This window comes from Nelumbo lutea, chromosome 7, assembly GCF_056320005.1.
Source record: "Nelumbo lutea isolate HS-2025 chromosome 7, American lotus-T2T, whole genome shotgun sequence".
Taxonomy (NCBI): domain Eukaryota; kingdom Viridiplantae; phylum Streptophyta; class Magnoliopsida; order Proteales; family Nelumbonaceae; genus Nelumbo; species Nelumbo lutea.
The window spans coordinates 23,550,413-23,694,591 of NC_142690.1; the positions used below are offsets into that span (position 1 = coordinate 23,550,413).

General features: G+C 37.7%; 3 protein-coding genes across 18 annotated transcripts; all 3 read left to right on the plus strand.

Annotated features, from left to right (window-relative positions):
• Window positions 1-7,321: 7,321 nt before the first annotated feature.
• Window positions 7,322-44,200, plus strand: LOC148845670 (uncharacterized). 3 transcript variants are annotated; one of them, XR_016102552.1, is made up of 11 exons: window positions 7,322-7,692; window positions 9,811-9,898; window positions 16,198-16,289; window positions 16,443-16,561; window positions 39,949-40,064; window positions 40,148-40,275; window positions 40,624-40,710; window positions 43,214-43,305; window positions 43,382-43,422; window positions 43,530-43,650; window positions 43,742-44,200. XR_016102552.1 is itself a non-coding variant. In XM_088956094.1 (11 exons), the coding sequence occupies exons 1-11, from the start codon at window positions 7,403-7,405 to the stop codon at window positions 43,799-43,801; spliced, it is 1,203 nt and encodes a 400-aa protein (XP_088812220.1). In that variant the 5' UTR covers window positions 7,322-7,402; the 3' UTR covers window positions 43,802-44,200. The 3 variants fall into 3 exon arrangements, 2 of the variants coding, with proteins under 2 accessions (XP_088812220.1, XP_088812221.1); XM_088956094.1 differs by having other exon boundaries at window positions 43,214-43,274; XM_088956095.1 differs by having other exon boundaries at window positions 43,275-43,305.
• A 33,406-nt stretch (window positions 44,201-77,606) lies between these two features.
• On the plus strand, window positions 77,607-94,080 carry LOC148845671 (neutral ceramidase 2-like). Of its 11 annotated transcripts, none has more exons than XR_016102553.1 (11): window positions 77,631-77,960; window positions 78,805-79,194; window positions 80,634-80,842; window positions 84,087-84,452; window positions 86,760-87,024; window positions 87,120-87,390; window positions 87,497-87,622; window positions 91,033-91,096; window positions 91,179-91,339; window positions 93,042-93,285; window positions 93,408-94,080. XR_016102553.1 is itself a non-coding variant. In XM_088956102.1 (11 exons), exons 2-10 carry the CDS (start codon window positions 78,851-78,853, stop codon window positions 93,246-93,248), a joined length of 1,824 nt encoding a protein of 607 aa, XP_088812228.1. In that variant the 5' UTR covers window positions 77,631-77,960; window positions 78,805-78,850; the 3' UTR covers window positions 93,249-93,285; window positions 93,408-94,080. The 11 variants fall into 11 exon arrangements, 8 of the variants coding, with proteins under 8 accessions (XP_088812222.1, XP_088812228.1, XP_088812229.1 ...); XM_088956102.1 differs by having other exon boundaries at window positions 93,231-93,285; XM_088956103.1 differs by having other exon boundaries at window positions 93,240-93,285.
• A 19,077-nt stretch (window positions 94,081-113,157) lies between these two features.
• Window positions 113,158-120,429, plus strand: PHT4;6 (phosphate transporter 4;6). 4 transcript variants are annotated; one of them, XM_088956106.1, is made up of 4 exons: window positions 113,158-113,524; window positions 114,692-116,134; window positions 117,662-117,757; window positions 120,046-120,429. In XM_088956106.1, exons 2-4 carry the CDS (start codon window positions 114,870-114,872, stop codon window positions 120,053-120,055), a joined length of 1,371 nt encoding a protein of 456 aa, XP_088812232.1. In that variant the 5' UTR covers window positions 113,158-113,524; window positions 114,692-114,869; the 3' UTR covers window positions 120,056-120,429. The 4 variants fall into 4 exon arrangements, with proteins under 4 accessions (XP_088812232.1, XP_088812233.1, XP_088812231.1 ...); XM_088956105.1 differs by having other exon boundaries at window positions 113,258-113,524; window positions 117,644-117,757; XM_088956109.1 differs by lacking the exon at window positions 117,662-117,757 and having other exon boundaries at window positions 113,258-113,524.
• Window positions 120,430-144,179: the final 23,750 nt, after the last annotated feature.

Consider the following 144,179-nt stretch of genomic DNA (forward strand, 5'->3'; position numbering starts at 1 on the left):
CGCTTGGATCAAGGGTTTTCTCTCGAATGGAGCATTTCTTGGGAGACGTTTCATCCCCTTCTCTTTTACGTCCTCACTATCTTCTCCTCTTATTCCTCCTCTTTTTCCTTTCATTTTCTTCTTCTTCTTCTTCTTCTTCTTCTTCTTGCATGTTTTAATGACTGAATGGAAAACTATGAAATAAGTGTAAAATAAAGCCTAGAGCTAGATGCTTTGGGGTTTGCTTCAGGTGCAATTATCTACCGGTTCTCTTTCAATCAGTGCAGAATGATAGAGCTTTATGAGGATGTTTGGATTGTTGCAGTTGTACATGTACAAAACAGTAGCTATGTGATCCCTTTTTTCATCTCTACTGCCCTCTCATCTTCCCTATCCTTTCCTTTATTTCTCTATTTCCAGGTTTGTTGAGATGTCTCTAGTGATTATATAACCTAGGTTTTGAAAGATGAGGACTCACTTGACGGTGAGGTGTTGAAGGTGAGATGTGTGCAATCCATAGACACAAAGTTCTTCAAAGTGTTGATGGTGATTATTCAATCCACAAGAAGGGTGATGATGTTTTATGTGTTTTTTTATGGATTTTGCAGCCTAAATTCTAATTTAGTTTCTTTTTCAGATTTAGGTTTTGAGAAAGCTACCACAACAATGATAGAAATGAGAGGAGATCGTCACTAGGGAGTACACCTTCAATCTCTACAAATTCTATCGTCAATGCACTTTCAAGAAGATGGCTCCTAGAGCTTGAGAGCCATACATGAAATCAAGGTGAGTTCAAGTTCTCATTGATCGGAAGAGGGATGATAAGGAACATGTCGATGAGCTTTGTTCGTTGGTAAAAGTTGCAAAAGTTCCACATGAAGGGCTTACGGGATTGGGTACATCCTTGAAGAAGCAAATTAAACTTTTTCATTGTTGTAGGTTTTAGCCTTTTAGGCAAACTTTAATATAACAATAATTACCCATTAAACCATTAAGGAAATCACATATGCTTAATTATTTCTAACAACCATAATTCATAAAGAAAGAGGTATTTTCTTTTCTAATGTTTAGCCAAGTGGCACCACTTTCCCCCACTTCCACCTAAATTATCTCTAATTTCTATTTACCTCCTAAATTATCTCTAACTTCTATTTATCTCTTAAATTATCCCTAATTTAGTAGAGAGATTCTCTCATAAACTATCTCTAATTTCTATTTATCCTCTTCCGCACCTTTTATCTATATCTATCTAAAGAAAGTTTCAATTAAAAAAATTCAGAACTATTTAAATGTTATAACAAAATTATATACTAAATTTAAAATATTTATTGAAAACACAAAAAAAATTATAGATTTAATAATATGCATATTATTAATAATTCAATTTTTTACAAAACTCATCATGAAATTATGTAGTAACTATATAATCTATAATTTTATGAATTATTCAATTTAAATGTTATTCAAATAATAAAAATTTAACATTAAAAATATCTAAATAATATAACAAAATATATAATATTATGTAATAACATTAAAATCAATAAAATTCAAATAATGATTTTTTTTAAATATTTTACATATTATTTAAATATTTAACATGAAAATTTTTAAATAGTTAAAATAACGAAATTATGTAATAAATTTAAAAAAAATCTTAAATGTAGAAAAATAATTATAATAGAATTCATAATATTCATATTAATAATAATTTAATATTTTACAAAAATAATAACGAATTATGTAAAAATAGTACAATTATAATTTTATGGATTATTAAATTCAATAATTAATTAATATTTTAAGAGTTTAAATTATAATATTATTTCATTAACTAAATAATATTATAAAAAACTAATTTCACTTATATCAATTAATAATTATAGAAAATATCAACAAAATTATATTTATTAGTAATAATTTTACAATAATAGTGTTTATTCATTATATATTTATATATACTATAATTAATATTTATTTTATTTTCAGTAATTATTTATTATTTTTTTATATATATGCTTTCAAAAATTATTTATAAATATATTTTATTTTTTTTATTTAATAGAAAATTATCAATAATTATTGGAGATTAAACAACTATTATTTAACTTTTGAAATTTAATTTATCGTATTTATTGTATTTTTGTTACTTATTAGAGATGAAACTATTATTTAATATTACACTGTTTATTGACTAATTTAGTATATTTTCAATGTTTATTATATTTTTGTAATTATAGTATTTTTATTATATATCAATTATACTTTCATTATAAGCTTATTTTCAATGTTTGTGTATGTTTACTATAAATTTTCAATAATTGTTGGGGATTAAACTATTATTATTTATTAGGAGATTAGACTATAAATTTAGTTGAAATTAGGAGTGTTCAATGATTGGTTTAGTTCAGTTGTAGGTTGTTTCGCCAACTAAATCGATCTGGTCAAGTCCACAGTTTGTCACTAGAAACCGATTGACCATTAGCGAAAATCCACCAACTCGGGTTGTATTGATTTGGGTCTATTTTCGGTTTAGTTTGTTTGTTAAAAATATTTAAATTTAAAAATTAACTTTAAATTTCATAAATTACAATGATAATATTAGAAAATAAATTACAAAAATTAAATCTAATATAAAATATTTTAGACTAACAAATATGGGAATTTTCTCACTTTCTTGTATTAAAAAATAAAATTTAAAATATAAAATATTAATATATATTTATTAAACCAAAGCCGAACTGAAATACTAGAAAACTGACCAACTCGAGTTGAGTTTGATCAGATTATTTATTAAAAAGTTAAAATATAAAACAATTATATACTCTTATGTATTTTTATTGTTTAACTTTCGCTAAGAAAAGCAAGGATCCCCGTCACCATTCCTCTCTTTGCTCCATTATCTCCACCCTACATTCTCTTTGACTTTCTCTCCTTTTCCTTTCCCACCACTCCTAAGAAGCCATGTCACCCAACTATCAAAAAATATTCTTATAATTTCTCTCCTAAGGTATCTCATTTAAACCAATAGGCAAGTATCATGTTGCCCAACTCCCTAATTAATTCCTAAAATGCATTCCCTCAACTTATATTGACTCTCCCTCATTTAAAATATTTATATTAATTAATAAATAGTTAAATGCGATTAATATTTAATTCCACCCATATTCAATGAGTATTAAATAATGTTATTTCCAAAAGTTAATAAATACGGTTACTAAATTACCAAAAATTAATAAATATTGTTATTGATTAACTCATTAACAACATTTTATAGAAATTGAAAACTCTTTAACTAATTTTTATAAAATTGAGAATTATATTTAACAATTATAAAAAAGTATAAAATTTTAGTCATTGTTATTATTATAATTAATAACCAAATACAAATGGGGGAACAAAATATTATAATGTTAGAAAATGAAATTATTAATTAATTGTATTGAAAAATAAAAGATAAATTAGTGTAATTTTGTTAGTAAACTACCAAATAAAAAATAGATATTTAATAACAATTAAAAAATTTCAATAAATCCCAATAGTTACACAAAATGTAATAAATATTTCAAAAATTTTCATAAAACTACATTTTCATAAAATAACATTTTTGAAATTAAAAGATATAAAGTATTTAAAATTTTATTTAAAATGCATTAAATTATTATTAAAAATTATTATAATATTTTAGAAATTTTATTATAATTGATAGATTTTGGAAAACCATTGAAAAAGTATGTAATTTTCATTGCAAATTATTGAAAATTATTATAGATAAATGACTACGAGAAACGGAAAACTGTAATTTGAAAAAATAATTACACAAACTATTAAGATAAATTAGTATAATATTGGAAAAAGGAAATTATTGTTTAGTTTATATTAAAAATTATAAGATAAATTAGCATAATTCTGTAAGTAAACCAATTAAACAGAAAATAATTTATTTATTAAAAATTAAATAAATTTGAATAAATTTTCAAAATTACACATGTATGATAAATTTTCCAAAATTTTCATAAAATTATATTTTTTAATATTAAAGACAAACATTTTTATTAATTCCACTAATGATTAACAATTATATATGAATGACAATGGGGTGGGTTCAGGGTAGGGCACCCCATCCATTTCCATGCCCCATAATCAAGACAATCTATCCCATCCCCGCCCCGTCCCTAATGTCACGCGGATTTAGGGCAAGGTAACCACTCCTCAATGTCGGGCGAGTTCAGAAACAAGGTACCCCACTCCTCATCAAGGATGAAGAATCTTCAAATTTCCCAACCCCATCTACAGTATTGGGCGAGTACGACATACAGAAGCAAGGTGCCCCACTTCAATTTGATGATAGAAATGATCAAAGGGATATATTGAATATCAACCACATAACCACATGGTAAATTTCTAAAAGTACACTATATTAAACAAATTTTCAGGTAAAAATAATAAAAAGATTAACAATTATTAAAATTTCTACAAAATATTATTAAATCTAAATTTATTAAAAAATATTTGTTCATATCCAATTAACAATAATTATTTTTTATAAATCAATAGTAAATGAAAAATAAAATTATTAAATCTTTCATATTTTCCCGCATGGGTCCCTACTAGTAATAATAATAAAGAAGCTAAGTTATTAGAAGTACCATAAAATCAAATTGTCAATTGATTTGACAAATTTGTCTCTAATCCAAACCTATAGTGTTCATTTTATGGGCCATTTTTAAAACATGCATCAATTTGGATACCCGATTGAGAATAGAGGCCAATATAAATGTTAAATATTTTAAAAATATTATTAATATTTTAAAGTTGAAACTTGAAAATAGTTAAATTTCTTTTCTCTTAAGTAAATATTTTTTCCTAAAGAATGTTTTAATAGAAAAGAAAATCAGGGCTTTGGGTCCCCATAGGGAAACCATCTCCTTTGGGGGATGGAGGTTCATTTTCCTCCCCAGTGGAGATTGGGGACAAGGAGGTGAGTGTGGTCCATGCCCTATTTCCATTCCTAAATTCCACCATGTTAAGATATTAAATTAATAAAAAATTAATAATACCAACAAATGAAGTTAGTAACAATAAAATACTACTAAGATAAGTTATGAAAATTAAAATAAGTATATATGTGTAATATTTCAATAGATGTTAAAATTAGCCATTTACTTTGAAATTATTATTTGTGTAGTGCACATATATTTAAATTCCACTTAAAACAAGTGAAGTGCACATATTATTTAAATTCCACTTAAAACATTAGTATCAAAACACAATTATAACAAAAACTAATAGAATTTGATAAAAATAACATTCATTTAAATTCAGTTTAGAATTTAAAAATTAATAACAATTTATCTAACCATGATGAAAATTAATAAACATTAATAGAAAAGTTATTAAAACTTAACACAAGTATAGCTAACAATAAAGTAATGCTAATTACTAAATTTGTACTTAAATATTTTAAATATTTAAATATTAGTAAATATATAAAGTTAGGTTGTAGTAATAATTAAATTAATCTAAGCCCAAGTTTGAGCTTTAAGACTACGGGTTGGGCTTTGGTTGATCCTCCACTCGATTAAATCCACCCAAGTTGCACACCTAAGAGAAATGTGGAATTCTTAATTGGATTGAATCAAAATGAGGACAACCCATTCATATATTATTTTTGGGGTTTTAACTAATTTTAGGTAAAAATTGTTAATTTTGAAGCCGAAGGAACTATGGGGGGATGGGCTACCCCCATTTGTTTAGCCAATTGAACCAAAAAATAAAAGATCTTGGGTCAAATTTTAATATTGTATTAATAATTTTTAAGGTTGCGTTGCCCAACTTGACCCACACCACAAGTGTAATAATATTTGTTTGGGCTTAGGATATGGACAAACTTGCCTGTGTTAATTATAAAACTATGATTTATTTTATAAATTATAATTTTTAGTTAATTTAATTTTATTATAATAAATATATAAAAAATCTATCTAGGCAACCTATAAAATTATTAATACACTATGAAAATCTGCCCCAATATCTTTTATGTTTTTGGTGTTCATTGGGCTATACAATGGAAGATAGCCCATCTCATATAGCTCAGTCTCGTTCAAATAATTACAAATGCCACATTGCTCTTAGGGTTGCAACTTAGCGGGTTGGGTTAGGTTGAGGATCAATCAAAGCCCAACTCGAATTTTTAAACCTCAAGTTCAGGCTTAGATTAATTTAATTATGACTACAACTTAATTTTATGTGTTTACTAACATTTAAATATTTTAAATATTTAAGTAACATTTACAAAAAATTATAATATTTATTCGTTAATAAAGTAAAATAAATAAAATAGAACACTAATGGATAATATGGAAAAATAATTATTTTATTAAGTAATTAGTAGTAATTTTTTTTGTAACAAATAACAAAAATAAAGATTAATTATTTGAAACAACATTGTAATTATCAAATTTATTATTTTTGACAAATTCCGTGCATCGTACGGGTCCCCGCTAGTATCAAATAAAACACATAATTGTGGAGATATTACCGATGTAAGACCGCTGTTCGATCAGGAATTGCACTGATGGAAGCCGAAGTCAATCCAAGTTCTGTGGCTAAGGTGTTCACCATCTAGTCTCTGCTGTCTACACCTGATAGGCGTGTTACGTAGTCTAATCACCAAGCATACAGTGCACAAAAATTAACACAAAATTAAGCATTTTGGGCTAGAGGTGTAAAGAGGGGCATGCAGTTTGTGCAAGCCGTGCCGTGTCGGCCCGCGGGTCATGCCGCTTTCCCTGGTGAAAATTTTGGAGATCAGCTTGGCACGGCCTATGGCCTAGGCCCGTGCAGGCCCGTGCCGTGTTGTGGGCTGGGCTGGTCCGTGGGCCAAGCCTTGGGCCAAGTCGGGCCATGCATCGGGTCAAAGTAATTTATTTAAAAAAAATTGACAAAAACTTAAAATTTTAATTTTATATGAATTTTGTGTATATATTTGCTTATATATAATAATTAAATAAATTAGTATAGTAAAATAAAAAATATTTATTTTATTAATATATTATATACTATATATTATTATATTATTATTATTTATATAATATTATATAAATATGTATAAATATATAAATAAATAAATAATATATATGGGCCATGTCGGCCCGCTCAGTTACCGGCCCGTGGACCTAAAACCCCTCATGCCGGACCTGGCACGGCCCGCGGGCTGTGGTGCCGTGCCGGGCCGCGGGCGGCACGGCCCGATTTATACCTCTATTTTGGGCCACGTGGAGACTCATGATTTGTTAAACGACGTGTCTTAAGTATTTTGGAGCAGATCCCGTTACATTTTGGAGTCAAGAGTTGTATAAAAACGAATAAAAACAAAGCAAGGTAGAGGGACTGCCGGACCGACTGTGGGAGAGATCCCATCATGGCTAGACCGGCGCCAGATCCAGACGATCCTCATGTTGCTCCTACGAAATTGAAGCAAATTTTGAATGTTTCCGTCGTCTTTTATGCCGCATACTTCTACCTGATCTTCTATCATTATCAAATCGACCAGGAACTGAAGAAATCCATGCTCATCAACTCTGTTATGAGTTTCGCGGGGTTCATTGTCACCCTTTTAATCATTCCCGTAGGCTCCAGGTACGTGCTGAGGCGCAATCTTTTCGGCTACGACATCAATAAGAAGGGCACTCCTCAAGGTTCAATTAAAGTGTAAGTTCTCCAACTGTTCTTTTGATTCATGAAGTGTGTAGGTTGTTCTTTTTTTGTTGTGTTGTTTTTTCCCGTTCAATTTGTTTTAGTTGAAATAACTAAATGGTTTAGTGTTGCTTTACTGGATCCGTAATTGTTTAAACGATCATGTTAGTTGCTTTGACTTAGTGATGCATACTTGAGAATCCTATTCTAACCGGTACCGATGGAAAAATTAGCGATACTGATGAAAAATGAGGACTGGTTGTAGAAAGTTGGGGAAGTTTTGATAATGTGCATTGGAGTTGTAGAATCTGTTGTAAATTGAAAAAGAAAAACTTCAAATTGGAGTACAAGCCCTTTGGATATGGTCCATTTTTGCAGCTAGGCCATGGGGATTTGTCTTAGGAAATCTTATTTAGTCTGTTAAATTTTCAACATCACTTGGTTTTACACTCCCAAGCTGTTTCCAACTTGGTCTACTTGAGATGAGTCTATTTTTTAGTGTTAAGCAAGGTTTTTTTTTTTTTGAGTGGGATTGAAGTTGGAATTGGAGTTTGTAATGGGAGATTTGAACCTTTATGTTGAGTCTATAAATACAATAGTTCAAATTGGAACTTTATCGTTGAATAAAAGTTTCGTTTAGTGAAATTTGGCTGTATTCAGGTACATATTTATCTCTCCACATGGCAGTACCTGCAAACTATGAGACAAACTAGATAACTTGCTAGGGAAACAGGAATGGCATGGGTGTGGACACATAGGGTGACAATTGGTGTGGCAGATTCCCTAGCTAAGTTGGTGGTGGTGGTGGTGGGGGGGGGGTTAATAGAGAACAATTGTATTTGGGATTTATAATTTAGATGTTTTTGGAGAGATTTGGGGTTAGGTAGCTGTGGATAAACTAACAGGATATGTTTCCCTTCAGTTTGAAAGCTATAAACTTGGCGAAGTCCTCCCTTATCTTCATGTTCATGATGCCCTTCCACATGCTGGAATCACTTGTTCTATGTTCCAGATGGGGTCTCTCGAGCCATTTTTGATTGGGAACTTTTTACTTCTGTTCACCTGTTTCCATAGCTCATCCTTATCTTCCCCATAATGTCATACAGACTTACCTGACAAGCTCCTTTTCATAAGGTGGAATGGCTGTAGACCTACTCTACCTTTGTTCTTGACAGTACACATTTGAGACCATGCAACCAGGTGGTACTTCTAATCATTTGATCTGTCCAATAAGAAGTCCTGTTTTATTTTATTTCCAAATGCTGAAGCCAGATTATAGAAGGATAAGTAGTAGACTGGGAAATTAGATAAAGTGCTTTTCACAAAGGTGACTTTACCTTGTTTGGACAAATGATACTTCTTTCATCTTGCTCATTTGTGTCCACAGTGCTCAATGAATGGGTTCCAGATTACTTAAGAAGTGTAGCTTGCACTGAGAGGTAAACCCTAGAATTTTATAAGTGTAGCTTTAAAGATATGCCTTATGAACATTGACAACCTTGTCAGTAGGGGTGAGATGGACTGTTTTTTATTGGTGCTCCAAGTTACAAGCACAGGGGCTGAATTTTGTATTTAAAGTAGTGCTTCATTTTCTGTATAGGTTTCCATCTGGTTACCCTTTACCCTTTGTCTTGGAATACATTCATTCTTGGTTAACAGTCTATACATGCACACACTAACATATCACAAATTTACAATGGTATCATTGATGTCTTGTTTTTCTGTAGGTCAATCATATATTTGAATTGTTTATGAGATAAACTTTTACAACATATTATAATTTAACTGGTAATTTCTGTTGGATCCATTTGCATGGGTGTGGAGAAATATACTTAAAAGTACTTACTGTGTTGATTTTTTTAGTGCTTGTTTGTATGCAAACGCATTTGACTATGGGGGGTTGAAGTAGATAAATTCAACTTCTAGGATTGTCTCAGAGTAAATTGTTACATTCCATTAACAACTGAAGAACTTTCATAGTTGCTATTGCTTTCAAATATCCACTTAGTCCTGGCCTCTTTATGTTACACTATCCATTAGTTCTTGTTAGTCTATTAACTTTTTTTATGATTACATTTATGTAATTCTGAAGGCCTGAACTTTTTGTATGATTATATTTATGTAATTCTGCAGGCCTGAATCACTGGGTATTGTTGTTGGGATTGTGTACTTGGTCTTGGCAATATTGTTTCAGTATTTTAACTTCACCTCAGATTCCATTGTGAGTAAGAAATGTTTATTCTTGTTTTATATTTTAAAAGTTGGTTTCTCATGGTTTATTTTGATGGCATAATTCAACTTAAATTTTCATTAACTTTCAACCATAAATTGTTTGACTATCGGAAGGGCCATGGTTCAAGACTGCCCTTAATACTTACATGGCAAATAAAACAAATAAAAGACTGAAATAAATAACAAACTGAAATAACAAGCTGTCTAAGGTAACTACCAACTAACACTGACATGACTAACAAATGTTACATATGCTGTCATACGAACACAGTGGGGACCACAGCCGTGGGGCTCACATCAGTGTTCTCTACACTCCCCCTCAAGTTGGGAATATATATTTGTCATTCCCAACTTGAATAGATCTGCCTCTAACTTCTTCCTTGGTACAGCCTTGGTGAGAAAATCTACGAGCTGCATGTTGGAGGTGATATATGGGAGACTCTGTGATGAGACCCTCTCTCTGACAAAATGTCGATCAACTTCGATATGCTTAGTTCTGTCATGCTGCACCGGATTGTGAGCTATATTAATAGCCGCCTGATTATCACAATACAACATCAAGGGCTTCTCATAATCAATACCCAACTCTTCAAGTAGTGATTTCAGCCATACGATTTCAGCGACTCCGTTAGCCATTGACCTGTATTCAGCTTCGACACTAGAGCGGGAAACAACACTTTGTTTCTTACTCCTCCAAGAGACAAGGTTACCTCCTACAAGGGCACAATATCTAGAGGTAGACCTCCTATCATCAGCACTCCCAGCCCAATCAACATCTGTATAGACCTCCACCTTCATGTGATTATTGTTCTTGAACAGTATACCTCTACCTGGGCATCTCTTCAAGTATGCTAATATTATCTCTGCTGCAAGAATATGAGTAGTTCTAGGGGAATGCATGGACTGACTGACAACATTGACTGCATAACTGATATTTGGCCGAGTGAGGCAGAGATATAGGAGCTTTCCAACCAACCGTTGGAACATAACTTTGTCTTCAAGAGGCTCCCCACCCTTTGCATTGATCTTGTGATTCTATTCAATGGGTGTATCGGTAGGCTTGACACTTAACTTTCCAGTTTTCGCCAACAGATCTAGAACATGTTTCCTCTGAGAGATAAAGATCCACTGTTTAGATTCTAGCAACCTCAATACCCAAAAAATATCACAGTGCACCAAGATCTTTCACCTCAAACTCTTGATGAAGGAGTTGTTTGAGGGACTCAATCTCACTACTATTATTCCCTGTCACTACAATGTCATCCACATATACAGCAAGCAGGGTCAAAGAAGAGTCCACACTTTTATTGAACAGTGTACGATTTGACTGGGCCTGTACATAACCTAATTTTCCAAGGGCTAGTCTAAATCTATCAAACCAAGCCTAGGGGATTGCTTTAATCCATACAATGCCTTATTCAGTCGGCAAACCTTCTTACCTGTCTCTGTATCATAGAATCCAGGGGGCAACTGCATGTAGACTTCTTCCTATAAGTCTCCATTCAGAAAAGCATTTTTAACGTCCATTTGGAACAAGGGCCAATAATAACTTGCTGCAAGGGCTAATAGAACTCGAATAGTGGTCATCTTGGCTACTGGGGCAAAGGTCTCCAAGTAGTCTATACCATAAGTCTGAGTGAACCCTTTTGCAACCAATCGGGCTTTGTACCTTTCAATGGAGCCATCATCATTATATTTCACTGTGAATACCCATCTACATCCAACTGGTTTCTTTCCTTTGATTAGATCAACTAGTTCCCAAGTATTATTTTTCAAAAGGGCATCCATTTCAACTTTCATTACATCTTTTCACTCTGGAACTGATAAGGCTTCTTGCACTGTTCTGGGGATAGGGATATCAGCAATGGAAGTGAGATAAGACCTATAAGAGGGAGACAAACAATCATAGGATAGAAATTGGGAAATGTAGTGAGCTGTGGATGTGGTGCAGCGTCGTTTCCCTTTACGGACCGCAATAGGGAGGTCAAGGTCATCCGAAAAAGGAGGGGAAGTAGCAACAGTGGAAGGTATCTCAGTGGGCCTTGGGACTGTAGTACCTGGATCTGGATCCGCAGGAGTAGGGGCTGACCTGGACTGCTGATGATTGAGATCAACCTACCTGCATCGCCTGCGATAGACTTTCAACTCTTGATCCCTCTGACACCCCTCACCAGTATAGCCTTCATCACTCAATGGAATGGGTAAAGGAACAACCTCAGATGAGTTAACCTTACTCTCACTGCACTCCCCCTGAGGAAAAAGACCCAAATTCGCATTCTCACTACTCTCCCCCTGAGGAGAAACCCGAGGATAATAGGGTGCCTCCTCAAAGAAGGTGACATCCATCGAGACAAATCTCCTCCCTCAAACAGGATCATAGCAGCAATAACCCTTTTGAGTTTGTGCATAACCGAGGAAAATGCATTTGGAGGCCCTAGGGTCAAATTTGGAATGATGAGGTCCAAGAAGCTGAACAAAACAAGTGCACCCAAAGGTTTTAAGAGGAACTGTAAACAACTCCTCGTTTGGGTATAGAAGGGTAAACGGAGGCTTCATATCAAGAATCCGTGAAGGAACCCGATTAATGAGATACACTGTCGTGAGGATAGCATCACCCTAGAAACGGATAGGCACATTGGAGGTAAACATAATGCTTCTAGCCACCTCCAAAATGTGCCTATTCTTCCTCTCGGCAACCCCATTCTACTGGTGTATGAGGGCAAGTGCTCTGGTGAATAACCCCATGATCAAGTAGATAAGAGGCCAGTGGCTTAACAAAGTATTCTTTTGCATTATTAGATCTGAGGACTTTGATTTTGACCCCAAACTGGGTTAAAATCATATGATGAAAGTTTTGGGTCAGAGCGGGAACCTCATCTCGTGAACGCATAAGGTAGACAAAAAAAACAGGTATGGTCATAAACAAACAACAGAAAATACTTGTACCCACCCATAGAAGGGAGGTGATATGGCCCCCAAACATCGGTATGCACAATATCAAAAGAATTATTACTTCTTTTATTACTCAAGGAATAAGATGTTCTACAATGTTTGGCAAGCTCACAACTCTCGCATCTCAAATTTGACATCTCAACAGACTCAAATAAAGTAGGAAACAGATTCTTCAAAAACCGAAAAGATAAATGACCTAATTGATTATGCCAAAGCATAACGGACTCACACACCGAGAAACAAAAGACTTCTTATCCACCGGCTCTTTCCATTGAGGACTCTCTCCAAGTAGGTAGATCCCATTCGTCTCACGGCCAGTCCCAATCACCTTCTTCGTCTCCAAGTCCTGAAAAACACATCGGTCAGGGAAAAATGTGACTGAACAGTTTCGATGTTTGGTAATACTACTGACTGAAAGCAAATTAGTATCAGATAAATTGATGTCACCCTTGCCAGAAATGGAAACAAGAGAGCCATCAACAATGGATAATTTATCTCTACTAGAAGACAAGTGATAAGTAGTGAACAATGATGGCAAGCTAGTCATATGGTCAGATGCACCTAAGTCTATTACTCAACAGTGTTCAGTATTACCTGGAGCTGAAGCATGGTAGGCTGAGGCCCGGGTACCTGAATGAGCAAATGCAGATGTGGCAGAGGCTGATGGTGACTGAGAAGACTGGGCCGAATTCCCAACCTCCTTTTCCAACTGTATCAGGGCAGCCCGAACAATATCTAAGGTATCTAGGGGTGTGCCTTTTGTGCCTGACGAGGATGCAGAATCAGTATTCACGGCCATATGAGCATTACCCCTTTTATTCCTCTGTTTTGCTGGGACTAAATGAGGGTGGAGCTTCCAACATGTATCTTTCATATGCTTGGGTTTCTTGCAATGTTCACATGCCATATCCCGTTTATCTTCCTTCTTCATATCTCTTTCTATATCACCCCAGACTTAGGTTTAACTGCTGCCAGGGTTGGGGGAAAGGGCTGATGTTGCATCATAACCTTCCTCTTGGTCTCTTCACTACGCACCAGGGAGTATGCTTGAGAAAGGGTCACATTGTCTCTTGTTAGTATCTGCAGTCTCACAATGTCATAATCTGAATTCAGGCCAGCCAGAAATTCAAACACCCTATTGGTCTCGACTTGCTTTTATGGGTTTGTGCATCTTTTGGACTTTCCCACTCAAGAGTCTCCAGATGGTCAATTTCATGCCATAGTGATTTCAGTGTAGAGAAATACACAGAGACTGGTTTCTCTCATTGTTTAAGGTTATTCACTTTACACTTTAGTTCATAGGCCCTAGCAACATTAAGGGGTAGGGAGTAGGTCTATTTCATGACATCCCATATCTCCTTGGCTATCTTTGCCCACAAGTAATTTCGGCTGATATGTGGCTGCATCGAGTTGCACAGCCATGTCATAACCAAGTAGTTCTCCTGAACCCACTTGGTATACACTGGGTCCTCTTTGGAAGGCTCTTTCACATCTCCCAATAGATAGATAAGTTTTCCCCTTCCCCCAATAGCCATCATGGCTGATTGGGCCCATTCCAAGTAATTGGATCCATCAAATCTCACAGTTGTAATCTGAAACGTAGTCTCAGACATACTACCAGAACTGCTGTTCCCAAACACACATTCTCCCTGTATTTTGAACTCCATTCTTGGTCAAGAATCAGTAGTTAAGAACTCTTAGGGTTTCCACACTAGAAAACAGCACTAAAGCAATCGATCACAATCAGAAAACTGTATGAAATCAGTTCAGATCTTATCTGAAACCAATCGGCAATCAGAATATATGCAGTCCGATAACAGTTCTCACTCTCAAAACAGGCTCAGAAGCCAAAACCAGGTCTGGAACTCACTTAGAAAGCACTCTGTAGAGCTGAAGCAGAATTAGGGTTTCAATCGTAGGGTTAGGAAGACCCTTGTGAGAACATAAACAGTGCTCAGCCGCACTTTCAAAGAGAATTCACAGTCAAGTCTAGCCGTAGGGTTAATGACAAACCCTAAAAAAAAACTGATCGGCCGCTCCTAGATAGGTCCAACCTATCTTGACTGACAGCAATCTCAAGGGAAAAATAAAGACTTACCCAGAGAATTCTGATCGCTACCTTCAATCGAGGCCTGAACCCTAACCTCCTCTGGTTCTTTCTGATTACCAAAACACTCTGCAAGCCGCGACAAGTCTTCGAACAGCTGCTAAACTTTTCTGGTAACCTCCAAGAATCAGCCAACGAACAGTCCTTTGTAAGCTTCCAGCCCTAGATAGTTCTCATGTGGTCGGCTGGACTAGACTCACATGAGAAACCCTAGATAGGCTCTGATACCAAGTAGTCGATCAAGACTACAATTAGTCTTGAATCCCAACTGATTTCGGATTGAGAAAAATAGAAGGAAGAGGAAGAAGAAAGGAGAAGCAGCAGAAGTGCACAAGGGATTTGAAAGGAGGGACAGATTGAATGAGTCTGCCGCCGCCACTCTCTTAATATTTATAGGTTATGTTCACTAAATGTAGGAAAGGACAGAACTGCCCTTAATACTTACATGGCAAATAAAACAAATAAAAGACTGAAATAAATAACAAACTGAAATAACAAGCCGTTTAAGATAACTACCAACTAACACTGACATGACTAACAAAGGTTACACATGCTGTCATATGAACACAGTGGGGACCACAGCCCTGGGGCCCACATCAGTGTTCTCTACAGTAACTTTGCTTCTCCCTCTCCTTGTAGATTCAATTGGGATTTAGCTCTTATTAGTTCTCTAGACAAGGCATTCTTTGACTTTTCTTCTCTTGGCTCAATGACTCTTGCACAAGATGATTTAGCTCTTATTTTCTTGTGCTTATTTTCCCAAGCCATTGCTTCTCATCCTATTCCTTTGCAACCGTTCCCCATGAAAAAGATTTGGTGTCTGCCAGTGCCCCTAAAGTTAGATGTTTTGGAAGCTTTCTATTTGAAGATTAGTCCCTGTGAAAACCTCTGAAGGAGGAGACCTGATTTGGGCCTTTCTCCACATGTATGCTTATTTTGTTTTGCTAATGGAGAGTCTACCCACCATTTCTCATGTCTTACCTGTTTGGTTGCTGCGACGTGGATGAGAAATAGGGAATATTTCAGTTAGATTCCTTGAATCCTGTGTTTGTTTGATGGGATGATGTGAGAAATAAAGAGATGTGGGTTCTCAAAAATAGGGATGTGGGGCTAAGTGTCACTACGCCCAAAGTACTGGGTGGTAATCTGTAATTTACTCAATATTATATTATTGTATGTTTTTAATTGTTGAAAGATAATGTTTGATTAAGTTAAGTTTTTTTATGCAGTGGCTTGTTGAGTACAATGCAGCCTTAGCGTGTATCTGTTTCATGACTCTGCTTGGATTTGTAGATGATGTTCTTGACGTTCCTTGGAGAGTGTGAGTTCTTGTATTGCCCTTGGTTTTCTTTTTATTTTCTTGACAAACAAAATTTCCTTTTCAGACCAAACAGTTGCTCCATTTGCTGCAAAACTTCCTGAATTAAACTTATAAACAGATCCTTATGTTCTTTTATTTTATTTTGTAGAACAGAAAATTGCTATTGCCTTCATTTGCAGCACTTCCTCTGTTGATGGCATATGCTGGACATACAACTATCATAATACCAAAGCCCCTTATTCCATATGTGGGTCTAAAGGTTTTAGATCTAGGTAAGTTGTTTGTTGCATGTATATCCATATCTAGATTTGGAAGATATGGTGACTAGGAAGATACAAGGCATGCTATTTTAACTTTTCTGTATATTCCCATTGTACAGTCCCCTGCTGTACATGGGTGCCGATGTCTCTATGATTTGTTATTTCAATTGAATGCAAATTAATACTTTACCTTCTTCATTAAAAGCGTGCATTTATATCTATACCCATACATGATAAACATGTATGTGGATAGGTACATCATCAGATGGATATGATATTTGATTCTATATTTTACCCTAGAACAATATTTAGGGTTCTGTTACTTTTACGCTATTTAGTATTTTTATTTTTTATTTTATTTTTGAAGGCTCATATTATATAACCATAAGCTAAGATTCATAATCTAGCAATATTTTCATTCATTTTTCAAGGAAATTGTATGTCGATAACATTAACTTTCATCTTTTAAGGCCAACAACCCAGTAATTGTGATGATCACTCTGTGTCACTCCAAAATAGGAGGTCCAAGATCAAATCCATGGAACTGCAGGCTCTCCATGGTATGGTCAATTGGTCTCATATGCACCCTCTGTCCCCACCCGAGTCCTTGCTAATGTGTACTATGTGATAACCCCAAAAAATCTTTATATCTTGTAAGAATTAAAGAGTGACTTGTTCCGTTCTGCTAGTATTCTACGTTGCTGCTTCAAATGAAGGATGCATATTTATTATTGACAACAGTACCAATGCGATATTAATTAGTCTTGACCTCTTCCAAGTGGTTAAAGTTTTTGAGAACAGAACAAATATTTGTTAGCAAGACGGTTAAAATAATCTCCATACAGTGGGAAAAGTAGGATTTTTTTTTGTCTTAATGTCACACTATCTTTTTTTTTTATCAGAAATGATAACTTTCATTAGAGATAAATTAAACTGAAACACAGAAGTCAACCCTTATTAGAAAAGGTTGTTCCAATAAACATCAAACATTACAGCACTGCCCAATAAAGTATCTCCCTTACAGTCCCTTGTTTTTCTAGGGCGTCAGCAAAACCATTCGCTGATCTCCTTATCCACTTGAAACAAACACCCACCTCCCTTGTTATGCTAAGCATTTCCCTTATCATCTGTCTATACTGCCAAATTCCCAGCTGCCCTGATTGCATCCACCCTTATCAGCTGTCAATCTGCTGTAGCTCCAATTGTTTGGCCAGTTTTACACCTTGATGTAGTGCTAAGACTTCCGCTCTTAAGGAATCTCCAACTCCTACTGGACTTGAATACAGAGCCATTGTCTTGCCTTCATTATCTCTGAAAACACCTATACCAGATGGGCCCAGATTACCTATAGAGCTTTCATCAAAGTTCAGTTTTACCCTTTGTTGCGCCGATGGAGACCAAACTTTCTGTATCATAGCTTTGGAAGTAGTAGTAGTTGCCACAGTGCCCCAACTTCTATAAATGGCTTCAGCTGAGAAATCCTTAAGAAGATCACAGGATTTCAACCAATGGATAACCTTAGTAGTTACTCATTCCACAACCTTTTCCTTGGATCTACAACTACCTTTGAAGATCCTATTGTTTCTTTCCTCCCAGATTGACCACAATACAGCAGCTCTAGTGGCTCTCCACATAATCCTTCCATGAACCTTTTGTTGCCTACAAAAAGCTAAGATCAAAGAGGTTCACCACGTTGGGGGGGGTCCACCTGCAGTCAAAGAGAGAAGAGAACCAAGACCAATTAAAGAACACAAAGGGACATGAGATTAGTGTAGAGAACACTGATATGGGCCCCACAACTACGGTCCCACTGTGTTCATAGGGTAGAAGATGTTCTAGTCTGCCTAGGGTTAGCTATTGGTCATTTAGTTGTTTCATTGTTATTTATTTCAGTCTAATTTTTTGCTCTATTTGTTATGTAAAGACTAAGGGCAGATCTGTTCTTTCCATGTAATGAGCATAACCTATAAATATTAATTAAAGTGGTGGCGGCAGAACATGAAGCTTCTGCTCCTCCTTTCAACTCTTGTGTTCTACTGCTTCTCCTCCCTTTTCCTCTTCTTTCCTCTTACCTTTCTTCTTATTTTCGATCCTGAAATCCATTAGGGTTCAAGACTGATAATAGTCCTGAACTTCTACTTGGTATCAGAGCTAGGGTTTCTCATGTGAGTCTAGTCCAGCCGACCACATGAGAACCATCTAAGGCTGGAAGCTGAGAAAGCTGAGTTCGTTGACTGGTTCTTGGAGATCTCTTGAGGATTAGCAGCTGTTTGAAGAAGTGCCACAGTTGCAGCGAGTTGGTGATCAGGAAGAATCAAAGAAGGCTAGGGTTCGGGTAACCTTGGTAGGCAGCGAACTGCATCCTATTGTAAGTCTTTTATTTTCTGAGAGAAGTAATATCAAAGAAGATAGGTTGGACCTATCTAGCAAGGGTGGCCGAACCACTCTAGGGTTTTATCTCTCTATTCTCTAGGGTTTTGTCTTATCCCTATGGCAAACCCTAGTATTGGACTGAACCTTGTGATCTTATCCCTGCGGCAAACCCTAATAGTTCTCCTCAACATTGATCAGTTTTAGGGTTTCATATTAACCCTAATACAAACCTTATCCGTACGGTACTGTCTGGAGTGTATGGCTTTTAGGACCGATTAAAACCTCAAATTGGCTTCAGCATATCAGATTGTTCTTCAAACTGTTTTTCAGTTTTCTTTTGGGGTTTCAAACACTTCTAAAGAGGTGAAAACAGTTCGGACTGTTGCTGTTGCGTGTGGCTATTGATTTCAGATCAGTTTTTATACATGTTTCATGCACATCTACTGTGAGTACAGATTGGTTCTATACTGATTTTGTGATTGTGGTTGGTAGTCCTAGTGCTGGTTTTGACTGTAATAACCCTAATTTTGAGACTTCTGGTTCTTGACCGAAATGGAGTTTAAGAATCCGGCAGAAGGCAGTTTTGGGAACAACAGTTATGGTGGTGGTTCTGAGACAGGTTTTCAGATTACAACCGTAAAGTTTGATGGATCAAACTATTTGGAATGGGTCCAATCAGCCATGACGGTTATTGGGGGAAGGGGCAAAGTAGGGTATCTCTTGGGAGATGTGGCAGAACCTTCCAAGGGAGACCCTATGTATACCAAGTGGGTCCAAGAAAACTACTTGGTTATGACATGGCTCTGTAATTCTATGCAGCCCCATATCGGCCGAAATTACTTATGGGCAAAGACAACCAAGGAGATATGAAATGTAATGAAAGAGACTTACTCCCAACCCCTTAATGTTGCCAAAGCATATGAATTGAAATGTGAAGTGAATTCCCTTAAACAATGAGAGAAACCGGTGTCGGTCTACTTCTTTACTTTGAAGTCCCTGTGGCATGAGATTGATCACTTAGAGACTCTTGAGTGGAAGAGTCCCAAAGATGCTCAGATACATAGAAAGCATATCGAGACAAATAGAGTGTTTGAGTTCCTGGCAGGACTGAATTCAGAATGTGATATTGTGAGGCAACGGATTCTGACCAGAGATAGTGTGACCCTCTCTCAGGCATACTCCTTAGTGCACAGTGAAGAGACCAGGAGGAAAGTCATGATGCAACATTAGTCGCTTACACCTGCCTTGGTAGCTGTCAAACCCAAAACAGAAGGTGATTCAGAGATGGACATAAAGAAGGAAGATAAAAGGGATGTGGTATGTGAGCATTGCAAGAAACCTAAACACACAAAAGAAACATGTTGGAAGCTGCATCCACATTTGGTCCCGACAAAGTTGAGAAATAAAAAGGATAATGCTCATGTAGCTATGACTACTGATTCAGCATCCTCATCTGGCACAAGAGGCACGCCAGTAGAGACCTTAGCTGCAGTTCGGGCTGCTCTACTACAATTGGAGAAGGAAATTGGCAGTTCAGCTCAGTTACCGCAGTCATCGTCAGCCCCGGCCACATCGGCCTTTGCACACTCAAGTACTCGAGCCTCAGCCTACCATGCCTCCACTCCAGCTATTACTGAACCTTGTTGGGTAATATATTCAGGTGCATCCGACCATATGACTAGCTTGCCCTCTTTGTTTACTACTTATTACTAATCTTCTGGTAGGGATAAAGTATCTATAGCTGATGTCTCTCTTGTCCCTATTTCTGGTAAGGGTGACATCAATCTGTCAGATACTATATCCTTGTCCTCTGTTTTGCATGTTCCTAAACTGGATACTAACCTCCTTTTCGTTAGTAGTATTACCAAACATTTGAATTGCTTAGTAACTTTCTTTCCTGACCAATGTGTTTTTCAGGACCTGGAGACGAAGAAGGTGATTGGGACTGGCCGTGAGACGAATTGGATCTATCAGCTCGGGGAGAGTTCTCGTCGGGAAGAGTCAGTGGATAAGAAGTTGCTTGTTTCTCAGGTTGTGAGTTCGGTTATGCTTTGGCATAACCGATTGGGTCATTTATCTTTTCGGTCATTGAAAAGTCTGTTTCCTACTTTGTTCGAGTCTATTGAGTCATCTCAGTTAAAGTTTGAAAGTTGTGAATTTGCTAAACATTGTCGAAACTCTTATTCATTGAGTAATAAAAGGAGTAGTAGTTCTTTTGATATTGTGCATACTGATGTTTGGGGGCCATATCACATTCCTTCTATGGGTGGGTACAGGTGTTTTTTGTTATTTGTTGATGACCACACCTAGTTTTCTTGGGTTTATCTTATGTGTTCACGAGATGAGATGCCTGTTCTAACCCAAAACTTCCACCAAATGATCCTAACCCAATTTGATGTCAGGATCAAAGTGCTTAGATCTGATAATGCAAAGGAATACTTTGCTAAGCCATTGGCATCGTACCTCCTTAATCATGGGGTTATCCACCAGAGCATTTGCCCTCATACACCTCAGCAGAATGGGGTTGTAGAAAGGAAGAATAGGCACATCTTGGAGGTGGCTAGAAGTATTATGTTTACCTCCAATGTCCCTATTCGCTTCTGAGGTGATGCTATCCTTACGACGATATATCTTATTAATCAGATTCCTTCCTGGGTTCTTGATATGAAACCTCCTTTTTTCCTTCTATACCCCAATGAGGAGTTGTTCACTATTCCCCTCAAGACATTTGGTTGTACCTGTTTTGTTCAGCTTCTCGGTCCCCATCACTCCAAGTTTGAATCCAAGACCTCCAACTGCATCTTTCTTGGTTGTGCACAAACTCAAAAGGGTTATTGTTATGATCTTGTCTCAGGGAAGAAGTTTGTATCCATGGATGTCACTTTCTTTGAGGAGACACCCTACTATTCTCGGGTCTCTTCTCAGGGGGAGAGTAGTGAGCATGGAGATTTGGGTCCTTTTCTTCAGGGGGAGTGCAGTGAGAACAGGGTTAATACTTTTGGGGCTGTTCCCTTACCTATTCTAGTTGGTGATGAGGGTTGCAGTAGCGAGGGTGGTCCGAGGGATCGGGAGTTGAGAGTCTATCACAGGCGATGCAGGCAGGTTGATCCCGGTCATCAGTAGTCCCGGCCAGCTCCAACCTCTTCTGCGACTCCAAGTCCAGATATTACAGTCCCAGGGCCCATAGAGACTCCTTCCATTGTTGCTACCTCACCCTCTGCAGATGACCTTGACCTTCCCATTGCCCTCCGTAAAGGAAAAAGGCATTGCACCACATCTACAGCCCACTGCATCTCCCAGTTTTTGTCCTATGATCGCCTATCTCCCTCCTACAGGTCCTATCTCACCTCCGTTTCTGATGTCCCTATTCCGAGAACAGTGCAAGAAGTCCTATCAGTCCCAGAGTGGAGAGGTGCAATGCAAGTTGAAATGGATGCCTTGTTGAAAAATAATACATGGGAGCTAGTTGACTTGCCCAAAGGAAAGAAACCAGTTGGTTGCAGGTGGGTATTTACTGTGAAGCACAATGCGGATGGTTCCATTAAGAGGTACAAAGCTCGGCTAGTTGCAAAAGGGTTCACCCAGACTTATGATATAGATTACTTGGAGACCTTTGCCGTAGCCAAGATGACCACCATTTGGGTTCTATTATCTCTTGCAGCAAGCTACACTTGGCCGTTGTACCAAATGGATGTTAAGAATGCCTTCTTGAATGGGGACTTGCAGGAAGAGGTTTACATGCAGTTGCCTCCTGGATTCTATGATACAGAGGCAAGTAAGAAGGTCTGTCGGCTCAATAAGGCATTGTATGGTTTGAAGCAGTCACCTAGAGCTTGGTTCGACAGATTCAGACTAGCCCTTGGGAAGTTCGGTTATGTACAGGCCCAATCAGATCATACACTGTTCATCAAGAGGGTGGAATCGTCACTGACACTACTTGCAGTATATGTTGATGATATTGTGTTGACAGGAAATGATGGCCATGAGATTGAGTCCCTCAAACAACTCCTTCATCAAGAGTTTGAGGTGAAAGATCTGGGTACACTACGGTATTTTTTTGGTATTGAGGTTGCTAGATCTAAACAGGGGATCTTTGTCTCTCAGAGGAAATATGTTTTAGATCTCTTGGTTGAAATTGGAAAGCTGGATGTCAAACGTGCAGATACACCCATTGAACAGAACCACAGGATTAGTGCAGAGAATGGGGAGCTGCTTGAAGACAAAGTTATGTTCCAGCGGTTAGTGGGAAAGTTCTTATATCTATGCCTCACCCGGCCAGATATCAGTTATGCCGTTAGTGTTGTCAGGCAGCACATGCATTCTCCTAGAACCACACACCTTCTAGCAGCAGAAAGAATACTAGCATACCTGAAGAGATGCCCGGGTAGAGGTATACTGTTCAAGAACAATGACCACATGAAGGTGGAAGTCCATACGGATGCCGATTGGGCTGGGAGTGTTGATGACAGAAGGTCTACCTTTGGATATTGTGCTCTTGTGGAAGGTAACCTGGTCTCTTGGAGGAGTAAGAAACAGAGTGTTGTCTCTCGATCCAGTGCTGAAGCTGAGTACAGGTCAATGGCTAATGGTGTGGCTGAAATTCTTTGGCTGAGATCACTTCTTGAGGAGTTGGGTATTGAGTATGAGAAGCCCCTGATGCTGTATTGTGATAATCAAGCGGCTGTTAATATAGCACACAACCCAGTGCAGCATGACAGGACTAAGCATATTAAAGTTGATCGACACTTTGTACGAGAGAGGGTCTCATCACAAGAAGTTTGTCTTCCATACATCACCTCCAACATGCAGTTGGCAGATATCCTCACCAAAGCTATACGACAGAAGAAGCTAGAGGTAGATTTATCCAAGTTGGGAATGATAAACATTTATTCCCAACTTGAGAGGGAGTGTAGAGAACACTGATGTGGGCCCCACAGCTATGGTCCCACTGTGTTCATAGGGTAGAAAATGTTCTAGTCTGCCTAGGGTTAGCTATTGGTCATTTAGTTGTTTAAGTTGTTTATTTCAGTCTTATTTTTTGCTCTATTTGTTATGTAAAGACTAAGGGTAGATCTGTCCTTTCCATGTAATGAGTATAACCTATAAATATTAATTAAAGTGGCGGCGGCAGAACATGAAGCTTCTGCTTCTCCTTTCAACTCTTGTGTTCTACTGCTTCTCCTCCCTCTTCCTCTTCTTTCCTCTTACCTTTCTTCTTATTTTCGATCATGAAATCCATTAGGGTTCAAGACTGATAACAGTCTTGAACTTCTACTATTAGTAACTGTGAAATTGTTTCACTAGAACCCAAACGAAGACTACAGACATGGGGGGAGAGGCACATATTTGGCCTCTTTTTCTGCAATAAATCCAAGGTACTATTTTTTGGAGTGCCACTTCCCAGCAAAAGGCTTGAATTTTTGGGGGTACAGGGCCACCCCACACCTCCTTTGAAGGAAAGTTCCCTGCAAGGTTAGAGGTCTGAAGCAAAATGTTTTAGAAAGAAGAGCAATTGAAAAAACCAAAAGGGGAAGGTTTCCAAATTCTGCTATCACTACAAGACTGATCAAGAAAGACTTCCCCTAACTGAGTGATCAAATCATCAACCATCCCCATTTCAGAATCCTTAGACCTCTTCTCAAGCCCAAATCCCAGGAGTTATCAACAAACACTGAAGATATCACTTTTCTTTTGTTTTAAGACAAGGAGTAAACAGAAGGAAATCTATCTCTAAGGGAGTTTTTACCAACCCAAACATCTTCCCAAAACAAGACTTTATTTCCAGTATAAGAGGCAAAATACCTTGAATAGCTTTCCAAGGAGAACACCGAGAAGCCCTATGGTTGAGTCCTGCATCCCAACCGTTATCTTCGAACAATACATGAATACTAACAATCACTCTAGACAAAAGTCTGTCATGTTCCATTAGTAGTCTCCAAATCCATTTCCCTAGCACAACTGTGTTTCTTAATCTTATATTTCCTAACCCAAGGCTTCCATCATCCCTACTCCTAGAAACCACCTCCCACTTTACTAAGTGATCCTTCTTAGTATCCCCTAGTTCCCACAAGAAATCCCTCATTATCTTCTCTACTTGGTACTCAAAGGTAGATAGGAAATAAATTGGCGGTTTGTCCAAGTTTGACTTGATTAAGGTTAACCTACCCCCTAAAGAGATGTAATTCCTAGTCAATGAGGTAGTTAATGGTTTCTTCCCAGCTAGCAGGGGTGTGAGACAAGGTGGCCCTATGTCACCTTTCCTATTCACTTTAGTTGCTGATGCTTTTAGTAGACTTCTCTCAGAAGCGGATAGGGCTAGATCTTTAAGAGGGTGGAGAATAGTTAGAGATAGAGTTTCAGTAACCCATCTTCAATTTGCAGACATAATAATCTTTTGTGAAGGTTGTGATCTGATGGAGGTAAGAAATCTGAAGGATTTTATAACTCACTTTGAGAGGGCCTCAAATTTGAAGATAAATTTTGAGAAAAGTTGTGGGAATAAATTTGAGTAGAGAGGAGATGGAGTTTATAGCAGCCTCGTTAGATTGCATTTGATCTCAGTGGCCTCTATCCTACCTAGGACTTCCCTTAGGCGCAAATCCAAAGGAAAGTAGGTTCTGGAACCCAATGGTGGAAAATTTCGAAAAAAGATTGACAACTTGGAAGAGAAACTATATTTCCATAGGGGGTAGAGTTACTTTGATTAAAGCAACTCTAGCCAACTTGCCTTTATACACTTCCTGTCAGTCTTTAGAATTCCTAAAAGGGAGGCAAAGAGGTTGGAAAAACTGATGAGGGACTTCTTATGGGAACCTGGGGAAGAGAAAAAAGATCACTTGATGAGGTGGGAGGTGGTGAGTAGAAGCAAAAATGAAGGAGGCCTAGGCTTAGGGAATGTGGTGAGTAAGAATGAAGCTCTTTTAGGTAAGTGGCTTTGGAGGTGGCCCTTAGAGAGGGAGAGGTTGTGGCATGAAGTGGCTTTGGGACACAGAGGTATCCCAAAGGGTTTCGCTCACAACACCTTGGAAGGCTATTTTTGCAATTCTTGTAACATTGTCTTAGACCCTACTAGGGCGGACTCTAGAATTTGGACACCTTCTCCCAATGGCATTTTTACTTGTGCTTCTTTCTTCAAAGCCTTAAGTTAGTCCACCAGTCCTACATTCCCTCATTTTCCTGTTGATGAGGTTTGGTGCAGAGCAATACCTCCTAGGGTTGGTAGTTTTTGTTGGGAAGCCTATCTAGAAAGAATCAACATTGGTGATTTACTCCAAAAGAAGAGACCCAATACTTGTTTGTCACCTCAGTGGTGTGTTCTTTGTAAAGCGGATGGGGAGACTGGTTTTCACCTACTGGTGTCTTGCCATTTTGTGAGGTCAATTTGGGAATGGGCTTTGTCCCTATTTGGTTGTTGTTGGAACCCCCCATCAGACTTGCAAGGCCTTTTTTCCCCTTCTTTTTTCAGGTGGCGGATAAAAAGGAGAAGGACAATGTGGAGAGGACTAAGGGCTGCAGTATGTTGGACAATTTGGGAAGAAAGAAACTCCAGGATATTCTTAGAAGCTCAGAGAGGAGCAACAGATCTGAGGGCTATCATTCATATTAGGGCGGTACAGTGGTTGAAATCTTTGGAGCTTTTCACAGATTACACTGTGGATGACATGTTGAGGAAGTGGGGTGAAATTGCAAGTTGCACACAAACTAAGTCGGTAATGAGTGTGGCTTGGACCCCTCCACCTAGTGGATTCGTGAAACTAAACTTTGATGGGTGTAGCAGGGAAAATCCGGGACAATCGAGGATTGGGGGTGTTTTTAGGGATGGAAATGGGGTCATTTCTGCCATGTTCTTAGGCCCAATTGGAGTGGGTGACTCCCTTCGAGCTGAGATCTTTGCAGTTATGGAAGGAGTCCAAAAAGCTAAGGAGTTGAACATCAGGAAACTCTTAATTGAAGGGGATTCAGAGGTGGTAATAGGGTGGCTGCTTAAAGATCACAATGGCTTATGGAGGTACAATAATGAGAGGAGGAAGTTCAAGTGGCTGGTGTGGGAGATGGAAGTTAAGATACGTTGGGTTAAAAGATCGGCTAATTCCCTAGCTGACGGTTTAGCTAAACAAGGGGCAGAAAGGGATTCACTTTTTTGGGCCAAGCTGTAAGTTTAGTGTGTTTTCTTTCTTTTTCTTTTTTCCTTTTCTTGAGGTTCTTTGTTGCTCTTGGAAGATAAGTGTGTTTGTCTTCCTTTTGTAAATCTTCTATTGATGAATTAATGAAAGTGTTATTGATAAAAAAAAAAAGCTCCTCAGATTTGTAAGGTATGATGCTTGTTTTGGAAACTCCATTATTTTTCAGGAAGATATTTGGGTGAGCACTCAACCCCTAAAAGACCGCTCTCCTTCTCTCTATTCCATCTCCCTCGTTAAAAAATAAACCAATTTCATGGTTTCTTTCCCCCCTGGTTCGCCCTTTGGATTTAAACTGGAATTTTGGGTTTCAAAGAGGGTTAAGGGATGAAGAACTTCTTTGTGTTTTAGAGCTCTTGTTGCTTCTAGACTCAGTGTGCCTGGACCCCCCTAACTTGGACAAAAGGGTTTGGTCTCTAACCTCGGTTGGCTCCTTCACTTGTGCTTCTTTTTTTAAAGCCCTCTGCTCCAATCCCTCCTCTCAGGTGTTCCTTGTTAAAGAGGTCTGGTCAAGGCCAATTCCTCCTAAAATAGCAGTGTTCTGTTGGGTAGCCTACTTGGGTAAGATCATTACGGTGGAAAACTTGCATAAGAAGAAACCTTACTTGTGTTTGTCCCCAAATTGGTGCTTCTTGTGTAAATTGAAGGGTGAGGACTGTAACCATTTACTGATATCATGCTCTTTTGCTACCAATATTTTTGGAACTGCGTTGTTGCACTATTTGGGTGCAGGTGGAACTTACCCTCCAAAGTAAAGCTGCTCTTCATTCCAGCTGCCTTTGGGAGATTGACAAAAAGAGGGAAGCTAATGTGGAAATGTATCAGAGCCGCTACCTTGTGGACTTTATGGGAGGAGAGAAATGCTAGAATATTTCAAGAAAAGGAAAGAAGTCTTGCTGAAATTAAGGAATGCATAATGACAAGGACAGTCTCGTGGCTAAAATCTTCACACTTGTTGGTAGATTACTCTTTTGATGACTTAAGGAGAAACTGGGCAGCAGTGGCTTCTACAGTCTCCACAAAGAACAAATCACTAGCTGAATGGGAATCCCCATCGGATGGAGTGGTAAAACTGAATTTTGATGGTAGCTGCCAAGGTAACCCAGGGCCATCTGGAATAGGAGGGATTCTGAGAGACAAATTGAAGCACTAGTCTCTTTAAGTTCTGTAATTCCCCTTCCTCCCCATCACAAAACAAGATGATATCATCCGTAAATTGTAAGTGTGTGACCACCACCTCCTCCCTACCAATCCTCCAACCTCTTATCAAATTGTTAGCATCAGCCTTCGAAATCATTGCACTCGAAACATTAGCTACTAGGGTAAAGAGGAATGGGGACAATGGATCTCCTTGCCTCATACCCCTTTTTGCATGAGTAGAAATCTGCTGAATTAAAAAATATGAAAGAAAAGTAGTTTCATGAAGAGAGAAGGAAGAGAGAAGGAGAATAAGAGAAGTTGAAAAGAAGAGAGAGCAATAATCTGGCCGCCCCCTTTACTTATTATTTATACTAAAAAAATAGAATAGTACAAAGACAACTATGCCCTTATAGGGCGGAAAAACATAAAACAACATATATAACGCTCAAAAACATAATAAAATTTGGACTCACATAACTACTGTGGTCCACACCTCCTATCTAACGACGAACATAAAACATCTACTCAGAAAAACATCATAAAACTGATTAATCTTCAACACTCCCCCTCAAGTTGGGAGTAAATGTCACACATTCCCAACTTGCATAGATTATGTTCAAGCTTGTTCTTTGCCACCCCTTTAGTGAAAACATCAGCTGACTGCAACTCTGAAGAGACATAAGGCAAACAAACTTCTCCGGTTGTTACCCTTTCTCTTATAAAGTGTCTATCAACTTCAATGTGTTTTGTCCTATCATGCTGAATTGGATTGTGGGCAATATTGATTGCAACCTGATTGTCACAGTATAACATCATAGGTTCCTTTGCTTTCACCCCAATCTCACTCAAAAGATATCTAACCCAAAGAAGTTATGAGACACCATGAGCCATAGATCTATACTTAGCCTCTGCACTTGACCTTGCCACAACCGCTTGCTTCTTACTCTTCCAGGAGATCAAGTTTCCACCTACAAAGGTACACACTCATGATGTATCCTGTTTTCTAAGCATCCTGCCCAGTCTGCATCTGTATAGGATTCTAGCTTCAGATTCTCATGATTTGGGAAAAGAATGCCTTTGCCAGGGTGCTTTTTTAGATATGCAAGTATTCTCTCAATAGCTTCCCAGTGCTGAACCCGAGGTGCATGCACAAATACAACAGTCGGCCACCATTCTTTGATATCTCCCCACATCACTGACAGCATAAGAAATATCTGGTCGTGTCATACACAAATACAACAGTCGGCCACCATTCTTTGATATCTCCCCACATCCTTTACCAACTCACCATCCACACCATTAATTCTGTGATTTGGATCAATAGGAGTGTCTGTTGGTTTGGTCCCCAGCTTCTTAGTCTCCCGAGTAGGACAAGTACATACTTTCTCTGTGAAATGAAGATCCCATGCTTGGATCTTGCAACTTCAATCCCCAAGAAGTATTTGAGCTCACCAATATCTTTGATCTCAAATTCTTGCTGCAATGATTTTTTGAGATCATTAATCTCCTCCAAATCATTTCCTGTCACCACTATATCATCCACATACACAATCAGAATTGACACCAGAGCATCTCTCCTCTTCACAAAGAGGGTGTGATTAGACTGTGTCTGTGTGTATCCAAAACGGATGAGTGCCCCTCTGAACCTGTCAAACCAAGCCCTAGGTGATTGTTTCAGTCCATACAAAGATTTTCTGAGTTTGCACACCTTTCCTTTACCAATATTTTTATAAAAGCTTACTGGAATGTCCATATATACCTCCTGTAAATCACCATTGAGGAAGGCATTTTTGACATCAAGTTGGAAAAAGGGCCATGAATAGGTGGCTACTAGAGATAAAAGGATACAAACTGAACTCATCTTAGCTACTGGTGCAAAGGTTTCCAGATAATCAACACCATAGGGCTGGGTATACCCTTTTGCTACCAACCTTGCCTTGTACCTTTCTATCTTGCCATCAGCCTTATACTTCACTACATAACAGCAATACCCCTTTTTGTTCTGAGCATACCCAAGAAAAACACATTTCTTGGCCTTAGGATCCAATTTCTTGCGATAAGGGCCAAGAATGTGAACAAAGGAAACATAACCAAAAACCCTCAAAGGTATATGAAATATCTCTTCATTTGGAAAAAGAAGACTAACTGGCACCTTAAACCCCAAAGTCTGTGAAGGAACACGGTTAATCAAATGCACGGCTATAAGAACTGCATTTTCCCAGAATTGCACAGGAACTGAAGTACACACCATAAGACTCCTTGCCACCTCCACAATGTGTCTGTTTTTCCTCTCAACAACTTCATTCTGTTGCGGTGTATATGGACAACTGCTCTGATGAACTACACCATGTTCTAAGAGATACGAGGTCAGGTCATTTTCAAAGTACTCTCTGGCATTATCTGATCTAAAAGCCTTAGTTCTCACTCCAAATTGTGTGAGAGCTATCTGGTGGAATTGTCATACCAAGTTAGGATCCTCATCACGTGATCTCATTAAATATATCCAAGAATATCGTGTATAATCATCCACAAACAAGAAAAATTAACGGAATCCTCCCATGGAAGGGATATGATATGGTTCCCATACATCAGTGTGAACAATATTAAAAGCAGAAGTACTTCTTTTATTACTTGGTTTAAAAGACTGTCTACAATGCTTTCCTAACTGACAACTCTCACACTCCAAAGTATATAACTGAACAGACTCTTTTAACTTTGGGAAAAAACATATCAAAGAACTAAAAGAAAGATGTCCCAAGCGATTGTGCCAAAGCATAATCTGGTTCATTGACTCTGACCCACTACTACTGCTACTGCTAACATGATGGCCCTAATGTCTCGGAATCTCATCCAGAAGGTAGATTCCATTCACCTCACGACCACTCTCAATCATCTTTGACTCCAGATCCTGCAAAACACAAGTGTCCCTGGTATGCTTAGGCTTCTTGCAATAATCACACACCAAGTCCTTATCTTCCCTTCTAGTCTCACTACTCCCCCTGAGAGATTGTCACTCCCTCCCTAGAAAGAATATGTTGCCTAGCAATGTCAAATTCAGGGTTCAGCCCTGCCAAGAACTCAAAAACCCTATTCCTCTCTACCAGTCTGTGATAAGTTGCTGCATCATTTACACTTTCCCATACCATAGTTTCTAAGTGATCTATTTCCTGCCATAGGGTTTTCAACATGGAGAAATACACAGCAAGAGGTTTTTCTCCTTGTTTCATACTTATCACCTGATTTCTTAATTGATAGGCTCTAGCTTCATTTTGCTTTTGAGAGTAGGTTTCGGTCACTCCACCCCAATCTCCTTAGCAGTATTAGCCCATAGGAAATTTTTTGCAATATGAGGTTACATAGAATTACACAGCCAGGACATTACCATGTAATTCTCCTGCACCCATCGGGAAGAGTCTGTATCAGGTTTCTTCTCCTTCCTAGTGAGATACCATAATTTTCCATGGGCACCAATAGCCATCTTAGCTGATTGTGTCCACTCCAAATAATTTGTACCATCAAGTTTTACTGAAGTAATGATCCCAGACCTAAAAATATCACTACTACCTCCAATATAGTACCGGTAGATTTCATCTCGGTATTCCAACTCTCCATCTTACTTTAAACAGTTCAATAGTAAGAAAAAATAGATTGGTGACCTTCAAAAAATAATTTAATATCACACACACAGAAACCAACCCTTCCGGAAGAAGAAAACCCTAACTGGAGAGAAATCTCTTTACTCCCCACGCCTCCCAACAGAGAGAAGAGTGAATCAATCACTCTGGGAGGTTTAGAAAATTCCAGAAACCAAACCACTCTCTTTAGAAAATCAAAAGAAAACTAGGAATACTTATCAACCAATGCGAGCCAATACGTGACAAAATTTTGAACCTTTAGACATACTATAAGACGCTCTTTACCCCAAACCCATTAGCATATCTCAACTATCCGATGGAAGCCAGAAGGAACCAAATGTCCAATGGAATTATTATGTTATCAATAATTCACCAAGATGCTCATATATTCCAATGAAAAGTTACTTAAAGTTCAGCTTACTAGACTAACGTTAAATTCATTTACTAAAATTCAAATTGTCATGTTATTCAACTTTCCTTTTTGATAAGTTATAGCTTATTGAAGACTTAAATCAGGCATTTACTTATTAGTTAACATTTAAGAAAACTGTAAGCAGATCAGATAAAAAACAAAGAGTCCAACTTTTCTGGGACTCTTCCCTGTACTCCAGTTCTTCCTGATTTTGATGCCGAACAGTAGATCACCTTTCTGATGACTAGATCCCACCAAAAAATCCAAGAACTAGGCAATCTATAGCAAATCGATCAGCCCTTTACTACTTCATGCAGTCGGCCAATCTAGGGCTGCATGAGAATGCTTCAAGAAACCCTAGTTGATGCTCTGATACCAAGTAGAAATCTACTGAATTAAAAAATATGAAAGAAAAGTAGTTTTTTGAAGAGAGAAGGAAGAGAGAGGGAGAAGAAGAGAAGTTGAAAAGAAGAGAGAGCAATAATCTGGCCACCCCCTTCACTTATTATTTATACTAAAAATAATAGAACAGTACAAAGACAACTATGCCCTTATAGGGCGGCAAAACATAAAACAGCATATATAACACTCAAAAACATAATAAAATTTGGACTTACATAACTATTGTTGTCCCCACCTCCTATCTGACAACTAACATAGAACATCTACTCAGAAAAACATCATAAAACTGATTAATCTTCAACAGTAGGGAAGGAACCCCTAGTTACACCATTCACCAGTATTGAGAAATGACATGAAGAAATTCATCCCTTTACCCATCTGCACCATCTCTCCCCAAACCCTTTACGCTTGAGAACCTCTACTGAAAAATCTCAGTCCACCATTGTCATATTGCCTTTTCAAGATCCAATTTGCAAACCAGCCCCTTTCCCTTTCTCCTCCTCTTCACCTCAACACATTCATTGGCAATAAGTGTTTGATCTACAATTTTTCTTCACCTCACACTATCTTTAGAGCCCATGTGTAACTAATTGGCATTAGCTTTTCCTTTTTAGTTGCAATTTTCCTTGTAACATGATCAACAAGGCTTGGTGCTTATGTGTACTTATGGTACTCTGGTACTGTAGTGCATTGAATCAAACTGCGGTAATTTTTATGGATCATTTGCAGAAGCTTCTGACTGAGAAAAAAAGGAAGCCTAAAAAAATTTAAAAGCTTTTAGAATAAAAGACAAATTTGTCAAATGCTTCATCCCATTAATCCAGTTGAAAACAACCCTCTTGAAGTATAGAACTGCTTGAGATTAGATGCAAAACCAGAAAACAAACAAGAGAAGATTAAGAAGATGAGAGAGAGAGAGAGCTGGCGGCAATGAGAGTTAGAGAGTGAGGGGTTCAAACTAAACCTCCCTCTAACACTCTAAAACATTTTATTAAGTTAATATTTGAATTATTACAAAGAGGCCCTTGGGTGGGTGTTGTCAGTTGTTTATGTTTATGTATTGTTTATGTTTATGTATTCAGGTTTAGTACCATAAGGGTACTGTTGTAATTTCCTCATTGATTACATTGTTCGGCTGTACTAGTATAAATAATAATAGATCATTCTTTTGCCCCCTAAGTTCAATAGGGGCTTTCAATCCTGTCGGCACTCCTCTCCTCTCTCCCTCTCTTCTCTCCTCTTGTTTCTCACTTGCTCTCGCTCTTGCTCAACATGGTATCAAAGCAAGTCGTCCAGGCCTGAAGGGTGGTGTCAAGCAAACAGTAGCAGATAGTCTTTTCATCTCCCAAGGCTGTACCCATCGAACTGCTAATCAGTTGTATTCAGTTCGACCCAGAAGTTGTAGAGACTTTTCATCTTCCAGCCCAGAAGTGGTATTCATTGTCGATTCGATTGTAGAGAGGCTATCATCTGAGGTTCGTAGAGGGAGTTTTTGGCTTACAGAGAGGCTATCATCTGAAGTTAAAAGAGGTACTGTTCATTTACTGTTCGGCTGCCCTACGGATTGGCTGTTTATTGATTGACTGTTCAGCCGATTGACGGACTATTGAGGGACTGTTTTTTTTAACAAAGTAGTTGTATTCAACTTTGTTTTGTAGTCCTTTACCCCTTCGATGGACTGTTGATGTCCTAAAACAGATTTCTTGTATTGATCTCAGTCATTGACTGTTCGGCTACCAGACCTATCGATTAGGGGTGTGGTGATCTTCACCTGTTTTTTCTATTCTGTTGGAGGGTCATATGACATCTATACAACTGTAGGTCATACAGACCTGATTGTGTACTGCAACTGCAGTGTTCTCTTCTTGGATTCCTACAAGACCGTAGGTTATATAACTGTAGGTCATACAGACCTGATTGTGTACTACAACTGCAGTGTTCTCTTCTTGGATTCCTACAAGACCGTAGGTTATACAGACCTGTTCCATAGGTCAGAAGGACCTGTTTCTATAATAGCCATGTACGGAAGTACTCCTTTGGTTGCTGTTTTTTTTAAACCAGGAATCATGAGTAGTGAAGATTCAGCCTCATTTGGAGTTTCCTCAATGCCGAATGGAATGGGTGGGGGTGATCTATCCTTTCCTATGGCTGTTGTCCCTCTCGATGGTTTAAATTACCTAGAGTGGTCAAGAGGGATCAAGTTATACATCACTACAAGAGGGAAGATAGGCTACATTAATGGGAGGATAAAAGAACCATCCTCCGGGAGTGCTGAATATGATAGATGGAATCAGGAGAACAGTATTGTTATGTCCTGGCTCTTGGTTTCCATGCAACCTCAAATCAGGAAGAATTTCATGTGGGCTGAAACTGCGAATGAAATCTGGGAACAAGCAAAGTCTACATATTCAGAATTGAGACACTATGCCAAAATTTATCAACTGCAGGCAGCATCTTCTACTTGTAGACAGGGGGGGAGGTGTTTATCGGTCTATTACTCTGACTTAACATCTGTCTGGAAGGAGTTGGATCACTACCAGAGTGTAGATTGGAAGTGTGATGAGGATGCTAAGAAGTACAAATAGTTTGTCTCCCAGCAAAGGGTGTTTGCATTCTTACATGGTCTGAATCCTATGTATGAATCTATCAGAGTTCAGATTCTCAGGTCTAAGGATCTCCCTTTTGTTCAGGAAGTCTATGCTCTTGTACAATCGGAAGAAAGCAGGAGAAATTTGATCAACAGCCCTGGTGGGGATGCTGTTGTATTAGTTGCAAAAGGGGTTGTATCTACTGGTGGGGGATCTTCTTCCCGGAAAGGAGATCTCGAGAAAAAAACAGAAGATAAGGAAAAATTGTGGTGCACTCGTTGCCTGAAACCCCGACACACCAAAGATACCTGTTGGGATCTTCATGGGAAACCAAAATGGGATCAAGATCTGACTAAGAAGCATAGTTCAGAGGTGAATAAGAAGTACGGGCAGCAAAATACAAAGAAACACCACATGGCCAACATGGCTACCCGGGAGCATCAGCCTACCATTTCTACTGTGATTCAAACACATCTCACTGGACCTGACCCGAGGTAGGACATTATGAATTTCTTCCGTGACCATTTAGAGCTCTATGGTAGAGTAATTCGTCAGATGGATACTCCTCCCTCAACCTCATTTGCATCTACGTCAGGTAACCCTGCCACTGCTTTTCATGTTGCTTCTCACACCCATGACTCTTCATGGATCATTGATTCTGGAGCATCAAAACATATGACTGGTACGTCCTCTTACTTTCAAACCTATCACCCTCTTTCTGGAAGAGACAAGGTGAGACTAGCCGATGGATCATACTCTTTCATAGCTTGTCAAGGAACTATCTCTCTTCCTCTTGGCCTTACCCTCTCTGATGTTCTTCATGTTCCAAACTTTCCCATTAATTTGTTCTCTGTTAGTAGTGTTACTAATTCCTTGAATTGCTCAGTGACTTTTTTCCCTTCTCATTGTGTGATTCAGGATCTGGCCTCGGGGAGGACGATTGGTAGGGGTCGTATGGCTGATGGACTTAACATGTTGGAGAATAAGGCTGGTCTTCATGTTACAGAATCTATGAGTCAGTCCTGTAAGAAAAAAGTCTATTTATGGCATTGTCGTCTTGGTCATTTGTCTTTTGAGTCTTTGAAAGTTGTATTCCCAGAACTGTTTAAGTCAATGTCTGTCTCTGACTGTTCTTGTCAAACGTGTCAATTGAGTAAACATTGTAGAACTCATTTTCTTCAAAGACATAGTAAATCTGAATCTCCATTTCACATTGTTCATTCTGATGTGTGGAGCCCTGTTACTTTACCATCTGAGAGGCTACAAGTATTTCATTACCCTCATTGATGATTATTCTAGATTTACGTGGGTATACCCGATGCGAACCAGGGAAGAAGTACCAAAAATCATTCAAGATTTCCAGCGGATGGTCTTCACTCAATTTCAAACTGAAATCCAAATTTTCCAATCAGATAATGCAAAAGAATTTTTTCATAGTGACTTCACAGAATTTTTTGCTTCACATGGTTCCTTTCACCGTAGCTCTTGTGCCCGCACACCACAACAAAATGGTGTGGCCGAACGGAAGAACCGACATCTCCTTGAAGTGGCTCGAGGTTTACTACTTCATATGAATGTTCCCAAACGGTTTTGGCTTGAAGCTGTTCTTTGTTCCACTTACCTTATAAACCGTATGCCCTCTCGTTGGTTAGAGTACAAAGCCCCACATCAACTTCTCTTTCCTAAGGCTCCCCTTTTTTCTATTCCTCCTCGTGTCTTTGGTTGTCGGTGTTTTGTCCAAAATCTGTCTCTCACATGTGGGAAATTGGACTCTCGTGCTATACCTTGCATATTTCTTGGTTACTCTTTCACTCAAAAGGGCTACCGTGTTTTTGATCCTGTTTCTCGTAAATTCTATGTCTTCATGGATGTTTCTTTCTTTAAAGATGAACCTTTCTATCCCGTTTCTCCTCAGGTGGAGTGTAGACATGAGGAGAAACTAGCTCAGCTTCCCTCTCTCCATGACCCTCCACCTTTTCGTGTTTTTTCTCGTCGTCGCAAAGGCCATCCAAATCCAAGAGCTGTAGAGAATCCGGAAGCTATAACTCCAGTGCCACCAGACTCCTCGAGGGGGGATCATTCTCACTCAGGTATTTTAGCTCCCAATGATGTCTTTGAATCTATTGAAAATGATTCCTCTACTGCTAATGATCTTGACCGTCCTATTGCTCACAGGAAGGGTGTTAGATTGTGCACCACAAAACATCCCATTTCCAACTTTGTCTCCTATGAGAACATTTCACCCTCATTCCGTGCCTTCCTTACCTCTATTGACAGTGTCCCTATCCCAAAAAATGTGGTAGAAGCTCTTTCAGTTCCTGAATGGACAAATGCCATGAGGGAAGAAGTTAATGCCCTTCACAAAAATGGCACATGGGAACTTGTTGGTCTTCCCAAGGGAAAGGTTCCAGTTGGATGTAAATGGGTGTTCACAGTCAAGCATAAGGTTGATGGAACAGTGGAAAGGTATAAAGCTCGCTTAGTGGCAAAGGGATTCACTCAAGTGTATGGAGTTGATTATGCTGAAACTTTTGCCCCCGTCGCCAAGATGAATTCCATTAGAGTCATTTTCTCTCTTGCAGCCAATCTGGATTGGGTTTTACACCAACTGGACATCAAGAATGCATTCTTGAATGGTGACCTTGAAGAGGAAGTGTACATGATTCAACCTCCTGGGTTTCTAGCCCAAGGCAATGAAAAGAATGTGTGCAAGTTGAAGAAGTCCTTATACGGGCTGAAACAATCACCAAGAGCTTGGTTCAGTAGATTCCATGTGGCAGTTCAGCAGAAAGGATACATGCAATGTCAATCAGATCACACACTGTTCATGAAAAAAGGAGAAGGTAAAATTGATGCTCTAATTGTTTATGTGGATGACATAATTGTTATTGGTGATTGGGAGGATGAAATTCAGAAATTGAAACTTTTCCCTGCAACTCAGTTTGAAGTGAAGGATCTAGGACCCGCTAGATACTTCCTTGGAATTGAAGTTGCTCGATCAAAGAAGGGTATCTTCATTTCTCAAAGGAAATACGTCATAGATTTACTTCAAGACACTGGAAAGATGGGGGTGAAGCCAGTTGACTCTCCCATTGACCCCAACCATAAGTTAGGTGACAACAGTGGTGAATCACTTAAGGATGTAAAACAGTTTCAGAGGCTTGTAGGGAGATTGTTATACCTTTCTATGACTCGCCCAGACATTGCATATGCTGTTGGTGTTCTCAGTAAATTCATGCATGCTCCGAGGTCTTCTCATCTTGAAGCAGCAGAGAGAATCCTCCGATATTTGAAGAAGTATCCGGGTACTGGTTTGTTGTTTCAAAAGCACAGACATTTGAAAGTTGAAGTTTATACAGATGCAAATTGGGCTGGATCCCAAAGTGACAGAAAGTCTACTAGTGGCTACTGCACATTTATAGGAGGGAACCTTGTTACATGGAGAAGTAAAAAGCAAAATGTGGTAGCTAGATCCAGTGTTGAAGTTGAATATCGTGCTATGGCCCACGGGGTTGCTAAAGGCATGTGGATAAAGAATTTGTTGGGGGAGTTGGGTTTCCCAGTGACCAAACTTATAACTCTATTTTGTGATAACAAAGTAGCTATAAGCATTGCTGCCAATCCAATGCTACATGATAGAACAAAACACATCGAAGTTGACATCTTTACAAAGTGTGTACCCCCTATGTCACTTTTGAGAACCAGCTTGCAGACATCTTTACAAAGGGTTTAAACCTTTCCAGACATCATGATCTTTGTGACAAGTTGGGCATGATTGATATCTATGCTCCAACTTGAGGGGGAGTGTTGTCACTTGTTTATGTTTATGTATTCAGGTTTAGTACCATAAGGGTACTGTTGTAATTTCCTCTTTGATTACATTGTTCGGCTGTACTAGTATAAATAATAATAGATCATTCTTTCGCCCCTTAAGTTCAATAGGGGCTTTCAGTCCTCTCGGCACTCCTCTCCTCTCTCCCTCTCTTCTCTCCTCTTGTTTCTCACTTGCTCTCGCTCTTGCTCAACAGTGGGCAAGAAATTACAAAAACAGAGTATATAAGAGTATGGGCCCAGAATAAGGCCCATTACAGAAGAAAACATAAACATAACATAGAATGACAGCCTATGGGCCATTCGGCCCATCTTCTCTACAAATCCCTCTTTTCGAAATGGTGTATTTGTTTTCTTTCTTTATTATGGTGTTACCTTCTGATTCAACTTTTCCTTATCTTGTCTCCTCCCCTTGATAAACTCCACTTATTTCCATTTTTTTCCTACTGTTGCCACTCAACATATTCATATCTGCTAGTCTACCACATTCATTTTATGGACATCTTGATTTTTTTTGTTTGTTCATTTATCCTCTCTGTAACATAAAAATCATGCAAATATTATCATCAAACATATGAATGAATATGTTTCTTAAACAATAATCATGAGTATTATCATTAAATATTTGATAGATTCATAACCATAGAATGTCAAAACTGTCACAATCATTAGAAGTTTTTAAGTTATGACCATGTGATTTTAGTATTGATTAACTGATTATAATTGATATCTCACCTTTTGACTGTCAAGTTGATTTTTTTTTAATAATTAGTCAAGTTGAAATATTTTCTATCATTGGGTTTTTACAAAGGCCTAAGCTGGTTTTGCATATGGACAGGATGGATATATAAACTATATATGGGACTTTTAGCAGTATTTTGTACAAACTCTATCAACATTCATGCTGGCCTAAATGGCCTTGAAGCTGGGCAGACAGTTGTCATTGCATCTGCTGTAAGCAAAAGAATAACAGTCGAATATTGTTTTTCTTGATGATGTCAATTTATCTGAAAATAATGCATTATCTGTGATTACAGATCTTGATACATAATGTGATGCAAATTGGAGCATCTACAGTTCCTGAATATCAACAAGCTCATGCATTCTCTATTTACCTTATCCAGCCTTTGCTCACAACTTCATTGGCCTTACTTTGTTACAACTGGTAAATGTTAAGAGGGCTGCTAGGAAGAAAAGCAATAGCTGCAATGCATCTTTTTTATTTGAGCTAAAGGACAAAACAGTGTGCCTATTAACTGGTTCAGAGGTTACCACTTGTAATTACTCTTTTTCTTATTGAAGAGGTGATACCTCAAAAACTGGTGATGAGGTTAAACCTTTTGTCTTTATTAAGTAGGCTCATAAGGTGCTGTCTACCTATTGCATTGCTTTCTAAGCATTTTACAAACTTGCATATTACATTTTTCTCATCTTTCCCCTTACAAGGCTCTTTTCACCAGCCATTTAATCGTCTACAACATTCTAAATGTTCTTTTTTTCATGGGTGTTCTAGGTATCCTTCTTCAGTTTTTGTGGGTGACACCTACACTTACTTTGCTGGGATGACCATGGCTGTAGTTGGCATACTGGGACACTTCAGGTATGTCCTGCTCAAGTCCTTTTCTCTCCCTAATTACAAAGCTATAAAATTCAATTTAGGTCAAAGCTATTGTAGAAGTTGTCCCTTTTATAGTTTTCTCTAGATCAGCAAATTGGTGTTTGGAAGTGAAATCTATCTAGATTCCACCATGTGAAGGAATGGTACTTTGTGACTTTATTACCTCAGTCATGTGCTTTAAGTAAGGATGTTTGGAACTTTGAATAACTGAAATACATTTTTTTTTTGCTACAAAATCCACTTTGTGGCTCTATACACAACATAACCTGTGTTTGCAGTAGCAAATGAGTAATTCCTGATGCTCATTATGTACTGTGCTAAATGTGAACATGCAGGTTCATAACTTGCGTGTTTAGGATGGGGTTTACATATTTAGGGATTTTATTTGAAGAGGGTAAAGAGGCTAACAGTTGAAGCTGGGTGGTATACACAATGGATGCAAAAGTTTAGAGTGCAAGTGCAGTGGACTGCACAATGCAACCAGTTGTGGCTGAACTTCGATGGATGCAGCACTGGAAATCCTGGACCATCGGGGGTATAGGAAGGGCCTACAGGAACAAAGAAGACAAAATGATGGCAGTATACTCAGGACCAGTCAGTTATGTTGACTTCCTGAGAGATGAATTGATGGCAATACTACATGGATTGCAGTGGGTCAGTCTTTGGGTTATGAGAATGGGGTAGTGGAAGGGGATTCAGAAGTAGTGGTGGGTAAAAGGAAAGGGCCAATGACTATGGCAGTATAGATATAAGACATGTTATGAGGGAGACACAACAGCTAGCATCAGAGGTGGAAGCTAGTTTTAGATGGGTGCCAATATTTGTGTGGGGCACTTGACATGCTTATATATGATATACTCTTTTTTCAAAAATCAAATGAAATTTAAATTTATTGATAAAAAAACATTTCAGAAAATTGCTGATTTATTCTAATGCCAGAAAAAGTAAGGAATTGAAACAGTCATGGGTTTTTAGAGGGTAAATATAGGATATTATGGGGAACCTAATAATGCATTGGATGGGAAGGTTTTGAGCTACTTAAAGCTTTGATATAAGGTACTTCAAACGGAAGACTGATAATTGTGGTGTGCAGAAACAAGAAAATACTGAACATAGTAGTCAAGTAGGTGACAAGGTGCCTCTGGAGGGTTGCTTCACATAATTGCCAGGGTCTTTTGTACATGGTGCTCTTGGATACATTTATTTTCTTTTTTTTGGGATTATAAAAACAAAACAGACAATATTAAATTAAATTATTCAGCTTGTGAATTAAAATACTAGTTTCTTTTTGTTATTTTCTTATTTGTTAGGGTTCAATCAAAATGTATGCTGTCTTGAACCGTAGAAGACTTCAAAATCTGAACTGATAAGCAAGAACTCGAAATTTTGTCAAGGTTTATCCTTTCTTTTTTTTTCCAGACAAAATTAGGGGCCCAGCCCTTCTATTTTCTGAAGTTTCTTTTCTTTCTTTCATTTTTTTCCATAAGTACATTGATTTTCTGTCTTAGATGATGTTTATGCATTTTTTAATAAGATTATAGACAATTACTAGTGAAAGATGGTTACTTGCTATGGAACCTAGGGAATTACCCTAGGAATAGGATTCATGGTTTTTATTCAGAAAAAAAAAAAACGCTTAGGTGACTAGGAGACAAGGTGCCCCCTTGTCACCTAGCCTCACCTTGGTGACTTGAAAACTATGCTACTGAATAAAAGAATTGAATATTATGTAGGCATGCAACCTAGGAAACTATTGTATCCTACCTTAGCAATGAAGCCGTTGCAATAACAGTAAGAAGAGAATAGCTGTTTTCTCATTTTGTAGGCAAGGTGGTCTGCCTACCCTCTTTGTTTTAGTTTCCTACCTAAAGTATAACGTTATAACTAAAAAGGTATAATGCTATAGCGAGAGAGAAATTCCACAAACCCTTGAAAGAGGGAAAGTGAGGTAATGGATATTTTTCTAAGGTAGCCCATCCTCACCTCTATTTGAGCAGTCCCTAGTGAGAGGTTGATTGATAGGCCCATTTCCTCATCAGCTTGAGCTAGCCCATCTGCAGGGTGCCCCGCTTATATTTTCTCAGAGGCTACATCACACTAGAATACCATGAGTCCATAAATACCATCATCCTGAAGGAGTAATGAAACATGCTTGAAATTTGAACAGTCCTCTCCTCTCTCTCTCTCTCTCTGTTTTTGAGGAGGTAGGTTCTCCCTCGAAGAGAGCCTTGTGTTGTTAGGCAGTATCCAAACAAAATTATTTTTCCATGACCAAAAAGAAGGAATTTATATCTGTTATTGAAATAATAGTTGAAATTCTTTTGAAACGGTATAGCTGAATTTTCTGTTATTGTCCAAGTTTATATGGAATTTAAATCTATCTTGACCTTTTGGCTGCATCGACTTAAATATGCTCAATGAGTATGGCTGTATTTTCTATAAGAGAGGGAAATCTAACTTACTCTTTATCTCACCCCTCCTTCAGTGAAACACTCTTGATCTTCTTCATGCCACAAGTTCTAAATTTCCTCTTATCATTCCCTCAGGTATGCTCAGAAACATTCCTTTTTTTTCCCGGTATGTATAGAATCTTTAAGAGCAAGGCTAGATGTCCTTGGCATAAAACTTACCTGTACTTTATTTTACCCTTCAGCTTATTGGCTACTATAAATGTCCACGACATCGTTTGCCAAGGTAACTTTTCTATTTTTTAGGTTTATTTATGCTCAAAATCCAAGTCAAAGACGTGTAGATTTTTCCTATCAAATTTCCTCATGTACTTGTGAACCTTGCTCCTGTAGCTTTGATCCTCAGACAGGATTGCTTACTGGGACAGATGATGGAACACTTGTCAACAAATTTTTAAGATGGTTTGGCCGAGCAACAGAGAAATCACTTTGCCTACGGCTTCTTGCTTTCCAGGTAGTCCTCCTTGTACTTGTAAATGGGTTGACAGATTAAATTTCTAGCTATATAGAACGCCACAGGCATAATTCTCCATATGTTCAAGCAGGTTTTAGGGTGCTGCATCTGTTTTCTGCTAAGGCATTTGCTTGCCGGTTGGTACAAATGAAGCATCAACAAACTTGAAACTGTACCTTCATCTTGCTGTTATGATGGAACCCTAACTCTGAACCAGCTGAGTCTTTTTTTTTTTTTTTTTGGAGTCTAGCCTTAAGTTTATATTTAGCTACAACAAAAATTAGCAGCAGATAGGTTAAGAGGCATACCTGGCCATGAAAACACAATTCTCTTCTGCCAGTTGTGAGCTCATGTGGGATACGATGGAGCCTGAGATGGATTAAGGTCTGAGCTTTTTCCCTCAGAGCTGATGTATTTTGTCAATGTTTGTATATTTATTTTGCTTTTAAATAGGAATTTTGTGGGCAATAATAGTTCATTAATGGTTACTGTTACAAGTTTTGGGATGTTTGAAAATCTGGTTAAATATAAAGTGGCAATTGGAATGACATTTTTACCCTGTGCCTTTATTTCCTCATTTCTGCTCTGTGTGGTTGACAGGCACATTTTACATTTTTGTTCGATGTAAATTGCATCTCGAAAATATTTCATTCTACCCATTCATTTCCCACTGTTTCAGTTTGTTCAGGTCTTGGGTATTTTCTAAAGCATTATGGTGAATGTTCATAATTACTTGGATATTAACCACCGCTTGATGGATCCCTCTTATGACTCCCGGATCAAAATTTGACCTATGTAGAGAATCATAATTCTGTAATTATACCGTAGCATATTCTCTTTCCTACCATGCAATGATCTTTTTGCTTTCTCAAAATGCCAAATTTCATCAGCGGATATTATATGACTGCTTATAGAGGAATTTTGTTCCCATTAAACAGCAGCTTTTGCAACTTTATTTAGAAAAAAAAAAAAAGAAAGAACCCATTTAGCCATGGTTTTTAAAACCAAATCGGTCAGGGCACCATTTTCCGGTTTTGCGGTTCAATCGTTAGGGTTGAGCAGTTCGACCTGTGACATCATAAATAAATAAAAAAACAAAAAATACTTATATATAATAAAAAATACCATAGAAATTTAAATAAAATACAAAAAATACAGAAAAAAGAAAAATATATTAAAAAATAAAAATATCTAAATATAAAAATAATAAAGTACAGAAAATACAAAAAAAATACAGAAAAATTCCAAAAAATATGTAAGCAAGAATATGTAATGAGCACCTGTTTTTTTTAGAAGAAAAAGTATATCAGTTTAGAAAAAATTATCTGAACATATTTTGAGAAGAAAGCATAAATTTCATATCAAAATATATTTGAGAAGAACAAAATAAAGAAAATTCAGAAAAATAGAGGATGAGACCCTGTTTCTTTTCATAGGAAACGAAGAATAAGAAGGATAGAAGAAGAAGAAGAATGTGTTGATTTGATAAAATTTAAGATATTCCTTGCTTATCAGTTCAGGTTTTGAAGCCTTCGAGGGTATAAGACTGCATACATCTTGTGTATTGAGTCAGCAAGCTCGCCGAGTGTTGAGTGTCGCCGCAAGCTTGCCGTTCGCCGCTGTAAGTGCTGGTGTCTGGTACGCCGATGCAAGTGCTTGGGTGAGGGTGACTTTTTGCTGCTGCAAGTTCGCCAATCATCGTCGGATGTCGGAGTTGATGGCCGCCGCAGGTGGTAGGGTGTGAGGGTTGAGACTTGAGAGGACTGAGGAGTGAGGAGGGAACTCGGGAAATAACCCTTAAGGCTAAACCGAATAAGGGGCTGGGATTTGAACATCGAACTGGTTGGGATATAGTTGGTGTTTTTTTATTATTTTTTTATTTAAAAATTAAAAATAAAAATATTAACCCACGAACCGCTGCCTGGGTCAAACGGTTTAGTGGTCCGATCACCTGGGTCAGTGTTTTTTTTGACTTCAACGTTTTTTTCAAATTTCCGGTTTCTAGTAAAATTAGACCCCAGTGACTGACCGGTTACTAGTTTTTCCGGTCCGGTCCAGTTTTGAAAACCATGCATTTAACAGAAACGGAGTCTTGTAAAAGGCAACCCAGTGCACGAGAGGCTCTGACCAATGCGGGACACAGCCTTTTCTCTGCATATACAGAAGCGGTGTTCATCCCTGCATATACACAGGCGGTTTCCAAGATTTGAACCCTGGTCACCCAGGTGTTGCAGAATATGAGCAATGAAAATTCCGAAGATTGTCAGAAAAACTCGTAGAAATGGATTTTCTGCCTTTTGTTTTGCTGAAAAAAATTGGTCACTTTAACTGGAATTATAGTAATCATCATCTGAATTATTACCTTGCTGTGTTTGGTTGCAGTGCAATTTTAATGTATGGGAATGCAAATTCTAGTTTGGAATGCAAATTCAGGTCTTATTTTATTCATTTGTACTGCAATCAAATAAAGTAAGGTAAAAATTAAAACAAAAATAAATCAGAATCTATACCCTAATCATTTGCACTTTCCTAGTTTTACATCAGTGCAAATTTATTTGCACTACAACCAATACAGCATAAGGAATAACAAAAGCACCTATAGGAGCATTGTGATTTTGTGAACATTATATCCCATGAATCTGACACCACACATCTGAGTCTGACACCACATATCTCATACATCACGGGTCCCATTGTATACTGTATTCACGGTGGTATAAAATGAACAATGGTGCTTAGCTCGGATAGGAGGAATGATTATTTGCAACTTAGACCTAAAACACTGGGAATCGTCAGATTCTTTTCGAGTTAGAGCTCAGTTTGGAAAGAGAATAAAAGCAAATATATAGTGTAAAGCCTTGTATTTTGTATTATTTTGTATACATTCGCACTATACATATTTGTATTTGTATTCTTTTCAAATTTGGCCGAACAATGTACCTATTACGCTCGTTGGCATGCATCCTGGGTAGACCTGTTCATGGGCTGGCTCGGGCCGGGCTTTCACTCTGTATTAACAGATTTTTCTAAGGCCAGAGCCCGAGCCCGAGCCCAACCCGACCATCGGGCCTACAACTTGGGCCTGAGCCCGACCCTCATAAAAAGCTCGAAGCCCGGGCTTAGGCCCAAGCCTGAAATTTAGCCCATACTGTTACTAATGCTGAAGCGGTTGAATAGAGAGAGAGAGAGAGAGAGAGAGAAATAATAAAGAAAAGAATAAAAAATGTATATATTAAATTATAAATATATATTTCAATAAATATTATATCACTTATATAATATATAAAATACATATTATATATTTTATAAAATATATAATGCTGAGTCGGGCCGGGCTTTTTTGACAAATCCCGAGCCCAGCGCGAAACACAGTTGAGCTTACTGTGTTAAGCCCAAGATCAAGCCCACGGGCCTATTTACATGACCAAACCCGACCGAGGTGCGGGCCGGGCCATTGGGCTTCCCGGCCCATGAACAGGTCTATTCCCGGGGGCCAGGTGTTGAAAGGAATCCAGAAGCCATTGGATCCAATTAGTCGCCATTGGATCCATTTAGTCGAGTGGTGCTCTCTTGCAAATCGCTTTCTGTACTGCCAAACCTATTTCTATAGACGTGATTTATAAAGGTAGTTTCAATTTCTTCAATGGTTCATTTCTTCCAACTTGGCACTGGGTTTCCCTTGTGAGATGACCCAACTTTCCTATAAATGTGCATGGATTTCATTTGGGACTTCAATTTGCTTATTCGAGTATCCAAGCAAGGTTCATAATATTGCAAGTTGCAAAGTATCATCGGTATATCGATTCTTGAATCCATTGAAACACCTTTTAGAGAGGTTGGGGGTCTCTATCTCCTGTCTTTCCTTACCTTAAAATGCCATTACAGAAAAATTAAAAGAAAAACAGTACTATAGGTTGTGCTTGGTGTATCATTGTTCTTTCTATTTCTATCTGAGATGTTTCGGATTGATCAATAGCATACAATTATTATTTGAGGCTATTTATGGTTGAAATAGATATACCTTAAAAATGCATGTGTGAGAACTGCTTCTATAAACAGTAAATCTGTGTTTCTTGTTATGCGGGATTGAAATCTAATAGCTGAAATAACCTCTTTCAAGTAGAAACTGAAAATGTACCAAATACAATCATAATCAAGCATTTCATTGACAGATATATAATCAAGTCAAATGCTTGTTACCTGTTCATCATTAGGGTGTTTGGCCTGGAAGGAGCGGAAATAAGCATTCCATTTGGAGGTTAACCATCATGATGTATGCCCTTTTTTATACCATAGATTGACTATGGAGGCTGCAAGGTGCCAACCAGCTGGTTGATAAGGTTTCCTGTTGATCGTAGCAAAGACTTGGGGTCGAATCCCTCCCACACCTGGGTTGGGGGATGGGCTACCCCTGTTGTGTAGCCCTTCAGAAGATATAATAATAGAAAAAAAAAAGATTGACCATGGAGGCTTGACCTTCTCTATACACAATCTAATCTATAATGAGCTTAGCATCACCCTCTATACGTGATCAGTTGTTTGTTGTCGTTTGGGATGGCCACGAACCAAGCTTTTCATGAGCTGCTTGGCTCAGCTCAGTTTGAACCAGGATTTGGGCCGAATTCGAGCATAGTATATAGTTTCGTTTGTTAATTAATTTTTTGTAATTCTTAATTTTTATATGTCAAATAAAAAATAATCTTTTATATATATATTTTTTTATTTTTATAAAACATTTAATTCATAGTTGAGCTTGAACTTCCAAGCTTTTGGCTTGAGTCGAATTTGAGCTCAAGTCTCTTGTTCAAATCAAGCTTGAGCCTGATAGTCTGTCAGCGAGTCGAATTCGAATAGCCACATACTCGACTCAATTCAGCTCGAATCCACCCTTAGTTGTCATTACCGAGCCAAATTGCCAAATTGGTGATGCAAATGATTCTAACCCTCATCTTAATGTTCTTGACATGTTAGCTAAGGCATTTTCCTTGCAATGCGTTGCAACCATAGTGGCTTCTTCCTATCTATTGAATGACGCTTCAAACTTCAAAGTTAACCTTGATTCTATTGATATATTAGATTCATTGTCTCATCAGTTATCCGTTAGCCTTCATAATTAATGGAAGTTTTTTAATCAAGGTCTTATGTTTGCAAGGCTCCTCCTCAACATTATAAAATTATTGGTTTTGGTTGGATATGTTTTAACGAATGATTAAAATATCGATACGTCTTATATCCGGGTATTGATATCGATATGTCTCAATCCAGCCCCAACCTTTAAAAATAAACCTTGGGTTCAGGCCTGCCCCAACCCAAGGCTAAGCTGGATTTTATAACCGAAAAGTCATCCTTTGTTAGGCCTCACATCTCAATTTTGTAGTAAAATAGACTGAAAACATGTAGAAATTTTATTGCTAAATTTACGTATACGTATTTTTTTTCTAATGGGCTTAGACGATTTGAGGCCTCAACCCAAGCCTACCCTGAAGTGCAAAATCTTAGGCCCAACAGATGTAAAGACTTTGGATCAGGTCATCTTGGGCTTGAGTTAGCCCCACCAAGCCCTAAGAAGTAAACCTTGGCCTTGGGATTGAGCCTGGCTCAACCCAAGTGGTTATGTCTACCCAGACGCTTGCAATCCAAAGTAGGCTTCCCTTTCAAAAGTAATAAACCAATATGAGATTTTTAAAATAATTTAAAAATAAAATATTATTTAAATAGAATTTAAATGGATTTTTCAATTAATAAAGTTTCATTATTTTTCATTATCGTTAAATAAAGTTGTATTAATTTGTGTTATTTTTAAATTAATTTAATGAATTAATAATATTTTATTAACTTTATTAGGGTTCAACTATGACATTGAAACAACTTTATAAAGAATGTGCTAACCAATTAGGTGGTATTCATCGCCAAAAAAGGGTGTTGTTCATCAAAATCTACAGGGGTTTTTGAAATTATTATTTTATATTATTCTAAAATGAAGTGTAAAATCATTTTATTTTTTAGTAACTTTTAGTAGTTATTATTAGATAAATTTTGTTATTTATTTTAACAATTAATTTTGAAATTAATAATCTATTTTTGATATAGTTAGTATAAATTTAACAATGTAATGAATCTAGTTTAGTTAAGATATTAATATATTAATAAATAAAAATCAGAATTTACTTTATTAATTATTAACGCATGCTTGATTATTTATTAACCATATCATTTACTATATGAACCACATTCGGCGGTCATTAGTTACACGTGTCATAGCTAAAAAACAAGAAAAAAACGTGGGCCTAGTGGCTCACAGCAAGTGATTCCTGCACGGCTGCACAAACTCCTAAGCATACTTTTTTTTTATTTCTTTATTCTGTTTCAATAAACATAGGCATCATGTAAGAGGAAAAACAAAACCTTTGGGAGCAAGAAATATGAAGAAAAAAGTTTTTTATTTTTTTTCTCACCCAAATTGATAATTGCAGTTGAATCACTCAATCACAGGAAACAAGGACCTGTCTCCTTTGCAGTTAAAAACTCATTGCCTGTTTGTAGAGGCATTTTAACTGCAAAAAAAAGGAAGAAAAAGAAGTTGAGTTCAGATCTAATTTCAAAATTGATGTAAAACTCAATCGACGGGTTTAAACTTTTAGTGGATTGTTTGAAATTTTTTTAAGTGATAATTGACATAAAAATCGATATACATTTACATTGATTATCGATGAAAATATCAATCATTGAACCTTTGCACTGAAAACAAACGCTTAAAAATATGGACTATGTGTGAAGTTTTACAGTGGTTTATATTTACACTGAAAACAAACACGTACAAATGCAAACCGATGATGAACTTTTACGTCCATTCTATTCGCATTTACACCAAAAACAAATGCATCATTAACAAATTATAGCACATTGTATCCGCACATCGGAAACATCCAATGTTAATTCTTGTATGTTTTCATCATGGGAATTGAAGGAATTCCACCTCCACACAATCTGCCCAAGACCATTGCTATTCTGTTTCAAACACTAGGCACTAACAACCTACCACCATGGAGGAAAGTAGCAATCCCAATCTAAAGGAGCCCACTTATGGATAGGGGTGAACATAGGCCAGTTAGTTTAGTTCTAAGGCAAAACCTGAAACCTATCCTATAGGGATCAGTTTTAGGTTTATGAAACAAAAACCTGCTCTGTCAAGACTGGTTCTAGGGTCAATTCTAGCTTTGATAGTTTTTGAGTCTACCAATGGAACCTATTTGTTCTATACCAGAAAAAAAGGAACTTTTTCTTTAAAAGAAAATCCATGTTATTAAGAACCAAATAAAATAGTTATATATATATATATATATATATATATATATATATATATATATATATATATATATATATATGTTGTTGAGTTTAACTTAATACTATATATTATAGGGGTTTTTACCATTCACTCCACCCCTAGGTGGAGCTACTACTAGACTAGGGGTCGACTGAATGCTGCCCGTGGATTGATGCCAAATTCACGGGCAAGATGTGGTTTATAGGGGGGCAACTAATAGACTAGGAGGGGGCTGCAAATTCAATTTCTGATGGGGATTGCAGTCCAAAAGTCCCTATATTATATATGTTTTTTTAATTAACCGCATAATCATAAATTGTATCAGTGATAAATGTGATAAGGCAGTTTCCATCAAGATCAACCAAGGCTGATTCCACCCAAACCCACCAAGGCTGATTCTCTAGACAAGTTCGAATAGGGTAAAACCCCTAGACCTTGGAACCAGCGTGGGTGGGGGTTGGTTCCAAAAATTTGGGTAGGGTCAATTTGAGGCCAGTTCAAATTGGTTCTGGGTAGAACTAATTTGGAACATCAATGATGGCCATGAAGAATCCACTAATTTGGAATTCCTTTTATCATCATTCATGAGAAAACACACGCGCACACAAAGTCAAGAATCTAAATGCAAAGAAGCAATTCAGGAAAATTTTCCTTTTCCCTTTGAAAGATGACAATTGGGTTGGATTTACATTGGACATTCTTATTCTAAATTGGGCTTGAACAAAGTTTGAAGCTTGCAGGCTTGAACTCATGTTCTAAATATCAGGCCCAACTATTTTTCGTGCTTGACTTGGGATTTCCCAAATAAGCCTGGCCCAATAATATTATTTATAATACAAATATAATATATATTATATAATACCAAAATTAATAGTGAAAAAGCGTTATATATTATATAAAATATTATATAATATCCAATATATAATTAGTATAATATAAAATATCTGTCCATAACATGCTTTAGGCTCAAACCAAGCTTATAGGTTGGGCTCGCGCTTGGGCCTGATCATTTTATGTTTATAAAGAGTGTAGGTGGATCGTATACATAGGCAGCAGCAAGGACACTGCAGTTGATTAATCCTTTAATATAGACAGCAGCATATTCAAATCAATTTCTTTACAGTCATCAAGTTATTCTTTGCCTACAGCAGGTTCTGGATCCTCCCCAGAGAGTGAAGAACATCATCCGTGACTGCCTGAAGATAAATAAGATGTGCGAGCCTGGAGCAATCTACAACCATTCTTATCGAGAAGTTAATCAAGCTGCGAATTGACTAGCAAATGAGGCACAAAGGAACGAGGACAGACTTGTTGATCTCAACCCGGGGGCTCTCCCTTGGGACCTTAGTGTTATTCTTTTTGGAGGCTTTTGGGGACATCTCAGTCCCCTTTTGCAACTGTGGGTAGGGTTTCTGTGGATAAGAGATCCGAATACCTTTTGCAACTGTGCATTGGAAACATCTCAGTCCTTATATGATTTTATTCATGGAAAGATACTGGAATTCCCAATGCATGGCTACTGCAAGGGGCTGATGGTGTGTGAATGGTTTTGTGAGGATGAAGTCTTATTTCCCTAATAGCAAAATACTCTGATATGGTATATTTAAGTAGTTTAATGAAACATTAGTACAAATAATATTAAGATTAGTGATATAAATTTAATAAATTAATAGTATAAATACTTAACCTTAATAAATAGAATTTAACTAAATTAATTTGTTTAACTTAACTTAATAAAACTAATTTAGTTAACCTAATTAGTGTAATAAATAATATTTAGTGAACTTGAACTTAATTTATAAATTAATTAACTTTAATTAAACACCAATTATCTTAATTAACCTAATCTCTATTTGTTTACTTTGTTAATTTCAATCGCACCCAATGATAAGACTAAGAAGCCCAATGACACACGTTGGCTGTTGGGCAATTTAGGCTCATCTAGAAGGAGTCTAGTTTTGATAACTCCTTCTACATAGCTCCCCTGACTTATCACAACTATGTACATATCTCCTCTGTACTCATCTATAAATACAAATATGAAATGCAAAAAGCGTGTGGAAAGTTATTCTCTTTCAATCTAAGGTTCATTTATGGTAGTAGAGGGTCAAAGACTCACTGTCCTCTGATCCTCTCCTTTCATTTCACACCATCCCTATGCCCTTTAGTGATGGATTTTGGTTTTACATTTCCTTTATTGATGATTTTAATCATTTTTGCTGGATATTTTCCATGAGTAAGGGTGTTAATGGACCAGTTTTGGACTGGACCATTAACCTGTTCAGTCCAAAATCAATTTGGATGGATTGCACTAATCTGGTCCAAAACATTTATTATATTGGATTGGATCAGGTCTATTTATATAAATTTATATTGAATTTCGTTGGATTAAGCCAATATCCGATCCATTGATATAAGATAAGAATATAGGTGTCAATGGACCAGATTTGCGTTGAAACCAATGTAAAGTAAAATAAATTTGAACAAATTGGATGATCTAAACATTAAATTAGACCGGTTCATAATGATCTAAATTATTCATTGAATTGGATTGGACCTGATTCATTTATAATGAACTCACATTGGACTGGATCAGATTGGACCAAGCCCAGTCCAATCGACACCCCCTACCCATGACACATAAACCCAAAGCTCTCTCCATTTTTCTACATTTCAAGAAGAGTGTTGAAAATATTTTGATAGACGAATTAAATCTTTCCAATGTGATGGTGGGAGACTGGGAGAGAATTTCTACCATTTGATACTTATTTCCTACAAGAAGGTATCACTAAGAGAATTTCTTGCCCTCTACTGAAGTTGTGCTTCCACCAATTGCTGTCCCACCTCCAGCTACTAATACTCATCCCAGGGCTACTAATATCTCTTTTTCACAATTCTGTACATATCTCCTCTGAACTCATCTATAAATACAAATATGAAATACAAGAATTGTGTGGAAAATTATTCTCTTTCATCAATCTAGGGTTTGTTTAAGAAGAATGCAAATTCTAATCCACTTCTGTTTTGTCCTTTACCTTAATTTGTTTATTGCATTGCGAATTTACAACATAAGGTGAAAATAACATAGAAATGAATCAGAATTCGCACTTAAAACACTTGTATTCTCATACTTTGAACCTAATGCAAATGAAATTACACTGAAATAAACCAAGAATGGTTTAGTTTACGATATGTTGGGATAAATTTCTACTTTTGAGCTTTGGTCTGGGTGTGATAAACAAAAATGTGACTAAGGGTCCATTTGATTTGTGGTTAAAATTGGAATCGGAATTAGAATGGTCTATTCCTATATTTTTTTGGGGAATTGAAATCATCCAAAATGAGATTTCATTCTCAAGAAAAGAAGGAAAGAGGAGAGAATGGTCCCATTCCCTCAAATGGGAAAACACCATTTTACCAGGAATGGAAAAGGAATTCTAATTCTGTTCAACCAAATAATTAGTATCAGAATGGCCAATTTTAATTCCCCCTATTCCCATGAACCCTAAAATGTGTTTTAAGCATTTGATAAACACGTCCCTAAATTCAGCCACTTGGTCCACTTCAGCTTTATCAAGCGCCCCAAATTATTTCTTTACATTGTCGAAGCAATTGAGACAAAGGCAAACAGGCTCCACCACGCTAGAGGAGTAAACCTTTTCCAATCTCATAATGCCTTTTTCTTTGTCCTTGACAGAATGGCATTACTTGACAGAATCAACTATAGCAATAACATTGACAATGTTGAACACTGCACTCGTGTCTCGTGTGAAACTCAGAATGTCATGTCACCTGTCACCATATAATGCGACAATGGACCATTGATTTGGGCCTGAATGTCGAGATACTCAATTGCAAATAGTGGGCCCAACACCCACGCTGCATATAAATGTACCTTTTGTCAGCATTAAATTGCAATTCAACAACCCATTTATTGAAAGATTTTGGTTCCGTAAAATCAAATCACTTGTATGATAATTATATGGACTTCACATCGGCGCCTCGTCACACATTACATCCCAACCATTATCCGTGTCCGGTTCGGTTAACCGAATCATGGCCTGCGATTTGGCCAAATCGAAATCGTATTGATACCACCGGTTAATCGGTCCGTCGGTTTTGGTTTTTAATCGGTTTACTTTTTCGATTTTTCAGTATTTTATATTTTTAATATATATTATATAAATATATGTATAATATTGTATTATAAATATTTTAAAAATATATAATATAAGTATATATATTCGAAAATATCGGAAGACTAATCCAATCAAAAATTACTCAATTATTTTAAAGAAGGAATCAAGAAAGTAGGTGTCACAGATCAACAAAGTAGATGTCACAGACCAAGTGTGCACTGAAAAACAAGATAATGCATGCTTAGCGAGTTTATGGGCAATCTGATTACAAATCCATGAAGCAAAAGTAGTAGAGTATAGATACTCCATAGAGGTGTAAGGGTATCCTCCAAGAAGAGATTAATCAAGATTTATACATCACCTTCAATTATAGTAGAAGAAATACCAAGAGAATAAGCAAAACGAAAGCTTTCCAAAAGAGCTAAGGCTTCATTGAAGAGTGTAGGCTGAGGTGCTATCGAAATAGCGCGTGCAAAAAGAAATGATCCATTATCATCTCGAATAATAATACCAATGCTAGATTTATTAGTAGCATTGGCACCATTGAAATTGATTTTGACACTACCTCTTGGTCATGGAAGCCAATGGATCGCTATAGGTTAACCGAAAACTGAATCGGTCCTTCAGTTTTTCAAAAATTCCGAATTGAAATTGATGGAGCGTGATTTGGTCGGTCTTAGCTGTCAACGAATTCATCTCTGAGCTGGAGCGTCGGGGAGCCTAAAACGGGAAAAATGAGAGAACTCCGGGGGGAACCCGGTGTGATAATTCCGAAACTCAAGTCAGTAATCTCTCAAAGGCAAAGTGTAGACCAGATGGCACAAAGTTCACATACCTTGTTTGTTGGGGGCAAGGGGCTCTTCTAATCACTTCGCGCACTCGCTCCGAGGCCCTTGTCAGGTCGGGTATGATTACCCTTACGTCTGTCAATTCGGTCGTCGTCCTTTCTGCTGGGACAGAACCGTCACTGCCTAATCGTCTTTCTAACTGGAGATGGCGGTGTCAGGTGGCAGGGGCAGGTGGCCGTTTAGAGTGCGGCCGTCAAGCGTCAGATCCCAAGCCAGTCAGGTGCAGCGCCCTTGGGAACAGACTTCCTCAGTGTCAGGCATAGTACGGTTTGTTTGGTTTTGGTGCCCTGAAGGTGTGGAGTGGTGATCGAGGCGAAATCTTGAGTTCGGAGGTATGTATAGGGCAGGTCAGTTCGGCGAGGTGTATCCTGAGCTGTTACCAGGTAGGTCAGTTCGGCGAGGTATGTCCCGAACTGTTACAAGGCAGGTCAGTTCGGCGAGGTATATCCCGAGCTGTTACCAGGTAGGTCAGTTCGGCGAGGAATGTCCCGAACTATTGCAAGGCAGGTCAATTCGGTGAGGTATATCCCGAGTTGTTACTAGGTAGGTCAATTCGGCGAGGTATGTCCCGAACTGTTACAAGGTAGGCCAGTGGATTACTTTCTGGTTTGGGGCCAAAAGTGAGTTCGGGCCTCTAGTAGGGAGTTCGGTCCGCTGGTTTCTCCTCTTGGTGAAAACGCCTTAGGCCTGCTTTTGTGCCGAGCTGTTGCTTTTGCTACGTGTCGCATAACTATGAGGTCGGGCCAGTGGATTTGTCCAGTCCTTCGAATCTTGACTGCGCGAGTTGCATTTGCCAGGGTTCTTCGGTTCCGAGAAGGCGGAAAACGTGCCTACTGCTCATGAATGTTCATGGTCGTGACAACGCGCGTTTTAAATTTCAAAAAATCACGCCGCTGGGACTTGACAGTGGGTCATTTAAATTTGAAGAAAGCGCGCCTCGGTCGCTCTGAAGGGACGTGTGTTGGCAGTTTTTGTCAGTTGCAGGGGGGACGTGTGGTGCGGTTAGTTTCGGAAAGACGTGCACCGGCGCGACGTTGGTTTCAAAAGACGTGCGCTGACGTTTTGCTCTTTTCGGAAAGACGTGCGCCAATCACGTCTCGACCTCAGGGGACGTGCTGCCAGCGCGAATGTGGGCCGCCGGATCGTCTTTGATCTGCATGGTTAGTTCTTGGTTACTGTAGCTATAAATAGTGGGGGACACCAGTCGATTTGTCACTTCTCTGGTTTTCCTATTGAGCTCGCGTCCAACTTTTCAGCTCGCGTCCAAGTTTTTCAGCTTGCGTCTAGGCTGGTTACTTAGCCTCCAAGGTTTTTTGGCTTGTTCCCATCTCCGGAACCTTCAGAACTTTCTTCCGGTGAGTACCTTCCTGAATCCACCTATTTTCCTCGATGTCTAGCTTTGATAGCTCAGACGACTCTTCAAGTAGGACTGATGTAGGTTCTACAAACCGAGCCGTATCCCCCGACTGCCTTAGTGATCTCGAGGTGGAACTTGAGGATGACTATGAACCCGTAGGCTGAGCAGCTTCGGGCAGTTTGGCGTCTACCTCTCGCCGAGGTCGGATGCTAGATAGGTTCGGTCCCTCAACCATGATGCCCGAGGGGCTCCAATCTATACTCATGTCTTACAATATGCCTGGGGGGTATACATATTTCATTCCCTCGGGTAGTTTTCCTTGGGAACACGGTCCTGACGAGATCGTGATTTTTCGAGAGCAGCTCGCTGCGGTGCTGTGACTGCCTTTCCACCCCCTTTTAGTCGAAGTCATAAACCACTTTGGCGTTACCATTGGCCAGCTTCACTTGAACTCTATTCGGAACCTAGTGGGGACAGTCTTCATTTTCTGCGAGTAGAATTTCCCTTTAGACTTGGAGATATTCTCCTCCATCTTGATGCTTAAGAGACAAGCGGGTTCTCTTCCTGGGGGAAGACGAGCGTATTACCTTTCTCCTCGCCCGGGCTTTAAGCTTCTGCACGATCTTCTTAATAAGGTCCCGGCATGGAAGCAGGACTACTTCGGCGTGCGAAGTGCGCAAGGATGGCCCTTTCAGACCGGGGTGAGGTGAGGCTGCTCCTAATTCTGGTGTCACTCTCGACAAAGAGACAGTGAAGGGCCTCCGGCAATGGGCACGGCAAGGTTTAAAGTGTCATGAGTACTTGACGGAGGCCAAGCTTATTGCGGCCGGTTTGAGTTCGAGTAGGTTTCTAGTACTACGATTTCTTGCTTGCTTTTTTCCTTCATTTTTTTTGATGTCGAACTTGTTTCTACAGTTGTGATGGATGCGGAGAGAACTCGTGGGGGCGCCTGTTTCAGGGCATGAAGAGGAGGAAGCGGGTCGCCAAGCGAACTCGTACCGAGCTGCCCCCGGATGAGGAGCCTCAAGTTCCAGGCCACACGTCGGAGGATTTGCCGAGGGAGCCCAAGGTGACTCCGCCAATGTATGAAACTACCGGGGGGCCTTACGCTGAGACTACTCATACGGGTGCTCCTGCATACTCCAGTGCTCCTGCTCACTCTGGGTCCGCTCATACGCGAGCTGGGCCCTCAGGCTCGGGAGCTCAAGGGGAGTTCAGGAGCGTGTTGACGCCGAACTCTGCTCTTCAGAAGAGTAGGGAGGCTACTTTCCCTGAGGAGATCGCGGCGTGGACCGATTTTCCTTTGAACCAGGTCGTCTGCCATGCCGTAACACATGCTATGGTGGTAAGTTAGATTTCGTCTGTCCTTTTCATTTTCTGTCGCTTTTTGCTGTCATTGCTCATTTGTTTCTTTTGGTAGGTGAATTCTTCAATTCATGCCTTAGCAGTCCAAGTGGAGAGGAGCTCGCGACAGGCACGAGCTGCTGAGGCTGCCGCCCATGCTACTGAAGAGGATTTTCGTGCTACAGAGGCGAATACCAGAGCTGCTGAGGCGGCCGCTTATGCTGCCAAAGAGGCTGCTCTCGTCACAATGGCCAGGCAAGCGAGGTCTCAGTGTGATGCCGAGGCCATGGGGGTCGTTGTCAAGCACATGGCAGACTTGAAGTTGGATTTGTAGCATCAAGTCGAATATCTTCAGGAGGACATCAGGGAGAAAACGCAGATTTTTTCCCAAGGCATTGAAGATGCCAAGAAGAAGGTCGTTGAAGACTACATTGCCTCTCTGCGTTTTGACGATCTGATGGTGGATTCTTACAGAATGGGGTTCAAGCTGAGCCGGTGGATGATCCGAAACACGTACCCCGACCTCGATGTTAGTGTCATATCTACTTCGCGTATAACTCAGGAGATGGCCAATGTTGTCGATGGCGAGCAGGACTCTAAGGAGAGGCAGGGCCTTCGGGTGTTGTTGAAGTGCTTTCTGATGGCGAAGAAGTAGCTCTGGGCATGTAAAGATAATCTTTTTTTATTTTTTATTTTATTTTTTATTTATTTTTGAAGTGCCTTCTGATGGCCAATGTACTCATTTTTCTTGCAACGAAATAGATAAATCTTTTTGCCCATGTTCCTTTTTCCCAAACTGATTCTTTGTCAAACTGATAATATGCCATTTCTCCGAGTTATTGTACTTCCGCGACCTGTTTTTCTGCGAAGGCTTTTGCAGCGAACTGATTTTTTGCTGAGCTGATAATATGCCCGACTTTTCTTTGATTGTTTACGCCGAGGTTCCTCTTGGCTCCGCATCGTGGCCCATAGGACCTTATAGCGATTTTGTCCACTTCACTTGGGAGTTTATAGGTAGTATCGCCTTAAGTTCACGATGTTCCACGCTTGAGGTACTAGTTTGCCTTTCAAGGTTTCGAGCTCGTATGCCCCCCCTGAGCGCTCTCTTTACTTTATAGGGCCCTTCGCAGTTTGGTCCAAGTTTTCCCACGCCGGGTTCGGGCACCATAATCTTACGAAGGACCAGGTCGCCGACTTGGAAGCTTCGTCGCTTTACTCTAGCATTGTAGTAGCGAGCTACCTACTGCTGGTAGGCCGCTGTCCGAATGTGCGCGAGGTCCCTTACCTCGTCCAGTAGGTCAAAGTTGGTACATAACTCGTCTCAGTTTGTCCGATCACCGTATGTTTCTAGTCGCAATGTTGGTACTTTGATCGCCGTATGTTTCTAGTGCCGTAGGTGAGGTTGAAGGGGGGTTTCTCCCATGGCGGTTTTTTAAATAGTTCGGTGAGCCCACAAGACACTTGGTAGCTATTCAGCCCACAGTCCCTTAGCACGATCCATACGTGCTTTCAGTCCACGCAGGATGGCTCTGTTCATTACTTTCGTCTAACCATTTGTCTGTGGGTGCGCGACTGATGTGAAGTTTTGTCGAATCCCCATGTTCTGGCACCACTCTTGGAACTTGATATCCTCGAACTGCTTGCCATTGTCGGAAATTAGTATCCGAGGTAACCCAAAACGACATATTATGTTCTTCCAAAAGAAGTTCTGTATGTTTCGGGCTGTAACAGTTGCCAGAGGTTCGACTTCTATCCACTTCGTGAAGTAATCTACTACAACAACTAAGAATTTTCTTCCGCCTGTTGCTGGCGGGAATGGCCCTAGGAGGTCGATGCCCCATTGTGCAAATGGCCATGGGCTGGCGAGGTATTTGAGGTCGGAAGCAGGCTGATGGTGGATATTGGCGTGCTTCTAACACTTGTCGCATTTTCTGACGAGCTCGACAGCTTCTGCCTTCATCGTTGGCCAGTAGTATCCTTGTCGAAGTGCTTTTTGGGCGAGTGCTCTACCCCCCAAGTGTCCATCGCACATGCCTTCGTGATTGCCGCAGAGTATGAACTCGGCTTCGGCAGGTCACAGGCAACGCAAGTAGGGGAGCGTGTAGGACCGTCGGTATAACCGTTCGTCTATTATGACGTATTTGGCTGCCTGGCGCTGCACCCTCTTGGCCGCATTGCGTTCTGTAGGGAGGGTTCCATCTATCAAGAAGCTCGCGAGTGGGTCGATCCAGCTCAGCTCTGCTTCGAGGACGGGAGCAACCTCCTCTGCCCCCCCTCCCCGAGAATATTAGGCCGAGGTAAATCCTCTATGTACACGGTTCTCATGTTGTTGTGACTTGTGCTGGCTAACCGAGACAGAGCGTCGGCCTCAATGTTCTCTGACCTTGAGATTTGCCTGATGAAGTGTTACTGGAAGTTGAGCAGGGCCTCTTTTACTTTCGCCAAATATGCGATCATGGAGAGCTCGCGTGCTTCATATTCGCCCATAACTTGGTTGACCACGAGCAGGGAATCACTGCAGATGACCAAGTGCTTTGCCTTTACCTTTCGCGCTAGGTTCAGCCCGGCTATCAGTGCTTCGTACTCTGCCTCGTTGTTGGATGCCATGAACTCAAAGCGTAGTGTGTATTCTAATTTTGTGCCGCCCGAGCCGCATAAGACTATTCCAGCCCCGCTGCCTTGCTGGTTCGAGGAACCATCCACGTGAAGGATCCATGGCTCCTCATCCCAGTTCGCGTTTCGCCTAACCAGGAGAGATGCCACACTGGCTGCTTCTTCACGGGGTTCAGACTTTATTGGCTTAGGAGCTCTGGGTTCGCCCGAACTGGGTACCTCAGGCTCGACCTGTAGGGCTTCGTGGCTGAAAGTGCACTCGGTGATAAAATCTGCCAAAGCTTGGGCCTTAATTGCAGTCCGGGGTTTTTACTGGAGATCGTACTCGCTGAGTTCGATGGCCCATTTCGTCAGCCTACCGGAGACCTCGGGCTTCAGCAAAACTTGTCTTAGGGGTTTGTCGGTTAAGACAACGACGATGTGAGCTTGGAAGTACGGGCGGAGTTTCCGAGCTGATACCACTAGTGCGAAGGCAATTTTTTCTATCTACAGGTACCTTGTTTCTGCTCCCTACAGAATTTTACTAACATAATAGACGGGCCGCTGGACCCGATCTACTTGTTTTACTAATACCGAACTGACCACTTCGTCGCTCGCCGAGAGGTACAGTTCTAAGACCTCGCCCTCCTCCGGTCTGGCTATGGTTGGTATGGTGGCGAGGTAAGTCTTTAGCTCGTTGAGCGCGAGCTGGCAATCTCGGGTCCATTCAAACCCTTTGCCTTTGATTGTCTTGAAGAAAGGCAGGCAGCGGTCTGCCGACTTGGACCTGAAGCAGCTCAGAGCAGCTATGTAGTCGTTTAGCCTTTGAACTTCTTTTACTTTCTGAGGTGGTCTCATATCAAGGATGGCCTTTATTTTGTCCGGGTTGGCCTCAATGCCGCACCGGTTGACAATGTACCCTAGGAACTTACCCGAGGTGACACCAAAGACACACTTGTTTGGGTTTAGTCTCATGTTATACTGACGCAGAATTTGGAAGACAGAATCCAAGTCTTTTATTAATTCTCGCAAAAACTGTGTTTTGACGACCATGTCTACATAACATTCGATTTTCGTGCCAATTAAAGGCCAAAAAAGTTTATTTACAAGTCTTTGAAAGGTTGCACTAGCATTCTTTAGCCCGAAGGGCTTGACCTTGTAACAGTATAGGCCAAACTCGGTAATGAAGCTGGTTTTTTCTTGGTCGGACAGGTTCATCTTAATCTGGTTGTAGCCTGAGTAGGCATCCAGGAAGCTTAGTAGCTTGTGTCCCGAGGTCGCGTCCACCAGGCGATCAATTCGAGGCAGGGGGAAGCAGTCTTTTGGGCAATCTCGGTTCAGGTCGGTGTAGTCGACGCACATGCGCCACTTGTCGTTGGCTTTTTTCACCAGCACTGGGCTAGCTACCCAGCTTGGGTAATGAACTTCCCTTATGAAGTCCGCTGCGAGGAGCTTTTTGACTTCTTCATCGACCGCCCTCCAGCGCTCCGGGGCTAAGTTGCGTTTCTTTTGTCTAATGGGTCTGACTACAGGGTCAGTGTTAAGCTTGTGAGTTATAAGGCCAGGGTCAATACCGGGCATATCTGTCGCGGACCATGCAAAAATGTCTACATTTTGGAGTAAGTAACTCACCAGTTCAGTTTGCAAAGGCTCGTTGACGGAGGCACCGATCTGTAGTGTTCGCGCAGGATCTGTAGCCGAGGCTGGGACTGCGACTGTTTTCTCAGTGGACGAATCTCGTTCCTCGCCCTGCTCCGCAGGTCGCTCTAGTTCGAGATCGTCGGCTGCCTTGGTTTTTCGCTTCAAGGCGGCAACATAGCATTTGCGGGACTCAAGTTGGTCGCCTCGCGCTACCCCCACACCGAAGGCCGTGGGGAACTTCATTTTCATATAATAGGTGGAGACCACTGCACACAGAATATGCGTAATTGGCCACCCTATTATGGCGTTGTATGGGGAGGGGGTCGCGACCACCAGGAAATCATGGTTGAGTCTTACCGCGCACGGCCATGTGTCGACTTCCATAGGTACTGTTATTTTTCCCAAGGGCTTGACTTCCTCTCCGCTGAAGCCTACCAGAGAAGTGTGAACGGGTTTCAAATCGTTTTTCTGCAACTGCAACTGGTCGAACGCCGATTTGAATAGTATGTCCGCCGAACTGCCTGAGTCTACCAGTACGCGCCGAACTTTGAAGTCGCTGATCATTAGCTTTATGACGAGCGCATCGTCGTGGGGGTAATGAACACCTTGCACGTCGTCTTCTGTAAAAAAGATCGGTTCTTCCTTTTTCGGCCTCTTGGGAGGGTTCTGCTGCTCTTGGGCTGCTTCGCGAACTGACGTCCTTGTTGCCGCCGAAGTGCATCTTGCCACCACCGAACCGCCCACTATCACGTGGATGGTTCCCCGAACTGGCCTTTCTTCTGGGGGCGGTCGCTGCAAGGTTTCGGCCGGTCTGTTGCTCGGCTCGAGGACATCCTTCCCGTGTTCCCCTTGTCGACCTGCTTTATTACTATTGTCACAATGTACAAATTTTCTTAAGTACCCGCGACGGATGAGTCCTTCTATCTCATCGCGGAGATTATTACATTGTTCGGTGCTATGACCGTGATATTTATGAAAACTACAATATAAATTTTTTGTTCCTCTCGTTGGGGTTGCTCTTCAGGCGAGGTGGCCACTTTACGTAAGGGGCGTCCTTGATCATCATCAGGATCTCGGTCCGCATTGTGTTCAATGGCGTGTAATCCGTCCAAAATGCTAAGGGAGCTCGGGATGGCTGGCTTGGCTTCGCCTCTCGGTTATGGCCTCTTCTGTCGTCGGGGTTGGAGGGCTCGCCTTCTCTTTTTCTTTTTTCAACCCCACCTTCGTTTCTCTGATTGATCTCTTCTTCTGTTCTCATAAACTTGTCCGCGAGCTTGAGGAAGTCGGGCATGGTTGCTGGCTGGCTGGCTACCATGTGCCATTTGAACTCTTTATGAGTCACTCCTCTTTTGGCCGCGGTGAGCTGTACCGCGGGGTCTAACCGAGGGATCTGCAAACATGCTTCATTGAACCATTTGATGTAGCTCTGGATGGGTTCTCCCTCTCTTTGGATCACCCCGAAGATACTTTCCTCGGTTTTCGGACACCTTTTGCTAGTAATAAAGTGCGCAGTGAAGATCTGCACGAACTGGGGCCAGCTTTTTATTGACCCGGAAGCTAGGTTCTGATACCAAGTGTGGACCACCCCTCCGAAGGTGGTGGTGAAGGCCACACACATGCACGACTCGCTTGCCCTAGTGAGGTGCATTTGTGATTGAAACGTGTCTACGTGGTCGTTGGGGTTAAAGGACCCATCATACTTGTCCAGAGGAGGGAGTTTGAAATCTCTAGGCAAGGGGACTGCCAAAAGTTCTACTGAAAGGGGGAAGGAACTGAGAGAATGGGGGCGGTTTTTACCTCGCCTGAGCTCATTTCTTCCTTGCCTCTGAGCTCGGGCAACACGCGGGTAGCAGTTCGGCGACTTCGCCAGTGCCTTCTTTGATTGGGCCTGGTGCTAGCGCTGCTTGCCTCTGTGTTGCCGAGCTCGATGGGCCCAGATTGTTGGCCTGCTGCTAAGGCGCTGAAGCGGTTCTCCGTGAGTGGGAACTCGGGCTTGGAGTGCCGAGGTGACTTTGTTGGCGAGGTTCTTGACCCACCCACGGGCTGCGAGGCAGGAGTGATCTTTCTTTGCTTTCGGCCTGAGGATGAGGCCTGACTGTTAGGGGGGTTCTGCGGTCGGGAAGCCTCTCCTGGGTGAGGTCGTCCACCTTGGGGGGAGGCCTTGACCGGCTTTGAAATAGGGTATCGGGGGGGGGGGGGAGCGGCTGGTTCAAGGGTAGCTAAGGGAATTATTGTTGATAATGGTGTTGGGAGAGGTGGTGCAACACCTGGTGTTGCTGGAGTTGGTGCTGCTGGAATTGCTGCATTTGGGCTTGCATTGCCTGCATGCATTGCATCAGATCATCTATCTGGTTTGGCGGGCTGCCAGTGGGGCAACAGTTGGTTCTGCGAAGTTCGTTTCGATGGGGAGTGGGAGAGGGATGTTCAGCGAGGGAATGTTCAGAGGTGCCACCGCATGTGGCACATTCAAACTTGGGATCCCATCCACTGAAAGGGGGATGGTGAACTGCCCAATGCACACCGCCGGAGCATGAAGTTGCTCTCCGGTAGTGGCTGTTTCGGTTCCACGTCCAGCACTGTTGGAGGAGGCCATTTCTGTGTTGGAGTGGGTGTTGGAGTTTTTGAAAGAAGGGTAGGTAAAAGAGATTTAGAGGGAGGCTTTTAGAAGCGTTTTCCACAGACGGCGCCAATTGATGGAGCGCAATCCGGTCGGTCTTAGCTGTCAACGAATTCGCCTCTGAGCTGGAGCGTCGGGGAGCTTGAAACGGGAAAAATGAGAGAACTCCCGGGGGAACCCGGTGTGATAACTCCGAAGCTCAAGTCAGTAATCTCTCAAAGGCAAAGTGTAGACAGATGGTGCAAAGTTCACATACCTTGTTTGTTGGGGGCAAGGGGCTCTTATAATCACTTCGTGCTCTCGCTCCGAGGCCCTTGTCAGGTCGGGTATGATTACCCTTACGTCTGTCAATTCGGTTGTCGTCCTTTCTGCTGGGACAGAACCGTCACTGCCTAACCGTCTCTCTAACTGGAGATGGCGGTGTCAGGTGGCCGTTTAGAGTGCGGCCGTCAAGCGTCAGATCCCAAGCCAGTCAGGTGCGGTGCCCTTGGGAACGGACTTCCTCAGTGTCAGGCATAGTACGATTTGTTTGGTTTTGGTGCCCTAAAGGTGTGGAGTGGTGAGCGAGGCGAAGTCTTGAGTTCGGAGGTATGTATAGGGCAGGTCAGTTCGGTGAGGTGTGTCCCGAGCTGTTACCAGGTAGGTCAGTTCGGCGAGGTATGTCCCGAACTGTTGCAAGGCAGGTCAGTTCGGCGAGGTATATCCCGAGCTGTTACCAGGTAGGTCAGTTCGGCGAGGTATGTTCCGAACTGTTGCAAGGCAGGTCAGTTCGGCGAGGTATATCCCGGGCTGTTACCAGGTAGGTCAGTTCGGCGAGGTATGTCTCAAACTGTTACAAGGTAGGCCAGTGGATTACTTTTCGGTTTGGGCCAAAGGTGAGTTCGGGCCCCTAGTAGGGAGTTCGGTCCGCTGGTTTCTCCTCTTGGTGAAAACACCTTAGGCTTGCTTTTGTGCTAAGCTGTTGCTTTTGCCACGTGTCGCATAACTATGAGATCGGGCCAAACCATCCTTCATCAGAAACCAAACCAATTAGTCCGATTAACTGCATTTTGCGATTGGTTTTCTGGTTTTTCATAGACACCCCTACCAACCATAGTATTAAGAATATCTCTGAATGGTAAGTACAAGATGTTCCCAATGCATGGTGAGACGTGCATGTGGGGCGCCTATGGAACACAAGTTCACTTTGACTCTTTGGAAAAAAAAAACAGCTCAAGCTGTTTTGGGATCCTTTAAACATGACACCTTAGTTTATTCAATTCCTCATTTGTTTTTTCTACTAAAAGCATGGTTTTCAAAATTAGATTGGACGATTGAACCGGAAAAACCGAAAATCGGTCACTTGATTGGTTTTCGGTTTTTCCCCAAAACTGGATTTTGGTCAGCAAATCGCTGAACTGTCTATTTAACTGTTCGAACCATTTTGACCATTTTTTAATTTTTTTTTGTTAGAATGGTCTGATCATTCAAACCCGATAATTAAACCCCTAACTAGTTTGGTCTTTGGGTCAATTTTAAAAATCATGCTGAAAAGATATTGCGTATAAATACTATTTTACCCACACTCATTATAAGATGTTATTTATCGTAGGCTTCCAAAACAGCCTAGGCTGTCTTTTTACAAACAGCTAAAGGTTTTTTCCATAAAACACACATTGTTGGGGCGCTGATGTGATCTCATTAATATATAGTTTAAATGAAAATACAACGAATTAAGATCTGTTTCTCACATAGCATTCCTCACACCAATTTCACATCCACACCCCATCGTGTATTGTAAGAGCCTGAATCTCCTATCCACAGCTACCCATAAGACACTAGAGTTGTATAATGAATGGTAGGTAGGTATATGTGGATGGGAGATGTGAATTAGTCTTGAGAGCATCTCCTATGAATAATAATGATATAAAAATACGGGAGATATTTTTTATGTGCCGTTGAAACATACTATAAGGTCGGCATAGAAAAGATTTGGACTCGAACACAACATTGTTGAGTCATCTACTCATTTTTTCTTTTTCTGGATTTGGATTGTCATTACTCTACTCGATATGCAATGAGTAGATGATCCACAATGGTGGTGTCATGACTAAAGTAGTGTGAATGGATGATTCATCAAAATCTCAATCTGATGCAATTAACAAAAAGGGGAATCCATATCTAATTCAGACTCCAATGGAATTTGAAGATCCCCACCTAGTTTGGATTCGAAATCCTGTTGACAGCCCTAATTCCATAAAAAAAGTTGTCATTTCTTTCTTTATAATTATAATTAATTATAATGTTTATTAATTAATAATTAATTATAATTATAATGACAATGTAATTTCTACAACATAAGAGAGGTTTATGTAAAATATGTTAAAAAATCTTCCAAAATGATAATAGTAATTAGAAGGTTGTCATTCTCCATCCCATAAAAAATAATCTATTATATTTTTGAAAAAAAAAAGCATTAAGATACAATGAAAATAAGAAAGTGAGAGGCAAGTAAAACGGTAAAATATGTAAAAATTAAGATGAATGCAAAATATGAATTTAAAACTGAGATGAATGAAAAATGAAAAAAATGAAAATGAAGCTACTACATGATAGCTTCATTTTTTTCATATATGAAAAATGAAAAATATGAAAAAGTATGTAAAAATTGAGATGAATGCAAAGGTATGATGAAGCTTTACTAATCAAAATGTCAGTACCATATACATTAGGGGTTGTTTCAAGTCAGTCCCCGAACTTCAAAATGTGTCCTCTACGGTATCTATCTATCTATTTGTTAACAGATAAGTGAAATGATAGAAATACCCATCGGGTGTCATCTAATTTTCTTTATCTACCACTTTCACATAAACCAATTCAAGAGCTAAGCAGCTTGAAATGGTAACGCTTTAGATTTGGCCATTGTGGCAGAGAATCATCGCATTCGTTAATGTTAAGTTCTTGGTGTTTTCTTTTGCATGTCTGAGGAGTGGGAGCTTCAATAGTTGATCGGTGTTCAGTTTCATAACTCTTCTTTCCCTTTCTTTTTTTTAATACTCAGACGAAATGGGTAAAATGGTTAGAAAAATACCATAAAAAAGGTATTTTTGCCACTTTTAATTTATTTAATGCCCACCTAATGTCACATGACGGTGTTGACTGTTGATTAACTAACGATTGAGACCCATTAGACACAATTTGAAAGTTCAGGGTATTACAAAGACATGTTTTGAAATTCAAGGTTGGGACTGACTCGACACAACCCCCAATACATCATAACTTCTTTGGAAAGTGGCTAAAATAACAAGGGGTTTTTATAGGTCAATGGATTGATGCCAAATTCATGGGCAGTTTGCGGTTTATAGGAGGGGTTGCAAGTAATTATTACAACTCTTTTTTCTCACTTTTTCTACACGTTCTTTTTTCTTACTTTTTCTACACCTGTTGGATCTTCTTGCTCTCTCCTTAACCCATCTCTCAATTCTCTATAATGGTTCTCTCCTTCTCTCTCTCTCCCCTCTCTCCACTAGACATGCATTTTGCTTGTATATTATTTACGTCCAAACATCTCATTTCCTAATTTGCAATGGAATAATTCAAATAAAAATGTTAAGACTTAAAACCCTTGGCTCCCCACACAACATGTGACATAGCACATTCTGACCATGCATTGGTAGAGGTGTAAATCGGGTTGGGCTGCCCGCGGCCTGGCATGGCACAGCATGACAGCCCATGGGCCGTGCCAGGCCCAGCACGATGGTTTGTGCTGTGTTGGGTTTAGGGTTTGAAGTTCACTGGCTAGCACGACCCATATATACTATTTATATATATTATATATATTTATATGTTTTATATATAATATATAATATATTATATAAAATTATAATTATATAATAATATATATAATATTAATAAAATAAACAAAATTTTCAATTTTATTATACTAAATTATTTAATTATTGTATATATAAGCAATTGCATATATCAAAATTCATATAAAATTAAAATTTTAAGTTTTTTTCCAATTTTTTTAAATAAATAGGCAAAAATAGCTTTGGCTCGGTCCATGCCCCAACTTGGACCAAGGATTGGCTCATGGGCTAGCCTGGCCCGCGGTACAACACAGGCCCATAAGGGCTTGGGCCATGGACCATACTGGGCCGACCCCCTAAATTTTCACCAAGGAGGACAACATGGCCCCTGACGGCCTGCACTTTTCACGGGCCACCTACGGATACGACATGACCCACTTTACACCTCTATGCATTGGGAACATCTTTCTATGGCAAGTAAAGGAGATGTTCCCAATGCACGGTGAATGTGCTATGGGGTGCACACTGTGGAGAGCCGGTGCGCTTTCACCAAACACCATGCTAGAAGTGTGGGTCCTAGATCAAGGCATTGAATGCTAAGTTCTATCATCCTATAATGAATAACCTGTCTAGTAATTCTAATTGATCAAGTTGGATGTTTTTAGGTTGAATATGATTGAGGCTCTTCTTTTCCTACCATTACATGGGCTTAAGTAGAAATTTTGGATTTAGGGTAGGGGTGGGATTGAGGTGCACTGAAAATTTATCAAATTACCAGTCCATTTTGACCCAAGTGCACCCTTATTTGGGTCAGCAATTTGGGTTTTGTCTATTGACATCACTTTGGGTGCTCGGTAGGGTCCATTTTAGAGCTGGTCTTGACTTGGCCGCAACATAATCCAATCCATCAATTTTATACCCCCTACTTTATTAGAGAGAGCCAAAAGGGGATAACAGAGTCAGATTAGGGGGTTAATGAGAAAGGGAAGACATTACAAACATTGACTATTGGAGAGAGAGAGTAATAATGGATTTTATTAGAAACAATTAAGACTTGAAGGGTTTTTAATTTTTTTTTATATTTTGGTTTCTTATATTTTTGATAGTATAATTTAAAAATAACAAGCCACACGTGTGAGAATTATATGCATACCCATGTAGTGACCCATGCAATGCATGGCTGCTATTTAAAAATGTGCTTTTTTTAGGGAAAAGATGAAATTACAATGATTCATTAAAGTTTTTATATATTTCTAATTTTTTAAGGAAAAATAATTTTATTTTTCTTTTTAATTATTGAGCTTCAAACTTATCCTTTTTATATAACTTATACATTATAAGAAGTACATAAGTCAATTGCTTAGCATGAAAACCAACTAATGGTGGCTCAATTGATAGGTTCTTTGGATAGGTCTAGCGAATACCTAGGATCAAATCCTGCTACCGCTAAGGTTGGGGGTAAGGGCTTGGGGGATGAGTTACTACCCCCTATTGTGTAGCCCTATTAAGCCAAATACTGTGTCTAACATGAGATTAATAACCAAGTTAAAAAAGAAACAATTTCAAAATTGAACTGAACAAGATAAGTATGGCTCACGTTAAGTGTTTTCCAACTACATTTAATTATTGAATTAGAACGATCCATGAAACAAATCTACATTAAATTACTAATAAAAGAGAGAAAAACCTAATAACCCATGAAAATGAGCAATGCTTTCTTTAAACTTTTTTATATAAGAGGAATATTGGTTTACCCCATGTATTGATGGACAAATTTAGGTTTTAACATAGTTTGGGTCCAAGCTAGAGTTTATATTTAGGTTGGCCCTTAACCCAATCCATCTAATTTACACCCATACTTCATTAGAGAGAGCCAAAAGGGATGAAGAGAGATTTAACATAAGAGACAATAAAGATCCATGAAGTTTTCATTTTGACATTTTATAATTTTAATGATTTAGTTTAAAAATAAATATGCACGTGCATGAGAAAGGAGATGAGGAAGATGTATGTGTGCATTCTGTGGTGAGAAGACCCCTGATTATATATAGATTGATATATAGATGGACACACACACACACTCACACACACAAACACACAGATCTGGCTGGAAGATACCCTTATATTCTGATCTAAAGGCTCTGATTATTGAAAGTGTGACCCACTCAACACAAGCAATGGAACTAGTGACTCGTCACCCAAAAATAAAACCAGGTGGGTCATTGCATGTATGTAAAAATTTCAAAACATTGCATGTATGTGACAAAAAAATGGGAGAATGACAGTTCAGTCTAGGGTCAAAATTTTTAGGCCCAAAGTACTGTTGGGTTGAGTGTCAACTCGGAATTTATAGCTCTTCAATGAAATTCAGAAATGGCCTGTCCATACCCCTCTGAACAAAAAAACAAAAAAAACTTGGGCTGGCTGATAGTTTTATAACATAGCATTTGTCATAATAAAAACAACAAATTGGTTGAAAATAATTTGACCTAGCTTTTGAATATGGTTATGATTTTACATTCCTTATCGACATGATATGTTTTAGTGGAAAAGGTTTCCCACATGACACGTTAGTACACACAAATTCTTTGTAACAGTACCGGTATTAGTTGCATTGTTGGGTGAACTAAAGTGTACCTGCGTGAATCCTGTTAATAGCCCAAGCTGTACAACATAGATAGCCAATTTTTTTTTATTCTATTGTATGGGTAGTGCCTTGCTCATTCCAACTAAAGGTAGCGTAAAGAAACATTTAGATTTAGCATTTTTTTTTCAAAAGGTTTGTTTTCTTGATTGGTCTTAAGATGAAAGCATTTAGACAATTATCATTTAGCAACCTGTTTGATTTGCAGGAATAGGAGTCTGAAATGGGAATTGGAATCGGAATGCCATTGCCATTCCTGGTGGAATGTCATTCTCCTTTTAAGGGAATGGCCACTCCCCCTTCCCTTGGGAATGAAATCTCATTCCAATTGATTCTAATTTCCATTTTAATTTTTATCTGGACCAAATAGGTTATGACAGTAGACCATTCTAATTTGGATTCCAAGGGATTGTGATTCTGATTCCGATTCAGATTCTGATATATGGTTAATAAAGTGGGTCCTCCCCCCTCCCCCCACACCCCACCCAACTTGAACTAAAATGTAAAGGATTACTCTCTAAGGCTCCTCCAATATATATATATATATATGCAATAGACCCAAACCTTCTCCAGCCATTGTTCCCCAAACCCTATTTCTACTCTCTATCTCATATGACTTACTAAAGAAAATTATTGGCTCCACCACTAATCATATATGGGATTTGGATTTAACTTTTATAATCTACATGAATCCTAGGCAAATATCCATTTTATAATAAACTAGTATAAAACATGTAGTATATATAACATTACAAAGTATTAATTATCTATAATACATAAAATTTGGATTAAATTTTTTTGATCAACCCAAGATGTATAAATATAGATAAACTATGTTTAATTTGCAAACCTAGGGGTGTGAAAATTGAGACCAACTTATCAAAAACACTTGACCAAATTGACAAACCTCTTGCCTTCTCGCTCTCTTTGAGAGTGAGGTATAAATTGCATCACTACACTAGCACGCGACCCTTAGCTTATCTCATTAGCTTAGCGTGGTATGTGGTAATGTAAGATTCCTTGTCTTAAAGAAACATTTTTTTAATAGGTGCCTTAGAACATAGGGTTTCGTGTATCATTTTAAACTCTATATGGAGAGACTTGGTCTATTAAATGTATTGTCAGAAGAATTGCAAAAGACTGCCAGACACTCAGGCAGCTTCCTTCTATGCGGAAGAAGTAGATAACCTCCAACATTTAATCTAATTAAAGTCGAACATCCTTTCCCTTGGCACAGGATCCTAGACACACGATACCAATGTGTGCATTAATTTTGTTCATTTTCTTAGATAGTTGATACCCACTATCTAGTTAGCTGATTTTCTTGTACCTGTACTCTGGGATGATCTGGTCCGATGAATATGAATGTTTTAAAAAAAATTAAAAAAACTAAAAAATTAAATTTTATTTGTAGTTTAATGAATAATTTTTATTCAAAATAATGGGCTTTCAAAAAAATAGATTTAAAAAAGTGGGACCACATGGATGTAACATCTTTTATATATATAGAGAGAGATATTATCTCTATGACACAGTCACGCAGAGTCCACCCTGACCCGAGAGATATAATCATTATCATACAATTGATTCAGATCAATTATATATGTACAAACATATATATATACATACATATACATACACATATATATATATATATATATATGCCCTAATCAAATTCTTTTGCTCATTTAGATTTTAGATCAAACAGTCCTCCATCCCTTAACAAAAATAGGGTTTACCCGCTTTAAAGTTACATATAAAAGTAATGAAACGTTAAACAGGATATGATATTCTAATTTATAAAATATTCTATTTGACATTGTATTAAGATAAGGAGAGATATGTTGCAAGCTTAAAGGCTTCAAATAGACAAGGGAAAGACTAACCTGGTCATTGTCTTTAATGAGAAGAAAATCTAACGACTTAAGAGTTATGATCTAATGAAAAGGATTGACAATGCAGCTTTTATTTATTTGCTTTTATTAATCAAGGTGTTTTTAAAAACAAAATCATAATATATTTGCCATTTTACTTTCCCTGAAAGTTGATACTATTACTATTTTTTATAGCATTAAATTTTCTCTTACTACTAAATATTGGCAGTTTTAAATCAATAAATAGGACAAATATCACGAGGATCACGTAGGGTTTATTTAGTTTGCAGTAGGAATTAGAATCGGAATCCTTTATAATTGAAATCGGAATACTTCGATAGTCTATTTTGTTCAAAAATGAATGAGAATGAGAATTGGAATCAGTAAGAATAAAATTTCATCCAAGGAAGAGGACAGGGAATGACCATTCCCTCAAATTTGACCAAACAGTTGGAATTCGATTCTGATTGCAGACCCCTTATGATGGAGAGATTGTTTCCATGGGTTAGATCCTGTGCCTCCATTTATGAGTCCGCGTTCTATGCACCCATGGATGCATTGGACGCGTGAACCCACCAATCACGTTCAACTATGTTGATTGAGCGCGGGATGGGTAACATTAGCAGAAGTTTGGCCGTCAACTAATAGAATCCTGTTCAATCGGACAAAAAAATACAAAAACCTGATTTTCATTTCAAACTCCCCCTCCCTATCTGCTCCTCATTTCGAACTCTAGCACAACAGCTCATCAGCGCCTTCACTCCACACTAGCACCCACGTGAATGATGAAGCCACCGATGGCAAGAGACTGTGAAGCGCCCCCATGAATGGTGAGGCTTTGCTGGCGTCTTTTCGTTTTCTCCTTTCTTTTGTTTGTTTCTGATCTTACCCTAACGGAATCAAGCAATCGAGAAGCACTTCTAGCTTTGAAATCGGCGGTTGATCCTTCAAACTCGTTCCATGGGAAGGATACGACTTTTTCAATTGGCAAGGTATTAGAGAATGCTTGAGGGGAAGGGTTACAAAGATGGTTTTCGAGTACTTAAACTTGACGAGAACCCTGGACGGTGCAAACTTAAATTGGCTTGATCAGTTCCGAGTACTGAGCCTCAAAGGGAACTCGATTTCTGGCGAAATCCCCGACCTCTCCGGTCTCACCAATCTCAAGTCGCTCTTCCCGAATGATAATCAGTTCTCCCGCTACTTTCCCAGCTCCATCTTTGACCTACAGTGTCTAAAGGTCATAGTCCTCTCAGGGAACAAAATCTCTGGCAACATTTCATCGTCCCTTCTCAAGCTTCGGCGATTGTACATTCTTTACTTGCAAGACAATTGGTTAATCGGAGAACTCCCACCTTTGAATCAAACTAGTCTCAAATTCTTCAATGTATCAGACAATGAACTCTCCGGCAAGATTCTGATAGCCCCTGCTCTGGTTCGGTTCAACTTTTCATCGTTCTTAGGTAACCTAGACCTTTGTGGTGGTCAGATAGACAGGCCATGTAGTAATGGAACTCAAACTCAAAGCCTCCCTCTGATTAGTCCCACTTTTCCTATTAATATACCTTTGGGCTCTTTGAGTCACCAGAGACACATCATATATACTTAGACTCAAGCCTCCCTGTTTCTAATTTGCTTGGCTCTGTCATGGAGGGCTTGTAGAAGAAGGAAATGCAGTCGAAGGGATGAGCAAAGCAATTATTCAACCAGATTCTTTAACTAACAGCTAAATGTCTGTTAGAGTTAGTAAATTTTAAACACGCTGACGTGGGTGTTTGTGATTGTCCGGTGCACTCATCAAGTGCACCCATGGGTGCACAGAATGCGGACTCCTCCACTAATGGGACATTGATAAAATAAAATAAAAATTAAGATGATAAAATTGTATTTAATATTCATAAATGAGGGTAGTCTTAACAAATTGGAAATATATTTTGAAATATTATTTATTTTTATGGGTATCTCTTGATAAAATATCTTTCCCTATCTTAATCTTGCTCTTCTATTAACAAACCCCACATAGTTTGGTGGTCAAAGGGGTATAAACAAATTATGGGGTTTAACCAATCCCCCATAAGTTTTCAAAATTTGGGGTTTAAACAAAAAGTTATTGGCTAAACCCAATAACTGAATAGTGTTCTTTCTTGCCAATGCTGTGAAAAAAAGTTATTGGCTAAACCTGAATAGTGTTATTTTATGCGGACATTTTTTCCCAATGCTGTGAAAAAGGACAATAAACCAGAGGTGTGTTGTTCAATAGGAGTTTGGGTAATCGTCTTTGTCCATATCATCATCATCATCATCATCAAATAATTGTTAAATGAATAAAAAACTAATAATTAAGATTAGGAGTGTCACCTTATTGGCTTAGGGTTAGGTTTATCGGTCATGATTGTACTTAAAAATAGATGCAGACTTTCATGATTATACTTAAAAATGGATGCAAACTTTGCACTCAAAGATGGTCAACCTAAAAAGGCGAATTATTGTCTTGAAACTCAAATTTGTACCTATCATAATTAAAAGTTATTTGTCAAGAGTATAAAATTATCATTACAAAACTAAATCAACTTTACATTTTTATTAACCATATATTTGTATTTGCACTGAACATTTTTATTAGCTTATATAAAATTGTGGGCTAGATTGGCCTGGGCCCAGGTGGATTATAGTCTTGAAACTCAAGTTTGTACCTATCATAAATAAAAATCATTTGTCAAGAGTATAAAATTATCATTACAAAACTAAACCAACTTTACATTTTTATTAACCATATATCTGTACTTGCACTGAACATTTTTATTAGCTTGTATAAAATTGCGGGCTAGATTGGCCTGGGCCCAGTTGGTAGGAGTATGGTTTCATTGTTGGGGAGACTTGGTAAATCCTTTTGCATAAAGGTGCAACTTGGGCAAATCCAACTCAAGCCCGGACAATACCAACCTACAATTTTACATAGGTTGTGCTTAGATTTTCAGTCATTGGACCCAAAAGTTCAAGCTTTTTTATTTTTTGGGCTGGCCCCAGGCCTAGCCCTTAGGTAGCTTGAATCTGACCTGACTGCCTAAACACAAATATGATAGGGAAAAGTACGGAGAGACACGATGCAGAATTCTGAATTCCAGCCCCCCCCCCCCTACAACTAACCCTATCCCCCTATAAACCACATCTGAATTTGGTATCAATTCACGGTCAAGATGCATTCCCCTTGTACTTTGGGCCTAGTAAATTCTGAGCTGGACTGATTTGTACTTCTCCCAATATGATATGTATCTAGAAACACAGATTTGTATGCATACATGCATACAAACACATATTTGAATACTATTTTTGGTAAAACACTTTATAAATTGATTGACCAATCCAAGGGCATCAAATTTCAGTTCGGATTATACCCGGTTGGACAGTTTGGAGTTGACCTCGGGCTTGGGCCTAGATTGAACTTAAACCTAACCCAACCCATCTGACTTGCACCATGGTCAGAAGGGGTTAAGGATAGGGAATGGACTACCCTATATGTAAAAAAACATAAATACCCTTTAAATATCACCATTACTTTGTTCAGCGTTGATTATTGAAGAATAAGATATACTTTGAATGATAATTTTGATATTTTCAAAAGTTTAACTTTAAACCGCACATCTCATCACATCATTCTGATAATTAAAGATTGTTAATGATAGGAATAAATTGAGACATTCTGAGAATTCAGATATTAGATCGACACATTTCAAAATTTGGATACCAAAGTGAGACTATACAAGTTACTGATTTTATTTGACAATGAGTCGTTCAGTCAATTCAGCCATAATAATCATCTCTCATTAGCGCAGGCCGATACTGATGCCTCTCTCTCTCTATCTCTCTCTGCAGTGAGAATGCTTCAAAGTTGAAACAAATCACACAGAAAACAAATGGCGAAGTGTAAACAATAAACGTGTCCGCTACTCTTTCGTAGCGAAGATGACTAAGCGTTGGACGCATTCACCAAACAGTCAATACTCTCTCTCTCGCTCGCTCTTTCTTCGATACCCACCTTCTCGTTTGCTTCCTATTTATTCCTTCTCGAATCCGTCGGTCTGCACTCTAGAATCCGCCCTTGAAGTTTCAAAATAGATCTCCAGATTTTTATCCTTCAGGTGTGTAGTAGACCGGATATGTGCTAGCAATTTCTGCTTAGGGTTTCATTGACCTCATAAACTTTTTCCCCCCGTTATCAGTCCTGTTGAACCATGGTTGTCTGATGCTTGTACGTGCCTTACTGTTTCTGGTTTATTGCAGAGAGAGAGAGAGAGAGAGGGAGAGAGAGTCGTTGTTTTGAGTGATTTTTTATTTGTTTTTTTAATTGTTTGAAATGAAAATGCCATGGAATTGAATTGTGGAATAGATATCATGGGGACTGGTCTTTTTTATATTAAATGTTAAGTATGTTGTCAAGGAAGCATTTAACTGATATGTGATCAAAGGGAAGTAGTTGCCATTTAGGATTCAGTAGGGTCGGGGATCTTCTGTCTGGAATTGTTCAGAAAGCGAAGAGGAGAAAAAACTTGTGCTTCGTGACGCAAATATTGTATTTTTTTTCTTTCTGGTTTATTTAGGAGGTGAAGAAATAGTTAATATCATTCATAAAAAAAAAAGAAATAGTTAATATCAAATGTTTTTTAATCATTAACGGTATAGAAATGTTTTGGTTGATTAGTTAGGCAATCCGAGTTCTGTGGTTGAGGTTAGTTTGCAGCCAGACGGCTTCAGCTGGCGTTGAGAAATTAATCTGATACTCTGCTTGAATAGGTTTCGGATTTTGGGTTAGGCAGCTTGGTGTCGTTCGAAATATGGTTTTCGTTTTGTATAGTACATGTTGGGTAGACTAATATTGTTTGATTGTGCTTGATTCTGCTAAAATGGGATCTTCTTCTATTTTGTTGAAGGCTATGCTAACAAAGTTTCTTTTTATTTTATTTTTTTTTGTCTTTATTGTTGCAGGATATGTAACAAGTTGAAAAATTGCTCTTCATTTTTCAGATTCACAATGACACTCCTTTCTCTGCCCTATGGCCATTTTTGGAGGCTGTGCGCAAAAATTTGGTTATGGTTTTTGCTGATGCTCTTTCCACATAACATAAAAAGCACATTATCAGCTTCCAATTATTTGATTGGGCTTGGAAGCTATGATATAACAGGACCTGCAGCAGATGTCAATATGATGGGGTATGCTAATATGGAGCAGATTGCGTCAGGATTGCACTTCAGATTGAGAGCTCGGGCGTTTATTGTGGCAGAGCCTCAGGGAAAGAGGGTAGTATTTGTAAATCTTGATGCCTGCATGGCTTCCCAGCTTGTGACAGTTAAAGTGCTTGAGAGGTTGAAGGCAAGGTACTTATCATCTAATTACGTTCTATCCCCAGATTCTAGTTCTACATAGTAAATATAACCTAATTCCTAACTAAATATCTATAGATTGATAAATTATGAGCAGTTGAAACACAAGAAATGGTTTTCCAGGAAATTGTCTGTTCCCTCCTTTCTGGAGACTTTCTAGGCATGCAACTCGGATTGGGGTTAGGATGGGTTGAGGTTGAGGTCAGTCCTAGCCTGACCCCAAGTGTTGAGACCCTAACCCAACCCTAAACCAAACTGAGTAACTGACCTTCAATCAAGTGTAGTCTACCTTAACCAAAACCAATCTATAATTCTTCAATTCTAACGCTACACAATGTATCCCCGGATGTAGACATTGATTTGGTTTCAGCCTGGTCAGGCCAGATTTCTTCATTTTTTTTTTTTTGTTTTGCTTTTAAATAACAGGTTTCTACTATTCAATTTCATCAATTTATTGAAAGTACCTATAATATATGCATATATACATATATTCATTATGTATTATGTTCATATGAGTACATACACTGTAGTCAGGTTAGGTTGGATTGCCTAAGGCCTCAATCCAACCCAACCTAGCTCCAATTTTTACCTTTCTTTTTGTAATGTTGATTTGGGTCGATTTCAGGCATGCCTATGTTGCATCCCTAGGCTCATTTCAGCTAATTATGTTTTCCATATGTTGGCTTTTTTTTTTTTGTGTGTTTTTTTAACCACCAATTAGTCATACTTGCATGCCATTTCTAGTTTTGGAGGGGCTGAAAATATAAAGGTAACTGAAAATGAGATTAACCCCAAGTGCATTTTAAATGAACTTCACCTTAGGCTCAGTTTGGAAGGAATACAAATACAAATATGTAGAGTGCAAAACTATGTATTTTGTATTATTTTGTGTGTATTTGTACTGTACATATTTGTATTTGTACTCCTTCCAAACTGAGCCTTAGGAACACAAGTATTTTTATTAAATAGCCAATAGTTTTATAAAGCTGCTAAAATTTTCTGTACTCTGAATATCTGTGGTTGTTGCCGGTGTAAAACAATGATCTGGAAATTGGAGCATACATTGAACCAAGAAGTCACATGGTTCATGATTTGACTAGTTCTACTGAATATATGTTTTGACGTATTCACGGTTCAATTGTGGTTTTGACCAAATTCAATGGTTTTTGGATATACTCTAGGCTTTTTTTACCTCCTTTTTTTGAAATTTGTAAAGGTCTTAGTTTTGGTTGAACGTTTTCAACTGTCTGGTCTGGTCCAGTTTGTTTATCAAAAAAATGTGCAAACAGCATATAAAATCAAATTTCCACTCATGGACTTGAATTTACCCTCCTGGTTCCTGAATAGGATTTGACCTTTGAATTAATTTTTTCTATAGATTGTCAAATTCTGTTCTTCCTATCTAGCTTATCTGTTGTCCTTTATTATGGAAGGTATGGGGATCTATATAATGAACAGAATGTTGCCATTAGTGGTATTCACACTCATGCTGGACCTGGAGGTTATCTTCAATACATTGTATATATTGTGACATCCCTTGGGTTTGTGCGTCAATCATTTGATGTCATTGTTGACGGCATTGAGAAGAGTATCATACAAGCTCATGAGAATCTCCGCCCAGGATCAATATTTGTTAATAAAGGTATGCCATATGCTAGAATCCTGCTTCTTTATTTTCCAAATTATAGCTTGATGAAAAGTCTGCTTCTTTTTCTTTCTTGGAATTATATCAAATTACTGTCTCTAAGGAAATATGATATCTGAATGTCTATTAGCTGGTTGTCATATGATAGAGAGCCCCTTAGAAGAGGCACGACCTAGAAGAAGATAATGAAAAAGGTATATTCATATTCTATTTGTTTTTTTGACCCCCTTTTCCAATGAGTATGTTAAATAGGGAGAATGAACTTGGTGGAAATGTAGAATTAACCCCTGTGGGTTAGGCATTTCCTTCTTTGTTGATTTCACCCTTTTAAGGATTCTAAGTTTCTATTCCAAATTTCTATGTATAGGAACATCTAAAAATATTTTTGCTTTTCAGTCTGGTAGTTTCAATGATTTTCATGTATAGTGTTCTTTGTATGCTGCTTATGATCTATCATACCTAGATACAACAAGGACATGACTGGACAAAATGTGGGATGTGGAGCTTACACTAAGGCCTCGTTTGTTTGTCAGGAAGTTGTTTACTCAGGTAAATGTAGAGGTGTAATGTGGGCTGTGCTAGGCTGGCATGACCCACTTTTGTTGCTGCCTGCACTATAGCAGTCTGTGCAATACCAGCATGTGGGTTTGAGCGGGCTGTGTTTGCTTGGCCTATAACCCCCTCAAAAGGGAAGCCTAGTAAGGCCTGTAGCACATGCCTAGGTGGGCTGGTGCCAGATTGGGGGTGACATGATTTTTTTAGAAAAATTGAAAAAAATATTAAAATTTATCCGATATAAATTTTGGTGCACACAATTTTTTATATATGAAAAAGTAAAATAAAATTGAAATTAAAAATTTATATACCTAATTACATATGTGTATATATATTAATATATTATTATGTATATATGCATATATTAAATAGATATAAATAATATATTAATATATGTGGACTGGGGCCACGGGCTGTGCTGGCATAACATACGGGCCGTTTGGCAAGTCTTTTTGGGAAGATCTTCTGGTAGCTTTGACAGTCAAAAGACGCAGTGAGCAGCCCCACCCACTTGACAGCTCTAGGTAAATGTATTTACTTGGGCAAGTGTTGTCTAGGTAAATACATTCACCCATGTTCTTTTTCGGGGAAATGTTAGCTAGGCGAGGCAATTTCCAAAAGGAACTTCTGTTGGTTGGCAAGGGCATTTTAGTCCCATATAGTTTTGGCCAATTTTCCTCCTCCATGGGTAAGTGATTTACCCACCTGGGGGAAGGGTAAAACATATCTGGGAAAGTGTCCCAAAGATTTATTGGGGATAAAGTTCACTTTCTGTGGGCCCTACACTTCCTAACAAAAGAACATGGGAAGTTGGTCAGCTTCCTCCCCCAACTTATTGACAAATGAATGGGCCCTAAAATTTGAAGTATTTGACATCGTGCATAGTTTGATATTTCTAAAACCCTGAAATTTCCTTGTATTTCTTTCTTTAGATTTTTCTCTTTACCCAACATTAAAAATCTAGAACATTGAACTTATGCCTAAAGATTGGTCAACTGATCTTGAAAATCCAAATTATGTGTGACGGTTTCAAGTATGGGCCATTTGGTATTTTGTCATTCACTGTTAACACCATTTGGGGATTCTGACATTATGTATAAGCACAAGGTAGTAATTACGGGCCTGCTCATTTGCTCTGTAGTCTGATATCTGAAAGTGCAATAATTACATTAAGAGGTATATTGGTATTGGTGATATTTTCTTTCCTCTGAACTCTGAATGCAGAGAACGTTGTTCTGAATTCTGAAAATTATCAAATATCTATTTTGACCCCATATATGAGAATTTTTGTTTGTCTTTTTTGGGGGTATCATTGAAAAACAAAAAGTTGTATAATTGCACTTTAAGAGATAAGAGATAAGAGGAAACGGACAACCATTTTTTCTTAAAGTTAAAATATTCCTCTTAAGAGTTAAGAGTTAAGACTTAAGAGGAAACAAACGGGCCCTAAGTGTTAAGAAAAGGAATAGCAAGTGTTGCAACCCCCAAATCAGTGTTTTAAAAGGCATGGGAGGCGTATGCCTGGAGGAGTGGCGAGGCGCTCCCAAAACGCCTTGAGGCGTATGCTAGAGGTATTGACACCTCTGAGGCGTACTCCTCTGGTGCAAGAGGCGTATCTCTTGTGCTTTTTTCATGAGGCGTGCTAGAGGCGTATGCTTCATGTGCCTCATGCACATCTTATATAAAAAGATAGAAAAAAATAAAAAAGAAAAAAAGGAAAGGAAAAGAAATGGAAGGGAAGGGAAAGAAAAAAAGGGGAAGAAAAAAAAAGAGAAGAAAAAAAGAGGAAAAGAAAGCAAAGAAAAGGAAAGGGAAGGGAAGGAAAGATAAGGGGAAAGAAAGTGGTGTGTGGGATCTTGTTGAAGAGGAAGCTCGTTCGCCTCCGTTTTGACAAGACCCCCCCCCCCCCCCGGTTCAACTAATGTTATACATCTTTATTCTTCTTAATATAAAAGATTTTTATTAAAAATAAAGAAAAAATGAGATCCCCCTTCCTCTTCATCCTCATCCTAACCCCCCTCCTCTTAAGGAGGCTTACGCCTCTTGCGTTCTGAACTATGTGTCACGCCTCTAGGTAGTGGAACGCCTCGCGCGTCACGCTTCCGCGTTTTAAAACATTGCCCCAAATATAGGGGAGTCCTTGTAATTTACCCAAAATTAAAACTTTGAACAGCTAATATTGGTTGTGAAAACCACTTATGCAAGGTGGGGCACATGGCTGATATGGACTATGGGGTTGAGCATGTATCCAATGCTATGGGACCCCTATTGATAGACAGTGCAGATCACATACAAAGTTTATATTGAAAAGGCATATAATGCACTTTCTTTTTTCCCACTAATTTGCTTATTAATAATAAGAATGTAGAACAGTGAAAGTGTAAGATTTAGCTTGTTTTGATTATTTTAGTGACTTATACAGTTCTGTTATACATATAAAAGAAATTCATGCTCTGCTTGTTCTTTCCTTAGATGTATTATGTTTTATGTGTTTGCCTGTTTGGATGATGTCGTGGTATTGATTGAAATTAACAAAACAGATCTCAAGTGATGGCCCTTCCAAATAGTAAATGGTGGCAATTCATGTGTTAATGAGCACATATCTTCTGAAAACATTTCTGTTATGTTCTTCTATTCTTTAATGATTCATATTGTTCTGATCATGATTTTTGGTTTTCAATTACAGGAGAGCTGTTAGATGCTGGTGCCAATCGTAGTCCTAGTGCATATCTCAATAATCCTGCAGGCGAACGAAGTAAATATAAATATGATGTTGATAAGGAGATGACACTTCTAAAGTTTGTAGATGATGTATGGGGTCCTGTAGGTAGCTTTAACTGGTTTGCAACCCATGGAACTTCTATGAGTCGTACAAATGCATTAATAAGCGGTGACAACAAAGGAGCTGCTGCACGATTCATGGAGGACTGGTATGAACAGAATGTCTTTCCAAAAGGTGTTGAATCCTCTGAAGAGGATGGCATTGCTGGTGTTGAGCTGAATGGTATCCCCCGAAGAGTCTCAAGCATAATTCCCAATCTTCACAAAAACCGTAAGTTGGCAACTCCTTCCTTCAACCTCATTATATGGCATTACTTTAAGGAAAATAACTGGTATGCATTTCTAGTTAATTAATTCCACCATTTATTTTGTGGACTATGCCTTTTTTTAGTATGATAAAAAGATTAAACTTGTTAATGGAGGATTGACTGCTCCAATAATGAATTTAGAAGGGTAACAATAGGGTGGGAAGGATTTTGGGATGACAGTGGGACTGAAAAAGAATGGTTAAGAGGGTTGGAAAGTTTTGGGTCAAACTGCTTAAAAACGGTAGATTCTCTATAGGGCTGGGGAAAATATAAATTTCAAAAGCGAGTATAGGAGTGGAATGTTTTACTGAAATTTTGCAGGTAAATTTGGAATGAATGGTTGTAGAGGATGACCAAGTTTGGTAGGATTTATAGTATGGTTTGCATAAAAGGATGAAAGTTCTACTTTATGAAGAATACCTGAATATTTTAGAATTTAGGGTTTTAGGTGGATTTTTGGGATGGGATTTGGTAGGATAAATGGGTATGAAGGTCTATGGTGTAAAAGTGATTTATTTTGGGATGACAAATTCCCATTGTGGGAGAGTCTACCAATATTTTGAAAACAAGGGATTTAGATTGTGTTTTAGGATGAAATTTAGTGGGATGAATACAAAAGGAGAAAATTGGTTGAAATGGGAAAGTTTCATGTTTAATGTGAAATAAAGAAAAACTTACTAGGATCAGCTTCAGTCTTTAGGGGATGTTAAATTAATGCCTTAAATGAAGAACTTTTAGGCTGTTGATGGATGTTTGGTTAGTTGCAAAATTAGAGAAAGGCAAATAAAAAAAACTCAAGATCATTCAATGGTGAGCACAGAATCATTTAGGGCATGGGAATCACTTGCTACTCTTAGCATAAGCTCTAAGAACTCAAGTAAGCTCAATTCGTTTTGTTTCTGTGTTTTTGCACTTCTCACAGACATATAGGATCAGTTTGGCAAGAGTACAAACACAAATATGTGTAGTGCAAAACCTTGTATTTTGTATTCTAAACCTGTATTTGCACTGTACATATTTGTATTTGTACTTTTTTCCAAACTGAGCCATATAGACACTAGTGGTGGGCAAATCTTATTAGAACTAGGAAAGACTGACATTACAAAATTGCCAGTCATAAGAAAACTCAACAACTCCTGAACTACTTAACCAATGACTATGAAACCTCAAAGACAAACCAATTATAGCTAGACTAATCAAACTCTAGGCAGACCCCACATATAACATTTGGAAATACTAAATATTGCTACTGTATAAAATACAACATATACATAAAAATCCAGAAATTTCCAATTTTGATTGTCTGATTCCTGTGTTCTTGTATTCCTTGATACTGTACTGCATGTGGTCACCATATTTAGTAACACACACACACACACACACAACTATGGTCTTATAGTTCTGGAGTAAAGCAGAAAAAATAGTTATTTATACATCTCAAATATTTCATATGCATCTTCATAGTGTTGTATCTTCCTTCAAAGTTAACAGTCTATAATGATTTATATGTAGGAAGGAATGCTGTTGCTATGCATTTTTTTTTTTTTTTTGAGAAGGTAAAGTAAATTTATTAAAAAGAGAAATATGATACAACAGAAGTCAGCCCAAGAAAGGCTGAAACAATCGCCATTACAGACACCAGAGCGACTGTTTTCTCAGAACATGAAATACATTCACTCGATTAAAAGCTGGATTGACAGAAATCCAGGAAGCAAGCTTGCCAACTGCACATTGCACAATCTCTTCAGGGCTCTTCTTTTTGTTACAGGACACTCTGTTGTTCCTCTCGGACCAAATAGTCCAAAGAACAACTGCAGTGATCGTCTTCCACACTTCTCCTTTTTCCTTCAAACCTCTGATTTTCCAACAGCTGAAAAAATCTTTGACAGTTCTCGGCATGACCCAATTAAGTCCCACGGCCTTGAAAGAAATGAGCCTGTACCTCAGCAGTTACAGGGCAATGCAGACAGAGATGAACAGTAGATTCTGGATGTTCTTCACATAGCCCATAACAGATATCAGAGATCTGAACCCCTCTCCTCACTAGGTTCACTTTGGACAAGCATTTGTTAATGGCCATAGTCCAAACTAGAAAATTAACTTTAGGACTGACAGAGGTCCAAATCTGTTTATTTGGAAAGTTTTCAGCACCTGAACTGCTATTGCTGTGCATATCATTAACATCAAGGAGACAAACTAAGCCTTTTTTTGGCTGTTAGAAAGAATGGCCTTTACAAATTTTGAAGTTTATAAGATTCATTTCCATGCAGATGATGAATTAAAAGCACTTGCTGCCTCGTTCCAGTCTTCCCATGGAAGACCAGCCACAAGGTTTCTGAGTGTTGCAAGTCGTGTCAGGGGTTCTCTCAGGAAAGCTGACAGGCCTATGTTCGTCTCTGCATTTTGTCAGTCAAACTGTGGAGATGTTAGTCCAAATGTGCTTGGTGCTTTCTGCATAGACACTGGACTACCTTGTGATTTCAATCACAGTACCTGCGGTGGGAAGAATGAATTGTGCTATGGCCGGGGCCCGGGGTACTCGTTACTCTTTTGCATATTTTCCTGAAGATAAATATTTATCATCTTATAACTGGTGTTATATTTAAACTTACTTCTCCTGTTTATGGTAGTTATCCAGATGAATTTGAAAGCACACGTATCATTGGAGATAGGCAATTCAGAAAAGCTGTGGATCTCTTCAACAAGGCATCTGAGCAGTTGACTGGGAAGGTTGACTACCGACACACCTATTTAGACTTCTCCAAGCTTGAGGTATCAATTCCTAAACAGGGGGGAGGTCAAGAAGTGGTGAAAACATGCCCTGCTGCCATGGGATTTGCCTTTGCTGCAGGAACCACTGATGGACCTGGAGCTTTTGATTTCAAGCAAGGTGATGATCAGGTAACCAGGGGTACTAGAGTGATGCCAACACTTTCTCCTAAATTATGCTCTTGAATAGCAAGCTGCCTGTATCAGGGGTCATTCTGTTGTTTTGATGCTATTTCAGGGTAATCCATTTTGGAGGTTGGTGCGTAACTTACTGAAAACACCAGATAAGGTGCAAGTTGATTGTCAACATCCAAAGCCTGTTTTGCTTGATACTGGTGAAATGAAGGAACCATATGACTGGGCGGTGAGTGACAAGCTACATTTTTTTTCCCTTGTAAAAATAGGAATTTGCATTGAAAATCAATTTTCTTTATTTGGGTGGGGGGGTTCCCACAACAATAGGTTTGAAAACAATTGAACTATACTATCATTGATCAGTGTTAGATCTAGACCTTTGATGGCCTTTTTAGCAATCTGCATTAGCATGTTCATAAAACATGCAGGAAAAATATGGGGACTGATTTGCATAATTCTCAATTTTGAGAAAATTGGTACAGTCCTAGTGAAAAGACAAAGTGACAACTGCTTGTAAGCATAAAAGTCAATGCATGGAGGCCTTTTTATGTATAAAGTATATACCTTTTAATTAATGCCATGTGGCCCCTTTGCAAAAGAAGGGATGTGCCTAAGTGACTTCCAAAAAGTATTTAGAAGTGCATTGGGGAATTATTTTATGTTCCCTATATCACAGTAATGCATACATGGCCAGATAACTGAAAATATACACTGCTTATTGTCATAAGGAAATTATATTCCATCATCAGATGGTTATGTATGCATTATGTCATTATGGCCAGGATATAATGTGAAATGTAACATTATTACCATGAAAGGTATGATCCTATAAAATGCAATACACAATAGGACCTTTGACTTGATTTGGACTTTGTTTCCATCCTATTTTCCATCTCATTTGAGCAAAAATTGTTTCTGAATGAAAAGGAAAAGAAAATGAAAAAAATAAATTACCAAGCTTACAACTTCTGCTTATTAAACTCCATATCCATAAGTTTATCTCCCTTTGAAGGCCAACAATTGGGTTGCCCTGTAAATGATCTTTGATGTTTCACCTTTTCACACGAGGGATTTGGCACATGCAATTCAATTTCCTCAATTATCTGAAGCATCCTAAAATAAAGGGTTTCAGTATCTACTTGGTTCCCTTAGTTGCATAGTTTTAGTGGATTGTCTATGTTATTTTGGAAAAAAACATCTTAGAAAAAGGTAAGTTAGGAAATTTAACAGGAAAATGAGAACTGCAGCTAAATGAAAACTTTGCATTGTAAGCATACTGAAGTTGTAATTTCTATATAAGTTCAATTTTGTATTGGTCACCATTTTACTGTAACCTAAGAAAACCCTGAGCATGCTAAACACCTCAAACTTCTGTTTTGTTTGGATTTATTAATGGAATCAAAAGACGTCCAAATTACAATAAAAAAATAGAAGTGCACAGCTCTACTTTGTGTACATATTTTTATAAACGTGCCTAGGATATTTCAACTACTTAGGGGGTAACTTTGCTGATGTGGCAGTTGGATTTGTTTTAAAAAACAAAACCAACCATGTTGTGGAACACCCCCTTAATTACTGAAATAGCTAGTCATTGGTTAATTGTGGATTAATTTGTGCTTGGAATTAATTTAGCATTTAAAATGTGACAAGTCTTAAAAGATACATTTGTAATTGGTATTTTTGGTATGCCAACGTTGCATAACTCTGTTATAATTTTTTACATTTTATTTGGTAACTTTATGAAATTCAAAAAATCTTATTAATTCAGTACACATTCTGAGGTTCATCATTATTTTTTAATGATTTTACAAGATTATCAATAAAATTCCTTAGTGATCAGATCTTGGACCGGAATGGAACCAAGTTGTTTGAGCACCAAATTTGAAAACTTCTATGCTCTGGAGAAAATTTTGATGATTGGTTCATTTATTGAAGAAGTATAAATAATCCAGTGGTCTTTTACCTGGTTGGAGGCCAAAGCAATCCCACATGTCCATCTCATGACCTTCAGTCTGATAAAAACTCTTATGACCCTCAGCTCCAGTCTTTGCTCCATGTCATAAATTAAGTAATTGTGGCAATTTTTAAATCAAAAAACTGAAATTCTGAATGATCAATATATCTCAGGGCAATTTTGAATACAAGTGAGAACTTATAAAAAATGTAAATAGAAGGTGAGATATAGGGCTAATAGTTGATTGGAAGATTGGGGAAAATGGTCAATCAAGATGGAGTAAGTGATGGAGGGACCTTTGTGTGTTCTATTATATCCATCTGGATCAAGGTTTACAATTTTGATTGGAGGAAAATTTCAATGATTCAAAAGTGGGAAATTTGATGGAGGTTTCAGAGCGGCATTTGAAGTTCCAACTGGATGGAAGCATTACGAAAGTGAAGAAACAGGAAAATATTGATTCATTAAAAAAGAAACAGGAAACCCATGTACAATCAGAGGCTATACAATGGGGAATACAAAATAAACATTAGACCACTATTCCATTTGTCATTGCAAAAGGTTTTCAAAAAGAAAGAGAGAACTAAGGGAAACACTGTTTCTTAATAGATGTGCAGATGACCAGGATAGCAGTTTCCCAACTATTTTTTTTTGTCACAGTTCCTCTTCTTGACAGCCTTTACTTCGAAAGAGCCTTGAGTTTCTTTACTGCCAGATTGACCAGAAGACTGCTCCTGGGACCATTTGCCATAGCATTTTCCCTCTCTTACTCAGACCATGTGTCCACCAACCTCTTACAAAAGCTTCCACTGATGCAGCAGGCAGCATCTTTTAATGGCAAAAATTCTAAATATTTTCACCTATAAGTTGTATGTAAAACTGCAATGCAACAACAGGTGGTCAGCTGACTCTTCTATTTCGTTACATAACACACAAACAGGAGAGTCAATCACCATTCCCCTTCTAATCAGGTTGTCTTTTGTAGGAATCTTGTTAAGATAAGCAGACCAAACAAAGAAAGCTACCTTTGAAGGGATAAACTTACTCCAGAATCCAGATTACATGCCAAGGGACATCCTGCTCATCCTCTTGAGTCAGTTTATAATAAAACGATTTTACTGTAAACTGACCCTTTCGATCTGCTGTCCACATCCTTCTGTCCTCTGAATTAAAATTTATTTGCATGCTTGTACAGTTTCTGAAGTAGTTGCCCAAGAGGTTCAATTTCACAATCATTTAGAGCTCTTCTAAACTGTGGTAGATTGACTTGCAGAAACATGCAAATTTTATTTTGGTCAAGCTATCTCTCATTTCTATCAACATTTGGTAGGCGTAAAATACAAATTCTCAGTTTTTAACTCTCTTTTTTGTGATATCTTCCCAAATATCAATTTATGGATTATCTTTGTAAATTAATCAGTATTTATCATCTCATTATATATTAGGACACCCTAAAATTTTGAAGGAAATATAGGTATATAGTACCAATTTTGTGTAAATCCTGATATATGGTACTTTTGATGTTTGAATAAACTTATGGATTATGCATTTGAAGGATCATATAAAGCATTTCCATTGTTTTCCTTTGAGAATATAATTGGTTGCAATGCAACTGTTTACCCTTTTTCTTTCCAACCCCATTTGTGGTTTTGCTTACTATTGAGTATCTGGTCTTACTTCTACAGCCTTCAATACTTCCAATTCAGATTTTGAGGATAGGGCAACTAGTTATTCTCAGTGTACCTGGAGGTAGTACCCACCCTTGGCACCGGTTATCTGGGATTTCTATCTTTGAGCATGTAGAACATCTAATTGCTTTGTTTCTTCACAGAATTCACAACAATGTCTGGAAGGCGCCTTCGAGATGCTGTGAAGGAAGTACTCATCAGTGGAGGTATTAGAGGAAATATTCATGTTGTCATTGCAGGGCTTACAAACACTTATTCCCAGTATGTGACTACCTTTGAGGAATACCAGGTGCAAAGATATGAGGTCAGTATGCCCAATCAAAATAACTGAAAACCATTGATTCCATTTTGTGTAATGCAACATATGGTGACTAGTGTAGTTTCCATATATTTTCTGCTTCATCCACCTTTTGGTTTTTTGTTAAAAGTTCTGCTTCATCCATCTGAGCCTTAACTGATAAGATAAAGTTTGCCCCTTTGGGTAGGGATTATCTCAGAAATTGGTCCACATTATGCAAAAATCTATTCCCCTTAGGGAGTAACCTAAATTTTAATATTCTCTCTGAACTTGAGCTTTTGTTGGGTGGCGGGAACCCACATTGGTGCAATATAAAAAGACCATCACCCAATGTTGGTCACAGTTATCTGGAATCATAGGAGGGGTGGACTGGAAATGGACCTAATGTTTGGCAATATCTGAAACAAATATTGAAATTTCCTTGCTTTTGCACCTTTCCTGGCATCCATTTTGTATCAAATTGTTACTCAATCCCATTCCATCAAGCTTTACCTCTAACCAAACAATCAAACAAACTTGATTTACATAGGCAGCTAAGTACTTTTATTCTTATCTGTCCACTACGGGTACCTTCATACCTGTGTGGTAAATGTTAAAATATTTTACTGGAAACTAAATTGATTGTTCTCTTCGACCCTTCATTGACAAATCATTCACTTAAATTTCTTACAGATTAAAATAATTTGTTTTCAAGTATCCAGTGCAGTCCTCTCAAGACCCTATATATCTGGAATCAACATGGGGTGATGGCCTTTATTAAATCTGTCTTCAAATTATCTCATTCTTTGGTATATCCTTAGTCTTATTCGAAACTGAAACTGATAGATCTCAAAATGCAATTCCCATAATTTATTTAACCAAGTTATCTTGCACGACAGTCTTTCATGGATGGAGCATGTCTCATAAAAAAATGATCCTAACATGTATGATGACGAAAGCATCAATCTTTTGAAGTGTACCACATCAACCGGTTTAAATTCCATTCAATTTCTTTCATGGAACTTTTTGGTCCTAGATTTTTCATAACATCAAGGCACCCCACACAAGGGCAATTGCTTGGTGAAATGATGACATCTCAGACTAACAAACATGAGGATGCAAGTTTTAGTTTAAGAACATTGTGTGACAAATGCTAAAGGTTTGATCTGTATTCATTCCACCTCCCAAGATCCCTGATAACCAAGTGTGGGATTAAGATTTGGTAATGATCCATTATTTAAAGTGGATCCTTTCCTGCACCTATACGGCCCTACATCATCTAGGCATAATTTTCTAATTAGAATGTTAATGCTGAAATTCAGCTTTCTGTAAGTGTTGCATGGACATGTACACAAGCTGGAATTTGACGTATATCCAATAGTCTATGGAAAACTATGGACTTGGGGATACGTTCATCCAAAAGTATGTACTGCTAAAATAATTAATGCTTTTGAATTCTTACATTATATACCAAAAAAAAATGTTTCCTTGATAGCTGATGTTTGATACAAAACAGAAGGATTCATCTTGTAGATTAGCTGTTCATTAATGTCAAACAAGCTAGAGATAAGAATGAAATGTCATGTAGAAGTGCTCTCAAGAATTTGTGTAGTGTCAGACTTGGACATATGTCCAACATGACACACTGGCCCTTTAGGAGAGTCCATGCAACAGTGTTTGCTATAATCTTTATATGTATCTCTGCTCAACTTGTTATGATTTTCCACAGGATTTCACATCTAGCAATCCTGATGGGACAGCCTATTATAGCCCTCTGCTTATGGGTGTGAAATATTACTTCATCCAGAATCGAGTCTCATTCATAAATCATAAATGGACTGTTTCATGAGTTATTGTGTTTGGACTAAAGACTTCTTTAATCTTTATACATGTATGGAAATTCATGGCATGCGGGAAGAAATATCAGTCAAACTAAAACAGGGGTTCCAGAAAAATTTATAATCAATCAACCGGTAATCATATCATGCCTTTCCGGCAGCATAGATTTTCCTCTAAAACAGAAACTAGTTTTCAGTTATTTATAATGAAATTCCCTGAGATTCTCCAATTTTCTTTCATTGGTATTATAATTCAGGGTGCCTCTACACTGTATGGACCACACACACTAAGTGCCTACATTCAAGAGTTCAAAAAGCTTGCAGAGGCTCTTGTTGGCGGCCAAGATGTTAAACCAGGTCCACAGCCCCCAGATCTTTTGGACAAGCAAATTAGCCTACTAACGCCAGTGGTCATGGACGCAACACCCCCTGGAGTTAATTTTGGGGATGTAAGAGCTGATGTCCCAATCAACTCTACGTTCAGGAAGGGAGACATGGTGACAGTAACTTTCTGGTCTGCTTGCCCAAGGAACGACCTCATGACTGAAGGCACATTTGCGCTGGTGGAGATTCTGAAAGACAAGGATACATGGGTACCGGTTTATGATGACGATGATTTCTGCTTACGCTTCAAGTGGTCAAGGCCAGCAAAACTCAGCACACGCAGCCTAGCTACCATGGAATGGAAAATCCCAGAGACAGCCATTTCAGGTGTGTACAGGATAAGTCATTTTGGTGCCTCAAAGAGCCTTTTTGGGTCGATCAACCATTTCACAGGTTCGTCCCGTGCATTTGTGGTGGCATAGGGAGGCTTCTTTGTGCATGTATGTATTGGTTACTAAGTTACAATATTTATAATTTGCCTTACTGTAACATGTTAGCTGTTCATGGTTTCCACGTTAATGAAGTCACCATTGCATTGCTCAAGAATATCACCCAGCTTACAAAAGCTCTAAACCTTTTTTTGTTCTTATTATGAGGAATGATAGCAATACTACAAAATTTTCTCCTTGTAGTATCTAACGGTGAGCATGGGTCAATTCAGTTCGGCTCCAAGGCGTAACCTGGAACCTACCCTGTAGGAATCAGTCCCAAGATTTTAGAATCAAAACCTACCCTGTGAAGTTTCATAGCCTTGGTGGTTATGGGGTTGGTTCCAAGCTCTATTCGTGAAACCTTTTTTTTTTTTTTTTAATCTTTACTCCTTTCTCTCTCTGAAATAATGAAACGTATTCCTTAAAAACTTGATTTCAATAATTATTTTGTAAATATAATCTTTTACATTATTTATATGCATTCAAATATTAAAACAAAAAATTGACTAGATAATTTAAGTGACTCAATAGTCAAGTGAGACTATGGTCTTCGCAACCTTAGAAGTACTTTGGGATTTGTTTCAAGGCAAATTTGGTTTCAAGGTGGTTCTGGGTTGGTTCAGATAGGGTATGGGGGCTGGTTTCAAGAATTTGGAACCAGACCCTACCTTGTAACAGATTGGGTAGGTCGGTTCAAGGCTGGTTTCATTTGGTTTTGGGAAGAATTTATCTATTTATTCACCCCTAATATGTATAGGATTTCGGGTATTGCCGATATGCTAAAAAGTATGCACTGAGCAGTTTGAGCATATCACTTGTAAACAAGGCTCAAAGTATTGAAAATGCCAAGTGTATCGAAAATACAACTTTAAGAGACATATTAGGATACGTCTGGGATACACATGGATACGGGTGAAAAATTAAGATATGCATAAAAATGTATGAAAACGTATTAAATACCCTAATAAATCATAAATATACATCAACAACATTAAATATAGGTTCTAAATGACCTATACATACAGAAATCATGTCCTTAAATGATTTTTATGAAAAATGTCATAATCAACATATGGAAACATAATGGTATTCTCTAATAAGGTTATAACTACAAAATATAAGGTTAGTAATTATTTAATGAAACATTTTCTATAATTGTTTAAACAAGTATTTATTTCTTATTCAAACAATTATTTTATTTTTTATTACAAAAATTAAAAGATAAAATATAACATAAAAATAATTTTGCCGATGTGGTAGATCATCTATAGATTTACAACATGGTAAATATTATGGTTAGATCACACCAAAAATTAGAAAAAATAAAAAAAAATATTTTATAATAAATTTTAATAGATATATGAATTAAAAATTAGAAAAAAAAATATTTTAAAATTATAAAAGTTTAAAAAATAAATATTTTTAGTTTTACAAAAAATAAATATTTTTTCATATTAAAATTTAAAAAATAAATATTTTTATTCAAAAAATTATAAAAAAATAAAAAATAAGTATTTTTGAAATTTTAATAGATCTATGGATAATGGTAGATCACTCATAGATATATGACACAATTAATCTTCATGGTCATCTATGGATAATGGTACATCACTCATAGATCTATGACACCAAAAATATGAAATATCATTTTTTGTTATTATTTTTTATTTTTTCTAAACTCTCTTAAAAAATTAAATACATCTATTTACAACAGAAAAATATAGGATTTTCAACATAAGGGTAATATATGTACATAAAAGCATTTCCAAGCATTAAAAAACACAAAATAATGTAACATACTATCAAATAAATTGAAAAAAGTATTTATTTTTCCAATTTTTGTAAAAAGTTGAAAAAAAACTCAAAAATCTTGAGTTTTGGAGGTTGTTTTTGGGTTTTCTTTAAAGATTTTACGATCCAAAAATGTTTTAGGATGATTTGGTGAATTTGGGAGAGAAAGAAGGCTTTTGGAGAGAGTTAAAAGCCTTTTTTTCTAAAAAAAAATTAATTTATTTTTTTGCAAACAGAAAATCATGTTGTATTGACCGATACACCTTGATACAGTTAAGATATGATTCTGATACACCCCAATATAGGTCCGATACACCCAATATGGTTACAGTACAGGGTCAGCACGAAAAAAAAAAAAACGATACAAATGATTTTGTAATGTTTTCTGTGCTGACCCCTTAAAGATACGATACATATTGGCCAATACGGGCCAATATGTTGCAAAATTTTGAACCTTGTTTGGCTGATACATATCGGTCAATACAGCCCAATACGTGCCACCCTTAAAGATATGGCTGCTATTAATATCACATAGGCCATAATCTGGATTTAAAAGAGGCGGAATTTCTTTTCCCTCCAGATCAGCAATTTAGTGGTTCAATCCTTTACATCAAAGGGTCAATCCATAATGTCATTATAAAATATACAAAACCCACTAACCCGTTGAATGGGCCGATGGTTCAACTTTCTTGGGTCAAAGGGTGGTTGACTGAGTCGACAGTTTATTTACTTATTTTGTAATATAGTGGGTCAGGGATTGATTTAAACTGAGAATGTGATTGGTTCTGATACATTTTGCATGAACATTTTGCATTACTTGGGCCTTGGTCTTTGTTCTCAAAATTTGGCAAAGCTCAACCCGAACATGGTCCATGAATATGTCTAATCACCAATCAACAGGATGGGTGTTGTTGTTTTTATGATATTTTGGTGATACGCCTGAATCCCCATCTAGGGGCTATTTAAATAGAGCAGCACCACACAAATAACCCCTCTCCAAAATCGATAATTGTGGTATAATTGTGGTAATAATTGTGGTAATATACCAACTGAGCCACCCCTCAATTGGATTGAATGTGTTATCGACGTAGTAGCATTTTTAGCAGTATTTTTGGGTAATCAAAATGATTCATTACAACAACAGAAGCAAAAACAGCAATCAAGCAAGAGAATCAAGAAGATACCCTTAAGGCTCAGTTTGCAAGCAGTACAAGTGTAAATATGTACATCGTAAATATATACAAAATATAAGGTTTTGCACTCTACATATTTGCATTTGTACTCCTTCCAAACTCAGCTAAGGTGTTTTTGACCAAGGAAGGAAAGCAAAAAAAGAACTGTGTAGATCTCTAATAAAATGAATATGAGATACATGGAATAAAAAAGTATGGTATAAACCAGTCCACACCACACTTGAAGAATGCCACCATGGGTGTGGACTAGTCCACATTACACAATCTATCCATAGTTCAGAACAACTATGGAATGTGGTGTGGTGTGGACCACAAATTTCTCATCCACATTACAGAACACCCCCGGAATTTTAATAATTTCCGAACCCGCGCTTGCCCAAGTTGCACTCCTAACTAGCGGTGGCAATTGGGTGGGTTGGGTTGGGTTTGGTTTGGGTTGAACTTTAACCCAATCCATCTAACCCGTTAACCCATTAATGACCCAGTTTTATAAAATTAAATGGGTTGGGTTCAACCCAAACCCGCTTTGATCCAATCCAACCTGCCCAAACCCATTAAACTTATATTTATGTACTTAAAACAAAAAAACTTACTCCCACTTGAAGGTTCAAATCACGTTACGTGCATGTTATTTTTACATAAGCGGCGAAGCCATTTGACTATGTTCAAGTTTCATGTTTGACTGAACCACTTAGGTTCAAACCGGTCAGACCAACTTGAACTATCTAATTGGATTGTCTTCGAGCTAATCACATCAAGAGTGGTTGAATCATTTGGATTCAGATCAGTCCTGTTGGACTAGACCGGACCAATTTAGTCAACGGTGGATTGACTTGGACCAGGCCATATTAGGTTTGGATTCGGGTCAATGGAAGTAAGTTGGACTGGTCTGGATTCAGGTTGGGTTGAATAGATAGGAGTCTAGTAGGACGATCCAATTTGGGTTAAGGCAAGCGGGGTGGCTTTCGGGTCGGGTTGGACCAGGTCCGGATTTAACCATCCTATCTTATCCCGTTTCGGATTTGGGTCGACCCGGATTGTCCTGCCTTGGGTTGGCTTGGGTTTAGACTGGGCTGATTGACCCAAATGAACCAAATCGAGGTGATCGGGTTTGTTCATATTTAGACCAAGTTGAACTCGTCTGGACTCGGGTCAAGTTGATTTGGATTTATGCCGATTTGGGTGAAGTGTGTTGATTCGAGACAAAACTAATTGTAGTAATTAATTAATAGAAAATTAATGCATTGATTATAAATTATTTCATTCAAATGAAGAAAATTAAAACAAAAGGCTAAGGAATTAATACTTGTATCTTTAGTGGTCAACCCAATGGTTATCCACAACCCATGGGGACCTGAATCCCTGAAACTTTTTCAGATAATAGTATTTTTTTGAAAAATAAATTTATTTAAAATAAATAAAAAATTTAAATTATAAATAATGTTTTAAATATGTTTTGATATATAAATAATATATGTTTGATATAAATAATATATATATATATAATCGGGGGCGGGGCAGGGACCTCAATCCCCATCCCCGACCCCGACCCTGATCGGGGATTCCTATTAATCCCCGTCGCCATTCCCACCTTGCCAAAACAATCCCCATCCCCGACCTCATTGGGTCGGGGAAATCGGGTCCCCGTCGAGGATGGGGAAAATTGCAATCCCTACCGTATTCCTAACTACAGAATTACTATCTTTGTTTAGAAAAACAGGATTTTGAAACTAACTTAAAAGCTAAAACTGAAATATACTTTAACAAAACGATCATATTCATATCCACTGCATTTTTTGTCAACAAAATATTGAGAGCAATTATTCTTTCACTCATTCAGTTATTTTGCCTGTCCTTTTTATCAAAAGGATATTAGAGAAATTAGGTCATGTTTGATTTGCGGGAATAAAGGTTTGAAATCGAAATTAAAATGATTTATTCTGATTCCAACTGTTTGATTGAGCGGAATCAGAATTTCATTACCATTCCTGGTGGAATAGTAGTCTCCCATTTGAGGGAGTGGCTATTCCCTCCCCCACCCCTGCTTTGGGAATAAAATCCGAATCCAGCTAATTCCAATTTTCATTGTGATTCTTGTCCGAACCAAACAAATTATAGGAATAGACCTTTCCAATTTCGATTTTGGCTAAAAACCAACGGACCCTTTTATTCTTTTTACCCCACACAATGGTAAGACGTCATGGCCAAGAATGTTTCCAACAACCCAGGCAGTTGGCCTCCAGTCTGGTTGGAAACATTGTGTGGGTTTGGCCGGGGCTGGATTTTATGGTAATCCACACAGGATGCATGGAAATGCTGCAGATATGTGCTAGATGTACCATTTATAGGAACTATATGAATTCAATGGCCTAAACCAAAATCATGTTTGTTTTTGCGAATATGATGGTTGTTTTCGAGAATTTGTTACAATTTCTATAGGCCGAACCCCATGTAGTTGTAATTCTTCAAATTGGACAATCAGGATAAATTTTTACTTGTTAAGCTTTTGACTATGGTCATGTTGAAAAAACAAGAAAAAAAAAGAGCCGAAGTGTGCTTTTAAATTTAAAAAGCACAACACCTAAAAGTTTATCCAAACGCAATGTTAGTTTTTCAAAACTGGGGCTGTGATTTAGGCGCTGTTTTGTATGGTTTCTATTTATTTGATAAACGGTGCCATGTCATCATCAAATTAATATTTAGCCCATCATGTTGATCCATATGTATAGATACTCGTAAAAGCTGTCATTGATTTATGTACACGTCTACCGTTGGGAGAAGCTTCATTTTAATGCTTCTCTCATTGGTTAGGCATTTATTCACTTTTCTGCTGATGTGGTGCCTATTGGCTCGTAATGTCACCTAATTGTCAATAAACTGTTTCATTATTATTTTTTTTGGTTTTAAAGACAAATCAAGTACAAATGTTTTGAATAAACGGAAGCTATGCCAAACACACACTTAGAGGAAATGGTGGCTCGCTTCATTAGGTATTGATAGCACCAAACCAGGTGTTTCCAAGATGGGTAAAGCAAAATCAAAAGCCAAGTGGGTTGAATTTACCTTGATCGGTTGATCTATCACAATCCCTGTCATGGTCAGCCTAGAAACTCCCATTATAGCGAATTGAAATCTTCTGCCAACAAAACACATTCCAACACCCTATTAATATGATCTGACACTGCACATCTTACCATGAGACTGGACCCATCATATAAGTGGGACATATGCCATGTATAAGATGACTGGTGTTAGATCATGTTGGTAGGGATAGGGTGTTGGAATGTGTTTTGTTGGAAGGAGATTCAACTTCCATTAGAGCCTGGTTTCTTTAGGGTCCTGTATGGGACCACTTCAAGCAATTGGTTGAATTGCTTTAGTTGAGCTGCTTTGAAGAAGTAAAAGAAACTTGTTGCCTGTTTTGGAGGAGTCTGGATCTGTTCTTCACATTGACTTCACAGCATGTACCAATCGTACATCGAGAACATCTCCCATATTTTTATTTTATTATTCATCAGAGATGTTTCATGCATGGTGGAATATGGCTGTGAGATCAGTGTGAAAAACAGATCCCACTTTGTTTGGGAGAATTTGCACCCGGTGGCCTTAGGTTGTGCATGCTTGGTGGGCCTCGTAAAGATAGCTCATAAGTTATGTTTGGCGAAACATGTGGAAAGCCCAGCTGTTGTTCAACCAAAAGAAAACGAATTTTAAATGAAGTTTCTTTTATTAGCTTCTTAAAAGAGGCTTAGTGAAAAGAGTCTGGATCTGCTGGCAACAATACAATTGCTGGCCACCCAGCTGCACTTTGGAAATGTTAGTAATATAAAGTATAATAGATGTTCCCAATGTACGATTGGATGAATCTCTAACAATATTTTGTGGTCAATCAGATAAATTCAGCCCTCCCAAATTGACCCTTCATCGGAGAGCAATGTAAATGGCTGTATTACAGTCAATTTGAAGTCTCTTGATTATTTCACCAAACAATACTCCAGATGGAGCCCTATTCACAAAACCAAAAGTAGCAATATGATAACCTTCATAAATGAAATCTTGGTTTTCGAACCATCATTGATCCGGATGGTTGGACCATTTGGCCTGAGAACCTTACAGGTAACTGGTTTTGTTTTACTCCCAGTCCTTGACAAAAAATCGTTGAATAAGTCAATGATTCGTTGATTCGAGTGGTCAAACCGTTGACCCATCAACTTGTTCAATGGTTTTGGCCATTTTTATTTTTATTTTTTTTGTCAGAACGAACTGTCCATTTGAACTGAACGGTTGAACCGTTGACCCAAAAACCGATGGCCAAAACGATTCCATTTTCAGATTGTTTTTTAAAACCATGAATGAAATCTGCTTATCTATCAAAGAGAGTTGCTACATGGAGGGTTCACATTATCATGGGCTCCATCCAGGTCATCCTTCTCGAGAGAGCCCAGAAACAGAAAGCCCAGCTTGGTCAGTTGGACTTTCTAAACTGTCACAAGTCATGATTCTGGATCTAATTCTACTAAAACCTGAGAATTAGTAAAAAACCGTTGACCTGTCAAAAATTGTTTGATTCAGGTGGTTGAACTGTTAATCCATTCTACCTGGTGACCAAGTTATGAATTACACACTAAATGTGTATGCAAATTTCCATTCATAAGTATCTTATATTGCTACTTTTGCCAAAATCCCTTTTTTTGTCTCAAATCGTAATTTTTAGCATTTTTTATAAATAAAAATAAAAAAATTATAAATTAAATAATAAAACAATACACATATTACATATAAAATATAATTATACATTATTTGTTGATAAAATATGTATTATACATATATACACATATATGTATATATTATATTTTTTTAATATGGTACAGTCTGACCCATTTGATCCAGACGATCAAACCGATGATATACAAGTACAACCTAGAGACAAAAACGATTCAGCCTATTGGTTTTCAAAACATTACTCATAGCCTCATAATATTAATAATACTCATAGTAGGGATGCCGTCTGCATTATGGTTTTCAAAACTGGACCGGACCGGAAAAACTGGGAATTGGTTAGGTGACTGGTTCCGTTTTCTCCCAAAACCGGATTTCTCCCAAAAACTATTGATTTTGGTCAACAAACCACTGAACCAAACAGATAACTGTTTGAACTGTTTTGACCATTTTTTATTTTTTTGAATTTTTTATTTTTTGTCAGAATGGGCCAAGCATTCGGTTTGAACGATCGGACTGTTCAACCCGATAACCAGACCCCTGACTGATTCGGTCACCAGGTCAGTTTTAAAAACCATGATCTGCATTGACCTGACCCTATCGAATTAAGGTCGGATCAGCCTTAATTGATTTTCGGGTCAGGTTTCAATTAGGCAAACCTGTGACAACCCATTTGACATCCCTAATTTGGACTTCTCTAGACACATACTAAAAAGTTGAAGTTTTAGTAGCTAAACTTCATAATGAAAAGGGTAATAATGATTTTTTTTGGAAGGTAAATAAACTATCTAAACAAAAGAAATATTTACAACCTGCTCAACTAGTGGCAACAATGATTGAAGTGTTCCTTCTCTTCAACTACCTACCATGTTTGAAAAATTCAAACATTATCAATAGAAAATGCAGCCTAGGTCCTCATTTTCTTTGTTCCTACTATATGAAATTATCATTGAAATGGAAAAGAAGAAAAATCATGTCTGCCGGTCTTAATGGTGGTTGGACTTTTTCTTCCTATTTAAAAATAAGAGTGTTGTAAAAGAAATTGTGGTTAAATGGTTGAATCCATGATTTTAACTTTTAAAAATAAAATAAACTATTACTTTTATTGCAAGAGTCCAGATCTCTTTAAGAAAATTTGTGTAAACACTCTTTAGGTTCCATTTGGATCGCAGGAACAGGGGTCTGAAATTAGAATCGGAATAGGTTATTTCAATTTCAATTGTTTGATTGGGCAGAATCAGAATCCGATTCTCATTTTTGGTGGAATGGCATTCCCCCATTTGAGAGAATGGCCACTCCCTCCTCATCCCTTGGAATGAAACCCTATTCCAGCTGATCTAATTTCCACTCTGATTCATTTTTAAACCGAACAGATTATGAGAATAGACCATTCTGGTTCCGATTTCGATTCTGATTGTGAACCAAACTGACCCTAAGAGCAAAGGAAATATTAATTTGGATCCTACCCAATCGGAGGACATGCACCCAATCAAATGAATTTTATCCCTTATTTATAGGATTAGGATTCAAGGGTTTAGGGATTAGAATTCAGGGTTTAGATATGAGAATCAAGAATAAATCCGAGGAAAGTCTGAGAGCATGGTATCCAACCACACATGAAGATTAAATTCATGAAGGAAATGATCATGGATGGGTGTTGTGCTTTCAGAGGTCCTGTCTCTACATGTAGTGGCATTTGCCTTCATCAGGCCCTTGCCTCTTGATGATCTGCAGATGAAATAAGGACACTTTCAGCTACATGCCAACAGACCCACCCAGGCCCGATGGCTCAAATTGTTTGATGGGTAGGGCAGCCCCCTTTAAGGCTGTTTGGCTGTGCTGTCAGACTTGAACCGTTTTTTCTTTCAAGGATCATCAAGAATAACACCAAAAATGGATTTTTTTTTTCAGTTGTCCGGTTCTTACAAATGTTGACTTAACCAAATTCACCCAAATAACTTTAAAAGATAATATAAAATTTTATATATATATATATATATATATATATATATATATTTAAATTTTTTATTTGAATGAATTCAAACGATGGGATTGAACAATTAAGGGTGTGTTCTACAACATGAATGCTTTTGTTTTCATTTATTTTTGAAATCACCGCATCAGCAAAAAAACAAAAACATGTTCTTGAACTTGTTTTTTTTGTTTTCATAGAGAAAAATAAATTGGTTTTGTTTTTTTTTTTAAAAGATTTGACTATGATATCGGAAAAACTTGTAAACAATCAATCTTTATCGTAAAAGTGGTAACCAATCTGGTGGCTTTTTATCATATTCATGGGGGGTTTTGATTGGTCAAGGTCCTTCAAGTATCATGTCTTCCTGGAAGCATAGATTTTTCAAAAAGAAAAAAATAATAATACATGTTTTTGTAACAATCAAAATAATGGTTTTTTAAAACCAAAACAAATTTTATAGTGTACAAGTTATATTATTTATAGAATATGATATTAAATAACAAGATGAAAACATGTTTTTGAAACTAAAAAATCAGGAACATGTTTTTGTTTTTAGTTTTGAAAACAAAAAATACATAACATAACCCAGAATATTCTTTTTGTGTTTCTGTTTTGAAAAATGATCTATTTTCAAACCAAATGGTTTTGATTTATTTTTGAAATCAGCAACAAGAAAAACAATTCAAACTTTAGAATGCCCTAGGATGTTTGACTCATGACCTAGTGACCATAATGATTTTACATTTCCCAAATTCTCACAGTGTTGCTTTAATGATTTTACTTACCAATTGTTGTTATCATGTTTGTGGAGTTTCTTTTCCTCTATTTTTTTGGATGATTTTACCTCTTAATCTATAATATTGGGAATACTTGTTCTTAGGGGGGAGCAAAAAAACTGAAAAAACGAACCGACCAAAACCGAACCAATGTTTTTAAAAAAACCAAAGGTACCGGCTCAGTTTCGGTTAACCAATATAGAACACTGACGGTTAACTGAACCGACCGGTATACATATATTGCTATATATTTTATATTTTTTATATATTATAAATTAATAAATATGCATTATATATAAATATATATTTATAATATATGATATATTATTTATTATTTAAAATATAATATTTTATATATATCTATAATTTTTTATTATATATTTATATATATTTTTATAATATATATTGTAAAAATTAAAAAATAAAAAAACCAACAAACCAAACAGACGATTTACTGATTGGCATCGATTCAGTTTTGATTACCGGTTTTCACAACACCAATAGTACCGGTTCGGTTATAAAAAAAGGCCCACGGTTTGGTTAACTGAACTGTGAGCACCCCTACTTGTTCTCATATACTTGGGACACTATCTTCTTGTTATTATTGTTGCTTAATTTTATTCTCAATTTGATTATAACAATTCTTTTAAATGTTGGATTTATTTTTCCTCGTGTCTTTTATGAAGAGAGTTCCCATTTGTATCAACTGTGATTGCATTGTTCCTCTAGAAAGAGACACTAACATAGATGAATCAGGATTTGCTCCTTAAATTGATCTTTATTGTACATCCAACCGTGCTTTGGCAACATCTTCCATGAATAACAACCGATGTGTGACTAGACAAGTTGTAAGGACAAAATCCAGATTCGCCTTGAAAGGCTCTGCTGAACTTCCATGGAAATGTTTCTTTTTTTTTGTTTTTTGGCCAAACTAAAAGAGAATACACTAAGAAGAATTTAAAGTACATTTCTATGTTGAACTACAAATAGAAGTACTCCCATTAGAGGTGTAAACGGATCGAATTTGAATCGAATCAGGCAATATCCAAATTTGAATCCGATTAAATATTCGAATATTTGATTCGATTCGAATTCGACTAATTAATTATTTTAGGTAATTAATAAATAAATAAAATAAATATTTTATTTATATAAAGTATATAAATATATAAATTATTTATATAATTTAATTATTATACATATAAATTATATAAAACATTTAAAAATTTTATATATTATATATAAGAATTAAATAATCGATCAAATTTGGATATTTATCGAATCAAATCAGGTCATATATGAATTCAAATCCGATTAGCTATTCGGTATGAATAGGATATCCGAATTCGATCGGTTAGATATTCGAATTATCCGAATTCGATTCAATTATTTCAAATCTCAAATTCAAAAATGGGTTTTCGAATACCATTAACACCCCTAACTCCCATAGCCAACTTGGCGGAGTTTCAAGATATTCCATGTCACCTTGTTGCCTAGATTTTCCTGTTTTTGTATGGGCTATATGATGTTATATAAGTTGCTTTACTACTAACAAATTGATTAACAACATACTCAATTTCTTCAAATATTGCTTGTTCTAACCATCTTCTAATTTTGCTTTTGTTGGATACTTGGGAGACTAGAGTAGCGGAATTTGTGAAGACTTGAACCCATTTCAGACCAAAATTTAAAGCCCAATTCAATGCACTTAATATGCCCCATTACTTCACTTGTTCTGGGCTTAGAAAACATCAAAGTTTCCCCACTACTGCAACAAAATTTTTGGTTGGGATCACACTACAAAGCCAATTTTTGGTTGCATACCTCATTTCATTTGAAGATTTTGAATCCATTTGATTGCAACTTGACGCATGAATTGTACCTTAAAAAAATCTGGATTGAATCCAAACAACTATTGCAAATGGGCATGCAACTATTAAGTGGAAGTCAGTTTCAGCATGTTCTCCACAAAGGATGCAAGTATTTTCACTTACTATTTTCTTTGAGTATAATTTAACTAAGTGATCAAGCCACCATTTAACATCTTCCATGCAAAGAGTTTATAACGCTGTGGTATTTTTACTTCCAAATTCATGTATGAAGAGAATCTCGTAATGAGCATCCTTCTTGTTTAGATAAAAGATTTAACAAAATAAATTCCACCTTTAGATGGCATCCAAAGCAATTTATCATGTGTTTCATTTCTGTTGACCATCACCTTTAAGATTGCTTCTTTCTCTTCTTTGTCAAACAACTCATTTAATTTCTCTAGACTCCACCCTCCATTAGGCATGCAGAGGTCTTTTACTTTCAACTTTTGATATATCTCCATGCTGATTGCTTTATGATTAAGCATACCATTATTAAATTGTTGAAACCTAAGGGTCCTTTTGGTTTCTAGGAAACAGTGGGATGAGAAGGGATGAGATGAGAAAGGATGAGATGAGAAAGGAAGAATTTATTTCTCATTTATTGGTCCATGTGTTTGTTTGCTGAGACCTACTATCCTACAAAATATGCTTCTAGTGTTTGGTTAATGAGACGAAGGGATGAAGAAATACCGCAGAACTAGAACAAATCCATGGGGCTAGCAACAGATTTGGAACAAATCCATGGGAAAAACTCCAGATCTGGAACAAACACATCTCTGTCAGATCTAGAGTGCCGAAGTTAAACAAGAGGACAATAGTAGCAAATCTAGAACACATGTGTCGTGTTTCAGCTTGTCGACGAGGAAAAACTAGTCCGGCCAACCATGGATGGAGGGGCGATTCAATGAGTTGAGGACTGGCCATGCTATTTAATACTTTGAAAATAAACAACCACCGCACGAAACTGCCGGAAACGTTGCCTTTGCCGGAGAAGACGAAGACAATAACATGTCCTTGCTGTCTAAGATCTGAAGACAATAACCTGTCCTTGCTATCTTCGCTGGAGAAGATGAATACAATAACCACCAGAAATGTTTCCTTTGCCAGGGATGAAGAATATAGGTGGTCGGAGTTCAGACTGTTGCAGAGGTGGGTGATGAGAATAGTCCACCCCTCAATAAAATTTTCTCATTGTTGTCGCACAACTTTCGTTTCTCAGTGGGGTTGCACCTATTTGGTGAGACCCCACATCCCATATTTTGAGAATTCTATTATCGTCTCATCACAACATCTCTCCCAAAACAAACACGAGAAAATAAGAATATTCACCATCCAAGTCGCACGAACCAAACGGACTGTAAGGGTTTTTGAAAAACATAGATGTTATCTCCAATTTCAACCTTCCAAAAAAGTCATTTTTTCCTCCTCTTTCACTTTCATTAGTTGTTTCCACCATGAAGAGTGTGATTGATGGGCTTTTGCTATATAGAAGCTTTTACTTTTCAAATATTTAGCCTCAATTTAATGCTTCGACCCCCATAACATGTTCTTGGCATTTATCAAACTCCATAATATTTCAACAGAAGTGCCTTATTCATGAGTATGTCATTTCTAATCCCCAATCCTCCATTTTTTTGTTTGATTATGTTTCTCCAAGGAATTATTGGTAGTAAACTTTTTCCATTTTTGCCTATTCAGCAGAACTCTCTTTTTTCTTTTCCCCTCTCTTTTTTTTTTCACTTTTTCTAGAATTTCCTTGTAAGCTTCCCATCCTCTACTACTGATCCATAGGTTGAAGCCTAAATATTTGTCGTTAAGACTCATTTTCTTCATACCCATAATATTTCTTATAATTCTTTGGTGATTTTTGGGGACATTTTCTCTACAGAATATTGTTGATTTCTGAATTAACTTGTTTCCCTACCATCTCTCCAAACTTCTCAATTATTTCTTTCACCTTCTAAACTTCTGTGAGTTCAGCCTTGCAGAGTATGAAACAATCATGCACAAAAAATAAATGAGTAGTTGAAGGAGCATCTTTTGCTATTTTGATACCTTGGACCTCTCTTCTTATATGAGTTAGAGCTTGCATGCCAATGATAAAAAGGTATGGTGATAGAGGATCACCGTGCAATTCACTTTTAGGTTTAAAAAACTTAGTAGGACTTCCACTTATCAAGATAGAGTAAGAGATTGTAGAAACGCAATGAGAAATCCAATGATTTCACTTGCTTGGGAAACCCATCTTTTGAAGCACACTTCTCAAATGGTCCAATCCATTTTGTCAAAGGCTTTTGGACATGTCAATCTTGATTGCTACCCATTTTTGTTTGGTTTTCCTATTCTTTCTCATTGTGTGAATTATTTCTTGAGCTAGAATCAAGGTTCAAAGTATTGTTACAGGGCGATACGTCGCTAATAGGGCGTATCGGCCTGTATCGATCCTTTTTTTAAGTTTTATTTATTTTTTCCAATACCGGTTCAGAGGGGTCGGTTTAAGTGCTGGCGACCCTCTGAACTAGGCCCTGACCCGATACAACCCCTGTAGGGGCATATCGGGAAGGGGCCGATATGATACGTAACGGGTGATACGGGTCGATATATAACGATTTTTTAAACCTTGGCTAGAATAATATTGTCCATCACTTGTTTGCCCTACACAAAGCCAACTTGGTTGGGAGCAATAAATCTAGTAGTAAAGATTTTAATCTATTTGCTATGATTTTAGCAATGATTTTCTACTTAACATTACCGAGTCCAATAGGCCTAAACTGAGAAGAAATTTTAGGACTCGTAACTTTAGGTATGAAAATAAGATTGGTGTGGTTTAGCTCCTTCCATAAAGATCTTGAAGAAAAGAATTGTTGAACCATTTGAGTATTTCCCAATATTTTAGATAGCAAAACACAATATACCCATATGGACTTGATGCTTTGAAGGGATTTCATTTGATTTATAGTCTCCCACACTTTCTCTTTTGATGGCAATTTTAGCAACTGTTCTACTTGGGTTAGGTCAACAATATTAAAATTTAGGTCTTGACAAATGTCTTCATCGACGGAGGCAGCAACTCACAGGCTTTAAGATATTCTTGTTGAAGGCCCTTTACAAATTTTCTCGTGTTGTTAAGTCATTACTATCATCATCTCTTAGCCATTCAATGGAATTGAATTTCCTTCTATTTTTCACCATTGAACAAAAAAAATTTGGTGTTTTGTCTCCATGTTCTAACCATAGCTGTCGAGATTTTAATTGCCACATTTGTTCTTCTCTCTTCAACCAAGTAAGATATTGTCATTTGACTTGTATAAGTTTTTCTTCACTTTCAAGGCCTTCTTCCTCCATTTGTTGCAATTACTTGGATAAGCTAACAATTTTATCTTGAACCCAACCAAAACTTTCTTTGTTCCACTTCCACAATTCTCGTTTTAGCTTATGAAGTTTAGTAACAACTGTATAAGTTGCATGCCCAAAACATTAGTTAATTTCCCAAGTTTAATTACTTTATCCATTCTTTCACATTCTTCACTTTCTCCCCACATAGGTTGAAAGATAAGTGAGTTTTTACTCATTACTTGTGGGGGTTGAGTATTAAGAAGTATGGGGGAATGTTCAGATTCAATAGGTGTTAGATGCCAAATTTTAGCATTCTCATACATGCTACAACACTACTCTAAATTGGCAGCCACCTTATCCAGCCTTTCTCTATATTTCTTTTAAAGATAAAAAATGAGGGGAAGCATATTTCCTCTTTGTTCCTCTTCCTATATATCCATTTTCTTCACCCAAATCATTAAAGCCTCCCATTACTAACCATGGCAAGTTGGTGGTGTTTGCTTCTAACTCCATCATTCTCCAAAATTCTTTTCTAGCTGATTTTATAGGAGGATGTGATTGAATTATTAGCTTCATCAAATTACCATTTGAATTGATTACTCTAATGACTATACTTTCTTTCCAAGCACAAATTAGCCCTCCACTAGGCCCTATGGAAGCAACAATGTGCCCATTTCATGAAAGCCACTCTTTGAACAAGCTAGTTTCTGCTTTCCCTAATTTTGTTTTTGAAAGGAAAATGATGTATGGATTATGCTTAAGGATTAGTTTTTTTAGGTGTCTGAGTGTCTATGCTTCCACATTCTCTAGTATTCCAAGCTAAACATTTCTTGATGAGAGGTAGAAAAGAGTCAAACCAAGGATTAAAATATCGGTATCAGGTATCGTATCGGACAACTTAGATACAAATATGAATATAGATACCCTTGGGAAATGCATGGAAACGAACGAAAAAACATGAAAACGCTTGGATACGGTAAGAAAATGCACACAAATTCCATAAATATATTAATGGCATTAAGTTTAATGTCAAAACAAATATAAATATATAGGAATTGTATATTTAAATGATATATATATATATATACATATGAAGAAAAATATTATAATTAATATAATAGGACATGTAGATATTATACAATTTCATTAATAATGCTTCAATCAAGAGTCCAAGGCAAATATTAAAAAGATTTTTTTATAAATTAATACATGAAAAAAGCCAATATTATTTTATTATCTATTAAAGTGTAAGGCATAAAGCATATGCAACTATTATATTTAAATTATTATATCATTTTTTCTATTTTTCTATTTTTATTTTTTTAACATTAACAAAAAAAATTCAAGTAAAAAATTAATTCTTAACTGTTTGATAAATAAAATTTATATTTTTGTAAACAATAAATATGTTATTATAAAATGTAAATTAAAATATCAATTAATAATTAATAAAAATTTATAATCTTAACTTAAAATATATAAAATCTATTAAAATTTTGAAAATGCATATCATATGAAAATTCATAAATTTTAATTACTAAAATAATTATTCCATTATTAATATTTTATTTTTATTAAATTTTGAAGTTAAAAATTATTTTTATATAAAATGTAGATTAATGGTTTTGATAGATTCAATTTATATTATATTTTCAAATACTTTGTAAACAATACTTTTATTTTGTAAATAATAAATATGTTGGTATTTAATGCAAATTAAAATATTAATTAATAATTTATAAAAATTTAAGATATATATACCATATGCAAATTTATAAAGTCAAAGTATTAAAATAATTATTCTATTATGAATATTTTATTTGTATAAATTTTGAAATTAAAAATCATTTTTGATATATATATGTGGATTTTATAAATTATTTATTCCATTGATTTATAAAATACTAATTTGAATATTGTTCTTTTTAATTTATAGTTGAAGTTTTTGAAAATAAATGTATGTTGTTTTTTATTTGAATGTAAACATTAAGTTTAATAAAAGTTATTTTATTACACATATTAACATGAAATAACAAATGGCTTTGTGGTTAATGTACATGCACGCTTGGGCAATGGGCATTCACCATCTTGTGTTTGAGTCACACTCACCTAGTTTTTTTATTGTGAGACGCTGGTCGATACACTTTTGTATTGGCTGATATTATGCGATACATGCATATTGGACCAATACGCACGACTGGCTAGATACACTTACAGCCATAGCGTATTCCATATCGGTGTAGTCCGTTACTGATATGATACGCCCTGTATCAGGTGTATTGTATCGATATTTTAATCATTGAGTCAAACCACTCAAATGAGATACATCAATTCCATCTATTGTTTGTTATCTTATTTTGGTCTCAACATCTTTGATGTGTTTTAAGAAGAATTTGTAAATGAATGGATGCACATCTACCAAAAGCTTGTGGGCTATTGCAAATCTTCTTTTACACAATAGGGCCAATGCAATTATAAGAAGGATGACAGGCTGAATGCACATGATTCAGCCCTGTAGTTCCTTTCAACTTTTTATGGTCTACTAGCTACAATCTTCTTCAAATCCATAGGATCCATTTCTTCCTTGTTTTCTTATAAAATTTCAAAATAAACGTTTGTATTTGATTTGTCTTCAAAACCGAGAAAAGTTATTGGTAAACATTTTTCTGGTATTTGTTGATAGCTAAATGCCACTAGGCACCACAAAAGAAGAACAATAAATAAATACCTTTGTGTTGGGGGAAACATTAAAATGAAACTTTTCCCAATAGTTGATTTACACGTAAACCAAGACAAATATTTATAAGATAAATAGGCGTATGAAATAACATGATGGGACAAATGCCCACAAATAGAAGCCATACCTAACACCTTGCAAATTATGATCATTAAAAAGAAAGAAAATAAACGATTTTTGGCAAAATCTATGGTGCATAGACTAATGATAAATATAATACATCATAACTATAATATTTAATATTGTTAAAATCTTAATGATAAAATAATAATGCATAAAAGGTATTAATAAGGTAGAATAAATATTCATAAATGTAACGTACTTAGACTCATGGGCTCATGGGTCAAGCTCAGGCCCAAAATGCCAATTCTGACTTTTTTTGGACTGGACTCAGATTCTCTCAAAAAAGTCTGGCTTGAGTCGGAGCCTAACTTGATAATATATTATATAGCAAAAGTATATTTTGTATAATAAATAAAAAAAAAAAAAAAATATATATATATATATATATATATATATATATATATATATATATAATATGTTATTTTCTTTCTTACTCTTTTCTTTTTCAAACCATATTGAAATCTTTTCTTTCTTACTATTTTTTATTAAAATAAAAAAGAAAAAAATCTTTTATTTTTAATTTTCTGATTAAATTTCATGCTCAAAACCTAGTCCCAATGGTCAGTTCGGGCTTAGGCTTGTCTGTATGGGCCCGCCCCATGAACAGTCTTAGATAGTAGACACCAGCTTAGGACGCTAATTTAATCACCACTTGACCTGTTTGCCCGTTCAATTTGTTATCGAACCCGACGACGTCCACACCAAACCCGACGCCATCCATACCTAACCTAACCCTTCAGAAAATTTTCAGCAGTGATTTTTGTATCATTTGCACAGAAATATAGAGAGAATCTCTCGTGACTATTTATGCACGAAAGAGGAAGTTTTGATTTAGAAAAAGGAAAAAGAAGAAAAAGGAAAAAGAAGAAAAAGTGAGTTTTTACTTCGTAACAGTTGACCAACCGAGTGTTCTTTGAGATGTATCTGAGCTGGTAGTGCTCTCTGTTCTCTGGTCAAAGGACCATTTGTTATTTCACGACAGTCTTTTCTCAGAAAGAGAAGGGTTCTTGGTTTGTCGAGGCTCACATTCATCTTCCGGTGCGTTTCTTTCTCTTCCTTCCCATTTCTGTTTGATTTATAATTTGGGTGTTTCATAAATCAAGCATTTGAGATATCATCTTAGTGGGCTCTTCTCTGCGGTTTCTTGTGGGGTTGATAGATTAGCAATTTGCAAAAGTATGTTCGTGATATTTCATTTTTTTTTATCTGGGCGTTTTGCTGAATTGGCATTAATGTTGCTCTGTTTTGTTCGGTTCCTTTTTCGGTTTTACCCCAATTGAAATGCTGAATTAGTATTGATGTTGAAGAGACCTGATTAGGCTTCTTCTTTTCTTTTTTAATTTTTTTCTGAAGGTTGATAGATTAGAAATGCTAATGAAGTTCTATCCTGTCTGATTTACTTAGTTAGTAGGTCAACCATTCTTGAAACCTTGATACTATAGAGTTAAACAAATGCTGAAAGAAAAAATGGTGGATTCACAGAATAGTTAAGCGTTGCATATAGATAGAAAACCAAACCAAACATGGTATGCGAATAAGATGAAATGTCTTGTGGATGAACAGAGCCAAACAAAACATGACGAGGTCGCTTAGTTTAATTGTCATCAGCTCCATTTGATTTTATTGTTTAAGAATGGATTTGTTTTCCCCTCTTTCTTTAAAATGAATATTCACAGTAATTGCCACATTTCTTTGGACTATGATCTCACAATTTCTTCACAACAGGTCTTCTTCCTCAATGTGTTTGAGGAATGCAAGTACAAAGAAAGGCAAATCCAAATCACAACTGTCAACTGGTGCTTGTGCATCCACTAGTTTATCAGTTCTCAATAAAAAGATCTAGCACATGATCATAACCATTTAAACAAACTTCTTTTCATCCTATGCAATCAAAAGAATGATATCAAGTCTGCTTTTTGTAACCATCCAACTTAGGTGGTATCCATCATTGTTTGGTTTCCCCTTTACCAGTATCTGCACTAAAGAAGTTTTGATCAAGCAGATACATTTGAGTTGTTTAGCACTTTGTGGTGCTGGATGTGTTTCATAAGTCAAGGGTTTATTAACATGGTTGAAATTTATCATATCTCCTTTGTTTATCCCTTTTCTTGTCTTTCTTGTGCAGCATGTCAAATTAAAATGTATTGGAAGTAGAAGAGTTATCAGGTTCTTTCCCTAAAAAATCTTTAATTTCCCCCTTTACAGGTCTCTTTATTTTCTTGAAGATCTAATTATCTATGAAGACATGAAGCTGCTTCTTTTGGTCTTCAGATTGTCTAAGTAAGCTCAGCCTTGAAAGGTAGGATTACAGGATAAACAGAGTGAAGAATGATAAAGTTTAGCAGCCATTTGTGATGTCCATATCTGGAATTATAAGTGAAGTATGAAGAAGATGAATTTTCCAAAGCGGTATATCATTGTTTTTTTAACCTTCATCTGCACTTCTGTTTGCTATATAGAACGTGTGGGCTTTTCAATTGCTTACACAGTAGCTGCTGATTCTATGGGGATTAACCAATCAAGCAAGGGAACTATACTTTCTACATTCTATTATGGGTACGCTTGTTCACAGGTTCCTGGAGGATGGGCAGCCCACAAGATAGGGGGAAGGCGTGTGCTTCTCCTATCATTTCTGTTGTGGTCTCTGACTTGTGCCTTGGTTCCACTAGACCCAAAGCGAGTCAATATTTTGGTGATGGCCCGGTTGCTTGTTGGGGTGGCACAAGGTTTCATCTTCCCATCCATCCACACTGTCCTAGCACAATGGGTTCCTCCACATGAGCGATCACGATCTGTTTCTCTTACAACTTCTGGCATGTACCTAGGTGCAGCAGCTGGTATGCTTCTACTCCCAAGCTTGGTGAAATTCAAAGGACCCCAATCAGTATTTTTGGCTGAAGCTGCACTAGGTGCCATGTGGTCCCTACTTTGGTTCAAATATGCTAGCGACCCACCTCGTTCGGACCATCCAAAGGCAACAGCTGCTGGTTTTGGGGAGACTTTACTGCCGATTAAAGGAGGTTTGCAGAAAATGAAGGTGGATAATGGAGTAAGTTTGGTCCGTCCTGTCAAGGTCCCATGGAAAAGAATGCTACTCAGTTTGCCAATTTGGGCAATAGTGGTGAATAACTTCACATTCCATTATGCTTTGTATGTGCTGATGAACTGGTTGCCCACATACTTCAAACAGGGACTCCATCTTAGTCTTCAGGATATGGGTTCTTCCAAAATGTTTCCCTATCTCAACATGTTCATATTCTCCAATATAGGTGGGGTAGTTGCTGACCACTTGATCACCAGGAGGATCATGTCAGTTACCAGGACCCGTAAATTCTTGAATACCATAGGGTTCATGGTGGCATCCCTTGCTTTGATGGCACTTCCTATGTTCAAAACCTCTGGTGGTGCAATCTTTTGTTCCTCAGTGGCCCTTGGTCTCCTTGCCCTGGGAAGAGCTGGGTTTGCAGTGAACCACATGGATGTCGCTCCAAGGTATGCAGGAATAGTGATGGGACTTTCCAATACAGCAGGGACATTGGCAGGCATTGTTGGGGTTGGTCTAACAGGGTGGCTTCTAGAAGCTGCTAAAGCTGCCAATTTGGATCTTTCAAGTCCAGAAAGCTGGAGATCAGTATTCTTCATTCCAGGGTACCTCTGCATTTTCAGTTCAGTTGTGTTTCTACTGTTCTCCACTGGAGAGAGAATTTTTGAATGAGTGTCAATCTTCTAGTTTCTGCATGTTTCTGAAAAATATTCAATGTTTCCTCAATACTCTGATTTCATAGAGGATCTCTTTTCCCTAGAAAATTGCATATTTATGGAAATTCTCTCATATAAATCGGTTTTTCAATGAATGATACAAACTTCTAATTTGTTACTTTGATACCTCATATGCTGACAAAGGCTTTCTGACCAAGCATTAGAGATTTTGGATCTATTTTATATGATTCAACTGATGCAAAAGCATTTTAAGGTACTCATTATCTGTATATCAATGAGCACATTCCAGAAGGTGATCGTGATTGATGAATCTTATTGTTGGAACTGGAGGAAAATAGAATCTATCCTAACCTAGTAGCCAATGATACAATATTGGCATGAAGATGCTTGAAATGGTATTAGACAAGGAATTTACACAAAAAATTGAAGTATCTTGTACAACATGGCATCCATATAAAGGTATCTGGGTATCATAGTTCCTTGCTTGTAAGTCTCCTATATGAAATCTCAAAGGCCTAGAGAAAGTGTTCTTTTTTCTGAAAGCTGCTTCTGAGATCCATCCTGATAAATTGACCCTAATTATGAGATTTAGTTGCATAGATACTGAAAGCCTTGTGCAAGGCCCTAGAATCCATGGAGCAAGTTATTGCTAGCCAATTTGCATGGGCTGTTATCAATAATTCCAGTTATATGAATAATGCCATTGCCATCTACAGAACTTGCAACCAGTCGGTTTTTAAGAAGAACAAAGCCTTGAACTGAAACAATAAGTTTGAAGTTAAGTTCAATACCATGGTTCTCTCCAAGGTGCTCAGTACAACCTCCCCATCACTCTCCTTCCTCAATACATACATACATACGTAAATACATATATATATATATTATATATATATATATATATATATATTATATATGCATAAAATAAACAAATAAATGAAGCTGAACTTGTTACTGCTTCTTCCAATGTCTATAATGCTTAAATTAAGGAGGTAGAGTGATGCAAGCATGTAAGCAATGGAAAAACTTGTGGAATACCTATAAAAAAGAAGGGAAATATTTGTTGAAGAAGAAATCGAGATTTTTCATTTCCTAAACCAATGGCAATTTCATAATTTCTGGGTGATTTAGATTTTAGTTCTTTTTGTTAAATTTATTTTCTAATTTTATATTTTCTTAGAAGTAGGGTTAGTTATTTTAAAGGCTCAAATTAGTTTATAAAGTCTTATTAGGGAGTTTTTGAAAATTTGAAAAGTTGAAGATGCAACCACACAATTTTTATTTAGACATATTTTTCAAGGGTCAAAGTTTGTTTATCTTGTATGCTTTTGGTGTCATTAGATAGGTAATTGAGTTATCAGTTATCCATCCATTAAAAGTATCATCTTGAAAATCTGACATTTTAAATGAGTTATGATCATTTTACTATTATGATGTCAGGTCTTTCTATTTCTTTAGGTTGAGGGTGGCCTTGCTGCAACGGTTGGGTTGCTCTATTACGACCTGGGTGGCCAGGGTTCAAATCTTGGAAAGAACCTCTCTGTATGTGCAGGGGTAAGGCTGCATACATCTGTCCCTCCCCAGGCCCAGCATTGGTGGGAGCATTGTGCAACCTTTAGTAGGTTTAGTAAAATGTTACTAGGGTTATTTTTAGTGAATTCTTTTACTGTTGACTATAAAAAAGTATTGTTTGAATCAAAATCCTTATTTGAGAGCCCTTGTCTTTAACCCACAAAAGAGTCTTTGTAATTGGAATTCTAGAGTTAAATCGAGGGAATGTAAAGTTGTTTAAAGTTAGCTGTGGGTAAGAGTGCCCTCTTCCTAACTCTCTCTCTCTCTCTCTCTCTCTCTCTCTCTCTCTTCTAAAAGTGGATTTTTTTTTTCTCTTTATAATTTTTGTCTTCTCTACTAAGATCTTAATCTTTCTTTCTTTCTCTCTCTCTCATAATTTAGATCCTTGATTTCTCTTCTTTACCCAACACGTTTATTTTAGTAGGATTTTCTTTTTTATTTTTGATCAATAGCTTTAGTAGGACTTTCATCATCCCATTCTACATCATAGAAGCTACTCTTTTTTATAGGTGTTCTAATCATCAGAAAAACTTGCCTTTTGAAATGCATTTTGCTAAGAAGTAAGGTACTGAAGACATTCTAATTACCAGTGTTTAAAAACTGGCCTGAAACAAAACCATTTTTCCATCTAGTGGCGGGTCAGCAGCTCAATCCTCTGGGGCAAACGGGTTAACTCATGATGCCAATAAAATGAATATATATATATATATATATATATATATATATATATGTTTATTATTCATTTTGAGAGAGAGAGAGAGAGAGAGAGAGAGAGAGAGAGAGAGAGAGAGATTGATCCTTGCTGCCTCCATTTTAATAAATTAAAATTCAGCACAAGGTATGGTTGGGCCTGTCTGTGCTTGTCCATGCTTCAAGACCAATAGGCTTTTGCATGGGGGGGGGGCATGTTTGAGACTAAAGTTCTATTCAAGGATCTCACCTAACAGCTTAAGCTTTTAGGTTGAATAGTTCTGAATATAAAATTACATAAATTAGAAAAATTGTAGGAACATTGCAGAAAAAAATTGGGCATTTTTCTAATGTTATATATTCATCATATCAAGTAAAAATAAGTGTGATAATTGAGAACTATTGTTAGCATTGATTGAAATGGATAAAAATACGAAAAAAAAAGAAGAAAAGAAGAAAGACCTAATCCTTGACCAGTTGACTGGGTCAAATGGTTCAGCGGTTTAAATGGATGGGTCATTGGGTCATTGACTGAGTCAATGGTTTTTTTTGCTGTGAATGGTCTGACCAGCCGATTTGATATTGGGTTGAAAACACTGCTAATTACTAGTCACTTTGTTTTCTTTTTTTTTTTTTTTTGAGTTAGCAACAAAAAAGAAAAAAAAAACATTTTTACTAATAATTATGAAGATAAAATACATCTATGCCTCCCACCCCTTATGGGCAGTTAGCTTCTGCTAGCCACCACAGAAATATTACAAGATCCCCTCCTAGGGGACCTGATCCTCGGTAGAACTAATTTCTATTCACCCCCACTTTTTCCAACCCATAAGTTAAACTGTTGGCTGAATGTGGTGTCCCTTAAATTGCGTTTATACTTCTATTGTCTTTAGGTATTTTTTCTAATCCAGCCTATGTCAAATAAGAGTCTCATTCAATCAAAATGTCTTTGAAGTCTAAGGATTTTACTATCCTCAATCCATAAAGCATGGCCCGTATTCTGTCTAGATGGAGTCCCCAAGGTCAGCAGGTCCTGACTAGAAGGCCAAGATGTTACCTTCCCAGTTTGTAAGCATGCCCCCTACTCTAGAGGGGCCTGGATTCCCTAAACTGCATCCATTGAAGTTCATTGAGGGTGTTTTGAGGCAGGGGATTCCAAAGAGGTGCAGGGATGATTCTATCCATAGAGATAGATGCCACAAGGTTTCAATTTCAGATAATGTCATCTGAGATGAAAGGACCTTAATAGAGATATTTTCTGTGATAGCACTTTTGCTCTTAGAATGGTTTTTTTTTTTTGAATATTCTAGAATTTGACCCCCATATGCACCATAGTTGAGCTGCTCTTGTATGCTCAATGAATTTTACTTCTTTTCTTTGAAGAAGAGAAGAAAGAGTTGCTGAATAGACTATTGATGTCTCCCAGGGGGTTCCATCTGTAACCAGACAAAGAAAAGAAAAACTTCCAATTTCTGTACACTTATTGGCAGGAAATTAGCAGATGAAAAATAATTTCACCACTTGCTTCATAAAAGAAACATATGTAATGAAAAACTCCCAAATCATTGTTTTGTTTTCAGGCTTGATTAGAACTGGAGACTCATTAAGAGCAGAATTGGTGGCAGTACTACAGGGATTGCAGCTGGCAAAAGAAATGCAATTGAGAAACTAATTATTGAAGGAGACTCTGAGATGGTGATTAGCTGGCTACTCATTAATGAGACTGCCTTATGGACATGGAATTAATATATGAATACAAATGATTTATATGTTTTAGCAAAAGAAATGCTTTAGCAAAACAAGGGGTGAGTTAGAACAATTCTTTTGGGCACAATTATGAGAAAATATAGGCCTATTGGGGGAGACAGTTTCTACTATACTCTCTGAAGACTGAATGTAATATCTGTAGTCTGTACATATCTATTGGTTTTTATTTAATAAAGCTAATAGTTATTCATAAAAAAGGGCCTCCACCTTTGAAGGTTCCCACAAGTGTTTTCTTTCTTGATAAATTTACCCAGCATGTCTAAGAAAACCTCCATCTTTAAGTAGAGATTTTTCTTGGTTTTATTTCTAGAGTCATGTTACCTTGTTTTTGCTTGTTGAAATTGTTTCTTCACTTTAAAACTCATATTTAGTTGCTTTTCCACTTTTTCTTTTGGGACATACAAATGAAACAGTATATGTAACAGAAATTGCAAATCAATGACATAGTTACAAATCCTTGTTGAATTGCAATTGTTCTTGCAGATCAATGGCATGGTTGTAGTTGCAATTGTTAGATCTAAATTCTAAATTTTCTGTTATTTCTTTAACATTTTTATTAAAAGAACGATTGTTGGGTGGAATGAACTGAACTGAAATGCAGTTTCTATGTTATGTGTGAGCTTTGTTCTTTAAATCTGGGTATAGGTGGTTCTTGCTTTGACAAGTTATGTTACAAATGTAGAAGCAATCATGAAGAAGAAATTATAAAATTCTGTTAATGGATATGGTATTATTGAAGCATGGAGTTGAGTCGGGCACTCAGCATGTTGGAAATATGTGTATTATTGAAACATTTCTGTCTACCTTTTCCTCTTGTTCTCTCTTTTTTATTTTTATTTTTTTTTATAATTGAAATGATTTTATAAATCAGCAATAAAAATAGTACAAAGTCCTCTTGGAAAGGTACGAATTGCAACCTCTCCGGACTGGTTAAGTAGAGATTTCCGAATTAATAACAACTTACATAGAAGCACAAAAAAGATCTTCCCTAGTGTTAGCGTAGGGGTATTTCTGTCTTTATACCTAGACTAATGTTGCTGATCTGTAATGTTGTGTTGGAACCAGTGCTCCTCACTTAAATAAGGGCACATATTTCTTTTCAACTATTTTTAATAATATAAGTACTGTTTGGCCGACTGGGAGAAGGTGATGTTGAGACTTCTAGTTCGAACCAGATTTTCTCCCTTCTCTCTTTCTCTCTTTCTTCCACCTTTCTACTTCTTTCTACATAACTGATCTCAAACAGATAGAATTCCAAGGCAGGCCGAATCATAACATGATATCGGAGCCACTTGAATCTGCCTAGATTTCTGTCTGCCTAGATATCTATTCTCTGCGCACCCTATCTAGGGTTTCTCTTGTTTCTTCTGCATTCGACTGGAGATAAGGGAAAGGGCTGAAAAGGAGTGATCGCCCTCTTCCCTTGGAGGTTTCTATGCCTCCAGTCAGGTCGTGTGTGGTCGGTTGCTGTGGTTTCTAAGATCACCCTCCCCTAATCGATGAAGAATAGAGGGCTGATCTGTGTGGTGTAGTGGCTGTCTTGTGTGGACTGATTTCCTGCTCGTGTGGTTGTTACTTCAGTGATAAGGTAAGAGATTTCAGTGCATGATATCTGTTATGGATCAAATAGGAAGTGTGTTTCAGACCATATGCTAGGGTTTCAGACAGTAGTGTGCTAGGGTTTATGCTGGTTTTTGTTTATTTCGAAGGAAGAGTTATGATCATATAGTGGTGAGATTTTAGGTAGTCGTAGTCGTAGGGTTTGTGGTGTAAAGAGCACACTTTTCAGTAACAAGTGCTGAAATCAATGTGACAGATGTGATCTAGTTGTGTGCAGTGTGCAGAATTCAGTGGTAATAGAATTCAGCAAGTGTGCGGAATCGGTGATAATAGAATGGGAGATAACAGTGATTGTAAACCTAATGTGATGGTGCCTACAGATTACCTGAATGTTCAGATGACCTCCATTAACTAAATGGAGAGAATTATGTGCCTTGGGCTAAATCCGTCGAAGTTTTTTTGAAGGCAAAGAAGGTAAAACACATAAGAGAGGAGAAACCCCCCATTGACTCTCACGAGTATGAAGACTGGGAGCAAGAGGATGCTCAGATCATCACACGGTTGTGGAATAGTATGGAACCCAAGATTAGTGTAAACTTCATGTTTCTTAACACCGCCAAAGATGTGTGGGACCATGCGAAGAATTTGTATTCGGGTGAGGACAATACAACCAGAGTGTATCAACTGTATCAAGAGTACTTTAACCTGCAACAGGGCAATCAGAGTCTTGTCGAGTACTATGCCAACATGAGAAACATACGTAATGAGTTGAATGTCTATCACCCTCTCACTTCTGATGTCAAGATTCAGCAACAACAGAGAGAACAACTTGATGTGACTAGATTTTTGGTGGGACTGAAGTCTGAATATGAACCGGTACGGGCTCAGATATTAGGAGGATTAACTCTCCCCTCCTTAGAAGAGGTATTTGCTCGACTTCGGAGGATTTCTATCGGATCTACTGAGAACACTAATATCTCAGATAGATCTGCCTTTGCTGTATCGAGAGGCCGTGGTGCTAGAGGTGGAGCTATGGGAGCTCAGTCTGGCCGTGGTGGTGGTAGTGGTTCTGTGTATGGCCGAAGTGGCAATGGTGGGCCTACTTATAATCGTGGTGGTGGTCGTACTGGGGGCAAAGATTCAGGGGGAGCCCGTGGTAGAGGACGTGGCTCAGGCCCGAGGAAGTGCACTCATTGTGGTATGGATGGCCATACCATTAACTATTGTTATGATCTACATGGTCCACCCTCAACCTGGGCCAATCATGCCACGACCAGTGACTCAAATTCCAGCTTTAGACAGGAGAATTATTCATCTGATCAGATACCCCCTACATCCACAAATGGTTCCGTGAAGGAGATGGTGAGTGTTCCCCGTGATGAATATGAAAGGTTTATCCAATCACAGCAGAACACGGCGACTTTCGCTCACTTAGGTATGGCTTGTCTGGCATCCACACCCAATCCCTGGATCATTGACTCTGGAGCCTCCGATCTGCCTTATCTCATTGCTCAACATCACAATCTGTCACCCTTGCTAATGGTTTCACATCCTCAATTTGTGGTGTTGGTAATGTTGACCTAGATCCTGTATCCCTCTCCTCAGTTTTGTATGTTCCTAAATTGCCTTTTAATCTTATGTCTGTTAGTAAGCTGACCAAATCACTTAACTGCTCCATTACCTTTTATCCTTCTATGTGTGTTTTTTAGGATCTCAAGACGGGGATGAAGATTGGTGGAGGGCATGAAGTAGGTGGACTGCATTATCTTGACGGTGGTGGTGGTAGAACTTCAACAGCTCTCTAGTCATCTCTTTCTCCTCTTTAGTGGCACTGCCGATTTGGTCATCCGTCGCTAAAAGTCTTGAAGTCCTTGGTTTCGTCCTTGAGTCAGATTTCTGTTTTGGATTGTGAGTCGTGTCAGTTTGGGAAACACCATCGTGTTCCCTTTAGTTATAGGGTTGATAACCGTGTGTTGAGTCATTTTTCTTTAGTTCATTCAGATGTTTGGGGTCCTTATAAAGTGATGTCATATAATGGATACAGATATTTTGTCATTTTTGTGGATGATTTTTCAAGGATGATGTGGCTTTATTTAATGAAAGAAAGAAGTGAATTGTTTACCATTTTTCAGAAATTTTATGCTGAGATTCATAACCAATTTGGTACCCACATCAAAGTTATTCGTTCTGATAATGGTCGTGAATATTTATCCTCATCATTTCAGGAATACCTGGACCAACACGACATTATACATCAGACCTCGTGTACCTACACCCCACAACAAAATGGAGTGGCTGAGAGAAATAATCGCCATCTCCTTGAAACAGCAAGATCCCTAATGCATCACATGCATGTTCCCAAACCTTTTTGGAGTGATGCAGTGTTTACCTCTTGCTTTTTGATTAATCGGATGCCTACGTTCATCCTTGATGGTCATTCTCTGTTGCAGGTCTTGTTTCCCACTTTGTCTCCGTTCCCTCTTATGCCGAGAGTTTTTGGGTGTGTTTGCTTCGTCCATAATCTGGGTCCCGGGAATGACAAGTTTGATGCCCGTTTTCTCAAGTGCATCTTCCTTGGCTATTCTTGGACCCAGAAAGGGTATAGGTGTTACCATCCTGGTTCTCGACAGTCCTATGTGTGTGCTGATGTCACCTTCTTTGAGTCTACTCCGTTTTTTTTGGGTCCGGTGATGTTTCTTCCTCCTCATCACCTCCTCCTCTTCCACTTCTTGTTGCCGACCCTCTTCCCCTTGTTCCAGCCGTGACCAAACTCTTGCCTCCGATGCCACCACCTGTTGAACGCCCACCTATCCGTCATGTGTATACACATCGCCCACGCGTACCAACTACTACTTCTCCGGCTACATCTCCGTCGACAGATCCGGCACTAGACCCGCACTCAGCATCTGAGCTTGATCTCCCCATTGCTTTGTGGAAAGGTAAACACACTTGCACCCTTCATCCTATTTCTAATTATGTTTCCCTTACTCACCTTTCCGCTTCCCATCGCCAGTTTGTCACCTTGTTATCATCAGTTGTTGTCCCTAAGGATGTCTAGGAAGCCCTTGCCTCTCCAGGGTGGTGTCGAGCCATGGAAGAAGAATTCTCTGCTCTTCGTCATAATCATACTTGGGACCTCATTGCTCTTCCTCCTGGGAAGCAAGCTGTCGGTTGTAAATGGGTTTATACGGTTAAGTATATGCTTGATGGTAGTGTTGAACGCCTGAAAGCGCGACTGGTTGCAAAAGGGTACTCCCAAACCTATGGTATTGACTACACAGAGACCTTCTCACCGGTTGCGAAGATAGGGTCAGTTCGTGTTATGATCTCTCTTGCAGTCATGTATGAGTGGCCGCTATATCAGCTTGATATCAAGAATGCCTTTTTGCATGGTGACTTACTCGAGGAGGTCTACATGGAGCAACCTCCAGGGTTTGTTGCTCAGGGGGAGGATGGTAAGGTGTGTAGACTAAGGAAGGCTATATATGGGCTTAAACAGTCTCCTCGAGCATGGTTTGGTAGGTTCAGTGAGGTGGTAAAGAAGTTTGGTATGAAACAGTGCAAAGTTGATCATTCTGTATTTAGTCATGACTCTCCGGGAGGAAAAATACTGTTGGTGGTGTATGTAGATGATATTGTTATTACTGGGAATGATAACATCAGTATTGACAGGCTGAAAACTTATCTGCAGGATCATTTTCAGACAAATGATCTTGGTAAGCTGAAATATTTCTTGGGGATAGAGGTAGTAAGATTCAAGTATGGTATTAACCTGTGCCAGAGGAAATATGTGCTTGATTTGCTAGAAGAAACAGGCTTGTTGGGTGCTAAACCAACTGAAACACCCATGGACACAAATACCAGGCTGAGCAGTGATATGGGTGAAGTGTTTGAAGACCCTGGCAGATACCGACGACTTGTGGGTAAACTGAACTACCTAACCATTACTACACCAGACATCTCATTTGCGGTTAGTGTGGTAAGCCAATTCATGCAAAAACCTCTGATTCCTCATTGGAATGCAGTTCTGAGAATTGTGAGATATTTTAAAAGGGGCTCTGGGTCGCTGTCTGATATACAAGAGTGGCGGAAAACTTGAAATAGAAGGGTATTCTGATGCTGACTGGGCCGGTTCTATGTCTGATCGGCGGTCTACTACAGGTTATTGCACTTTCCTGGGAGGTAACTTGGTGACATGGAAAAATAAGAAGCAGACGGTTGTGGCAAGAAGTAGTGCAGAAGCAGAATATAGGGCTATGGCGCACACCGCTTGTGAACTAGTGTGGCTAAGGAACCTTCTACAGGAAGTAGGGTACCACATCAACACTCCAATGAAGCTCTATTGTGATAATCGGGCTGCAGTTCATATTTCCTCTAATCCGGTGTTTCGTGAAAGAACCAAGCACGTTGAAGTTGACTGCCACTTTGTGAGGGAGAAGGTGCTGAATGGAGAGCTAGACACTACACATGTTAATACAGGAAACCAGTGGGCTGATTTATTTACAAAAGGCTTGAGTCGGGGAAGAGTGGACTACATATGTAACAAGCTGGGAATATATGATATATACTCACCAGCTTGAGGGGGAGTGTTAGCGTAGGGGTATTTCTGTCTTTATACCTAGATTAATGTTGCTGATTTGTAATGTTGTGTTGGAACCAGTGCTCCTCACTTAAATAAGGGCACATATGTCTTTTCAACTATTTTTAATAATATAAGTACTGTCTGGCCGACTGGGAGAAGGTGATGTTGAGACTTCCAGTTCGAACCAGATTTTCTCCCTTCTCTCTTTCTCTCTTTCTTCCACCTTTCTACTTCTTTCTACATAACCGATCTCAGACAGATAGAATTCCAAGGCAGGCCAAATCATAACACCTAGAAACCCCCTGTTTGGCTAGAGCATCAGCCAAGGAATTAGCAGACCTACTAACCCATTTTACCTTAACTCTCATATTGTTGGTTAACCACTTTACTTTTTTGATGAGATCTTTGTAGCCTCAAATGTTGGTATCCAAGTTTAGGAGCCACCTGTTTACCACCTGAGAGTCCCCTTCAAGTAGGAGATGCTCCACCCCAAGCTGGTTGGCGATCTGAATTCCTTGTATTGCTGCAAGTATTTCTGCCCTTGTGGAATCCCCCACTCCCACTGGTCCTGAGAATAGGGACATTATGTTGCTGTCCTTATTTCTCAGGATACCCCCTATATCTGAAGGCCCAGGATTGCCTTGGCTGCTTCCATCAAAGTTCAGCTTAATGACACCTTCCAAAGGCGGAACCCATTCTGACAGAATTCTCTCATTCTTTGTTGAAGTGTTGGCTATTACTAGCCAATTTCTCCACAAATCATCAAAGGAGAAGTCATCAAAGATATCCACAGTTTTCAGCCAAAGGATTGCTCTTGTTAAGATACAATCCTTCATTTCATCTAACCCTCTTTCCTTCTCTAAAAAAATTCTTGCATTCCTTTCCTCCCAATGAGTCCACAGAATGGCTGCCCTGACACATCTCCACATGACCTTACCTCTTCTAGTGTGCCAAACAAAGACAGATGGGTTGAATAACAAGCTTAAATCAGAAGGCAGAGACCACCTACCTCCAAATAGACAAAGGCTCCACCTCCATATAACTGTAGCAAAGGAACAGGAGATCAGCAAATGGACACAATTCTCATTCTCGGCCTTACACAAGGAACACCAATTTGGGGAAAGACAAAGCGAGGGTCTCTTTTTTATTTGTACAAGATACTTTCTTCATCCCACGTTTTTTATTAGTACAAGATACTTTCTTTCTGATTTTGTGGATAGAGTGTTAGCAATTGGCAATGATGGTTATGTTATATCATCTTTTTAGAGACTGTTGCTTCTTTTGGTAATGAATTCATTGTAATCTCTTGGTTTCGGGGGTTTAACAAAATCTGAACGAAGAAAGAATAAGGATGGATTTAATAGCCTATAAACATTGGTTAGACAGTGATAATATAGGACACTTTCTCACCCCAAGTTCCTTTCACTACATTTACAATTTTGTAGATAGGACGATGGAAATGATGATTATTTTGTATTGTATTCTTAGAGACTGTTAATTCTGTTGGAAATGAATTTATTGGTAGTATCTTGGTTTTTGGGGTTCAGAAAAATCTGAAAGAAGAGTAAGGCCAGATTTGTGAATGACGTAAATGAAAATTAATTTGACAGTAACAATATGACAAATATTGGAGCAACTTATAGGATTTAATATTGGGTAGTTTTTAATAGAAAAGAATGCCTAAAAAGGAACTTGGACCAAGTAAATGTCGCAAAAAATTGGGATTTGAATAGATAACAGAGGATTAGACTTGGGTGCTTGTTCATCAGTTTTGTGCGGGTTAATTAGGGATTGGTTACACACTGACAGGCATAGGAAGCTTGTCTGGACTATTGTTCCTTTTCTTCTTATTTCCTCATGTGTGCAAGTAGGTTTAGATGATATTTGCTCAGTGTTTTTTTTTTTTTCTTGTGGTTTTGAATATATCTACTTTATACCATAATAATTTAGTTCTCATTGTTGAAATGTGGAAACTAGTACATTTATGAGGTGGTGACAGATTTACTATAGGAAAACTAACTGCTCAAACTATTCAGAGATTGAACCTTTCATTGGTCCAAAATATTGGGTAGCTCTACGCCTCTACCAATTTTTTAGAATCCTGGTTCTTAGGTAGTTTTCCTACTTTTAATTTACTATAGGAAAACTACCGTTTTCCTACTTTTAATTTTTCATGAAAAGTCATCAGGTGAAAGGCTGTCAACCACAAGGGATGACAGCCTAATCAGAAACCTCATGTTATAAAAAAGAAAGGGACCAAAACCAGAGGTTTCCATTATAAAAGAGAAAATAAAAAGATCAAGATGGTAATGTGAGATATTTTATGTTTTTGATGTTCTTCACTTAGATATATCAATTTCTTAGGATTGACTCTATTAGTCAGGATGTCTTGCAAATCTGCATTTTCAAGATCTAATTGGGCCCTTTCTTTTCTTTCCATTTTAATTGATATTAAGTCTTTTCAATTCTAGGTGTCTTTAATTGGATCAGGTCTTCTCCTCAGATCTCCTAACTTCAATGTATGCTTTCCTACAAGTTCAAATCTCTTATCTTCTCTGACTTAACTTTATTAGGAGAAGAGCTTGGTCTGATTGACGACTTTCAGGCTGGCATTGATGGACTGGTGATCTGCCATTTATAATATGCTGATGATACTTTTGTTTTTCTTAAAGATTCAGGTATTGAGCCATGAATCTTAGACAAATGGTAGAGAATTTTGAGTTGGGTTCTATACTTCTAGCTTAAAGGTAAATCTTAGCAAGGCTAATGATAAGGGTTGGTGACACCTCCTAAGTTGCTTGAAGAATTTGCCAAGATGACGGGATGCCAGATTGGGAACTTATACCCATTTGGGGCTTCCAACTGGAGCAAAGGCTTCCTATATTTTAACATGGAGATCAATTTTAATAGATTGGAAAAATGATTGGTAGGGTGTAAGTGCCGATATCTTTCTCTTGGGGGAAGGGTGACTTTAATTAAGACTGTATTCACTACTATACCTGTTTACTATCTTGGCTTTGCTTAAAATACTTGTTGTAGTGTTTTGTTCCCTTGAAGTTATACTAGGGAGGGTGGAAAGAATCACTAATAGATGTTCATACTTGCAAAGTGAACTAGCTGGTATGTGACCGTCACTTTGCAAGCTACTGGTCTCAAATCATTGCTTTAGATGGAGTATGGTGAGATACTAACAACGCATGGGCTTCTTCGAGGGAGCCCAAGCCTCCATGAGAGAGGGAGAGAAATAATTAGAAGTTAGCGGTAATGCTCGTCTTTCGTTATTATCCCTTTATAAAGTTGCATGGATTATGCATTACAAGCTGTTGTAACTAACTAGCCCTATGTGTCTTTGTAGATGTAAAAATATTTGAAAGGTGGACCAGTGATTTAAAAGGCGTGCCTCAGGCGCACAGGCAAGGCGCATTTTAGGATAGGCACCTCACCTAGGTCCTAGGCACAACCCTTTCAAAAGGTGCATGCCTGGTGTGCCTTGCACCTCAGCCCAAGTGTCCGCCTTTTGAAAATTTGACGCTTTTTTGTTTTGTTTTGTTTTTTTTCGTGTCTAGTGGCTAGGACGGGGGCAGAACCTTCGAACCCATGTGCCACACCCCTCAAGGCAAGCCCAAACAAGTCAATGTTAGGTAATGTTGTTCGTTCATTCATCCTAATAAAATATCTTCTTAAAAGCAATTAAAACTATAAAATCATTATTTTTTGTGTGGGAACGAAGAATTTGAGATCTAACTTGGTCACGTGGACTTATTTGGGCTTGCCTCGAGGGGCATGGCACAAAGGTGGCTCGTAGAATCAGGAATGTAATATATTTTACATCACATTAGCTACTTGAAGTAATGCAATTGAGAAAAAAAGAGATTGTGGGTTTATTTTTAAATTGTCATTTGAATATGCTTTACATGCTATGTTTGTGTATTGTAATTTTAGATACTAGGTTTGTTAAAACATTTATTTTAAAATTTAAGTTTATATTTTTATTAATATTATTTTTAATTATTTTTTTTTATTTTTTAGTTTTTATTTTTTATTTTTTGCCCCTTGCTTAAAAAGGCATGCGCCTCGCCTTGCGCCTCAGGCGCAAATTGACCCCTGTGCTTTTTTTGTGCCTTGCGCTTTTCAAAGGCGCGCCTAGGCGCACAGGCGAGGTGCATTTTGGGGTATGTGCCTCACCCAAGTCCTAGGCGCACCCCTTTCAAAAGGCGTATGCCTGGTGCGCCTAGGCGTGCGCCTGATGTGCCTCAGCCTCAGCCTAGGCGTGCACCTTTTTAAAATTTTGTGCTTTTTGCTTCTTTTTTTTTGTCTAATGGCTGGGCCAAGGGCTCTGCCCCCCAACCATGCCCCTCGAGGCAAGCCCGGACAAATCTATGTTAGGGTCTGGAATTCTTATTTCTCACATAAAAATAATGATTTTATAACTTTCATTGCCTTTTAAGAAGATATTTTATTGCAATAAGGACTCTAATTCCTAAAACAACTCCAAGGACACTTATCTTACTAAAACTAACTTAACATAAAGTAACCAGAAATTACTAATAATAGCAAAACATGATTTTACTATAAAAAGTAATTATGGGAATTACCTGTAACTTCAGAAGTTATCATAAATAGTAATTCAGAAATAACAATAAATTTCTAGGAAACTTAAACCCTATTTTTAATACACCTAGAACTAGAAAATAAATTAAAAATACTCAAAAAATACCTACATCCCTATTACCCAAAAGCTTTGAATTTGTGTAGGAATTGAAAATTGATTAATTTCTGCATGGATTATTTTCTTGATTTAATATCTGCATCAGTTTGGATTGAGGAGAATCAAAATTTTGAATAAATCCTTGCTGGGGAAATGGTTGTGGTGGCTTGGAACTTTAGGATGGAAAGGGAAGCTTTATAGAGAAGAGTGGTGTGTAAATTTGGGGTGGCTAGGTTTGCACGGGACTTAAAAGAAGTGGATTATGTTTTTTTCATCATTTTTTTTGGGTTCACAAAATTCAAGGTGAGGGGATGAGGCTGAGTGTTGGAAGTCATCAGCAACTCAATAATGTGCTGGATTTATAACTGGTTCACTCCTAACTTAGTTGAACAAGAGTGACTGTAGAACTTTTTGAGTTTGTTAGCAACAGTATTGTGTAGTTAATAAGTTCTCTTTATTAGCCTATTCTTGGAACATGTCAATGAAATTAGATTGTCTTTAGGAGTTCATTGAAATAAAGTCGTTTTGGAGAGAACTTAGGTGAACTCTCTCTCTCTCTCTCTCTCTATTCTGAATTAAACATAGATCTTTTTTCTCTTCTTGTTTAACAATAACATTATAGCCACTGGTCAGGGACTGGTGGTTTTAATTTTGGACCGAAGAAAGGATAGAGCTACAAAGTGGAAATTCAAGACATCTGCAGTTGGGGACCAGGCATGATAGTTGTTTGTGGACCTTCATAGCTTGATCAAAAGTATCTGAAGGGACAGATCTTTCCAGTGCTGTATTGGAATTGAGAAGCTATACTCCAGAAACTGAAGTATTGGAAGTCCTGCATGAAATCTTACTTTCAAGGCCAATATTTGTTGGAGGTCATATGCAATGGAGAATTAACTAGTCCTGGTCTGCAGAACCTTCTGAAGCAGCAAGGAAATGTGATAAAGGCTGGAATTCCTAATAAAGTCTTCTTGTAAAGGAGTTCGTCCACCATAGCTAAGATGCCAGGATTCTGAAAGATGCATGGGACGTGTTTGCTACTTTTTTCTCAATGAAAAGTGATCCGTGGTCGCAATTGCTTGAGAATGAACTTATTACAATTTCTCAAGGAGATATGTCTATATCTCAATATTTCATGAAAGTCAGAAGGAATTTGTTATGAAATTTCAGAGTTGAAATCACTAAGACACACATGCAGAGGATAAAATTCATGATTTATAACTAGAGTACAATGTTCTTATCACAGCAATACAAGATTGGCTAACTCAAATGACAACATTAGAACTAGAGTCTCTTGTCTAATCAAGAAAATTTAGATAAACAGAAAGCTAGTATGCCACTAAAAGAGAATGAAAAGGCACTTTTTACATGCCAAGGGGAATTCCAAAATATGAAGCAACAATATGAGGATTTCTATGGGCAAACAAAAGTCAGGCAATCATGAGGAAGAAATCATGGTTCAAGAAGCTCTGTTACAATTGCAACAAACTAGGTTAGTATGCTTTGAGAATATCATATGCCTAGGAAAAAGAGAAAGAACACGATAGAAAGTAATGCTGAAACATCAGAGGAGCATGGTTATAGGAGGGATGAGAGTAAGGATGTGTAGTATTTATCTCTATTGTAGAAGATTAATTTGAATTACTCCAAGATGAGATGCAACTAGTAGCTTTGATGACTACAAGCATGGAACTAGATGTGGGTATGGTGGAGACAAACTGTTCAAATAAATTTGACCACTCTGAGGATTGGATAGTCGATTCAGGATGATTAAATCAGATGATCAGGGCTATCTGAGAGAAAGCTTCTTTCCTAAACCAAGTATAAAGGTAAGCATATGGATCAGGTATACCTGTAATGGAGGGGGGGAGAATTGAATCCATCTTATATCTTGACTGCTGAAGCTGCTTATTAATAGGATTTGAAAGAATGAAATTCCAGATTTGTGGCATGTTTTCCTTGCACACTTGTATATTTGAATTCAAGAGTGATGATGAAAAGAATATGGTGAAGGGACTTCCTTACTTAGAAGTTCATTGTAGTATATTATGTCTTGGTTGTCAATATGACAAGGTGAATCAGCTCCCTTATGTAGAGTCAAGGGATAGAGCAAAGATGCAAACTTCGAGTTAATCTATTTAGATTAATTATGGATCCTTCCCATTGGAGGTGAGCATTACATGCTAAACTTTATTAATGGCTATTCGCATTGTGTGGATTTATTTTCTAAAAGAGAAGTCTGATGTGTCTGGGAAGTTTGTAGGGTTTTCTTGTCTCTGTCTTTGTTTGAAGACTCAGGCCTGAGATACGCTTTGGCCACCCGGGTTTGAAAAATTATATATTCAGGATGTCAGTTGTCCTCTAACATTGGTTCCCATATTTCTTAAGCTTCTTCTATCTCTCCTATGCATATGCTTGTTTAGCTTCTTAAACATGCTTGTTGGGGGTTCGATAGAATGTCTTAGAGAGAATTTCTTTTTATTTTATTACATTTTTTTTACATATTTATATATTTATTTACGTATTAATTCATTTATTGTATGAACAGTATTGCATATGCAAAGCACATGCAACTTCTGCTAATGGCTAATCTAGGGAATGGTATCCAACGTGAATTGTTTATCCTGTGTGAGTTTGAAAAACAAATCAAAATTAGGGCTACAAATGGTATTTGATTATCCGAATTCAGATTCTACTCTATTAAGGGTTATTCGAATTCAATCCGAATATGGAGCTACGCCTATGACCCTATCAATATAATCCAACTTGATTTGATTTAAATATATATTCTCATATATACTTACATTATATCTATCATTGAAAAATGCCGGAATGTTGTATTATTACTAAATTGTCATAGATTCAAGTTTTATACAAATAATTTTCAATTCATTTTGTTTGTAAAGTATAATATTAAAGTCATCTTTCATTCATTTTATTAATAATATATAATATTTTGATAATTTACAGTCTAATTTTTTTACACTATTTAATGTTCAATACTTTTGCAGCCCAAGTCAAAACCAAAAACATGTTCTTGGTTGCATACTCATGTTTAGAGTATTGATCAATATATGTGGCCCATATTGGAAAGAGATTTGATCTAGGTATCTAAGTTGTGAGACAATAAATTTACTATCATATCATGCTTTAACCATTTGTTATACAAGTACTAAATTTAAACTATATATTCTCTTATTTTTGAATGCTTATCTATAAATTTTAAGAATTGATTGATTATTAAAATTTATATTTATAAATATTAGCAATAATTATATTGGTTTCCTAAGAATTAAGATATCATTTTTTAACATTTCCCAGTTGTTTCACATAAACTAATTCAACATTTTTCACATAAACTATTAAAGTTTGTGTTTTTTTAATATTTATATACCTCATTTATAGTCACTTAAACCTAGATTTTGCATCATTTATATAACTTTGGGATTTATTTGAGTTTTCTCAATGTATTTGTGTATATCTTAATTTTTCTATTATATCCATGCATATCTAAAGCATGCCCAAATAGATCTATTAAAATTGCCTTTTTGGTTATTGGGTTTCCAATACTTTAAACATTGGTTGCATATTCAAAAATGAAAAAAAGACATTCTTGAATTTCTGGTTCAAAGAAAATGTTTTCACCTAGCTATTTAATACCATGTTCCATAAATCATATAATATCTAAAACGACCATTATCCAATGTTGGTCCCTGCTATTAAGTTCATTTTTTGTATTGGGGATGTGGCTTTATCCCCTCAAGGGGGTGTTGTATACTAGACCTAAACGGGTTAGTCTCCTTCTGCAAAAGCTCGATTACCTCCTTGGCATCTGATAAGATCATAACACTTCGGGTGCACAAGTCTAAAGAGGAGAGTCTTTCTAGTGCCAATCTTATGGCACAGAGCTCAACTTCTAGTCAAGCTACTGTTAGACAGTTTTGTATGCCCTTAGCTTCAATCAGAATGATGTACTTTATGAGTTTATTGTAAATGAATAAAGGTGCATATTTGATTCATGTTCCATTGGTATGTTTCTGTATAATACCCTTAAATTGGACACTTAATGAGACTTGTGTTAGTTTAGAATGTTCACAGCCAGTGGGTCGGTCTGGGGAGACCTATCATGACAAGGCTGACACTGTGGTGCCATTAAGTCGGTTGGGGTAGCTTGTCTCAGCTGTCAGGATGAGACCCTAGGCACATACAGTGTATGATTAATTGAATCTATGAATTGGACCAGATTTCTAGTATTGCCCTGAACCTTAGAGATTGATGGGCAAAACTGAAAAGTTACACCCGACCCCTAGACTCGATTATGATACGACACTAGGTGTCGGATCGGGCTTTCTTTGATGTACCAATCAGTGAGATCCTTAGCGGGGGTCAAAATCTGGGTATGTTGAGACAATCCGAGAATTCATCTGAGTGGGTGATCATAGTGATAGGATCAGCCCCTTTGTCGGACAAAGGTAATGATCGGGGATGCACTCTCACTTATGGAAACCAAGACTGTCGGCAGTCGATTTCAATCGTTGAGATTTGTTTTGTAAAGTATATTTTGTATGAGATATAAAAGTATATATATATTATGGTTTCTAAAATGTTTGCAAAAATGTTTTAATTCACGGGATCCATATAAGTGGAGAGTGCAACACTGTTCATTGCATCCGAGGGAGATGTCCTTTCTTGTCGAGCAGTGTATGATCATTATGGGTTGAGAGGTTAAGTGTAAGACCATTGAGGATAATACATGATGGGCTAATCTTGCATCTGCCCACAGTCCCTAGGTGTTACAAGGTGGCTTGGCCCAAAGACCACTTAGGGTAAGTGTTGGGCCCATAGAGCCCATTTGATGGGTTTTAGGGGGTGCACTGTCTTTAACAGTGTATTCGGCCAGGCCTTGTAACAAAGGTTGGGCTGAACCCATGTGGCAGATGTGTAGATCAATGCTTGGGTCCCACGCCATACAAGGAAGCCCAACTGGGCAGCAGTTTGGAAGGCTTTTTGAGTACATAACCTTAAATGGGCCTTAAGCCCATTTCGAACTGGGCTGATTTGATCAGTCAATTAAAGTGGGCGAATTCTGAAGTAGATCAGCTATAGGATTGGGCTTAGACCCTATCCACTTAGAGAGTCCAAGATCTAAATGAGATTTAGATATGGAAACCTCCTAATTAGATTAGGAGATGGCTGATCTGATCTGCAGATAAGATAATGATTATCCCTTATCACTTAAAGGGACTTCTAACCCAAATATGATTTGGATTAGCAACTCCTAATCTAATTAGGAGCTGATCCCTTTAAGATTACAAAAGAAGAAGGGGGCAGCAGCTTTTTAGAACACACACAACATATTTTCTCTTTGGAGCAAAGAAAGAAAGAAAGAGAGATTTCCTGCATACTACGAATTCTCTCCTGCCGCCTCCTTCCTGTCATTGCCATTCCCTTCAGTTCGATCTCCAGTTCTTGGGAGAAATCAAGATTTGATATTGATCCCAATCTTTTGGGAAAAAATTGGTTGGAGCTGTATCCACAAGCCATCCAGTTGATTCTTGCGAAGGGTCAAGTTCTTTTGAAGAACGTTGTTGATTCTGCTCCATCATTCACTGCGCCATCTTCAATGGGAGTAGATTTTGGATCTTTCCTTGGGCGTGAACACCTCCATTGGAAGATATTGATTCTCTGTATTAGGTATATCCTCCCTCCTATTTCTTTTGGTTCAGATATGATTCAGTTTAAGGTTCAAGAATGATCATTGAAAATATGATTTTCTAAATAGGGAATGTGATTCCCAGTTAAAGGGAGAAAAATTTTTGAAATTCGCCCCTTATTCCGCAATCTTTGGGTGTCCATGGGATGGATCTCTCATCCCTTCAGCCACTTCGCTCTTGTCTGCTGAAAGCTTCTCAAAAACACCCCAGATTCTTAAGCAATACACAAGCTACATTGGTACGCCCATATTGGGTGGAAAAAGAAGCATCAAAGATCACTACCAACGTAGTTCTAACAGAGATGGGGAATAGAGAGCTATGGTTTGAAAAGCTATCCACTACACTTGGATCCCCATCTCTTGGGAAGATCTCCGCAAGAAGCCTTCTGCACTTTGAGCTTGAACAAAGAGAATTTGACTATTCATTCTCGAAGACATTATGATTTCGCTCTTTCCAAAAGAACTAGGGCTTTACAGGCTAAGGCCACATGGAAGAAGTCCCTCTGAGAGGGATCTCGGAATTAGGATTGAAAATAGTCCTCAAACCATTGTCGGGCCGAAGATAGGTCGATTGCATCAACCTAAATGCGCATAGGGTTTATAAGCCAAGATAACCTGGCATGTTGACATTGCCAAAGCATGTGTCTATCGATTCTTCAAAGAGCCCACATAAAGGGCATAAATGAGAGGTGCCATTGTCTCTCTTCATTAGATCAAGGTTGACCACAACAACATTATTACAAATTATCTAGATGAAATGTCGAATCTTGAGTTTCCATAAGTGCTTCCAAAGTCTTTAGTTATCAATAAAGCCATCAGTGAAAATAGGTGGATGGTTCCCACTATTTATGCTTTGGGCCAAATGGTAGAATGACTTCACCGAGGATTCTCTAGACTTGGAGAAGCCCCACATTAGTTTGTCCTCAGTCGAAGATTGTCCAAGATGGATAGCTAAAATCGCCTTAGCTTCTGTCTGACTAAAGATTAACCGAATTTTTCTTTCATCCCACCTTTTAGGGTTGGAGAACATAAGATCTGCTACTATCATAATAGGGCAGTTCTTCGATTTAGAGGATTGAATCTTAAACTTCGGTAGGGTAGGAACTTAAGGATCTTCCTAAGCTTTAATTGTTTCTCCATTATCGATTCTCTAGTACACACCCTTTAGTAGGAGTTCAAAACCATAGAGCATACTTCTCCAGCTCCAGGAGCATCTGGCTTTAGCATTAGTAGGGGAGGGGGAGTTACAGTACTTTGATCTTAGGATCCTAACCCAAAGAGCTTTGTCTTCCTGAATGAAGTGCTAAGCACTTTTGGCCAGTAAAGCTTGATTAAATAACCCCATTTTTCTGAACCCAAGACCACCCTCCCGCTTGGATTTGCATAACTTACTCCAAGCCACCTTGTGAATCTTCTTTTTGTCTTTCTCCATCCCTAAAAGAAATTCGCAATCAAACTATCAATCTTTGCACACAAAGAGTTAGGGAGCTTCATATGCACCACTGAGTAGTAGGGGATGGAAGAAGCCATAGCTTTGATTAGGGTTCCCAACCAGCCTAAGAGAGCATAGATCTATTCTAGCCATTGACTATAGTTTCCACTCTGTCCTTAAGGTAAAGGAAGGCTTTTTTTTTTCCCAATTGTATTAGGTATTCCCAAGTATTTTGAGACACCAAATGTTTTTGTAATACCAAGCATTCGAGCCATTATTCTCCTAAGCATCCGAGGGCATTGAAATAGATGCCCGACTTCTTCAAGTTGATTTTTTGGCCTAAATTAAGGAGGATTTCCTTAATCCAAAAGTAGTTAGGGATATGTGCTTTAGGGAAAAGAATACTGTCTTCGGCGAAGAAGAGGTGGGATAGACAGGGACCCCCTCTATTAAGCATCATACCTTTAAGGTTTCCATTATCAATTGCATTTGAGATTTGGTAAAAAAGCACTTGGGTGCACAAGATAAAAGGATACAGTGATAACAAATCCCCTTGCCAAATTCCTTTCAAAGGCTTAATCTCACTATGTTGGGCACCATTGATGAGGAAAGTGAATTCTGTCGAAGAGATACATCTATGAATCAGATGAAGCTAGTGGTTGTTGAAACCCATTTGTTGTAGCTCCGCCATTAAGAAGGTCCACTCAATATTGTCGTAGGCTTTCTGGATGTCCAACTTGATGGCCATGTAGAATTGCTTTCCTTTCTTTTTGGTCTTAAGGAAGTAAAATGCTTCATGAGCCACTCTAATATTGTCAAAATTGAGTATGTTCTGCACAAACACACTTTATGACAATCAATTAGGTCTGACAGGAAATGGCACAACCTGTTGACTAAACACTTCACAAGGATGTGGTAGGTAACATTGGTCAAACTGATGAGTAAAAAATGGTTAATCTCCACAGGGTTAGGCAGTTTCGGGATAAGGACTATGAAGGTTTTATTCATTTCCATTGGGATTTCTCCTCGCTCAAAGGTATCCTTGATCGCCTTAATTAGATCCTCTCCAACAGTTGACCAATACTTCTAATAGAACAGAGTTGGGAAACCGTTGGGCCCCAGAGCTTTAGTTGGGCCGATAGCAAAGACCACCTTGTGGATTTCCTCAAATTTGAGAGGGCGATCTAATAGCCCACAATCCTCCTTAAACAAAAGGGTGGGAATTAAAGAGATTAAATCATCAGAAATCGACAACAACTTACTTTGAAAGATGTTGGAGAAATGGTTAAGGATTACTTGCACAATTTGTTATGGTTGAGTAATCTAGACATTGTCCACCACGATCTAGGTAATCTTATTTCTGCGGCAGCGCTGTAAGGTTGATTGGTGGAAGAACTTAGTGCTTAGTCTCCCTCCTTGAGCCATTGAATTCTATATTTTTCCTTCCAATGGATTTTCTCATGCTATAGCTCCTTATTCAAGTTAGCACAAAGATCCTGTCCTTTTTTTTTTTTTTGTAAGTTAACGTTTGGTTGACTTTTTTGGATACTATGAATGGCCTGTTTGATAGTGAGCGTGCTTTCGTCTAGGACGTAAAGCTTCTTCTCAGCGATGATAGTCACTATCTGTGCTTTCTTCTCAGGAGGCCAAGAACTGTTGCATCTAGGCTTCCTTCTGTGAGGATGAGTGAACTGGTGGGAGTCCAAGAGGAGGAGGAACCCACACTTCACAACACCCCTTTAGTCATTTAATATCTTATACAATATATTTTTTAAAAACCATCAATTTATTGGTTTTAAAACATGAATGTTTTTTTTGAAACAAAATTGACATTTTTGCTTTCCAAAGTAAAAGTCTTTTTTTTTTCGAAGTAAACCAAAGTACAAAACTTAAAAGCAAAAATGTAGTTCAAGAATATATTTTTATTTTTTGCTGATGTGGCAACTTTGAGAACAAATGAAAACAAAAACATTCATGCTTATCTTTATCTTTACTACTATTAAAATTATGAATGAGAGTATAGGACTTTTCTTTGACTAAAATATCCCTATTTTTGAATTTAGTCCCTCTCTACCTATGAGTAAAAAAAATGTAATTTTAACTACTACTTTTCGCCTCATTTAATTCCTTCTCATCAAATTTTATATTTAAGGTATTAACTCTTATTATCTCTCATTAAATCTTATTCTTGACTGAAGCACCCCTATTTTGAATTTGGTTCCTCTCTAATAGAAAATGTAATTTGAACTATTACTTTTTTACCTCATTCAATTCTCTATATATTTAAGGTATTAACTCCCATTCTCCCTCATTGAATCCTATATTTAAGTTATTTTCCTCACCAAAAAGTCTTATCAACTACATATATATCCAATACTTTAAACAATATAAAACCCAAGTTTTTTTTTTTTTTTTACATTGACCAAAAAACAAAATTGTTCTTTTGTTTTGGTAGTAGGTAAGCAATCCAAGCATTTAGGTCAAATGGATAAACCCATGATATTGTAGTTAAATAATAATTTTTTAAAATAAAAAAATTTAAAAAAAAATTAAAGAAAAAGTTGGCCACATCTCTAATATTTTATATTAATCATATCAAATGAAAGTGAGTGTGATAAATGATAATTGTTTTTGTTGATATTGGAAATGAAATACAAAATTTAAAATAGACCAAAAAATGAAATTATTTCCTTTTTCAGTGGTAAGTCAATAGTTCAACCCTCTAGGTCAAATGTGTCAAACCTTGATGTCAGAATTAAATAATAAAAGCTAACAAACATAAAACACAAAAAATAAAAAATATATAGAAATTATTGAATATTTATATAGTCATATTAAAGAAAAATGTGATAACAATAATTGCTTTTATTGATGATGGAAATGAAATATAAAATTTAAAACTGACTCAAGAATAACATGGTTTTCTTGTTTGGGGATGAGTCAATAGTTCAACCTTAAATAAGAAAAAATAAGAAAAAGATAATACACAAAAAGTATGAAAAAAATATAGAAGTTTTGTACAAAACATTTGATTAAATCTCTAATCTAATATATTCATCATATCAAACAAAAATACAAAAGTAAAAAATTTCTAGACAAAAACGTGTCATGGACAAGAATTGTTTTTCTTGATGAAGGAAATTAAATACAAAATTCAAAATCAATTCAAGAGTGAAATTGTTTTCCTATTTTGTAGTATGTCAACATTTCTAGATTTTAGGTCAAATATGTCAACCTTTGATTTCACAATTAAATAATAAAAAATAATAAAAGATAGAAACAAAAAAAAATACATAAATTTTGTTGAAAACATTTGGATACATCTCTAATATCTAATATTAATTATATACAAGAAAAATTAGTGTGTTATAAGAACAATTCTTTTTATCGAAAATGAAAAGGAAGTGAAATTTAAAACCAACCCAAAAATGAAATTGTTTTCTAATTTGGTGGCGAGTCAATAGTTCAACCTGTTAAGTCAAATATATCAATTTTAGATGTTATAAATAAATAATAAATATTAAAAATGATGAAACACAAGAAGTTAAAAAATAAGTGTGATAAATAAAATTATTTTTATACACACAAAATTATAAAAAATATTAGATATTACTATCATCACCATGTCATCATCATCATATAAAATTGTCAAATCAAAGTGTGTACATGTACATGTGCTAGTGTAATAAAATATCCCCTCAGTGACTGAATCAACACGAATGTCTTATTTTTAGGGGGCATTTGCTTTTGGGATTTTGAGAGGGGGAAAGTTGGTTAATGGGATTCATTGTCCCATTGAACATGAAACCCGTGTTCATTTTTTTTATTTATGTGGGGATCAGGAAAAATTTATTTTCTTGGGTATCACTTACTCGCCATCTCCTAGGTGGGTAAATTAATTTTCCCATCTTGGGAAAGTTGCTAACACTTGGATGGGATAAAAATGCCCCTTTTGATAATAAAATTTTTATGGCTAAAATGGTCATTATCTTGTTTACCTGAAAAATAAAAGAATATGAACAAATGCACTTACTCGAGTAAATGTTTCCCTAAAAATACTTACCTGAATAAATAACTTACCAAAAAGCGGACGAGGCCTTTGTAGCCAATATCTTTTCTTGGCACCCCCTTGCCCCTTCCCACTCACCAATTGTATAGAAAAATAACGGGTGAGGGTCTATTCTTGTTCCTCTTTCTTTCTTTTTTCATTTTGGTTTCTGAAAAAAAAAAAACACAAAAAATATTTCTTAGCACATGTATACAACCCTCACACCCCCTTTACTTTACTGCCAACTAGGGATGTTCACGGGTCGGGTTGGGTCGGTTTATTGAGGTTTTTCCAACCGAACCAACCTGGTCAGGTTACCTGAACTTGAAACCGAAACCAACCCAGTGTTAAGCAAAACTGACATGGTCGGTTTGAGTCGGATTGGGTCGGTTTGGGTCAGTTTTGGCTCTAAGTTCAATCATGCCCCCCATGTGCCTGTGTGGTGCAAGTTTGGGTTGTCAGTTTGAGAATTTATTCTCGCTAGAAGTGAAGACATTAAAAAGAAGACAAATTGATAAGCATCTCGGATTAGAGATTATTTCACCACAAAAACTGAAATCATGAATTTCAAACATTATATCAACTTGTATGCACTGCACAAAGGATTATGAACAACTAAACAAAGTATACAATAACATGCTTCTTTAGCTAAATCGGTTTGGTTCGGGTCGGTTTTGATTTTCACACAAGAAAACCAAAACCGATCCAAACCATCGGTTTATGATATTTTACAACCCAAAACCGACCGGTGCTAAAGATAACCCGACTGACTCGGGTTGGATCGTTCTGGGTTGGTCGGTTTGGTCAGGTTAGACCTTCTTATGAACAGCCCTACTGCCGACCATTCATTGCTTTGATAAACTTTTGGCTGTCCATGTTAGATAGCATGTGCTGTCCACATGACGTGTGAGTCTATACAGTGGTGATACACAGTCATGGTTCAAACACTGTTACTGTTGCATGGAGATCGTATGAACTGACGTGTCATTCAGGGAGATTCCTATAGATAAGACCGTTGAAAATGGGACAACCCATTTAAAATCACCCATATGGAATATTGTAAGGGCTCATGTATTGGCAACCCATTAAAATGATGCAATGTTACAGATGTATGAATCGTAATGGGTCAATAAATGGAGTGGGGCATATCTGAACCTTGGCCTTGATCCTTGTATCTTAGAAGGGTTTGGATCTTTATAAGCATTCATATTTTAAAATAAAACAATTCAACAACAGAGATTTTATCACATTTTGGGTTGGGCATGGATCATCTTATAGATGCAATTTCCTTTGGATTTGAGTCTACTCCACTCTGAATGTGTAAATTTTGGATGTACCTAATACAACCTATCTAGCATCCAAATCTGTATCAAACCCACTTACATCTGGATGTGGATCTAGATTTGATTGGATCTGTCCCAAATCTGACCCATTTCCCTAGTGTATGATGCATTGTAGTGGTACAAGAGAAGTATGAGTGACAATTATTGTATAGATGCATATTTTAATTTCATCTTTACTTTTTTTTTGTTAATTGAGTTCTATCTTCTCAGTCCATGTAGTTTGATTATCCTTTTTTATATTAGAAAATTTCATTATCTCCCCTAAACTTTGTGTATGATTATAAATTCTCCCTAACTTACTATTTAAATTTGTATCCAACAATTTGAAGTTTATTTTCAACATTTCAGCCAAATGGGGTAATCATGGGCTGGGCCCAGGCCTAAACCGGTGGCACTGTTAGTGTCTCTATAGTATGGCAAGTGGGCCTTGATGCACGCTTTTGCTCTATAATTTATTAATTGAATTTTAAATGAGCATCCATAAGGCTGCAAGTCAGGTGGGCCGGGCTGGGTTGTAGCTCAACCCAGGTCGAATCCTTGGTTTGGTCAATTAGCCAACAACGT

What these genes read in the sequence shown, in the direction of transcription:
- LOC148845670 (XM_088956094.1), top strand. Translation starts at nt 7,403, where the DNA reads ATGGCTAGACCGGCGCCAGATCCAGACGATCCTCATGTTGCTCCTACG. An exon ending in CAGTTGTCATTGCATCTGCT is followed by an intron (nt 40,065 to 40,147) that starts GTAAGCAAAAGA and finishes CTGTGATTACAG; the next exon opens with ATCTTGATACATAATGTGAT. An exon ending in TCCTCTTATCATTCCCTCAG is followed by an intron (nt 43,275 to 43,381) that starts GTATGCTCAGAA and finishes TTTACCCTTCAG; the next exon opens with CTTATTGGCTACTATAAATG.
- LOC148845671 (XM_088956096.1), top strand. Translation starts at nt 78,851, where the DNA reads ATGACACTCCTTTCTCTGCCCTATGGCCATTTTTGGAGGCTGTGCGCA. An exon ending in TGCTATGGCCGGGGCCCGGG is followed by an intron (nt 87,025 to 87,119) that starts GTACTCGTTACT and finishes TGTTTATGGTAG; the next exon opens with TTATCCAGATGAATTTGAAA. An exon ending in TCAAGCAAGGTGATGATCAG is followed by an intron (nt 87,391 to 87,496) that starts GTAACCAGGGGT and finishes ATGCTATTTCAG; the next exon opens with GGTAATCCATTTTGGAGGTT.